Source organism: Cyprinus carpio, chromosome A7, assembly GCF_018340385.1.
Source record: "Cyprinus carpio isolate SPL01 chromosome A7, ASM1834038v1, whole genome shotgun sequence".
In the NCBI taxonomy this organism is placed as follows: domain Eukaryota; kingdom Metazoa; phylum Chordata; class Actinopteri; order Cypriniformes; family Cyprinidae; genus Cyprinus; species Cyprinus carpio.
Window position 1 is genome coordinate 22292415 of NC_056578.1, and position 144179 is coordinate 22436593.

The 144179-nt window shown below is 38.3% G+C and overlaps 6 protein-coding genes and 1 non-coding gene across 14 annotated transcripts in view; 5 read left to right on the plus strand and 2 right to left on the minus strand.

The window, feature by feature from the left end:
- Positions 1-46068: 46068 nt before the first annotated feature.
- LOC109093824 (ATP-binding cassette sub-family C member 12-like) lies at positions 46069-68374 on the minus strand. 3 transcript variants are annotated; one of them, XM_042760360.1, is made up of 32 exons: positions 68064-68374; positions 60463-60700; positions 60262-60322; positions 59967-60112; positions 59466-59612; positions 59083-59230; positions 58509-58745; positions 58151-58324; positions 57895-58042; positions 57652-57800; positions 57044-57151; positions 56495-56701; positions 56326-56397; positions 56105-56229; positions 54765-54837; positions 54417-54620; positions 53418-53552; positions 53154-53250; positions 52489-52554; positions 52300-52389; positions 52083-52186; positions 51804-51983; positions 51145-51371; positions 50862-50999; positions 49512-49701; positions 49332-49421; positions 49039-49228; positions 48591-48750; positions 47617-47695; positions 46981-47094; positions 46738-46902; positions 46069-46626 (listed from the first exon to the last, which is right to left on the minus strand). In XM_042760360.1, the coding sequence occupies exons 3-32, from the start codon at positions 60304-60306 to the stop codon at positions 46534-46536; spliced, it is 4101 nt and encodes a 1366-aa protein (XP_042616294.1). In that variant the 5' UTR covers positions 60307-60322; positions 60463-60700; positions 68064-68374; the 3' UTR covers positions 46069-46533. The 3 variants fall into 3 exon arrangements, with proteins under 3 accessions (XP_042616294.1, XP_042616292.1, XP_042616295.1); XM_042760358.1 differs by having other exon boundaries at positions 60456-60700; XM_042760361.1 differs by lacking the exon at positions 46069-46626 and having other exon boundaries at positions 46772-46911; positions 60456-60700.
- On the plus strand, positions 66894-69608 carry LOC109094249 (nuclear envelope phosphatase-regulatory subunit 1). The gene is made up of 6 exons (XM_019107940.2): positions 66894-67039; positions 68110-68181; positions 68372-68445; positions 68543-68652; positions 68776-68830; positions 68935-69608. The coding sequence occupies exons 1-6, from the start codon at positions 67015-67017 to the stop codon at positions 68974-68976; spliced, it is 378 nt and encodes a 125-aa protein (XP_018963485.1). The 5' UTR covers positions 66894-67014; the 3' UTR covers positions 68977-69608.
- A 933-nt stretch (positions 69609-70541) lies between these two features.
- LOC109094247 (G patch domain-containing protein 1-like) lies at positions 70542-77350 on the plus strand. Of its 4 annotated transcripts, none has more exons than XM_042760362.1 (19): positions 70542-70699; positions 70850-70984; positions 71072-71157; positions 71253-71416; positions 71520-71641; positions 71721-71776; positions 72168-72410; positions 72521-72671; positions 72842-72921; positions 73120-73324; positions 74036-74419; positions 74519-74697; positions 74855-74982; positions 75550-75868; positions 76023-76302; positions 76409-76543; positions 76844-76938; positions 77038-77174; positions 77301-77350. In XM_042760362.1, the coding sequence occupies exons 1-19, from the start codon at positions 70630-70632 to the stop codon at positions 77326-77328; spliced, it is 2997 nt and encodes a 998-aa protein (XP_042616296.1). In that variant the 5' UTR covers positions 70542-70629; the 3' UTR covers positions 77329-77350. The 4 variants fall into 4 exon arrangements, with proteins under 4 accessions (XP_042616296.1, XP_042616297.1, XP_042616298.1 ...); XM_042760363.1 differs by having other exon boundaries at positions 77041-77174; XM_042760364.1 differs by having other exon boundaries at positions 71520-71632.
- A 1168-nt stretch (positions 77351-78518) lies between these two features.
- On the plus strand, positions 78519-78592 carry trnat-agu. The gene has a single exon. It is a non-coding gene; the product is annotated as a tRNA-Thr (tRNA).
- A 290-nt stretch (positions 78593-78882) lies between these two features.
- On the plus strand, positions 78883-92443 carry LOC109094246 (low-density lipoprotein receptor-related protein 3-like). 2 transcript variants are annotated; one of them, XM_042760367.1, is made up of 8 exons: positions 78883-79564; positions 82058-82196; positions 85295-85500; positions 86849-87243; positions 87325-87546; positions 89039-89511; positions 90409-90541; positions 90940-92443. In XM_042760367.1, the coding sequence occupies exons 1-8, from the start codon at positions 79480-79482 to the stop codon at positions 91774-91776; spliced, it is 2490 nt and encodes an 829-aa protein (XP_042616301.1). In that variant the 5' UTR covers positions 78883-79479; the 3' UTR covers positions 91777-92443. The 2 variants fall into 2 exon arrangements, with proteins under 2 accessions (XP_042616301.1, XP_042616300.1); XM_042760366.1 differs by having other exon boundaries at positions 78885-79564; positions 90925-92443.
- Positions 92444-95550: 3107 nt separating this feature from the next.
- Positions 95551-112895, minus strand: LOC109094244 (asc-type amino acid transporter 1-like). Of its 2 annotated transcripts, none has more exons than XM_042760369.1 (12): positions 112663-112895; positions 109804-110008; positions 109424-109468; positions 107462-107568; positions 102079-102204; positions 100506-100659; positions 99223-99346; positions 99032-99135; positions 98839-98935; positions 97572-97721; positions 97293-97470; positions 95551-97199 (listed from the first exon to the last, which is right to left on the minus strand). In XM_042760369.1, the coding sequence occupies exons 1-12, from the start codon at positions 112808-112810 to the stop codon at positions 97102-97104; spliced, it is 1536 nt and encodes a 511-aa protein (XP_042616303.1). In that variant the 5' UTR covers positions 112811-112895; the 3' UTR covers positions 95551-97101. The 2 variants fall into 2 exon arrangements, with proteins under 2 accessions (XP_042616303.1, XP_042616302.1); XM_042760368.1 differs by having other exon boundaries at positions 107462-107576; positions 109432-109468; positions 112663-112892.
- A 6732-nt stretch (positions 112896-119627) lies between these two features.
- Positions 119628-144179, plus strand: part of LOC109094245 (rhophilin-2-like) — a 25965-nt gene continuing 1413 nt past the window's right edge. The window contains exons 1-15 of the mRNA XM_042760370.1: positions 119628-119930; positions 123685-123800; positions 130107-130235; positions 134771-134846; positions 135234-135311; positions 135457-135581; positions 135944-136110; positions 137083-137270; positions 137922-138078; positions 138624-138743; positions 138854-139048; positions 139692-139768; positions 141743-141889; positions 142539-142697; positions 143793-144179. The exon at positions 143793-144179 is cut by the window's right edge and continues 1413 nt beyond it. Coding sequence (XP_042616304.1) covers positions 119862-119930; positions 123685-123800; positions 130107-130235; positions 134771-134846; positions 135234-135311; positions 135457-135581; positions 135944-136110; positions 137083-137270; positions 137922-138078; positions 138624-138743; positions 138854-139048; positions 139692-139768; positions 141743-141889; positions 142539-142697; positions 143793-144041 — 2052 coding nt within the window. The 5' untranslated portion in view covers positions 119628-119861 and the 3' untranslated portion in view covers positions 144042-144179. The remainder of the gene's footprint in view (positions 119931-123684; positions 123801-130106; positions 130236-134770; positions 134847-135233; positions 135312-135456; positions 135582-135943; positions 136111-137082; positions 137271-137921; positions 138079-138623; positions 138744-138853; positions 139049-139691; positions 139769-141742; positions 141890-142538; positions 142698-143792) is intronic.

Here is a 144179-nt window from a genome sequence, read left to right on the forward strand (position 1 = left end):
CATAGTTTGTAGTAGGCTAAAAGTAAGCACTTTATCTAGATAATTGTTGTCAGCTTAATTTATATAATACTTTTGAGTAGTTGGTAGCTTAGCTTGCCTAACACTGCCAGGCAACACATAAAACCTCATTCAGTGAAAATCAATCCTTCAATGCAAATCAGACGGTTCTGTGTAATTTAGCTCAACTCAACATTTCCATTCTGCTCAACTGCACTCAGTCCAGCCCAACTGAACTGAACAGAACCATGATGAGTTTGGCTCAACTACACTGCACTCAACAAAGCTAAGATTAAGTAATGTTTATTCATCCTTGTGGACTTTTTGCATACTTTTTGAGATAGTTAGCTGTCAACCATTGAAACACATGCCATGTGCTTAAAATCACTCTATCACACCACAATGGCAGTTCCTAGAAGGGTAAATGAAAAAAGAAGTGGGTGTTTTAAGGTCAGAGTCAGCAGTCAGAAATTTATGGCTCAATATTTCTTTTTAGGGTATTTTTTTCCCTCTGAACAGTGTTGATTTCTTGAACTATGAATGAGTGCAGCTCTTAATCCCAGTAAGAAACTGCAGATGATCATGTAAAAGGGAGGCAGAGAACAAACAGGGCTGGAGCTGCACTGTTCTGATGTAGAGGAGTGGAATTCAGTGGGTTTACTCTAGGAATGTCAGCTATGCTTAGACTGTTTACTCTGTTGCTTCTCTCTCCATCTCCTGTTTTAATATACTCATTAATATCAGTCACCACATCCTCCTCCCAAAAGACCTGACATTATCTGACACTCTGGATGACACTTTTATCTTCCTGTTTACTGCTTCACAGCATTCACTCATCATTATACAACAAATTCATTAATCAGTCTCATTACCTCACACTCTTAATCGCATACCGTAGCTTAAAATTGTTTCAGTTGCATGTTACCAAACAGGAGCTTTTCGGTAGTTGAGGATGTTTAGACAAAATGTTGATTCAACCATTAATTAAAAATACAATATTGAATAAAAAATATATATATATCAATATATCAGGAGATATTGTGTTTGTTGTGTGGACTGAATTTGGATTGAACATATTTTTATTTATCTTTGTATTGAGTTATTTGAATGCATGACAAAAAAAAAAAAAAAAAATCAGCTTTAAATATTGTATGATTGTATGTTGTTTTCAAGCAAAAGTTCTTTTTTTCCTTCTTGGTTAATGTCATTGTTACTTACAAATATTTTTTGGGGGGCTCTAAGGTTTTTCTATTTATTATTTGAGCTTCAATTATAAATGCATATATAAATATTATATTAATAATCATGTATTCAATTAATTATAACAATATTATATTATATACTAATATAAATTTATATATTTATTTATTGCTAATTTGTTTTTGTATTTTATATTTTTTAAAAGCAGTAAAATCCAATTGATTTCTTCTGCTTCACCCATTTGTCAGATAACTGGAAACTGATACACAACCTTGTGTTTGTAGGATGGCTTGTTGGCTATTAATTATATGAATGCAAAAGTCAATTGGCTGGTTCAGGCTGGTCAACAAAAGGTCATTGGCTGTTGGCCCCTGTCGGATGATGTTATTGGCTATTAGCCCGCGTGGGAGAAGGTCATTGGCTGGCCATGGTGTTTTGGTTGCCAGGTGTCTCTGGCAGAATCCTCCCCTGATAAGCAAGCATATCAGATTCCTCTTCAATCTTCTGCACATCGCACAACTGCATTCAAATGCAACTTAACACTTTAAAACACCTCATCTGACTCAGGGAACCTCATTCAGCTATTCTATTCCTCAATCCTAATATTAAGACAGGGATTCCTTTGATGTGCTTGCATTGTTTGTACAAAATCACATCTTGCTTTGACAGCCATTAATGACCCCATGCATATGTCACTGTAATGGTCTGGGAATCAGTTTAAACAGTCTTTGGTATTTAGACATGAATGTAGTGGTGTAGCATTAGTAATACAAGGTATGCAGGTGCATATGGGCCCAGGAAGTTTGGGGGCCTGCCAAGCCCAGGGGAACTTTTAGTTGAAACGAGGGAATGAATAGAGCCCTGCACAAGCCCGGACCTTGTCCAGCAGCTTTTCAGAATTCTCGCCCCGAGTCCAACTGGATCCTCTGTCCCCTAGTCTCAGCCTCAGACGTCACGTCCACAGACCGTTGGCCATGGACAACGATGTATGTGGGACACAAAAGTGGAAACACTTCAGGAGTGTCGAAGTCGTTGTCGGATTGGTTGAATTCTACAGGATTTCCGCGAGACGTGTGTGTCGTGTTCTTTAACGCTCTGCCTGGAAATAAAAATTGCTGTGGTGCCAAACCCCCTCACGAAAGAAGAAAGCCGCCATGTTTACAACTGTGATGTCGAGCGCTTATCAGGATCAACTAAATGTTTTGGGTTTTCAAAAGTATGAGAAATATTGAAAGTTTCTGGCATAGAATCTTTTAAATACGTCCGAGAGTTTTACACACCGGTCTGTTATTGTGGCGACATTTCCACGTGACGATGAACGAAACGAACTGTGATTGGTTGTTTGATATGTCGGTCAAATGGCCTCATGGGCGGGCCTTGGGCAATGAAAGCTGCCATCAATTCCAGACCTTCAGTCTGAAGGTCCAGCTATGTGAGACTACCGGTCCCCTGTTTTTTTCTTTCTCTCTTTCCCATACACAGCTGCTGTTGCAGCCATTACAATATTCCAGTTTTGTTTTTTAATGGAAAAGTGGTCATATTTCTTTATTGAGTTCATTTAGAAATATGTTTGGAACATTCCATGTTTGTTAAATTCAAGTTTTTGTTTTTTAAAGGAACGAGAACAAGACTTGTGTCACGAAGTGACTTTGAGGGCGGAACCAAAAAAGTGAGAGGAGAAGTTCCGCCCGGACCGGAAATGTGTAAGCCCTTGTCACTTCCGGAAACTCCGAACGTCCCAAATCAAGTGAAATCTGCAGCAGGTGTGTCCAATGATGTGGCGATTGCAGACAGGGCAGTTCGTGAGTATAAAGAGGGCATCGAGGATACAGGAAGGTGTGTTGTTTTTGCCTCCCAAGGAATGCCACGAGTGGGACGGAGTGTTTGGGCGCTGGAGTAGGGCGAAGCAGATGAGAGCAATTGTGGAGTCGCTAAGCGAATTGGAGGATTTGAAAACGGCCACTGGAACAGGTTTGCCCAAGGGAAGTTTATGGGAAGAAGTCGTACTCACTCGTGTCTGTTGTACGAAGGTGCCGTAGGGGAATAGTGACATTGTGGAACAACGAAGACATTTCTGGGCGTCTGTACGAAGCTGGGGAGAGAAAGAGAGCGGGAGAAGATTAGTATTACGAAGACTGTGAGTACATTGGATTGCTTAGATTGTTGTTTATATCTGGATGAGAAAGAGAGCGGGAGAAGATCAGTATCATGAAGACTGTGAGTACATTGGATTGCTTACATATCATTGCTCATACTTGGATATGGATAACTAATATCTGTTGGAGTGATTAACAGCTTGTTGAGCGGCCTCATTGTTGGAGGACGAGACGAGTGGGTGAGCCGAAGTAGAGCGTGGGTGAATGGTTGTTATTTGGCTGTGGCCACACCGTAAAGTTTGGAGCACTTACCGTGACAGCGACTGCAAACTCCTCCAGGACGAAATCCGACCGGGCGTGGAGTACCGACCTTAAAAATCACTGAAGTGTGTGTAGTGCAGTGGGTGAGTCTGTCTTTGACGTGTGTACACCAAAGCTTTGCAGTGCTGTGCCGTGTCCCTGTTGTCTGTACTCGCCCTCCAGGCCGAGAAAAGTTGCTGTTGGAGAGGACGTAGGCTGCCGTGGCGGTGCCCACCTATTCCACTTACGCCCGCCTATAACTCCGTTCTCCGGACCCAGCTCGAAGGTGAAGTGTGAAAGCAAAACAAGGTATTGTGCGGATATTGTGGGGAAAGCTACTGACCTTGAATACGCTCTGTAAGCCCAGCATGAAGATACAGTCACTTGTTGAATACTTACCTGTCTGTACGAGCTAAAAGTTATTGCCCTTGAATACGCTCTGTAAGCCCAGTGTGAAGATACAGCCACTTGTTGAATACTTATCTGTCTGTACGAGCTAAAAGCTATTGCCCTTGAATACGCTCTGTAAGCCCAGCGTGAAGATACAGTCACTTGTTGAATACTTACCTGTCTGTACGAGCTAAAAGTTACAGCCCTTGAATACGCCCTGTAAAGCCCAGCGTGAAGATACAGTTACTTGTTGAATACTTACCTGTCTGTACGAGCTAAAAGCTATTGCCCTTGAATACGCCCTGTAAAGCCCAGCGTGAAGATACAGTCCCTTGTTGAATACTTACTTGTCTGTACGAGCTAAAAGCTACTGACCTTGAATACGCCCTGTAAAGCCCAGCGTGAAGATACAGCTACTTGTTGAATACTTATTCGCCTGCACGAGTTAAAAGCCATTGCTCTGGAACACACTTAGTAAGCTTAGTGTGAAGAGTCAGCCACTTTGCTCAATACCTATCTGTGTTACGAGTAAAAAGTTACTCGCTTCTGATATATCGGTGGACATCCAGGGGCATGGCCTAGTTACCCTGCTACATCCTTACCGTTGTTACTTACCTGTGCCTTCAGGGATTTGTGTGTTACCTTATATCTACCTAGGAGGTCTAGGGGAGTGGAGGAGCTGTCTAGACGCTGGTGAAGTACAACCCAAAGAGCAAAGAAGTTAGGAACAAGGCATCCTCCGTTTTATCCATTACTCATTGTGTGTTCTTGTTGCCTTCAGGAGAAGAGAAGGGCGCCACGGGAAATCAAGTCGTTAAGGAAGAACTTGGGATTAGTCAAGAGACTGGTGGACGTTCTGGGAAAGGACGGAAGAGCCCTTGCCCCCTCCCCTTGTGATTACTTACCAAAGACCTCCAGAGTTCTCAGGCCCAGTCCCCTTCTGTTAAGAGACGAAAATCAAAGTTTTAGATTCCCCTTTTTTTTCTTTCCTAGATTACCTTTTTAAATTTAAATAAAGTTGGTTTAAATTACCCTTAACTTATCTTGTGTGTCTGGTCCTTGGGGTGATCTTGGGACCTCCTCGAGGTGGAAGTCGGGAAGGGGCGTGACTCGCAACACCTGTGGTCCGCTCCGACCTGTGACACTTGCCTAAAATAAAAAATATGGATAAAAACACTTCATGCTTTTCACCATATTAATTTTAAAATGTAGCCTAGATAAATGTGCGCTATTAGGTGCATATTTGATTGTTTGTGCCGAGAGTGGAAGCTGAATCGCGCTTTGCTGGACATGGAAGTACCAGCGTGATTTTTTTTTTTTTTTTTTTTTTTTTCTTAACAGTGGTAACTTAGCTGTCATTTTTGCTTATAAAGGTAAGAGTATACATCATTCAGAACAGCAAAGGGTCTACTTTTATTTGTGTGCACACAATATATATAAAAAAAAAACTTTTGTAAAAAAACAAACAAACAGGAAACCAAACAGGATGCGCATTTTGCATCTTTGACTTGAGCAGGAGGGCTTCACAAAAATTATTTTTTTTTAAAATTACATTTTTTTTTTTATTGTTGTTTTTGTTTTTTTGGCCGTTGTGCCAAAATTGTATTTGCATTCAGTACAAATAACCTACGGCTGCATTTTAGTGCCACATTGAAAAATAACTAAGTAAGATTAACGTCATAATATTTTAGGAATATAGTAAAAATTAAGTTAATGTGAAAATTCCACCTATGCTCTGCCAAAAAATAAAAGTCTGTAGTAGCCAACCTGTCATTATTCACATTTAACATGAAAAAACAGCAATAAAACTTAGACTTATTGACGTTTTTTGAAACTCTGATTGATCGATTTCATGAGTCATTCATTCGTATTAAATTGTTCTGATTTTTTAACATGCATTCAAATATTCATGTTTATTTCTTGATGCAAATATTAAAGAGGAAAATATCATTGATTCATACAACAAACTGGCGAATTATCTCCCTACAAATTACAGAAGGTAAAAACTCTTTTATTCTGTATATTTTATAATAAAATTGAAAGTAGGCACTTTGTAGTAACAAAGCACAAAGCTGCGATTATTGGGTGGCTTGCGTGCTACAAATAATGAATGGACTTGAAAACGTTAAATATTATTTCCAAGCATTTATACTGTAAATAAAACAACTTGTGAAGCACGATACACGTAACGTTATTTACTTCAGAAAAAACAACAATAGGGCCTATAAGTTAACCGAGCCGGAATTTTTTTTTTTTTGCATATGGGCCCAGGGCTGACTTGCTACGCCACTGCATGAATGACAGTGGTTTCCGCATGCTAGTTGTAATGGAAAGAAGGCAGGACAAGAGTAGTTATGAACATAATGCATATTTTCCTTAGCAGAGCAGGATAAAATATATTTTTCCCACAAACTGCAAATATTGACATTATGTTTCAGTTTGTGTTGCACGTTTCCTAACAGATGGATGGTCAAAAGCATCCAAAACCTCCACATAAAAATGAACGATGAACCTTTTGTAAAATCACCCTCCTTTTCCTCGCTGAGCAGGCCAAGATACGTTTGTTTAAAGTAAACCTCCTCAAAGAACTTGGCGAGAAACATCCTGCAGCAGCACATCTGGAAACCATGCCCTATAGAGAGAGATTTTATTGTTTGTCTTTTAAGAACCAAAGCTCCCTAATGGTTTTCATAATTTAGCATAAAGTAAAGGATATTAGTTTCAATAATCTCTTATTCATACAGTCTCCCCATAAAACACAGAGCTGCCGAGATGTCAGCTGTGACTGAGCACCGAACATGCGCCAAGAACATTCAGCCTCATTACAACAGGTCAGATAAGGCAAAAGAGAGAGAGAGCAGGAAAAACTTTTGTGCTTTTCCACTTTTTCCGATTTTATGTCATCACATGATACAGAGTTCAGATACACCATACACCGTATTCCCACTATGCTGCTTTGTTTTCTTCCCATGGTTTTCCTAGTTTATGCGTGACTACAGAGTGACTGCTCTTCAGAAACACCGGACATTAAAAATGAAGTATAAACAGCCCTTATTTAAGAGAGGTCCTTCATAGCATGCTGCCAATATGCATAGATATACACACAGTCCCTGAGCTCATACATAATCATCTGTCAAGAAAACACTTTCTTTCTCACACATATGTGCGGACACACACATTCATTGATGTGAGGAAGAATATGCACACTAAGACACACACCATTGGGCCTCTCCTCCTACTGTTCTACTGCCAACAATGTAAAATTTCTGCAGGCACAGCAGAAAAGCTGGGGAAGGATGGATAAATCTGATGCAACTACTTTCTCTTTCCTTTGCTTTTTCTCTCAAGCTTTTCTTCCTTTGTATCTCTCTTTTTGTCCAGGTTTTGACAACACTGAAGAAAAAAGCAGACTAGTGCCAACAATGAACACATGAGAAAAGACAGAGAGAGAGTGAAAAAAACTGAAAAGGGAAATACATCTGAAATGAAAAGAAGCATGGGATCGACATTTCACATCTGCTCATCACCCCCAGGCGAGACTGGCTTTTCTCCCAAATATCGTTTGTGTGTGTGTGTGTGTGTGTGTGCGTGCGTGCGTGCGTGCGTGCGTGCGTGTGTGTGTGTGTGTGTGTGTGTGTGTGTGTGTGTGTGTGTTTGTATGTAAGGCTGCTTGCAAGTACTAGAGTCTGTGTTTGAGATCACAGACTTTTTGTCTGGTGGTTAAGGATCTGAGCTGCTAATTAAGTGAATTGAATTAAATGAAGCTATTATGAATTTAAAAGGTGGAGTAAGGAGTTCTTGATGTTACGTTATAGGATCTTGCAGTCAGGATTTTAGTTCTTGGGTGCTGTAAGAGCACAATTATATAAGTGATTTATGGTACAAAAAATTGCAGCTGTCCTTTTCAGAAATTCATCATTAAAAAATACAGTGCTATGTTTCATACATTATGGGATGACATATTAGTGCTTGTATATTTCACAACTTATAACTGTTTATTTCATTAAGTGATAATGTTAATATACCAGTCTACTTGAACTTTAAAAAGCTGCTTTTTACATTAACCTTGTAAAGCCTCTAATATAAATATATATATATATATATATATATATATATATATATATATATATATATATATATATATATATATATATATATATATATATATTATTTGATTTATATATTATGTTTTTATAATATATATATTGATATATATATATATATATATATATATATATATATATATTATATTTGATATATATATTATGGAAAAGTTTATTGAAACGTTTGAAAAAATATAAAACAAAATTCTATACAAAAAATAAAAATATAAAGGAAAAAAGTTAGTACAGCATAGTGAGAATATAGAGCTCACATATCAGTTTAATTTAGAGGACCAAACTGAGCACAAATATGCAATTTGGTGCAGATTTTATTTATATGGCCAAAAATTTTTTGATCATGTTGATCATTTAGAGGTCTTACAAATTCATGAATCAAATATGATACGGTAGGCTTTATAGGGCTAAACCTCTTACCTACTGATAACCACCATAATAATACAAGTGGCAAAACAGAAGGCAAAAATTATGATTTAGAGTTCATATAAGTGGCCTGTGCGTAAAACATGTCCAATATTTATATGGGTCACACACACAAAGAAGAAACACCATCAGGGTAACACGCATGACACTACAATAATGCAATAATAATAACAGAAAATGGAACGCTCTCACATACACTACAATAATACATATAGAATAATCTAAACTATTTATAGAAAATATATGTTATGTGTTATGCAGGGTATGACTTCTGGGAATGTCCTGGGAATGAGTAGTATGCTCCTATGGCAATATACAGTATGTTATATGGTATGTGGTATATGACCATGAATAACAGAACAATTGAGAGGAGAATGCCAGTATTTGACATGCTGAATGAAATGCTAAAATTTGGTATTTGGCCATATGTGGCAGAAATCTTACTGAAAGCACCTTTTACATATTACATAATACCTCTGTTTGTTAAGATGTATACAGTGGTCTTAGTGAGACAGATAGTGAAAGTATATTCTCTCTTCTTCATAACAATGTTAAAGGTTTCATGTGTGTGTGTCTACAGTGTTAGTATCATTTACCTTGGGGTAATGGATTTATAATCCTTAATCCCCATTTCAGGGCTCAGTCAAAGTTTTTGTTGGCTCCACTCTGTATGCACACCCCCAATGGATGCACATACATTTAAGCACACATTAGAATTGATAATCTTACCATCATGACTCCTTGTGCAGTTTTTCCAGAAAAGAACCACTCCCAGAACTGAAAAAACCCAGTGGCAGAAGACAACCAAATATCCAGCTCCACTAGTCTTACACACACACATAAGTGAACACATTAAAAATAAAATATATTCATGCTCATCTAGCTCACAGCCTCACACACAACATGCATGATGTTCTCCCACACCCTGTGGTTGTGCACATGCGAATATAATTAAAGATGTACTCTGGAGATTTGAACATTCCAGAGATAGCAAGATTTACTGTTTGAATTGTGTATGGCCAAATCGGGGCTCTTAACCCCCTTAAGAGCGAAAGAGTGAGGCTCTAGTATTGTAGGGGAAGGGGGATATCAATACTCGATGTTCTCCTCTGTTTTGTGTGTGCATGTCCGCAGGACAGGCCGATCTGGAGCCTAGCTAACCCCGGCGACCATCCAAGTGTCTGTAAGCAATCACAGCTGACTTGATTGACATGCCAGAGCAAAACAATTCATGCTGATTGTCAGAGTGAATTGCAATACGAAGTTGAGGTGGGTAGCGGAGTGAGAAGGAACATGAGAGAGGGAGAGGCATATACTCTCAGTCGGAGTTCAGCTGCTTTCTCTAATCATTAAAACACGCATGTTTTAATGATTTATATTAGCTCATAATGAGCTCTGATCTGGTGCTGTGTGTTATCTCTCAACTCTGTATGTGTACATCTCTTTCCCGTGATTTACACTGCACATATACTCTAAAACACGCATGGACACATTCACTTACACTCTGGCGCTCTTCCATTAGCCAGCTGCTGATATGGTCCTCTTCGCCTGCTTTGTGCTGAGGTTGTTTAAGGTTTTGTGCTTGCTGTGTCAGTTTAACTGTAAATAAACTTCATTCTCAGAGCTCAATGTTTAAGAGCTACACCACAGTAATACACACACTCAGTCTCAGAGAGTTTCCTTCTAAACTTTAATATGTTCTCATGTGCATCATACTGTAATTAAATTAACTTAAGCAGATTTCTTCAGGGTCAAAGGTCACACATGAAGCATTTTGATTTTTAAACCTCTGTTTCTTGATCGTATCATGTTGAAGTGATCGTATCATGTTTATCTTGTCAATTCATTTAAATTCATTCAGCCTTCTCCATGGCTTTTCTTTTTGGCATAAGCATTAGATCCCAAATTTTGATTTTGTGTTCTCCCCATATACGCTGTGTGTAAACACCACAGTTTGGTCATGCAGCCCTTTATTTATATGTATAGTGATCATTGTAGCTTAAAGAAAATTAACTTGTCTCCAGCAGAGGATATTCCCCCTGTATCCTGTAATAGGCCATTTGTGTTGAAGGCAGTTTCAGTTGTCACGGATACTGTTTATAGTTCATCCCCCTGAGTGTGATTCCACATAGAGGTGATGTGATCAGCAGCATAATGACACCCAGCTGACACACACAAACATGAACACAAGCTGCAGCTGGAAGAGATCTCACACAGCCTGTGAGGAAATAAAGGAGTGGGTTTTGCCAGACTGAACTGACCAAATGAGAGCAAGAGAAAGAGGCTGAGAATAATGTGTGACCTACTGAAATCTGTGCAGACGTGCAACCAAACATACAGTTGTAAAGAGCGAAAAATGGGAGTGAGAGGTTGAGGATTCAAGGGTCTGTAATTGATTGAGATAGCAGCTGTGAGACAAAGCAGCCATGTCTGGGAGATGGGACATTGTCTGGCTGTGCCTTTCTGACATAAAAAAGAAGTTGCTTTGATGGTTATTGAAGGAACAGTAATCTCAGTATGCTTGAAGATCATCGTTGGGTCATTGAACTGCTGGACAAACAGTTTCTTGAACTTTAAATGCAATTCTTTTTTTGAAGTTTTATTACAATATTATTTTCCAGTAAAAGAGGAATGCTTTGAAAATGAAAAACATGCCTTTATGGAAGTTGTCTTTCTTTGTTATCACACACTTTCCAGCCAGAATCCACTGAGAACAAGGCATATCAATGGGATTACGTCACTTCACATCTTGTCACAAAACAAATAATGTTATTTATATTTGAATTCCAGCAGGCCGCAATCAGCCGCCAAATGTCCAAAAAAAAAATTATCACCAAGTGACAGACCTCAGTGTGATGATTTTCTTACTGTGGTGTGTGGCGTGAAGCAGCAGCTAAGCATGTGGCCCAGAGGATCCTGCTTCTTATTTAGCCTTCCAGCATTGTTGGAAATATTATTTTAGGTTTCATGCACATAGAAAAACCAAGAAAAGTGCTGTATTTCAGTATAATTAGGTCTTGTATACAACAGAACTTTTAATCAATAGTTAAAAGCTAAAGACTTGCCCTTTGTGGTTTGCTTAAATGATAATTAATCATTTGTTTTATAGAGGTTGTGTAAAAGTAATGCAGGTGTATTCAGTTATGCTTGTTTATCCACTAGTGCCAATAAGCCCTTTTTCATGCATCTTATACCGATTATGCTTAATAACTCTATTTCATTGTGTATGTAGACCATGTATGTTTACAACTTGTCTTTTGTGTAGATTCAAAAATGTCTTGGTTTACATATTCATATCAAGACCTGAGGAAAAATACAAATTATTTAAACTTTGTTTTCTTGCATTATTTTTTTTTTCTTTTCTGACATTTTTCATCATGTTGTTTTGTTTATACATGTAAACACTCAAAAAGAGCATTTGTCAGGTTATCAATTGTGTTTATTTTTGTTTTCGCTAAATCCATACTTTGTTTCCTTTTCGAATTAATGACATGTAATAATAATAATGAATGACTGCTTACCAGATACAGTCAAAATTCAGTCTCCGCCTTATTTATTTGTTTATTCATTTATTTATGGTCATGTTTTTTCGTAATAACATGACAAACATTTTCACTTCTCTGGTTAATACATCATTTTGATCAATTAAAACACCAAGAATTTGGTATTTATATTGTTTGTATTTTAAAACCAGTATATGCATTAATAGAACCCTGGAGTAACCTAAACTGAATTCCCTTGTTCTGGCCTGTAATTCCAGTTTAGTTTCTTCTCAAACCTGAAATGTTTAATTGTAATTAACCTAAAGCCTCAGCCACTATATGCTTAAAAAAAAAAAAAAACATATTCAAGAAACAAACTATTATATGACGTTTAAATAGCCAGCCACCCCAAAAAAGTATTTATGTATATTCTCAACTCAATGTGTTATTGTTAAAGCTTACCATTCTTTTCATGAAAGAAAAGGATGGTAAGTGAAAACACACAAACATGCTTAAAACACTCAGTGTTCATCAGATGAACAGTTCTAAACTCCACCTAATCCTGGCACACAGACATACATTATGTTGAACAGAAAAGCTCTATTCAGATCTGTTGCATATCACATATCACTATTATAAACATACACTGACCTCAATGATTTTTCATTGTGTTTGGACTGAGTTAAGCAGTGAAAAAAGGAGAACTGTGTGTATTATGCATTATAATGACCTGTTCCCTTTCAGTCGGTCACTCTCGACGCCACGTCGGTGAAGTAAGTAAATTTTTTTATTGCTTTGTTAGTCCAATCTACTTCGAGTGTAAACTAAACGAGCCAATGCACATTGGCATGCAATTATTGCATCCAGCTGCCGCTGATCACAGCGTGAGTATAATAAGGCAGCAGGTGCAATGCATACCAGCTTTTCGCTTCGGAGCCGAGCGTTAGTATCGTTCTGCTCAACTGTGTCTGCTGTGAACTACGAGTTCAGCACGCTCTCGGAAGCTTCGTGTGTTGGCGAGACGGCGCTTCAGCGGTGGTCGTTCCAGTGTCGAGTGGATTGCACACTTCAGGCTGCACTACCCCCTGTCGTGTTGCAAGCGGCCAATTCCCCTGTGCGCCTCAACACTAAAAGAGCATTTCCTAAAGAGCAAATTTCTCTAAAAGAGCTTCATGGGTGCGTCTTTGTAAAGACGACGGATCGTCCTTATAAGGATGCCGTTTCACCTGTGCGTTTCTGGGTGCGGTCGTTACCTGGCAACGGGTGATGGTCACGATTGCTGCCTCACGTGTCTGGGCAAATACGCTGAGGTAGCTTTCGTGGATGAGTCATCTTCTCTCTTTGGGGTGGTTTTTATCTCGGAGCTGCGAACCAGGCTCTGCTTCCTTCAAAAAAGGGGGCGGAGTCCCGTTGCCCGCTGCCGCGATTTGGGGCTCGTTCTGGCGGCCGACAGACGAAAACCATTTCCAGCAGTAGCACAGGCGGTTTGAGGATTATAGTGGTGGCAAACCCCGCAGGGAACCAACCCTCTGGGGACCATCACTCCTCTTGCATCTCCGATCCAGAGGAGTAACCCACGGAACGCGCTGGGCCCTCTTCAAAGAGTGTACCAGTGGTATCCAGTGCATCCTCTGGGACGGTGGCGGAGCCTGAATTGGATCCGGAGATGACAGCTATGCTTTCCCGGGCCGCTGAGAGGGTAGGGCTCGAGTGAAAATCTCCACCGCGTCCCCAGCCCTTGGGGCAGGATGATTGGTTTCTCAAGGTGGCGTGCGCTGGTTTTCAGCGCCCCACCCTGGTGCCTTTCTTCCCGGAAGTGCATGACGAGCTCACCAGGTCGTGGATGGCACCTTTTACTGCCAGAAACTGGCTGGTGGGCTCCTCCTCCCTCACCACCCTCGGTGGCAGTGCAGCGAAGGGGTATTCGGTGATTCCCCCAGTGGAGCGGGCGGTAGCGATGCAAGTGTGTCCTGAGTCTGCCTCCTGCTGGCGGGGAGACCCGGTGCTTCCTTCCCGGGCCTATAGGCATTCGTCTGGTCTAACCGGCGGTGCCTATATGGCTTGCGGGGAAGCTGCTTCTGCCTTACACGCTGTGGCGTTACTGCAGGTGCACCAGGCCAAGGCACTGAAGGACCTGCACGAGGGTGGTTACGATCCAGAAGTTCTGAAAACTCAGAACCGCCACTGGCCTCGCGCTCCAAGGGTGGAAGGTGACAGTGCATTGTATGGGTTGTGCGATGTTCGCGCTTGTGGTCCAGGAGCGCCATCTCTGGCTGAGTCTGGTTGAAATGAGGGACGCCGACAAAGATCAGTTCCTTAATGCCTGTGTCCCAGACCGGCCTCTTCGGTGACGTGGTCGAGAACCTGGCCCAGCAGTTCTTGGCTGCACGGGAGCAGACTGAGACGGTCCAACCTTCTGCCCGGCGGGCAGCTGCTGCCTCCACCCATCCGCCGGTTGCAACGCCCCAGCCTGCTCGTCGCCGAGGGCGGCCCACTGCGTCCACCTGCTCCCGCGCCACATCCGCAGCAGCCTCCATCAAGTGGCGCCGTAGAGCTGGGCGTAGGCAGGCCGCCCCACCCGTCCTGGCCCCCGTTGAACCTGGCGGTGAGCGGAAGAGCAAGAGGCCCCGGGACGGGTGGCCCAGAGAGAGGTAGCCGCTTTCTGGGGGATGGTGAAAGCACCTCTCCCTGCCCTGGAGGAGGGCCAGGGGAGAATCTGGAAATCTCGACGAGAGAGCGGTTTTCTCTGTCTCTGGGTCCCAGGAGGGAACGGAGAGTTGCGGACGGCCAAACACCGGACCTCACTCATCCTCCTCCTTCGCCAGATGGCAGCAGCGGGCGGTTCGAGAGCGTCAACAAAGGCCCTACTCACGCACCCTCTGCCAACCCGTGGAACCAGGTGAGCCCTGCACCCCACACTCGCACCACACTCAGGCCTGCTCACAAGCCGCCCGAGATGGGTCCCTGTGTTCCACCTCGCTGCCCCACTGCGGGTACGGCTGTGGTTCCGCTGGTCCCGCTTGTACGGTTTCTAAGCGCCTGGTCAGCGCTACCCAGCCCGTCTCGCTGGCTCCTGCGGACCATCAGCCTCGGCTATGCGATTTCAGTTCGCCCGGCGTCCCCCCAAGTTCAGCGGTATCCGCTTCACTACAGTGAAAGCGTCCGATGCCCCTGTTCTGCGGGAAGAGATCGCAGTCTTACTGGCGAAAGACGCCATAGAGCCAGTCCCTCCAGCCGATATGAGGACGGGGTTTTACAGCCCCTACTTCATTGTACCCAAGAAAGGCGGTGGGTTACGACCAATCTTGGATCTGCGAGTTTTGAACCGGGCCCTTCATCGGCTACCGTTCAAGATGTTGACGCAGAAACGCATCTTCGGGTGCGTCAGTCCCCGAGATTGGTTTGCAGCGATCGACCTGAAGGACGCGTACTTTCATGTGTCGATCCTTCCGTGCCACAGACCTTTTCTGCGGTTTGCATTCGAAGGACGGGCATATCAGTACAAGGTCCTGCCCTTCGGGCTGTCCCTGTCTCCCCGTGTCTTCACGAAAGTCACGGAGGCGGCTCTTGTTCCCCTCAGAGAGCAGGGTGTTCGTATTCTCAACTATTTAGACGATTGGCTGATACTAGCACAATCTCGGGATCAGTTGTGCGAACACAGGGACCTGGTGCTCCGGCACCTCAGCCTGTTGGGCCTTCGGGTCAACTGGGAAAAGAGCAAACTCTTGCCAACGCAGAGGATCTCTTTTCTCGGTATGGAGTTGGATTCGGTCGAACAGACAGCACGCCTCACAGAGGAACGTGCGCGGTCGGTGCTAGTCTGCTTGAATACATTCAAGAGCAGGACAGCGGTCCCACTGAAACTCTTTCAGAGGCTCCTGGGGCATATGGCGGCCGCAGCGGCACTTACACCACTCGGCCTATTACATATGAGACCGCTCCAGCACTGGCTTTATGGCCGAGTCCTGAGGTGGGCGTGGAAGCGCGGCACTCACCGGGTCCAAGTTACACCGGCCTGTCGCCAAACCCTCACCCCGTGGTCAGATCTTGCGTTTCTCAGGGCAGGGGTGCCCCTAGAGCAGATCTCCAGGCATGCTGTGGTTTACACGGATGCCTCCACCACCGGCTGGGGGGCCACGTACAACGGGCATGCAGTCTCAGGGGTTTGGACGGGCCCGCAGCTGCAGTGGCACATCAATTGCCTAGAGTTGTTAGCAGTGCACCTTGCCTTGAACCGTCTCAAAGGTCACTTATGAGGCAAGCATGTGCTGGTCCGAACGGACAACGCAGCGACCGTTGCGTACATCAACTGACAAGGTGGTCTGCGCTCCCGTCGCATGTCACAACTCGCCCGCCACCTCCTCCTTTGGAGTCAGAGGGTTCTGAGGTCTCTTCGCGCCGTTCACATTCCAGGCCTGCTCAACTGTACAGCCGACGAGCTGTCTCGAGCAATGCTCCCAGGAGAATGGCGACTCCATCCCCTGACGGTCCAGCTGAGTTGGAGACGGTTCAGAGCCGCTCAGGTAGACCTGTTTGCTTCTCCAGAGACCGCTCACTGCCAGTTGTTCTACTCCCTGACCGAGGGAACTCTCAGGGAGTAGCAAGTATGCGTTTCCCCCAGTGAGCCTTCTTGCACAGACACTGTGCAAAGTCCGGGAGGACGAGGAGCAAGTCTTGCTAGTGGCGCCGTATTGGCCCACGCGGACCTGGTTTCCCCGAACTAGTGCTCCTCGCGACAGCCCCTCCTTGGCCGATTCCTCTGAGGAAGGATCTACTGACTCAGAGACGGGGCACCATTTGGCACCCGCGTCCAGACCTTTGGAAACTCCATGTCTGGTCCCTGGACGGGACGCGGAGGTTCTAGGTGACCTGCCCCAGGAGGTAGTGAACACCATCACTTTGGCAAGAGCACCGTCTACGAGACACGCTTACGCCTTGAAGTGGAACCTGTTTCGTCGAGTGGTGTTCTTCTCGCCGAGAAGAAGACCCCCGAAGATGCCCGATTGCGGTTGTGCTTTCCTTTCTGCAGCAACGGCTGGAGCGAAGGCTGTCTCCCTCCACCCTCAAAGTCCAGGTTGCCGCTATTGCTGCGTACCATGACCCCGTGAATGGGAAGTCTTTAGGTAAGCATGACCTCGTCATCAGGTTCCTTAGAGGGGCCAGGAGGTTAAATCCTTCCCGGCCCCCCTCCATACCCTCTTGGGACCTGACTCTGGTGCTGAAATCACTACAGCAGGGCCCATTCGAGCCTTTGCATTCAGTCGAGCCAAAGTTTCTTTCATTGAAAACTCTGCTCCTGCTTGCACTGGCCTCCATCAAGAGGGTAGGGTACCTGCATGCATTTTTGGTCGATGATTCGTGTCTAGAGTTTGGGACGGCTGACTCCCAGGTAATCCTGAGGCCCCGGCCCGGCTACGTGCCCAAGGTTCCCACTACACCCTTCAAAGACCAAGTGGTGAACCTGCAAGCGCTGCCCCTGGAGGAGGCAGACCCAGCCCTAGCTTTGCTCTGTCCCGTCCGAGCATTGAGATGCTACGTAGACCGGACACAAAGCTTCAGGACCTCAGACCAGCTCTTTGTCTGTTACGGAGGCCGGCAGAAGGGGAATGCCGTCTCTAAGCAGAGGATGGCCCACTGGATTGTGGATGCCATAGCCCTGGCCCATTCAGGTTGCGAGCTCACTCAACAAGAAGTGTTGCATCCTCCTGGGTGCCTTGCTGATAGATATTTGTAGAGCTGAAGGCTGGGCGACCCCTAACACGTTCGCTAGGTTCTATAGCCTTCGTGTAGAGCCGTTATCCTCCTGTATTCTCACCTCAAATGGGTAGTGGCACCGAGAGGCCCCAGTTAGTGTCGGCTTGCTAAAACCGCTCCAGAGTGTTCGTACTGTAGACCCTGTTGAGATCCTCCATCACCCTAGGCAGCTGGACGCGGCGGAACATCCGGCGCCAGGCCTTCATGATGAATCCGTGAGAACCATGGAAGGCTGGGTTCCATATTGAGACCTAAGCAGTACTCGTATATGTATAGTCCACGGTATAGCCTTAGAGCCCGTGTTTCCCCGGGCAGACTTCTGCCTTCCCAAGAGGGTTTTAATCACCTCAAATTTCTCCATATACACCTAAACGGATGCTATATGTGTATTTGCTCCCGAGACCTCCTTCGGGAAGGATGGGGCTTCCGCAGCGTCCCTGTTCCAAGCGAACGGGTACGTTTTCCCAGTGTTATCCAATCTCACCCAGTGAGGTAGTGCTTTGACACTGGTGAGTGGAACTACTTGTTCCGAGCCCCGGCCTACACCTAATAGGGGCGCAGGCGGCTCGCACAGGGCACTGGAAGGGGCAGCACCCATGGCGCTTTGGTAGGGATCCCATTTTCGTCGGTCACCGACGTGGCGTCGAGAGTGACCGACTGAAAGGGGACGTCTCGGTTACGTATGGTAACCCTGAAGGAGGGAACGGAGACGCCACGTCCCGTCGCCATGGTTGCTGTACCACCGCTGAGCCGCCGGGTCTCCGGCTCGGCTCCTCAGCGAAAACCTGGTATGCATTGCACCTGCTGCCTTTATTATACTCACGCTGTGATCAGCGGCAGCTGGATGCAATAATTGCATGCCAATGTGCATTGGCTCGTTTAGTTTACACTCAAAGTAGATTGGTCTATCGAAGCGATATCCCATTTTCGTCGGTCACCGAAGTGGCGTCTACGTTCCCTCCTTCAGGGAACGAGGGTTACCATAAGTAACCGAGACGTTTTCATGCCTGCCTGGAACCAACAAAATAATGACTGTCCAGATGACTAGTGTGAGATTTCAGTTGCATCATAAACTTTGTTTTCAGAAGCCAGTCAGCTGCACACCCACAACTTATTGACTTGTTCTTGATCTCAAGAGAGGTGCAGGACACTTAATTACAGAAATGGCTTCCAAAGAGCAATCTGGTGTGTTCCCTTTCAGTCAGTCACTTCAGCGTTGTGCCGAAGTCTGACACTAGGGGTTGCACTTGGGAGCCCAAAACCCCTCTGACATCATTGAGAAAAGTCCAATGACAATTGGTAAGCAAAATTTGAATAGCTGGCCATGCCCAGGATATCCGGGTATAAATAAGCCTTATAAATAGGCCTATAAATAGATCCTTCCAAGACACAGGCCATTTCTACGGTTTGCCTTCGAAGGTCAGACATATCAGTACAAGGTTCTTCCCTTCGGGCTGTCTCTGTCTCCTCGCATCTTTACGAAAGTCGCGGAGGTCGCCCTTGCTTCTCTCAGGGATATCTGTGCTCCAAATACATAATCTGTAAGGGTAGTTATCCATAATCTCGATGACTGGCTTATTCTTGCTCACTTGCAAGATTTGGTAAGCGAACACAGAGACATGGTCCTCGACCACTTAGCTCGACATGGGCTTCAGGTCAACTGGGATTGCATTGGCATATCAATTGCCTAGAGTTGTTGACAGTGCTTTTGGCATTGAGGAGGTTCCATCCTTTGATTCAGGGCAAGCACGTCTTGGTCCAGATGGACAACACAGTGATGGTGGCCTATATCAAACATCAGGGTGGTGTTCGCTTCCATTGTATGTCACAACTTTCCCACCATCTCCTATCATGGAGCCAGCAGAGACTCAAGTCCTTGTGTGCCACTCACATTCTGGGCAACCTCAGCCGTGTAGTGGACTCCCTCTCACGTCAGGTCTCGTTCCGAGGAGAGTGGAGGCTGCACCCCAAGACGGTCCAGCTAATTTGGAGTCGATTCAGTCAGGCACAAGTAGATCTGTATGCCTTACTGGAATCCACTCATTGCCTACTATGGTATTCCCTGACCGAGGGCTCTCTCGGCATGGACACACTGGCACACAGCTGGCCCAGGGGTCTACACAAGTATGCGTTTCCCCCAGTGAGCCTCATCGCACAGATTCTGTGCAAGGTCAGGGAGGACGAAGAGCAAGTCTTGATGGTGGCCCCTTTTTGGCCCAACAAGACTTGGTTCGCAGAACTGGTGCTGCTGGCATCAGCTCCTCCCTGGCAGATTCCCCTGAGGAGAGACCTTCTATCTCAGGGGAAAGGCACAATCTGGCACCCGCACCCAAATTTCTGGAACCTGCACAATTTTCCAAGAAGAGTTCAGAGGTCTCTCATCCGCAGTGGTGAATACCATCACACAAGCCAGGTCCCCCTCGACGAAGCGGCCATATGACCTGAAGTGGCACATTTTCGTAGATTGGTGTTCTTCCCAGGGGAAGTACCTTCGGAAATCGGTGCTTTCCTTCTTCCAGCAAGGCCTGGATAGGAGCCTGTCTGCTGCTATTTTTAAGGTGTATGTGGCTGCCATTGCAGCTAACCATGACACCATAAACGGCAGATCGGTAGGGAAACACGATCTGGTTATCAGATTCCTAAGAGGCACCCGGAGGTTAAATCCTCCAAGGCCACGCTTCATCCCCACTTGGGATCTATCTGTGGTCCTTCAGGCCTTACAAAGAGATCCATTTGAGCCCCTGCAGTCAATTGAGCTTGGTGCCCTCTCTATGAAGACAGCCATCCTGACTGCGCTCACGTCCATCAAGAGTGTATGGGATCTCCATGCGAATCATGCCTAGAATTCGGGCTGCCTGGATATGTGCCCAAGGTCCCCACCACTCCTTTTAGAGATCAGGTGGTGACTTTGCAAGCTAATTCCCGACAGGAGGGGGACATTGACCTGTCTCTGTTGTGCCCAGTGTGAGCCCTGCACAATATTTGGAATGCAAACAGAGTTTCAGATCATCTGAACAGCTCTTTGTCTGCTGTGGAGGTCAGTAAAAAAGTGAAAGTGACATGACATACAGCCAAGTATGGTGACCCATACTCGGAATTCGTGCTCTGCTTTTTAACCCATCCAAAGTGCACACACACAGCAGTGAACACACACGCACTGTGAACACACACCCGGAGCAGTGGGCAGCCATTTTATGCTGCGGCACCCGGGGAGTAGTTGGGGGTTCGGTGCCTTGCTCAAGGGCACCTCAGTCGTGGTACTGAAGGTGGAGAGAGCGCTGTCCCCCCACCTACAATTCCTGCCGGCCCGAGACTCGAACTCAAAACCCTTGGATTGCAAGTCCAACACTCTAACTGTTAGGCCATGACTTCCCCATCATAGAAGTGTAATGCTCTCTCCAAAGAAAGGATTTCCCACTGGAAGGCTTACCATACCTGCTGGGAGTGAGGGCTCACTCAACCAGGGGCGTCACAGCTTCTTCAGCCTTAGCGAACAGTGCCTCATTAGCATACATTTGTAAAGCTGCACGTTGGGCCACACTTAACACGTTTGCCAGATTTTATAATCTGAGAGTGGAACCAGTTTCATCTAGGGTGCTGAACACTAGTTTTTCAACTTGGATGGCTGGTATGGTGTAGAGCTTGCTTAGCACTTCCCCACTGGTGGTGAAATATTGCGCTTATTGAGCCCAGTTCAGTTTCTTCTTATGAACCCTAGACTACCCTTCCATCACTTAGCACTTTTTGTGTAGTTGAGTTTTGCGGAGGAACTTACTACTTGAATCTATTACTTGTAGGATTCCTCAAATGATCTCTTGTAATAGATTAGTGCTCCATATTTAGCGGCACCTATTGTGGCCCTTTATGTGTACTTGTGCCCTGTCCTTAACCAGGACTCAGTGATTGCATTACTCGGACAACTATCTGTCTTGTTCCTGTGCTTGGTAGTTTTCCCCTCAAATGTAGCACATCACAGAAACCTCCCCTATGTGGTACTTCCCTTCAGTGAGTCCATAGAATGTAAACACACATTACCTCCCCAGGTTGGGTAGGATGTGGTTTCATAGTGTTCTTTCTCCACTGGGAAAAGAAGGCTTCCCAACATTATCAACCAGGACTTTTTAACTTTTCATCTGAATTCTTATTTTTGAAAAGGCTCCGGCAGAGGTGACCTTTGCCTTATATGGCGGCTTTTCCAGCTGTGAGAAGTGAGGTCATAAGTCTTGGGCACTGGAAGGTTACGAGAAGGAGAGGTGCATTTGGTTGTGACACACTGGGCTTGTCAACATTTGTGCTCCCATGAACTTGTAACGCGGTTCAGTAGTTGTGGCATTTTTTATAGGGACCCCTAGTGTCAGACTTTGACACAATGTCTAAGTGACCGACTGAAAGGGAACATCTCGGTTACGTAAGGTAACCCTCATTCCCTGATGGAGGGAACAGAGACGTTGTGTCCCTCATGCCACAACTCTGAACTGCGTCTGAGTGGGTTGAGATGCTTTCGACTCCTCCGAACAAAACAAATGAGCTAATGCCATGCTGGTCTATTTTTACCCGGATATCCTGGGAGTGGCCAGCTATGCAAATTTTGCTCATTGTCATTGGCCTTTTCTCAATGATGTCAGAGGTGTCTGGGCTCCCAAGTGCGACCCCTAGTGTCAGACTTCGACACAACATCTCCATTCCCTCCATCAGGGAACGAGGGTTCCCTATAAGTAACCGAGACATTTTTATCACTGGCATAGTGAATAGTGAGCATGCAGAATTGTGATTACAGTTTCTTTTGTCACCCTAATTGGACTTGAACCTAAAACCTTGTGGTTAGCAGCGAGAAAAAACACACCTATCATTTGATTTCAAAATTAAATTCTATTTAAATCATAACACATTAATTTTCACTTTCAAATTTGATTTTAATTTAAGATCATGGTATATTTTAACATATTCCTTAACTTGGTTTTGAAAATTAAAATGATTACATTAAAAACATCCTGTATGTCACAAAAATAAATAGTATTTGCAGCAAGGACCATTTCTTTTATAAACGTGGAACTTGAGGAAATAATCAAAACTATTCAGGCCTTGATATATGCAGAGAGTAAAAAACCTAAATGAATCAGAATATTTGATTACAGGATGCTGGCTATGTTTGCTCTTTCATCACCAACAAATAACACAGTCAAACGAAGAAACAAAAACTGTTGTTCTCTTGGCTTCTACTACACCTTTAGAGTCCCTTCTGTCTTTCCACACTGATGTCACACCATCATCCTCAACTTACTTGAGGAACTCTCTAAGCCAACTGGACGACCTCATACTGCATCTCCCACCCCAATGCCCCCAACAGGCCCATTGTGAGAGCTGATTGGGTAATCAGGATTTGTGTTTCTGACAGAGTTCATACATTATCAGGATAGTCTGTGGAGGATTCGCATTATTAAATGTAATGTCATAGTTATCAAGAAAAAAAGCTGTTATAGAAATCCTGAATCAGGACTGTTAAGACATTGGTAACTGAAAAAAAAAATAAAAAATACAGACAGAGAAGGAGAGATTATCTACTTACTCTAATGTTGTTCCAAACCTGTATGACTTTCTTATGCATTTTTTTTTTTTTTTTACATTCTTTAAAAGAACTTGTTTCTTTGAAGAAAAAAAAAAGTCTGACAGGTTTGGAATGACATGAGAATGAGTAATTTTGGTGTACTATGCCATTAACCAGACAAGACTAGCATATACTAGTGCTCTCATTGATCATTGCTTGACTGAAAGAGGTCAGCTGATCAGCTGAAAGAGGTGTCTTTAAATGCATCTCAGTGCTGTGTGGTTAATCTCATTGGTTTTAGTTTAGTGGGTACATGTAGACCCACCTTTTGACAAATGGACTGCTGATTGCAGCGATCAGGAACTGGCTGGTTAGTGTCACCCCCTCCATCCCTGCTGGTAGATGCCAAAACTACACCATTATGATGACAAAAGGCCTGTTTTCCTTTGACATCTATTAAAAATAAGTGCGTATTTTTTTTTTTTTTTTTTTTTTTTACAAAAAAAAAACATGTATATTTGGCTTTATCACTTCTACTAGCCAAAACAAAAAATATCACGAATAAACCACATGATCAAAATTACAACTTAGATTTAAATATATTTATTTTCATATTGAATTATTTATAAAAGCGTGATGTCAGCCAAGTAATTGCCATGAGATGAATAAGAATGCTAACGGATAGCTTTTTTACAGGTATTATCAAACTGATGTGTCTTTGAGGCTCCAAGTGCAAAAAGAAGCTATTGAATATAATTTTCTTAACATGTTGTCCTTCACAGTTGGATCTGACTGTGTCAAACAGCAAGTGAATTAAAAGCACAAAGGTTATGTAGTGGCATAAGCTTAATAAACAACATTTTTTGCTTTTCAATTTATAAAATTAGATAAGAAAGTTAAAAATGTGCAAGACCTGACTAGACCTGACTAAAGAAAAGAAAATAAATTGAGAGAAAGAGAGACAAAAAGTCAATGACATTTAACCTAAAATGACACTTCTAAAGATGACATATTTGATTGAGAACTAGGTTACGTGAAAGGGAAGATTTTCATTTAATAACAATTTAAATGTAGTCATCATGGTTTCAAAAGACTATACTGCATGAATCATATTGATTACTTTTATGAGCGTTTTTCTTCTTCTTTAGTGCTTGACAGACATGGAATGAAGAAGTGAAGATCCTTCAAAAATTATCTTGCATTCTATAGAAAATCTATTAGTATAAAGGTTTGCAATGACATGAGGGTAAGTGATGACAGTTTTCATTTTTGGTTAAACTATCACTTTAATATATGGTAAAATGTATATGTTAGTGCAAAATGAAAGTTCATGTGTTATAAAGAGAGAGCATAAGAGAATCTGTTGGAGTACTTAAGTTCATCGATTTTACCTAGTTGGGCTAAAACTGCTGCATGGCTAGACAGTGTCTGAGACACAGACACACTCAGACATACCAGAGAAGGAAAAACAGTGTGACCTTTGACCATGGTAATGCAGATATAAGGTTAAGAAGCAATTATAACAACATCCAAACAGTGATAGACAGGAAAAAGAGAGACAGGAGAATAGAATGAGAAATGAAATGCTGTAATTAGACAGCTTGGGTTGGGTCTTGCTCTGATATGTCTGACTGTAGAGCCAGAACAATGGTCAGTTATGGAACAATGAGTGCCTTCCACAGCAAACACACCAGGGAGGGAAGAGTGGCCAACAGCTCTTTAGGGACAATATTGTCTAGGTCATAGACGTACTTAAATGGGGGAAAAGTTCAGCACCAATCCTCAGAGCACGCAGTGCAGGCACGACTCGCACACGCCTTTATTACCCAATAGAGCAAAGGAGAGGGGGACAGTGTATATGAGAGAGAAAAAGACAGACTGAGAAGGGAAAACGCTGCAATGCTGTTGTTTGACATGAAGTGAATGTTTGGTCTTTGGATTGTCAACCCAAATGCTTCAGCTGGCATGATGCATATGCATGCACACACAGCCACTAAAATGTACTTAATGGTACTGTGAGCAAAGGTTGGGCACCAGATTTCTGTTTTCTGGCATACAATTAAAAATTTTAGAATATCAGTTTCATTTTTATTTTAAGCTTATTTTCAGGCATCTTTTTCTGACATTAAATTGGAACACATAAAAAGGATAGAACATACTGTACAGTATGTAAACAGTATATTACGGTTATTACTCCTACAGTTATTATCTATCACTTTTGGTTTTTCCTTAGCTTGCTACATTATATAATTATAATTAATCATTATTATTTTTTTATTTCCTTTTGTGAAATTCAGTGAACATTTAAACATCCACCCCACACACACACACACACACATATATAATATATATTTAGTAAATAAATGTTCATGAATGCATTTCCCAAAAATCTCTACAAGTTCTTCTTCACTGTACTGGATCCTACTGCTTGAACACATATGCAGACAAAATCAAAATAGCTACAAACACAAAGTCCAGTAACCTTAAAACCAACTTTCTCATCAGTCTCTCCTTCCACTCTCACATCCTCTATTTCATCAGAGTAGAAAAGGTGTTAGATATTGCAGCATTCTTGCAATATCTTATTCTCATCTACTATAAACTTTATGATGTAGTAGAGTATGCTCCACACTCCAGTCTTTCATGTTCTTGTGAACTCTTTCTGTACTATTATTCCATGACACAGGACAGAATAAAAATGTGAGAGACAGCTGACTTCCGCACATCCCGTGAACTCTCCTCAGTGTTACATAATAAAAATATGAAACTCCACTATCAATATAGCACAGGAATTCAAAGGTGGGAAGGCAATGTAAAAATAGCAGAGGGAGATAAGAAAGAGACAAGGGAGGAAAAGTAAAGATAGGATTAAAAGTGAATGAGGAATCAAAAAATAATTGGAGAGAGGGCGGTAAAAAAAATGTTCAAAAGTGAGAATGGGATTCAACAAGAGATGAAAACATTTCAGTTCTTCTACAGGACGATAGAACAAATGTTCATGGATTTGTGCTTCGAGGAGATGACTAAATGCAGACAGTGGGATATAATCCAAACAAGCCCTTTCCCCTGCTCTGGGCCATCTCTCTGAAACAGCACACAGAACCAGAGGGTGCTGCAATGTGCCACAGATATTTCAGAAACTAAACAATCCTTGTCACTGTATGCATAACACACCATTTACACCCACAGTAAGTGCATGATATGTTGATCTTTTCCTTCAAGGCTCAAGGTCATGCTTAACCCCTTGGGTTTAGGGTTTGAGGCAGGGTTAACCCTTGCATCAGGCTTAGGGCTGGAGACAGTGGTAGGATTAAGTTTAGAGAGGAGTGTGAGGTTATGTTAGGGTTAAAGATAAACAATTAAAAAGGAGGAACTTAAAGTTACATTAGCAGCAATATGCCATGTTGCATCAGCATTAGCTTGGTTTTAAAAGTTGTGGCTGGGTTTGATAGAAAATAAAAGATAATACCATCTCTGTGCCTGTTGTTGTGATTTGTCTTAGATTTAACATTCTGTCATGATCAGTTCTTCAGCGCAGAATGGTCATAAAAAGTACACCTACACACTAAGGTCTTGCAAATATCTGTGAGGACAGTTCTTAGTCGATCTTGTTTTATTACACCAGCAGGAAAAGAATATTTCACTCGTTCTTACATTCTGAAAGGAACAGGTCATCTAAAATGATCTATCTTTCTTCTGCAGAACACAAAAGAACACGTTCAAGAACGTACCAATTGAAAAAGTTTGTGTGAGGAACAAACCAGTGTTGTTGACTAATAACATAATATATATACTGTAAAAGTTTTTTTAAAAGGTAATTTTGTTAATTGAAATTAAACTGAAATAAAATGTATATATAACATGAATTACTTAAAACTTTTTAAAGAATTTTAAATGTTGCCTTGACAAGAGTTTTTTGAAGTACTAAAATTACTAAAAATTAAACTCAATTAAAATTCAAATTAAACTGAAATAAAAAAAAAATACAAATATTTTTTAACTAATAAAAAATATGACAAAATAATAAATATAATTCTGTACAAATAAAATTCAAATAATACAAGTTGTTATTCACTTATAATCTCTCTTTACAGTGAATTTTCAGTGAATACAACTTAAATTTCTGTCATCATAAAAAGGTATTGTATGGCTTCTGAGGGCTTAAATGTATATCACAAGAGTCAAATGTAATTGTCTGAGGAAAAAAGAACAGTAAATTATTCAAATAATCTCTTCTTGCGTTCCAAGGACAAAAGAATAGACATTCTTGGAATGAATTGTGTGAGCATTGCCTAAAATTAACACTCGCCAAGCCCCAAATGCAAGTACAAGTTTGTTGTTCTAAGTATATAAAACGGTGTTACTCGCCAGTTGGCTGGTTACTTTTTTTATATATTAATTCTAACAACGCCTGAAAATGTGATATGGTTTAGTGCAATCATCAAATCAGAAAGACTCTGTTCTAAGTTCATTCTTTAAACAAAATAGCTTTTTATTTTATTTTTACAATTATTTTATTTAAATTAAATATTACAATTCAATAGTACTGTAGTGTAGTTTTCCCTCATTGATTGGTCTAATTTTTAAAAACAATAAATTAAAATATGAACAGTGATGATTAAAAAAAAAAAAGCAATTAGATGTTTCCACTAGTTGTTCTATGTTTTTAATGAAATACAGTTTCATGGCTGGTAAATGTATATATATTTATATATTTATAACTGGTAAATTTGATAAAATTTTCTCTGCCCATTGGCAGGTCTGAAAAAGAAAAAAAAAAAATTAGATTTAAGCCCTGTGTGTGTAATGACAAAATGTTATTTTTTTGGAAGAGCTAGTCCTTTAAGAACATGTTTTGAGCCCAAAACGACTGTTGTTAAAAGTTTTTGCAGTTTAGACCATTTTGTATGGATGAAATAAGGGAGTCCTGTGATCTGCACATCTCTTCCCATGGCCACTGTTACACAGTTAACTTGCACACATCTCTGAAACTGTCCTCTACCTTTATCCCCTTTGTGGGTCTATCCATAGCAACAGCCCAAGAGTGAGCAAACTTTATTCTGAATTATCTTCCACCAGAGCATCATTTAGGATAATTCAACACAGAAATCAAGGCATTGAGAATTTCCTTAGTCTGAACTCACCAACAAGCTTAGACATCTTTTTTCACTTTCACACTGAATTGCACACACAGTTGCATAAAAACAAACCACAACCATCTTGTTAAGATGATTTAGAAATATATTTAGTGCCTAACTGGAAGGCGTTTAAATATGAGATATTATAATATTGTGAAACTCTGAGGACAGAACAGCATTCCCAAACTACCAAACATCCCATAATTTAAGAGGCTAATTACTTCAGGGTAAATCATTCACACAGTGGAATATGTCCTAAAACACACTTGAACAGTAAATTCTTAACACAGTTTATTAAAGAAAACAACATACCATAAGCCAACTGCAAAATAGTGTGGATAGCACAAACAATACTGGACAACTGAGAAGTGAACACAGAGGAACTAAAATACACAGTAATAATGACCTAAAGGGTGAACAGGTGTGCTGATTAATGAATGTCCACGCTGACTGATGAGTGATGGGAAACTAGAACAAAGGAAGCAGGAAGGTGATGTGAAACAAACTAAAATTCCATGACAATCAAATCAAAAGAACCTAATGAAGACATCACTACTACTATAGGTACTATAAGATTTTTTCTTGTTTTTGATAGTCATTGCATTTATTTATATTTTTTCTCATTTGATTTGACACATTTCTCCAAAATCAGGTTGCTATTCTCATAAAACTTATAACATTGATTTGAACACTTTGTAATTGTCCTAAACAGATTTTTATTTTAGTTAATAAGAAGTTATTTAGTTAATACAAATAACAAACCATGTAAATAATTTTCTCAAAACACTGTGCACAGAATTCTCATAAGGTTTCATAATAGTTTATACTGCCAGCCATAACTTTAATATATTTAACATTAAAAATGAAAAAAAGAATGAAAAAAGAAAGATTTCTTTCTAAAGCAACTTTTTGTCATTTCTATTTCGTGCTTTTCCCATGTAACACAATAATGGCTTTAAATTATATTTTGTGGGTATTTTCTCAGCCAAATCTGATGTGCAATTAATATGTGATTAATTTTCCACATTATGTAATTAATTAGATTAGAAAAATATTAACAGCCCTATATACATACAGAGCTGGGTAGGATCCGATTACATGTAATCTGGATTACATAATCTGATTCCAAAAATTAAGTACTTGTAATTAGATTAAATTACATTTTAAAATACTCATACTCAGACTACAGTTAGTTTTTTTTATTGATTACATTATTATATATTATTCACGCATTAAATAATTCATTAATTATTGATTCTCCCTAATTCCTCTTTTTCATCTTTTAAGTGCTTATATACACTCAGAAAGTCTTCCAGTTTTGTGGATATTCACTCAGATCAGTCATTTGTGCACCATTGGATTTCCAAAATTTCATATTTTTAAAATTTCACTGGATTTTTATTTTAGGTTTAAGAAGTGTTTCAACACTGCATCAACTACTGATGGGCATTCATTTTTATTTGAATTATCACTTATGTCTTTGGAAGGCTTTTGTCTTTCAAACACATTCAAATGCACAAATTCACATTAATTCTTATTTACATGTAATGCAGGAATTCCCAAACTTTTGTTATCTGAACCTCTTTCATCTAATATATTTACCTGAAGTACCTTGAGATTTTAAAATAAATATTTGAATTATTTATTATCACATCTGCGTGTTCATAGTTCTCTGATTTTGGTTAATGGTCACATGACATGAAGGTAAGCAAATAAAATATTTTTTAAAAAAATGTTTTATTTTAATTTTTAATTTGTAGAATTTAAATAATTATTAGCGTTTCATGAACTCATGAATGTAATTTGGAATCAGTAACAGACTACAATTTGTACGTAATCTGACCAGCTATATATATATATATATATTTGTGCTGTCAGTCGATTAAAAAAAAAAAGACTAATCACACATTTTACTGAAATTAGTCATGATTATTACCAACCTAACATTAAGTTTTTAAATATACTTTTATACTGCAATAATTTCACATTCAGTCTTCAAAATAATGTAGAAACAACATAAAGACAGTATATTTCTAATATTTGTTTAATGGCATCTTTTTTATGATTAAAGGGGAGTATCACTGATACCGTACAGTATCAACAGTACAGTATAATTAAGAGCTATCATTTTTAACATTTACTTTAAAAATAACAACTAATTTAAGTGAACTTAAAACAATCTTTACATAAACCGATTATAAATGTCATATTTAGCTACCTGTGCCCTTCAGCAACAATATACAGAAATTCTAAATTAAATATAGAGGAATCCTTAAAGCTACAAAAGTTATTGATTTCCTTTTTTTTCTTTTGTTCTTTTATTAACAGACATCACAGCAGCTGGTTATTAGGTTATTTTTGGCTGCGTTAAGAGCTGCCGCTGCTGAACATGACACAGATCTGACAGACATCGCATTTTCTCACATTTTCTCGTATTTTTCTCACATGCCCTCTTTACATTTTCAGGCATGCTTCAGGTCTTGAAGTCTCTACTAATGACGATGAATTGAATCGGGTGTGTTAGATGAGGGAGACAGTGCTGGGCTGCTCCAGGACAGTTTTTAAAACCACTGCATTTCAGAGACATGTTCTTAGATACGACTCATATATAACAAATATTTAGGCTATATTCATACACAGTTTTAAAGCAGCTTTTTTGGTAACTTCATGAATTAACTGACAAAATAACTACGACGTTGCATGCATGCAGTTGAAGAGCACATGCAATGAGAAAATGGCATTTATTTAAAAATATACAGTCTTTACTGTCACTTTTGATGCATTTAATGCATCCTTTCTGAATAAAATTATTAATTACTTTAAAAAAAATTCTTACACCTTTAAACTTTTGAACTGTATTATTAAATATATGTTCTAGAGGGCAGTGACTATAGCATGGAACAGGCATGAGATAGATGCAGCATGGATCCCTGAGGGAGGTTTGCAAAGCAGTGCACAGTAGAGAGTGAGTGCACCCTGGATTTACAGCATCTGGCACTCAATCTGTGGCCTTCACAGCTGCCTTATCTGTTTCCAGCACTGAGAGACTGCTGGGGTTAGTTCAGGACAGACACAACAAGCACTCGTGCAAGCATATGAAAGAGCACACTTTCATGTACGGACATACACACATTCTATTATCACGTGCTCTTACACATACAAAAGTCCAAAAGTCTGGAAATGCCAGTAACAATGCTTCTTTTTTTTCTTATTGAATAGATTCGTTTTTTTTTTTTTTTTTTTTTTTTTTTATCAAATTCTGAATTTCATGTAATTTTTAAAGACTTTTTCTATCTCTATGCTTAGAAAGCAATAATAACCACTGACAACTTATTAAAAAAAACAAAAGTACTGTTTTACTGAAGTTGTGCAATGTTATGAGGGAGGCAATCACTTTTTCCCCACACACACATATTGAATAGTCATTTTTCTGACGGACCAAGGTGCAAGACATTAACAAAACAAGTATATACATGTGTTCATGACAACAGGAATTTAACAAAAGAGTACATTAAACCTTACAAGTGCAATAAACATGAGGTAGAAATGTAAAATTGTAGTGATGTTAGAAATGTGAAAAGTGTAAGAATAAAGTGCTAGTGCACAATTGAAGTAGCTCAGATCACACTAAATAATGTTAAATAATGTGCATTTGCACAGAGTGTCCTAGCATTAGTTCTCTTTTTTCTAGTGTGCAGTTCTGCAAAGCACTGTAGGCAATATTCTTAAAGTTGAACAGCACAATAAATGACTATATAAACTTTCTGTTGTCATTATTGAAAACAATGAATTAAACATTATATTAAACATTTTCACTCTTACTACTTTAATTTAATTCACAACATCCTCCCTCCCTTGACCAACTGTTCAGCAACTTAAATCTCTTGGATATGTGAACAGCGCAGGATCTAACTTTGCCATCTCGGCCTGGAAACAACTGTTGACTTTTTCCTAATTTCCAGGTTGTCCTGGCATGTTGGCATCTCTGATAAGAACAATGTCACCCGTTTTCAACTTAGTAGGTTTCTGTGTGCAACAGGATTGTGCAAATTTCAGATCTAGCAGATAGTCCTTTCTCTAGCGATTCCACAGGTTGGTCATGAGTCAGTTCCTTTATCTCCACCTCCTTGTCATCTCCTCCTTACTCAAAGTGTTATGATCATAGTCTTCTGGGAATGGTTTTGGAGGCAGTGAAGTTAGTCGTTCACCAACCAGGAAGTGTGCAGGCATCAGAGGCTGGGGCTCGTCAACCTCATTGTCGATAAAAGTAAGGGGTCTGGAATTCAGTACGGCTTCTACTTCTGTAAGGAGTGTAGACATTTCTTCAAAACTGAGCGACACTCTTCCTAAGAAAAATCCAGTGACTACTTCTGATTTGTACAAGAGTGTCTCACAGACCAGAATGCATAGTAAATTCATGGTTGTAATGAACCAGCAGCTCACAATATCTGCCTTTGCTAGTAGAATCCATGGATGTTTTTCTCTGTAACTAAAGTCCGACTGTTGCAGTCTGTCTCCAACACAGAGCAATTCATCAGCAACAAGGAAAGCTTTCAAATCTCTGATTTTTGAATCTGAGTTCAGGGTTTTACTTCAAGTTCAAACTTGTCACTTTTGTCCAGTACTTCTCAGCCTCAAACATTATTTTCAGCAGTCAACTCACCTCTTTTCTTGGAGCTTAAACTTACATTGCAGTGACCCGCAATACTGTCTTTGTTTACTTACTTTAGTAAATCTAGCACAGGTTATATTCAGCACAGTGATCTGCTGAACTTGTTTCAGCTTATTACTCACATCTTTGTCCTTTTGATCTTCATCACTCTTCTCAGACAGATTTGGTGTGGTCTGAAATGGAGTTCCTTTCCACCACAGTTCACTTTCCTTTAGATTCGCTACATTCTGACCTCTGTTGGGGAGATCTGCTGGATTGGCCTTTTACAGTGGGACCAATTGCAGGGTTGGTTAAGGACTGTATTTCAGCCGCTCTGTTTGATACAAACTGTCTCCATTTGTGAGCTGGACTGCAAATCCACTGTAGCACGATCATCAAATTTGTCCACATGTGAACTTGTTGGAGCTCCATATTCAGAGGCTTTAGCAAGTTGTGTCCTAGTCTCACTCCAATCACTGCTCCCAGTGACATCATCTTCAGAGGGGCTACCCTGGTCTTTGAAGCAATGAGGCATGTAGTCTTTCTTCCATCATCCGCTCTCGCAGCAGGTATGGTGGATGCAGTTCTCGCAACTGTACAAGCAGCTTCTCACCTGTGTCTTCATGGGGCGGTGCAGTGAGCCAGAGGAATCGTGCCTCATCTCTGTCCTTCTCAGCAAGAGAAATCTGCAAGAAAGCCTTTTTGACATCTGCTGTAAATGCAATCACATACAGTCTAAATTGTATTAATATCCTGAGCAGATCTGGATTCAGATTAGGACCAGTAAGTAAACAGTCATGTGATGAGGCATCAAACACTACTCTGAGTTTTGTTGTTACCTTGTCTTCAAGGAGAACAGCATGATGAGGCATGTAGTATTTCACAGTGTTTGGAGATGACTCAACCTTTACCATGTCTTTGACGATGCCCTGCTCAAGGGAATCATTCACAACTTCATTATATTGGTGACTGCAACCTTCTCTTAAAGCCCTCCAATCTTTTCTTTGCAATTCCGTAGTTATCTGGGAGTTATAGCTTGTCATGTCACCACAGCAGCACAACTTGATATCGTCTGTCTTTGTATTGAGTTGTCATTTCAGACTTGTGAAGAGCCTCCTCTTCCTCTGGATTGTCTGTCTGCTTCATGGCGATTCCAAGAGACTATTTCCTAGAAGGCTTTCAGACGATCTGAAACCATTGTGTCTTCAGTATCTTGTACTTGCATGCAGGCTGCATCAGCAACACTGGACATTTTGACTGGGCCATGCACTGACCATCCAAGATGCTCTCAATGGCTACAAGTTTGTCTGTTGTTCTTTCTACCTGGCCTGACACTATATGGCAGTAGAAGTTTGCACCAGTCAGAATCGACAACTCTGTATCATAAGTGCTGTCGTCTGTGTAATCTGCTAACTACACGCCTTTTTGTTTCAACTCTGCTTGGATGTGCTCACCTGGAATCTTCATCACGGCCGTGCACACTTGGGGTGTCTCGAGTGCTTATACTGTATTTGTATTTTCTGCCCCTTCTTCCAGAAGTTCTGCAGAGTCACTTTCACTGTATTGTGCTCCGCTGTTACTGGTGCTGCAGAGTCAGCTTCCACATACATTACAGAATCTTGTGATATGCTTTGCTCCAAGGCACACAAGCATCATCCCATCTTCTTCACTTTGTCTTTTTATGGAGCAGTATCAGTTTCTGGGCACAGTTCTGTTTTGTTCGCTGCACTGTCACAGAAAAGGCAGTTCTGCTTTCTTTGACTGGTGGTTTGCAGTACTCCAGCTGATGGCAAGGTGTGCTTTCTGTGCTTCATTTCAAATGATGTGTCTTGACTCCGAACTTGTTTCTGGTAGCTTTGGTTGTTTTTACAATTACCTGGTTTAATCAGGTCTATGGTCCTTTCTCAGAATCTCTTTCTCCAGGAATTCCATAACTTCCATTCATCACTGGTTCCTCTCAGTCGACTGTACTGGAGAGTACAGTCCAGATGTTATCTGGAATCATCTGTAGCAGAAAAGGGCACAACAAGCTGCCATATGCCTCTGATATGACACCAAGCAATATATGCACTTCACATTCATCATGAAGTTATCTCAGAGCAGCGGCGTCATTAGGTTTCTTCACTGGGCAGAGATTCAGCAACTTGGTTAAATGCACGTTAATAAGCAGGTATTTTCTTCCAACCTGATTCTGCAGCATCGTAATTACTGTCTGTTAACATCAATCCCGCTATTGCCTTTGAAGTCGCACCAGTTAAATATTCTTTAAGTAATTAAACTTCTGTTTTATTCAGGGCATTATTTTTGTGAATAGCGGTTTCAAATGCCCCTTTTTTACACTGCAAGTTGGTCCCGGAAAATTGCCGGAGTGCCTACTGTGTGAACGCAAACACATTCTGGGATTGATTCTGGGATCGATCCCGTGTTGGGGACCAAGTAACCTTGCCGGGTTCAGTCCCGGAATGAGCTCTGTGTGAATGAAAGCCAGAAGCAATGCCGTAAAGGTTGTGTCGTAGTGATGACGCATGTTATCATGCGACTCTTTTACTGGGTGTTTTGAAGGCAGATTAACATTTGCGACAAAAAAAATATGTGCAAACTGTAATGAAGCAGAAATCAGTTAGTTCCTCACTATCCGCACTGAAGTTGTGATTGTTCGCCAGCTTAAGTGAAACAGAACATGTCACATTACACATCACATCGTAATGTCACTTGTCTTTACTGGATGTATGTGAATGCACACACAGATTCCAGAAAATAACTGGCAGTGTGAATGAACCACAATCAAATGATCCCTGGACAAATCCTTACGACCTCGCCAGATTATTACTCCCCTGGTAAATTTAGGAGTAGGTGTGGGGAAAGGGTTAGGATTAGGGGTGGGGTTAGGACTAGGCAATCAGGTAATGTTAGTGACTTCAACGAGGGGGTAATATTTTGGCAGGGGTTTGAAATTAGGCACAACACCGGCTTCACTGTATCACTCACTTTATACTCCTCAACATCAATGTTTTCATTCTCCAAATCATAGGTGTTCGCCCCTTCTTCTAGTCTGATATCTAACTTCATCACCGTGAGGGAGGCAATCACTTTTTCAGTGCACAAACAAACTGAATCGTTCACTTAGTTTTTTAAAGTTGAACAGCACAATAAATGACTGTAGAAACTTTTTGTTGTCATTATTCAAAACAGTAAATTAAGCATTATATTAAACATTCTTACTATTACTACTTTAATTCACAACAGTGTTTGGTATTTCTCTTGAATGACAGCTACAAGCTGCATAAACTTCACAATTTTGTGTCAGACCTAATAATCTTGTGATCCAGCATTATTTTTAGATCATCCAAAGAGCTTTTTGTCCTTCAGTGAATGCAGCTGACTGTTTGAACAAACAGTTAAAAGGGTCAGTGACACAAATTTGCTTATTTGATGTGTTCTAAAAAATAGTATGTTTTATGTCATAATTACTGTATAATTGTAATCCTGTTTTAACAATGTCAAATCCAGAAGTTCTCTATATATACTGAAAAAAAAAAAAAAAAAAAAAAAAAAAGATGCGTTGCCGGCCAAAAATTTGGAATCAAGGTTTAATTTTATGTTGCTTTAAGGAGTCTATGCTTAACAATGCTCCAATCATTTGTTCAAAAATGCAGTAAAATCCATAATATTCTGAAATATTATTAAAATTTCTAATGTCATTTATTCCTGTTATGGCAAAGTTTCATCCTCATGCTGTCCTGTTACCACGCCCCGCACACCCACCGTCTTCTGACAGCTCATTCATCAGTTTTGAAACTTCTTTGGGAATTTGGGACACAATCTTAAGGGAAAATTAATGCCAGACATCAATAACTTCCAGTGTGTTTGCTGAAAGAGCACATACAAGAAAAATAAACCATTTACATGTTCTGATTAATCCACTGAAGAGATGGGGGTCTTCGGTGAAACTTGTTGCAACAGTAAAAAGGCTATCAACTCTGATCTACTTTGGTGTCAGTTTGTGAGTTTTTGCATGTACGTACACCATTGCCTTATTAAAAAGGGTGAATTTGTTAAATGTTTGTGTTTATTTGAAACTGGAGAGTTCCTTGTGATTCTTTATTAATAAACAACATTATAGATAGAAGCATCAGTTGAGACTGTAAAATGATCCAATTTCAGTCCTGATCCAAATTTTTGAATCTTTATATGGAAAAGGCAAACCTGACACTGATCACAATGAGACCAACAGCACTGAGCTGTTAGTTCTCTGCACTACATTCCATTTTAAAGAAGAACGGTTACACATTTACACATTTATAGAGATTTGATGGAAGTGTTCCTGTGGCTCAGTGGTAGAGCATTGTGTTAGCAGTGTAAAAAAGGTTGTGGGTTCAATTCCCAGGGAACACACATAGTGATTACAAAAAAATGTATAGCCTGAATGCACTGTAAGTTGCTTTGGATAAAAGTGTCTGCCAAATGCATAAATGTAAATGGAAGGGATTGAGTCTGACCGTTCTGTTTGACCTCTTGTTAACTTGAAAAATGGCATAAACCTTAAAGCAAACAGTCAAAGATCAGACAGGGAGGACCTGTGTTTGATATAACCAGACAGCCTACCTTCAGCCTTATGTGTGACGTTACCATGAACACTCCTCAGAAGTTTTCCATTGGTTTGTGAAAATGTGTGTCATCTGGGTTGTCTGATTCTGAGTAAAGTCTGTATGCTGTCAGGAGGAGATCAACTCTAATGACCGCTTATTAAAGTAATTTGATAAGTTAAGAGGCTCAGTTCCATTCACACTTTATTTGTATTGCATTATCTACATCATGTTGATTGAGGACTTTATATGAGTCTTAATGGTTAATCTGCCATCTGATGTCACTGTTTCACATTATATTCCTTTAAGGGCCACATCACAAGGTTTCTGAGTGTCATTTCAGCTGGTCTGGAGAGCTTAGTGACTTTAACAGAATATTTGAAACAACAAATAAAAAATGAGTAGAGAAGCAGCAAATGGCAGGTCCTGGCTATGAAGTTGGGAGAATTGTATATTCCATTTGAAATGGAATGCATTTATCTGGAGTATTTTATTTATAATATATTAAGTTTTTCATCTGTGTTAAAAACATATATATTCATTCTTATTTTCTATTATTCTTGCCCATCAAGGACACAGTAAAATACAGTAAAATAGTACTATTGTGAAATTTTATTGGATTAATATGACTGTTTTCTATTTTAATCTTTTTTATATATATTTTACTTATTTCTGTGATGACAAAGCTTAATTTTCAGGAGGCATTACTTTAGTCCTGTACTGTATGTACTGTATAAATAAATTTAAAAAATTGACTAAAAAGGACAATTTAAATATGCAATAATAAATCTTTAAACTGTTTTTTAATATTCCATCTTTATTGCAATAATAATATGGCTCATTGATACAGATGTCTAATGGCCTGCCTGAACCGAATACTTGTGAAAAGCTTCACCAGAAGGTGCCCACACTGTACTTTCACATGATAAAAAGTACTATAAACTATAATGACATGGTTTTTTTTTTTTTTTTTTTTTTTTTTTTTTTTTTTTTTTGTGGTAATGGTAATCTTTTACATATTTGATTTATAATTTCCTTGCGCACTCCCACACCTGTATGAATGAGGTTATTAAAACGTCTGCCAGAATGATCTCTGAGTAGTGTTGAGCATTTCAAGTTTCATGTGGCAGTTTTATGGTGATTCAAACACACATGCACACACTCATACACTCATGGCTCCTTAATTTCTCTGCACATCACATTTATGTTCCTCAAAGGATAAAAGAAGCAGAGTGCTAATGTATTCTGTGAAGTGCTCACTAGGTTTAAGAACTTATCTTTGAATAATCCAAATTCAACATTAAGTATATTTCTTGTTATCCCAGTAGGTATAATTTTCTATTTTAAAGCTAGTTCTACTGATAGACCTGTGAACACACTGAATAACATCAACTCTTGCCCTACATAACTGTTAACCATGTGTGATAGTCATTTCTTACACTGTTACAGAATTGACTATTACTCATCAGACCTTCATCTCTAATGGGATTCAGTTTGGCCGTCATGCCAGCATTTCTTAGAAGCTTGTGCCACAATACCACCCCCTGGCCTATCTTGCCAAGCCCCACCCTCGTCCCTCAGAGGCTTTTAGGGACAGACCTTAAGGTCTTACGTGCTCTGAACCACCATGCAAAAAAACTTTTATACAGTATTCGTGTTTGTGTGCCCATTTTTTATGTGCTCCTATAACGCAATAGAACTGATGTTGCATAACATGCAAATAAGACCCTTGACAGTGATTATTCTAGACCAAACTCTCCTGATATGACAGTATTTTAATACAATTTTTCGTTTGGTAGTTTTTTGTGGCTTGGTGCTGTTATTGTGCAATGGCCCAGTCCCTTGATAGTGCTGATAGTGGGCTCAGGATACTGATATTGTGAGGCAGAGAGACAGAGGTGGGATCCAAAAACGAGGAATAAATTGCATATTGTGTCCAGGTGGAGCTCATACAGTTGTCAGGATTTTGAACTTGATCAAACAATGTGAATGAAGACCTAGGTCCACACCCATGGCTTCTCTCAGCACTGATTTGCTTCCAATTTTGGGCTTTTGTTGACAATCTGCATTAACTGTTGGTGAAAGAAAATCAGGGCTAGTGTGTGGGTGGAATTAAGAACTTTTATGTAAATTATATGAATCTTGGTGGTAGACGTATCAGGCATTCTATATACAGTAAATAGAAAAATTATAAAAATGTCTAATTACATTATATATTATACTACTATATTACACCTTATAACCCTTGCTTAAAAATGTCCACACAGGAAAGGTACTGGTTCCTTAAGTTTCTACATCAAAATCTACAATGCCACCATGAGGCAAATATTAATGTCTCAAAATTTACACACAGTTTGAGAGAATACAGTGAGATAATGAGATGATGCTGTTTTGTTGTCTGTAATATTTGGGTTAAGTTTACTATTTGGGATAGATGTAAATTTATTATAATTGCTACTCAAAACTTTCTGAAAACAAGGGTGGGCTGTGCACCCCAAAAAAATACAATACAATTTTTTTTTTTTTTTTTTTTTTTGTTATAGGAATATATTCAGACACTTATTTCAGGTTCAGTGACATTTGCCAACACCATATGCAGTGGCACATCATATGGTTTGTACACCACACTTTTTCACAATTTTTCATTTATTTGGTTTATTAATCTGTCAAACAATTAAATCATTTGGCTTTTGCTTAATAAAATGCAGGTATAGTTCCACAGTAGGCTCTTCACCTAACAGATGAGCATACATCTGCATTCACTCAGAGGTGATTTACACAGCTTATCTGGTCATATGAAGGGTTTCAGTAGGGAAAAGGTTATTGCATTGTAGTCAGTCACTTCACACTGTTAATGGGGCCAACATGTCATCAAATGTTGCAATGTAAAAGGCTGGGGTAGGTGAAAGGGTCTCATCAGACCCTGTGATTACAAATGCTGTCCTTGCTGTCCTTGGTTTGCTGCATTTACAAGTTTTTTTTTGTTTTTTGTTTTTTGAGAAAGGCAACTTGTAAGGACACAGGCTTTTTTAGACAGGCTTCCAGAGCACCATATCTTCATGTCTAATGACCTAAAACAACTTTGAGTAACCGTTAGACCAAATATACTTTAATATAAGTAATTATCTCGGTTGAGTCAAAGTTGAGAAAAATTTGGTTGAGAAAAATTATCATTATATAATAAATAGAAGTAAATAAAATTACTAATTTCATTAAGTCAAGGTACGATTTGGATGTGCCTTGATGTGCCTTATCTCAGTATGCCATTGATCACCTTAAAGTATCATAAAGACTTCATTATACTTTTATGGTGTATTGCATCCTCTTTGGAGCTAGAAAGCTTCAGTCCCTGATTGTATTTATGAAAAACAGTGACCAGTATGATCTTCAGAATTTCTCCTTTGTGTTCTGGCATGTGATGGGTTTGGATGATGTTTAAATAATCACAGGTTTTTCTCTTTTTTGTGGTGAGCTAATCCATTAAGGAAACCTGGGACACATCTTGCGTACACAGGGGAAGAGTGGCCTCATAGAAGGCGAGATGCTGTGCTGGATTTATGGCAACAGTGACGCCATTAACTTCAGGTGCTCGTCCTTCGCTTGCTGCCAGCAGACTTGTGCTTTCAAATGGCATTGGTGCAAAAACATGCTGATGTTTTTGTACCTTTGGCATTTAAATACTAAAGATCCAGTTAAATCCCGGAAGGCCAGTCTGTTCGAGTGCAGAAGAGTATCAGTGGATTAGCTTTATCAGACACATACTGGTGATATATTATCACCATCAAACTTTGAGTTTGAGATTCAGGAACAAACTGCAGGGGAAAAGAGAGATAAAGACGAGGGTAAAAGAATGTTCTTTGTGTATAAAGTCCACAGAACAATCTCAGTCCCAGTTAGGTTCAATGGTCTAGTTTTACAGCTCACTGACTTCCATATCTTATCCAGAGAGAGCAAAAACGAGACAGCGTGTTTTTAGGTGTTCATGGAAACATTCCTGAGGATTAACAGGTGTCGTCCATGCAAAGCTGAATGTGGTGGCATGACCTCTTAATATGATTTCATTTGATCACGGTCATGAAACCTGTCAAACAAATTTGTCAAAAAATAGTGCATTTAAATCTGATATCTGGTGTGAGATTTATTTATAAGAAATCTTCCTGTTGTAGTAGATAAACAACCTGGTTCCAGACATACCTAAATTAGCTGACTCAGATTGGGAATTCTTTTCTTGTAAAAGGGTGAGACAGGAAATGCTGTGTTACCGCAAGTAGATTCTGCTGCTGCAGAGTCATGACACTGGATTTGATTTCACACTTTGAATCCACCTTAATATAGCCCACACATACCACACCCAGTATAGCTCTGTGCATGTTCAAGTGGCTGAAAGGTAATGTAAACTAGGACTTCTTCTGTAGATCAGTGTGGGACTTTTTTCCTGTGAAACCATGTGTCATTATTACCACCACAACTAGTTGACAGAGATGTGATGGGCCTTTTAGAGACTGTTGTTGTCTGCATGTTAATGTGCGTGTGTGTGTGTGTGTGTGTGTGTGTGTGTGTGTGAGAGAGAGAGAGAGAGAGAGAAGGAGGTAGAGTTAGAGCGACAGGGCTAATTATGAGAGGAGACAGTCTGAGGGTGTTTGTGTGCAGAGAAGGAAAAACATGTAGGACAAAAAAAATAGAAAGCACAAACATACATACTGGCAAAATACAAGAACAAAGAAATGCTAAACAAAAGCTAAACAAAATGTCTTCTCCCATTTAAACAGTTTTTAAATGTTTGAAAATGATTCAAGAGTGCTATTTGTCAGTATTATCCTATTCTTTTGAAGAGTCTTGAACAAATAATCCTGGAATATGGATGTCTGTGTCTGTGTTTATGTGCATATGCTTATGCATGTCTACGATGGTAACATCTAACTTTAAAATTTTATTCTTGGTTGTTAGAATCAGTGTAAAAACAGAAACACTGATTATCAGCTAGTATCAAGATGCATAACATTCTTTGTAAATGTGAGTTTTTTTTTAGCCACCTTAGGTGTTAGTACATTCAAGGTTAGGTTTATCATTGCAATTGTTTTAACATTTTATTATTGTTGTTAGAAAAAAATTCTAGAAACAGAACACAGGTATGTTTGAAGTACTGGGATTAATTGCATGTCTTGTTTTCATTAGGAAATATTTTCCAGAGGTTTCTCTTATCATTGGGGTTTAGTGCCAGTGGTGGGGAGTGAAGACATGGTGGGCTTAGAAACTAATCATTTTCATTCTCAGATCCCAGTCAAGGCTGCCACTCTTCCCGGGAGGATAGTCATGTTGTTTTTACTTTGCAAACAAAAAACAGCGTAAATACGTAACTTGTATGTGGTGGATCGTGATCTGGATCATGATTAATGGACAAACTTGGTTTGGTTTGGTTTGGTTTGGTTTGATTACCGTTTCTGTGAAATGGTAACTCTACTCTAAAACAAGCACTTTTTTCTCTTAAAGAGCTCAGACAAATATTCTGAAAGTTTTGTTCTCTCTGCGCATTCGTCACTAATCACGCAACGCCGACATGCTGCATCATCCGCTGGAACAGCTTTCACGTACAACAGATATACCAGAAGTGAGAGAAAAGTGTTTATTACATTTGAAATATGGATATTTTTCTTAGAAAAAGATATGGATTCGCTACAGGAGGCCTCTATTCACCCCCCGGATCTGTGTGAAGCACGTTTTATTATGGATGCGTGCACTTTATTTGACGACTTGTGGACTGTTCAACTGCAACACCCACTGACTGCAATGTCAGTAATATAATTGTATCATTTTTAATACAACTAATCATTTTTAATACAACTACGAATGCCTCAAGTGTGAGTAAAACACAAGCTAATTTTCATTTTTGGGTGAACTAACCCTTTAAGATTCTTGATTAGGGCAAGAATTAAGCCATAACTATACATTTTCCTTCCTATTATACGGCTATACTCACTCACAAAATAAAATTAATATTTGGACAGGAAATTATGATTTCAGTTGAAACTATTTTATAAGTTTACCTTTATATTTTCTTAAAACTTCCACTAAGAAAATAAAAAAAACATGGTCCATTGCAATGTGCAAAACAACATCAATACGAACACTGCAGCAATATTACAGTATAGAACAAATGTTGTGCAACAGTCGGCTAACTAAATTAATCAGCTGTTCAACGGATATAAGTGCTTGCCTGAAATGACTGTCCTTTACAATCATCACTCTATATTCTCTGGTTTAAAATACACTTGATGCCAGAGCTCAGTAGAGCCCAAAACGTTCCATTGCATTTCGAACAAATGACTATGATTATGATAATGATGATGATTATTACTATTTTTGGCTAATATTATTTTATAAGCAGAAAAAAATATTTAAAGTTCCATCATGCCAAAGCTGACAGATCACAGCAGGACTTCATAAACAGACTGAGAGGTGTAGTGATTCTTCTTTTTTCTTGTATTGAGGAACAGTTTCACTGCTGAGTGATTGAAGACTTCCTCTGCTAACATCGCTTGGCCAAATTCTCCAAAAGGGAAAACAGGATTATATATTAAAAGCTTTGGGGACTATTGTAGGCACATCTGGCCTCACTGAGCATGTCTGCGTACTGTCTTTATCATCTTCAATTAAGCCTTGGCCTGATCAAAGATCCCTTTCACTGATCAGAAACAATGCATTCAGCTTTGTCCAACACTGTTAGGAAAGAACTAGTTAGGGCCAACTGTAATACAAGGCTAAGAATAGAGTTCACATTTGTCAATGATTTATTGTTCTTGCAAACTACCAACCAGATAGGAGCGAGAGAGAGAGAGAGAGAGAGAGAGAGGGGGAGGGCCTTGATAAAACTAAATTAATTTTTAGTTCATCGAAGGTTTGTAAAACAACTGCAGACCTTTACATCATTTGTTACTCTTGCCATTCAGGCTGGTGATCATATTTCCACTATACTGGAATCTTAACACCAAATATCCACTTCTCTGATGCAGATTAAGGTTTACTTTTATGAATCTCCCAGCATGTTTGTACGTACAGCATGTACAATGTACCTAAAAATTGCTGGGACATCGAGTCACAGCATCTGCAAAATATTAACTATGGACGTGTTGCACTAAGTTTGTAAACAAGGTGTCCAAATGCATTTTTTTAAACAGTATAGCAATTATTGTATCATAAGAAATGTTAACAAACTTGGTTTAATGAAATGATTTGCCTGAAAAGTATGATATATTTAAAAGAAATGCCACTTTGTTTGATACCTTAGCACTTTATCAATACAACTGGTACATTTTTAAATGTGACTTAAGTGTCCAAATACTTTCTGGGGCCACTGTGTGTGTTTCTATGCCAAGATAATTGTGCTTTCGAGTTATGCTCTGAAGTTTTCCACTTGCTCAGACAACACTGCACCCTAGTGGTTGCAAGACAACTGAAGAAGAAGTTCTGTGCACCATTATACATTACCTTGAATTTTTATTCCATGAAGTAGTAATCAAACACTAAAGCCTTAATTGAATGTTTAAATGTTGAAGATTCAATATGTGGTTGGATTCTAGCTTAAAGGGAAGTGAGACTTTGGCTTCACGCCAAGGAATATTTGATTAGATGACTCATAGTATACCGGCAGCCAATGACACTTTGTGTTGGTGTGCATGTTCCCATGTTCTTAGAGTACAATTTGTACACCGGTGAGTAAATCTGTGGCTAAAGTGTAAATCATGACTAATGCTGTAGTTAAACACAGTCTGCAAATGATGGGAAATGGCTTTGACAGGAAGTCAAGGGGATTGGTTCATCATCTCACCTGATGACAGACTGACAGAACAGGACGGCATTACAATCAAAAACAATAAGTGCCAATGGTAACTTGGTGTACTCAAACAAGACTTTGTGTGTGTGTTAAAGGTATTGACCTAAATAAGTGTTGATGGTGCACAGCTCAAAATTGCTCAAGATACCAAAAAGATATGACTTAAAATACAAAAATGTCTCTAAAAGAAAGTGTTTTAAATGATGCGTCATATGGGCGCATGAGCGTCACTGCAGAAGTTGTGCTGAAGAATATTGGACACAAGCAATAAAAAGTCACTGATATTTGATTAATGTCTTTTCACGCTGTCTCTTCACTGAGTTAAAATAATTCCCTCAATCCCTCATCAGTCTGAGATGCACGCTGATGCTGAAATTTCAACACATTTCATCAGTTAGTGTCTCCAATGATGCAACCATGGCCCAATAAGCTCTGGTACTGGAGGAAGAGAGAGACACCCAGTGTCCAAGCTGAGAAAACACAAACTGACTCAACTAGAACATTATGCAAGCATCATTTAAATGTACATTCTTGTGGTGAAATAAAATAAAAGCTTACAAGAGAGAAATAAGGCTTTATTTGTGCATGTGTTGTCCTTTGATATAATATGTTTCATACATATAAAAATGATAAATACTATATATACATTTGATGAACCTATGAAAAATGAGTGAACATTTTAAGCATATTCTGTAAGTATTGTGGCTACAAGTAAAGAGCTTTGTAAATCCAGTCTCATCTATGGTATGATACAAAATATAAAGAACACAGTAGACATATAAAGCACATGAACAAAAATGTGCAGAACTCTCTGAAGTTCTACAAGGAAAATTACACTAAAAATGTGTATTTACTTACAAATGTTTAAAATTGTTCTGTGCCCAGTGCCCCAAACCCCTATTTTGGTCCCCTTTAGAAAATCAAATGCCCCCCATTTTGTATGCTCTGGCGCAGACTCTGCTGTTTAATTTTGCAACAGTGTGCAGGTCTACATGAGTATGTAAATGTTTTTGAGTGCATCATGAGTTCACTTGATTAGCTGCTGCTAGAAGTGATGCAAATAAAGAGTTTGGCCTCTGTACCAGGTCCTGTGGAGGATCAAACTCAACCACCTGGAAGAAAACATAAAAGTAGGCTGATACTGAGTACTTCAATGATGCTATTTATTTATATTATATGTGTTGGTTGCAATGTCAATTTTTATATATGAAGCAGTGGATTACTTTGCCCTGGTCCATGACGAGTATGCGGTCACTCTCCAAAACCGTGTTGATTCTGTGGGCAATTGTGAGCATAGTGCAGTGCTGGAAACCATCTCTGATGGTGTGCTGGATCATGCTGTCAGTCTCCGAGTCTATAGACGCTGTCGCCTCATCCAACAGAATGATCTATGAACACTATTTAATCAGATACTTTAAGAGCAAGGAATATTTTCGAGGGGATTCTGGGTGTGTTTGTGTTCTTACTCTTGAATTGCGAAGCAGCGCTCTGGCCATACACATGAGCTGCCGCTCTCCGACAGAGAAATTCTCTCCATTCTCCACTACTGGAGAGTGCAACTTCTCTGGCAGCTTAGCGATCTGCAAGAAAGAGAAAGAGGGGTGTGGATGATTTAACATCTGAACGCCTGAGTGTTTCTTTTATATTCTATGACTATTATATTCTGTTGCTGTTCCTCTATTCTTTTTTATGTTACCACGTCCCAAAGTGTAAAAGGCACTGAGAGGAATTTAAGCAGATGTTACGTCTATGTTTCATCACTATAGTGCCGCTCATAGTAAAATGCCCACTCTTATATTGTGATTTTTCTTTGCTCTCTCAATAAATTATATCCTTACATAAAAAGCTAGATTAACTTGATGATGTTTGAGCTGCTCCTAGTAGAAACTGCGACTGTTGAAATCACAATGAAATCATGACTTTATCATTATTAGTGAGTGGAGTAGAAGTGCCAATTGATCAAATGCTGACTACTTATACAAAAAGGTACTGTTCATCAAGTTTGAAACTTCTGAAGCCTATAGCTGAAAAGGTGTTAGCATCCACGTTGTTTTCTACTGTGTAAAACATGTATTGCTTGTACGCCTCACGTAAGTCTTTACCGTGTCCTTCATGTAGGTCTTTTCTAAAGCCAGCCAGAGCTCCTCATCTTTGTAGTTGTTAAAGGGGTCCAGGTTATATCTGTATAAAGTAATCACACAGACAAACACATAAGTCACCATGAAATTTAAATCAACATTTCGTCTTTTTTATGGAATGTTGCAGTGTTTATTAAAAATGCTTTATCTGTGCAAATCATTATTTTTTTAAAACCATTAAAATAAAATTTGAAGCTTGAAATAAAATATAAAAAACATATTTTAATTCAGCTAGTCGCCCAGGCTACATTTCCCATTTTCCTTAATATAACTACAATTAAACTGAAGTAAAAAATTATATAGACATATTTTAAAAAACCTAAACATTTAAATGGAAAAAATATCTTAAACTAAAAACTATTTCAACTTTTTAATAAAAACAGTAGTACACTTAAAAGGTTAAAAAGCTGTCACTGGGGTGGTACCCTTCCATATGGTACACCTTTGTACCATATTTACCCCAAAAGGGTGCATATCAGTACATATTTGTAACTGAAGTGCACATATTTGTATATATTAAAAGGGTACTGACCCATTGACAAGTTTTGTACCTTTTTTTCTGATAGGATACCATATCAATGATGCTAAAGTAACACTGCTAAACACACTAAAGTAACATTTTACTTGGATATACATCAGTCACAGTTTCTGGTTTATGCCAACTATAGTGACTACAAAATATACAAGATTACAATATACAAAAATTGTAGAACAATTTAGATTAAGGTTGTAAGTATAAAGATAAATGCCAATTTATTTTTCATAATTGCAACTTTTTGTAATTGCAAAATAATAATCTCACGATGGAGGTTGCCCATTTCAGTTTCAAGGAATTTTCGGACAAAAACATAATTCAGTGAGGTGATGCACTAGTGGAATAAGTGCCTATTTTGACTAAAATAGGAGAAGAGTGGAAAAGTTGAAAGGTGAGAGGTCACCTGACAGTGCCGATGAAGAGTACAGGATCCTGTGGTATGACAGAGAGTTGGCTGCGAAGATCTCTCAACCCCAGCTTGCAGATGTCCACATCATCTATAAATATAGTGCCCTCGGCCGGCTCTGCCAAACGGAACAATGCCACACCCAGAGAGGACTTCCCTGAATCAGAAAGAGTTGGTCAACGAATGAAACCAAGAGAAATAGATCTGACACAACATCCTCGTTCTTAGTACAGATGCCTTTACTGATATACACAAACTGCTTATTGCATTTTGTGAAGTTAACAACATGTACATATTTTAGTACATATCATGACTTTACATTTATGAATTTAATTCAGTATACACTATGTCAGTATTAATTTATGACAATAAGAAAATTTATCTTAAAATTAAAAAATTAAACATAAATGAAGCTTTGAATAAAACATAATATGCTCTCTCTTACCAGAGCCAGTGCGTCCCACAATGCCGACTTTTTCCCCTGGCTTAATATTTATGTGGAGATTACTGAGGACTACGGGGGTGTTGTCCCTGTATCTCATACTGTAGTTTTTAAAGGTAATGGCGCCCTCCTGTGGCCAGCCGGTGGTAATATGCGTGCCCTTGACACTTCGTGGACCCTCTGATACACAACTCTACAGCACAGAATCAAGCAATGGTAACAAATCAAAACTATATTCTAAACTAAATATAAACTCATGATATACTGAGGTAAATGCTAATGTTTCTATCTCTTACCGTAATATACTCAAGCAGTCTCTCAACACTGGTAAACTTTGCCTCCACCTCGGTAGACAGTCTCACCACAAACTGAAGCATCCCAGTCAACCAGTGACAGAAATGCAAAATATGTTCAATTTGACATAATAAAGACTTTAATTTGTAAAACTACTGTTTTAGTCTAGCTGTGAGAGTTACCTGTATTGTGTAAGATAAGGCCAGGCCCTTCAGAGAAGCGTTTATGGCCTCATTGGAGCTTAGCACCACAAAAAGTGCCACTATTAGAGTAACAGTAGCTGCCAGGAAGTCTAACCAAAATGACAGCCAGCGAGTCCCACAATTAAACAGCATGAAGTGGTTTGAGTTGGTGTCACTCAGTATTTTAAACCTGTCATTGGAAACACACAAACAATACATGACTTTCAATTAATTGGTTTGCTTTTTACATTCTTTTAATACGAAGTCAACATACAGTCAGCTAGACCGACAGCTTCTATGTGAAGAACAAAACTATTAGTTTTTAACTATTACTACTGAGTTCTCTTTAAAAGCAACAGTCCTTATGGCCTAAAATGTATTTCATATTATACAACAGTTAGTTCTGGTCCTTGAATCTGTTTGGCCTTCTATGGTCCAGCAGCACTGGGTCTTATTAGTGTCTCTCTCTGCAGGTTACATCATTACACCAGTAGGTGGCAACAAACAGCTGTCTTTGAGTCATTGACTCAACTGGGGGGGGGGGGGGGGGGGGGGGGGGGGGGGGGGGGGGGGGGGGGGGGGGGGGGGGGATCACTAAATCTGTTTTGGCTTCATTGGGGAGCAGAAACAGACAGAGTAACTGGCAATATTGTGTCTAAAATGTAAGTAACAATTCAATTTCAGTTTCAATATTAACTTCTTGTTTATTGGACTGTTGCATAAAAGCGATATCACACTCATAATCATGTTGTTGGTCTAAATATTAACACTCATGCTTGCCTGCTATTGCTTAGGTATGCTGAATAATTACTGAGTCATTCTGGGATATGATTCATGAGGGTTATAATGATGTTTCATATTCATTTTGGCAAGTACCACAACATGTTTCCCAGCGCTGTATGTCTTTCTAAAATATTTTCTAATATAAATTAATATCTATAAGGAATAGTTCACCCTCTACTCTGTCGTTAATTAATTACTGTCATTCCAAACCCATAAGACCTTTATTCTTATAAAGTTATTTTTGTTTTCTTTGTGCAAAATAAGTATACTCGTACCTTCACAACATTACAGTTGAACCAGTGTCACATGGGCTATTTTAACAATGTCCTTACTACCTTTCTGGGCCTTGAACGTGTCAGTTGTGTTGCTGTTTATGCAGGCTCAGAAAGCTCTTGGATTTTATCATAAATTTCTTTATTCGAGTTCTGAAGATGAACGAAGGTCTTATGGTTTTGGAATGACATGAGTGGACATGACATGACTCAATGACATGAGTAATAATTAATGATAGAACTATCCCTTTAATATATTTTCATAGATCCAAATCTATTGATTGTATTATCTTACTGTTCAATGTACTGCTTTCTTTTGTCATAGGCATGGATGGTGCTGAGTCCCTGTATGGTAGAGGTGGTGAGAGAGATCCAGGGAGAACGACTCACGTTCTCCATCCTCTTCATCTGACGAATGCTCCTTTGGAAAACACTAGGTCAAAGAGAAAACACAGATGGTTTGTACATTCCATGGCATTAAAGTCTGTTTAGTGCATCTGTGATTGTAATGTTTGTATTCTACTTCTGGATTTTAAAAACACATCTTATGATGTTAAGATGCAATGTTTATGTCTTACTATAGGATGGTGGCAAAGATGAGTGTAAGAACTGCCACGGCAATCAGGAGGTACGGGAACACTATGCAGATGGTGAGAATGGTGAAAGTGACGATCAGACAGAACTGCAAAAAGTTCTCCATGTTGAACGGCAAAACTGCATCAACCTCATCTTGGTCTTTACTGAAGCGGTTCACCAAGCGGCCAGTTGGAGTTGTGTCAAAAAAACTCATTGGGCTGCCAAGGATCTGATGAAAAGTACAGTCAAATGGTATCAAAATGCTGCGGTTCTCATTTTACTGAACAAATAGTATCATAATGCTTGCATTCAATTACTAAACCTTTTCATATTATACTTGATAACTCACATTATAAAAATGAGTTCATTTCCCATGAGGATGGGTTAGATCAACCAACAATAATATATTATTAATATATTAAAATAATAAGTCTAATCAAAATTAAAATTCAAAAAAAAAAAAAAAAAAAAACTTCTGGAATCATAAACTGAATCACGGTTAATTAACCTACTATATCACTGTAAATCTACTATAATATATCATCTGAAAAAAAAATCGAAAACAAGCAGCTTTGTCATAATTACAGCAGAAATAGTGGAAATATCTCATAGCTTATATTGGGGCGGGGGAGGTGGTTAATCTGCAAATAATATGTCTTACCCGTTTGAACATGGTATCATGCAGTTTGGAAGAAGCACGCAATGTGACTTTAGTGAAGGTGTAGCCCTTGGCAATACTCAGCAATACCATAGCAACAATAATAATGCCATAAATCATTTGGTAGAATGGCAGGTCTGGATTCTCTGAGATATTACCGCTGCTTGATGAATTAGTATAGTTCTACAAGAACAGAGAGAGTAAACAGTATGATTTGATATTAAGATGGTAAGGTCGTGCTGAGTCACATGAATGTGTGTGTCTGTGTTTGTACGGATTTACCCCTGATCCCTGCTCTAACCAGTAACTCAGCCACCAACTGCTGAAAGCAGTCGATCCCACAAGAAGAGTGAAGAGAAGAATAACAAATAACAGCAGTATATACCCTACAGAGATACACAGACAGAGAGAAAGGCATAATTGAGAAACAGTGTTACAGCACTGATAATGTAATGTACAAAGAGACAGAGGTGGAGAAAGAAGAAAAAACAACAAAAACCTCCGGCAGCTTTGCAGTATTGGTGGTAAGTCCTCCACGTAACTGAACCTTCAAGTGACACTTCCTGTGTTACTAATTGATCCTTTTTCCCTGTAACACACATACACACCACTGTGAGAGTCAGATTTAATCAGTATGAATATAATGGATATTTTCATGATTATATTGTGAATATGTTCAAATATCTACCTTTTGTTTCTGTGGAGTCTTTGGGTAATTCATTTGTTACATGTTTCTCATCAGACAAATCAAAAGCTAGAAAGAGAAAAAAATAAAGATGTTTTTAGCAGTTTGTCTGTTTTACCAAAAGAAATAAGGCGATGAATTGCTTATTAATGCATGGTGGTTACATTTAATGATATTTAGCAGGCGTAGGAAATGGATATTTAAACTGTAACGTCACGTGAAAACAAATTTGGCACAATCCTCCAGCCTTAACACAATGCTGAACTTAAATGTTCATGCTAAATTATGAATTTATATGGAAGCCATCATACTTTTAGACAATCTTTTCTCATTTCATTTTGAATCATGTTATCATGTTTAGTCATGTTTTACTCAAATTACTCAAATACTCATTTTAATCAGCTATTATTTAGTTATATAAATTTATAAATCCTTAGATATATCTATAAATAGATTTCATTTATACATTTCTCTTTATTTATTACAAAATAAAATAATGTCAGGAAAATATAATAGGGTTTACTTATGAAAATAATAATTTATTAATAGACAGCTATTAATTTTTAAACTTGGTCAATCTGATATGTTGTTGCTCTCCTAAAGGGATCCCAAAATGAAAGAAAAGTAGATTATTTTAACTCTTATTAATCATGCATTTAACCACTAACCTGGGTTTTCAATTCCGTTGACATTTGGCTTATCTGGACTGCTCTGTTTAGAGTCATTGTGTTCAGTATGTGTTTTGGAATCAGACTCGGCATTTTCCTATATGATCCAAAAATGAAAATTTAGTGACAAATGATTCTGTTCTCTGAATTTGTTTTTGCTTAGTACTGGAAACTGGTACGTCAACCAGAGTACAATAAGTTGTATTATTTTAATATCCTATTTCATTTATAAAGCAATTAAGAGAAGTAAGTGAGGGTGGTTACATTGCTCTGTTCCAGCTGGAAGTTGTTAATGAGGTGAGCGTAGCGGCCTTTAGCTTTCATCAAATCACAGTGAGTCCCTGCCTCCTTTATCTCCCCATTATCCAACAACACCACCTCATCACAAAACTCCAAATACTGCAAACACAACAGAGAGGAGCAGCTGAGAACATCGGTTGAGAAAAGAGCATGATAAATGTGGGAATAACTGGTTTAAAGTTATGATTTCAGGATCACTGTGTAGAGTTACCCATTGAAAGGCAGCTGTGCTGAGTCACACTGACTTACACAGTTACTAAGACTTGCTGTTTGACATCAGTCTAAAAAAGGTTGGAGCTTTCGCTAATGGTGAATTTTGTGAATGCGTGAGAAAGGAAATTTGTTACTGCTGTTACATAATCGGTGAGGCAGAATAAGATGACCCTTTTCCTAACCTGAGGAGGTTACACATTAAATGTGTTACGACAACACAAATGAATCATTACTGTTTACTTCATGAAACTGCCAACGTGAGGTTTATGTGCATTTCCATGCATGTTTTATATTGTGTCTTCCTCCGGTTATATATTAACCTCATGTACATTCAACTATAGCCCCTTAATCTTAGAAACATCTGTTGACAAAAAGCAACTTATAACTCAGAAATCCTTCTAGAGTTTATTTATCGTATAGTTCATTTTTGGAGCAGGTTTCTGTGTACACAAGAGCTAGAACTGGTCAATTAAATATTTTAGATCAAAACTAGAATAATCTACATTATCTTTTCTTTTTTATTAAATAATATAATGGCTTTTAAGATTTTATTGACGTCCATGACTTTTCCACAAACATCGTTTAAAACTCCCTGATATTTTCAGGTTTTCAGAAGCTATTGGGGATCACATATCTATATGCTCTCTGGTAAGAGCGAATATTTACTCCACTAACAGCTCAAATCTTCAAACAGAAAAGAGGCCTTCAAAGCCAATAAACAGGACATGGAATCATGTTAGAGTCAATTACCTGCAGCTGATGAGTGACCAGAATGACTGATTTGCCCTTCAGCTTTTTCTTGATGCATTCTTCAAATATGTGCTTCCCAACATGTGCATCAACAGCAGACAGAGGATCATCCAAAAGGAAGATGTCTCTGTTAGAATACACTGCCCTGGCCAAACTGACCCTCTGCTTCTGACCACCTGAAAGATTAATACCTCGCTCTCCAATTTGACACACAAACATAAGTAATATTATCATCCTCATATGCTATCTAACTGAACTCCTTAGTATTATAAACATTTAATAGCTCAATGAAAAATTGCATTAGTATCTAATCAGAGTACTGTATGTTGGTAAAATGTGGGAACAGACCTCTGTCTGGTCTCCATATGGAAGTACTGCCAGATCAGGTTTCAGAGAGCAGGCATGAATAACACTGGTATATCTATAACACAGCAAGCATGTACCACATTTCTTAGGATGCAGTGATTCATATCAGTACAAAGGATCAATAATCATGAACAATTTTACATTGATTATGAAGCAGCTGAGACTTGTGACCAGAGTCAGAAGTATACCCCATCCAATAAAAGTCATTACAAGCAATAAAAAAACACCATAAAGCAGTTCACCATCTTCTAGGCACTAAAAGAGGATCTGGTAAATACATGTGTTAGAAAGGTGAGGGGCAGCTTCCTAGAATGATAGGACTGACACTGGGGTAAATTAATACTTGCTACATTTGTTATTTCAAGATGAATGGGCTAGTGGTGTCTAAACTGTCTATGTCGGAGACCTGCTCAGTAAATTTAGCTGTTCAGGCTTACCATAGTGAAATAATGTAGAGTTTCCTACTAAACTGCTCTTTTACACTCCAATTGCGATGGTCTGTCTGTCTTGCAATTCCACCTCTTAATATTTTGATCTATCAGAGAGACTAAAGATACGGTCACATTTATTATTGTTTAGCAATTTTTTGCAGGCTGGAATGCAGTCATTTCAACAGTCCAGTCATTTCAAGGGTCCACAGAATCTGGAACTTTGTGTGAGGACAAAAGACTTTCCCCACACAGATTTTGCAACGGGATCAGGTTGGTCATTCGGATTCGCCTTGTTAACCAAGAGAAAGCTGCTTGGTTTACAAGTGACCACAAAACCAGTCTTGAGTCGCTGGGGTATATTTGTAGCAATAGCCAAAAATACAAGATATTTTTAAAATTTCCTACTGTAAATACATTACAACTTATTTTTTAAATAAGTAATATGCAATGCTAAGAACTTCATTTGTATATATTTGTATACATTTGTCAATATTTCGATTTTTTTTTGCACCGCCAGATTCTATATTTTCAAATAGTTGTATCTCAGCCAAATATTGTCATATCCTAACAAACTATACATCAATGGAATTCTTATTTATTCAGCTTTCAGTTGATATATAAATTGCAATTTCGAAAAATAGACCCTTATGACTGGTTTTGTGGTCCAGTGTAACATATGTTGATCATATGATATTTGACTTTCCCACTTTCATTTTTCCCTTTCATGTAGGTCAGGTTGTAGAAGCTTTATCCAGATTTATTGTAGCTGAAAACCCATGTGGTCATGAGTAATTTCATGAACTCTACTGACACTTTTCTTAAAAAACAAATACGTAACTGTTTTCTAAAGTCTTGGGCCTGTTTAGTCTTTGCTGTTCTCTATAATTTCACCTGGTTTGGTCAAATGGTTCTCCCATGAGGATATTGTCCCTTACAGTCCCGTGGAATATCCAGGCTTGCTGGGACACATATGCTAATGTTCCATTAGCTGACACAGACCCACTCAGAAGATGCATCTGAGGGAATAAATGATCACACTGTCAGTCACACCACGTCATCACATCATATGTGAAACTGTTCGTTAGGATGCAGAAATCACAGAGGCAACACACCTGCTCAAGTATACTTGAAATCAGAGATGTTTTTCCACTTCCAACATTGCCACACACCCCAAGCAGACTTCCCTATTAATGAAAAGAGAGATTCAGTAGTCTCTGCTGTAGTGCTAGAACACATCCTGAGTGTTATATCATCCCATGTTATAATATAGTCATATCACACCTTTGAAAGTGTGAAGCTGATATTTCTGAGAGAAGGTTTGAGGTCTGATTGGTGTGTGACACTTTCAGAGGGATCCTGAGGCTTCTCAGTGGCGTTCATGGCATCTGGCAGGCTCCAGGAGAAGGTGGCCTTTTCCATAGCCAGCGCCAAGTCCATATTCTTATCCTGCGTGAGATAACCTTTGGGGTTCTGTACCAACATAAGCTTCTGTAGAAATACAAGCATTAAATGTTTTGTTATTAGCACTGTACTGCTAAGTTAAATCAGGTTCATTCGTAAAAGACATGATTAACACGTGTCAGAGCATCAACCTACAGTACAGCACATGTAAAATACTCTGAGAATACTTTTCCTACACACATATCATTATGAGTAAACTAATACCAATCAATATGTCCTAAACTAATACCAGCTTAGAGCAGATAATGGGGCCAAAGGTACAAAATCATTGGATAAAGAAGGATACTTTTTCAACAATGCTTTAGGTATAATTGAGAGAAAATGATGTTAGGTTTTGAATAAACCAAGAGAAATGTGAAAGAGTCCAACCTTGAGTCTAGTGAGAGCCACTTTACCCTCAGCCACTGATTTAACAGAGAATGGCAACAAGCCCATAGACATCCTCATGCAGTTAAAAACAGCAATGATAGTGTAGGCCTGTGGAGAAGCAATAAGATGGTTAGAGTAAATACAACAGTATAAAAGTAATGAAGTTCAAATATTCACATTTATATTTACAGTACAAAAAGTCCACTGTCTTTGAAGTCAGCATTTATTTGATCAAAATACAGTAAAACAAATATACTGTACAAATATAACAGTAAAACTTTTTTATTAACTATTGAAATATATTTTAAAATGTAATTTATTCCTATCAGCGTCACATGATCCTTCAGAAATCATTCTAATATGTTGATTTGGTGCTCAAGTAACATGTTGAATAACAGCTGGACTGCTTAATATTTTTGTTAAAACTGTGCTACACATTTCTCAGAATTATTTGTTGAATATAAAGTTCAAAAGAATTTATTTCTTTAAAACAGAATAAAAAACTATTCAAAGTATTTCTTTTTTTCTGACGCTCCGACCCCAAACGTTTTAACTGATAGTGCACATTTATTCATTTAGCAGAATATAAGCATATTTTTTGCACTCACAGAAGAAGGTTGAAGAGGCCATTTCAATGCAGTGTGGACAATGAAGGTGAGGATGGTCGCTAGTGTGGGAACTATCGTTGTAAAAGAAGTGTTTAAACTCTGAACATAACCAGCCTTTTGTAAGAGCAACTCCTCACTTTTCCTGATATCTAGGTTTGAAAAAACAAGGTAAGAACGGATGAGAGAAAAATCTTCATTTCAACGAGTCATGAGTAAATAAAATAAAATGGATGGATGGACAACCTGTGACTGTTTTCTCAAAAGACTCCTCCCATGCATACATCTTAATGAGTTTGATGCAGGTCAGGACCTCATTCATAGTGCGAACACGTCTGTCTGTCACAGATACAGCCCGTCTTCTAAACACACCAATCAGTCTGGCAATTGAGATCTACAGTGCACAAATACAGACACACAGGGAAAAATCAACAAAACATTACTGAGATGAGTAAATATCAAATGCAGATCTCAAAACACAGTACAGAAGAGACCAGCACACCTGTATTGGTAGGAAGATCAAGTAGACCAGGATTCCTATAAGCGCTGTGTATCCCAGAGTGATGCAGGCATATATAATACATATGATCAGCAGGAATGGAACACACAGCAGAAACGTTCCAAACGTGATTGCTTCAAACATCCGATAGCCATCACTCGTCAACACATTTATCGTCTACACCATAGAGAAACAAACATGAACACAACAAGCTCTATTTGTATTGTATTATAATTAATTGAAAAGTGATTGGTAAAAGAGGGTAAATAAACACAAATAAATTCAATATCAAATAACCAATAAATAGATTCTACAAATGATAAAAGGGCAATATTTACTGAATCAACGATCAAAAGCTTACCTCTCCTATACTAATGCTGGTTAGACTCCTGAGAGAGATGATTTTCTTGAAAGCGAGCATTGAGAAAGCTCCCTTCATTCTCACAGCGGTGCGCAAATTGACAGCCCACAGGAGCGATGCAAAAAATGCCTTGCTAAATTCACTCAAGAACAGGGCCACACACAAACCGATGCCATGCAACAGTGTAGATGACTCAGGCTGCTCAATGTAGCTCAGGATTTCATGCACTAAAATAGACTAAAAAAAACATAGTTTATAAGAAATCAAAATTGAGTTAGAACTACTTCATTCTACTTCATAGATAATTTGGTTTTAGTACAGTGACTATATAATATGAATTATTTAATTTATGAAAACTTTACAATAGCATGCTTCATTTTTTTCTCACAAAAAAGTATAAATGGGTACTTATACATAAAAATATACAGTTGCTACCACATTTTTGCAAGTGGGACCCTCAAAAGGGTATCATCTTCAATAGAAAATATAGAGCACTATAAGGAATATGAAAGTAATATGTTTTATTCATTTTTCAACAGAATTATGCTGTGTACTGCTAATCCATTTTACATACCGGACCAACAAATGCTGCGAAAGCAAACAGGACAGAGACAAAGAATGACACTATAAATCTTGTCTTCTGGAAACGCATGACCACTGCAGGAAGAGATGCCTTCTCTAGACCCACATGGGCGACTTCCTCGTCCCAAAGTCTTTGGAACCTGAACACAACAGAAATCACACTATTTTTTTTTTTTTTTACGTAATCCATTTGCCCGCAAATACAATTTTCCAGACTCAACCTGGATATATGAAAAACATCAGACAATGACTTATGGTTTCATATTCGCCAAGTGCTACACTGGAGCTATATTCATTCTGCTGAGACTTCCTAAACTAAGTTAAGATTTAAATGGAAAGCTTATGAAGAATTTCCATAATTGTTGGCATTTGTACCTTTCTCCATTAATGTGGGCTCCATCATGAGGTGAGAGATAAAGTGAGTCCTCATCTAACCGTTTCCTAAAGAGCTTCCACATCATGGGTGACATCCATGCAAATGAGGTGAAGGAGAAGAAACCAGCATCATCGACTGGGTGTGAGCTGTAAAAAGTTGGAAAACGTACATTTAAGATTACGTTATGAATTTACCACATATTTGAAGATTCAGAAATGATATATGAATGGCAGACTTGTTGATAAAAAAAAAAACTGGGGCATTTCATTCATTTGCAATGATGAAAACTTGTTTTTTTTTCTTTCTTTTTTTTTTCTCTGATCTCTTGATGATATTTAGAAGGAGTTACACCGCACTCACGATCACCAAGGATTCAAGTGTGCAGACAGTTTATTTTTTGAGATTCTCTGATCTCTTGATGAAATGGACAGTCATTTTCATTATTGATATAAAAATGCAATATGCTTAGAATATGTTGAGAAAGCTGGCGAATGTCTTACTGTGAGCCAAACCGGAATGGGATGAGCGTTTTCAAGCTTTGCTGGTACTTGTGTTTCTTAGGAAGAGGTTCTGGTTCCCTGTAATCTAGAACCGGAGGACCTTCAGGAAACGCACTCATGACTGAATAGCTATCTCTTCTCTGTTTCTGCAGAATAAGAGAGAAAAACAGATACTGATATCATAAAATAAAAGGAACTGTAGGTCAGCAGAAAAAATGAGAGTCAAAAATATCTCATAAGAGGAGAAATGTTTTGTCAGAAGAAAAGTAAAATATACAGTCAGCATCTCACTTACAAAATAAACTCCTTCCACATTCTGTTTCTCTGTTAAGTTCCTCATTTTTTCTCAGCAGTTCCTGTAGGTTATTAATCAAGAACTTTACATGAAAATGAGGAAACGTCAAACGTAATGTTTCAAATGAAGGAAGGAATAAAGAAATTGCATCAAAGAGTAATAGTGTTATATTAATAGTAGTAAAAGTTACATACCCTTTACCTGCGGTCTTTGACTGTGTACTGGTCAGTGTATTTGTCAGGCTAATCACGAATGCCATAGTACTCTAGCAGCAACATGCTTTAAAGTCTTTGACACAGCGTTACATCACTATTTTACCAGGCTCAAAGGTTAACAAGAGCAGAGGTCTTCACACTCCTCCTCTGTCTCTCTCACTTTCACCGGCTGTCGGATGCTGCAAATCCAAAGTCATTTGATAACAGCCCTGAGGAAACTGACTCTGGGTGAGAGAGCAAAGAAACAAGTAGGTTCTTACACCTCTGACAGTACTTTTCCTGTGTCACTGTTGATGAGTGTCAGTCAACACAATTAAGGTCGAAATTAGTTACAGTTTCTACAAATGCAAATTTTAACATCGAATTGGCAGACTTTACAGCTTTTATTTCTCTCAGCAACAGAAAGGGTACAAGGGCAAATAACTTTTCAGGACATTCTTTAATAAAAGAAACACTGGTCATTATTTGCAGTACAACACATTTCTTCAGCCATCTTGACAACTTATTAAACCCTAAAGCTTTATATCAATCAAAAAGGTCTGTCTTGTTTGTTTATATATTAACCATCATAACTTCTTAGTAGGTGATGGTGCACCTGACCTCAGTACAGGTCAATGCTGCTTTAAAAAAGCCTTCTGAACCATGAACACTTATTTCTGATGAGTCAGTTTTGTTTGCATGACAGTTAACCTGCCCATGCCCTGCGTCAAGTTACATTTCTGATTAACACGGTGTAAATAACATAATATTTTCACTTTATAATTTCTTATTATCTTATCATTGGCTTATTCACACGTTCATAAATTCTGGATTATTTTGCGTAGCTCAACACATCAAAGCACAAAAAGGAGCAGATGTCCAATAGTAGCTACAACATCTTGTGAACTGTGTAGCAGAAGGAAAATATAGCCATATAACCAAACTCAGCGCAAGTTTTTAGACCATCAAGAGATAGCAGTGGTATAGTACACCTCTTGGTACAGGCCTACCAAAAATCGCCAAGATTCACTTGCGTAGATGAGTAACACAGTTAGCTAATACAAAATAGTTTTAGTGTATATATTTTATAGCATACCAATGCTTTAATCGTTTAAATTATAAATGATTTATTATGTTTTAATTAAACTAATGTTTTTTTTTTAATGACATTACAAAAATAAGTTCTGATTTCGCATTACTGTTATCATAGCTTTTTTCTTAGGGTTCGCTCGTAACCACTGCTGCGCATGCGTTCTCGACATCAAGTCATTCGTGCAGCAGTTCATTCGATTAAAAGCGTTCAGAGAGCTCTTACGTATTTAATTCAGTCGTAATTCCCCATCCATCCACCAGGAAAATCAAATGTTTGGTTCAGCTCCTTTTGCGAACAAGTTCAAAAAGATTCACGGAAAAGGACCGATTCAAAATAACAATTCAACCACGTTTTTTATATCTAACATTGTCTAAGAACTATGGACTAAAGGAAAAAGATAACAGAACAAGTAAAAATTGGGTTGAATCTGTCTCAAAATGGAGAACAGCTATAACTTGGCAGTAGGCCTACATAAATGAAAAGTAAAAGACTCAGCATAGGCTGTGGCTGCAGACGTCAAAGTATGTACATCCTGTCTCTGGCATTTTGTCTAAAATGTCTTTATGTGATATTTTTGTAAAGAAGCATAGATGCTCCCTTCACTCCATCTATGAAACAATTTCATAAATGTTACAGGAAATAAATATGGTAGCCAATAAATATTTCCTTAGTTATGACCAAAACTCACAAGAATTTGTTCTAAATCATTAGTGTTTTTGTAGTGCCTGTCAAAACCAGTTTCCTTTGGAAATACCTTCATACAAAAAAATGCTGTCTGACTGACTTGGCAGTCCATAGCCTGTGTTTGTAAATACATATTATGTATGGACATTTGTGTTATTAACTGGATGTTTTATATAAGGTGAAATAACATTCTCATGTAAATGTAAATATTAGTTAATATATAGCCATATATTCGGAAATTCTCAAAATCATCATATAGATATAGTGTGTGTGTGTGTGTGTGTGTGTGTATGTGTGTGTGTGTGTGTGTGTGTGTGTGTGTGTGTATATATATATATATATATATATATCTTATTTTTGTTTTACTTATCATTGCATATAAGCCAGGAGCAGATCCTATATCAAAGAGAGAAAATTCAACAGAAAATAGAAAATACCTTGCTTGACTTAAAACTTCTCATTTTTCTGTGCACAGAACACAGGAAAAAGGAAATTCCTCCTTTCTTTTTGTGGCTAACTCGTGATACAGCATGTTTGTCTCCTAATTTAAGCATCAAGTGTTTCAGATCCACAAGCCTTGGAATCTGCTCAGTGATGCATGTTTTTCCACAACATCAGCTCTGTGTCTGTCTGACCAAACCATGTGAAACTCTCGTTCGCTCTCTCTGCTTTTCTTCAGTACAAGTAGCCTAACTATAAAAGAACATGAATGATAAAGACGGTCTCCAGATAAAAACGGTCCTATGAGTTCTTTTCACTCCATATACTTTGATTAGTGCTTGTATGTGTTTCGAACAGCCACTATAAATACAAAGAAAACAAAACTGCTGAAAGCAAAATGAGTTGATTAATTAGGAGGATGATACTGCTAGCAATTAATAATTAAAACTGCTGGATATGGTGTGTAACCATATATTAATATGCTGTGTGTGTGTGTGTGTGTGTGTGTGTGTGTGTGTGTGTGTGTGTGTGTGTGTGTGTGTGTGTGTGTGTGTGTGTGTGTGTGTGTGTGTAATAATTGCACTGTTGCCACTGAAACAATTTCAATCTGATGCATATTATGTTGCACAACCATCACAGTCTGCATATGAATCAGTTGCAGTGTCCCACACAGTTGGAAACGGGTCATGTCAAGTACAGCTCTTTTTCTTGTTCATTTTATGGAGGCTTACACATATATCATGCTTTTCTTTGCACAGTAAGGACAGTAGGACAGAGCAGGTTGAAATGCAATTGGAATAATGGTTGGAGATTGTAAGATGTCTTATTTGTCATAGAATTGTATTTTATATTGAATCATAATTTGGCAATTGCACTGTATATATTATAAAACAGCTATTTAGGAAATGTGACAGTTTAAATAGACTGATGCTTGAGAACATCAGTATTAATATTTATTAATTGCTTCATATAGTACACTAATGGTATTATTATTTAGCAATTAAACAGACCTCTTATAAGCTGTTATCTGATGCATGACACTGATGCATGCTGAGACCATTTTTTATACAACCAATAAAAATTATTCTGAATCTTAAACATTAGCTTAATTTGACCACTTGAGGACGCTGTAAAACAATAAAAAGGCTCATGATTTTAGCCCTATTATTGTACTTCTACCCAAGATGCAGCCAGGTGTCCATAAGTGTCTTAATATGAATTTAGATATCATGGATTTGCATGATATTATGTTTCACAGTAATATAAAAAGATTTGAAGTAAACATAAATTGTTTATATATTGTGATGAATTTAACATTGGAACATTATGCAAAGTAGTGGCCTTGAGAGAGAGCAGGGCTAGAAATCAAAGAAACACTATACATTCTTAGTCAGATCTAGTGGAGACATTACACAAAAGATAAGGAGTAATTTTTTAGCAACAGTCACAAGACGAGAATCATGTTGTGTAATGGTGTGCAAATGAAACAAACAGATAAGCATTGGTTTCAGTATCCATGACCAGTAGGGCTATGCTGTGAAACAGTAATTTGATGAGCAATAGTAATGAATGCTGTGCATGTGTTGAGTGGTACAGAAATGTTCAGCTTTGTGGAGTTTGCCCTGTGTGTTTATCATTCATAGTTTTTTTTTTTTATTATTTGTGGTTCAAGGGTGTGTTATTCAATCCCCCACTTTTGCAGACATTTTTTTCTGAGTATTGCTCTTCCTTAAGCTCTCACTGGATTCATCTTAACGGTCTGATTTTTTTACATTTTAAAAAATAATTTTCTTTATTGATTGTTGTACATTTGGGACAGTTTTTGCCATTAAGATGACTGGGAAAAATGTCCCTAATAAGTTGAATTCACCCTGTTATGTCTCAAAACAGAACTTGAAATTAAATTACCTGTGTGGCAAAAATACATATAATATATTGATTTTTAATATATTCAAAGCATTTTCAGTAAATTTTAGTTACCTAAAATATGTAGATTTCCATGTTTATTTTTATGTAGTTTAAGAATTAAGAATTTCATTAATATGAAAAGTATTTTAAGATTTGAAAACATTTTCTTGCTCCATGAAATATATTATGGCATTTGAAAGATTACATGTAATAATAATAAAAATAATAAAATGTATTTCCTTGAGCCACACTATTTAATAATTTTTTATGGGTATCTTCATTTGTTTCATCTGCTCCCACATTCTTTGATTTTTCTAAATCTTTATTTCTTGTTCTCCTTGGCTGCAGTTTTTGCTGTTGTTGTAATAATAATGTAACAATAATTACAAATAACTTACATGCTATATTAAATTCTAAGTCCAGAAAGTATATTTTTCATATTGATTATAATGATGTAAAATTACTACACAATTTTTGTTAAAACTTTGTACATTATTGCTTGTAGAGATATATTGGACCTAAAAGAGTACTTGAACAGGATTGGGTTTACTGGCCAATATGACAAAGCTGACCTGGACAATTTCTTCACCATCCACAAGATGCATGTTATGAATATTCCATTTGAGAACCTCAGCATCCATACTGGCTAAGAACACTATGGACCTGAACATCATCTATGATAAAATAGTCAAGAGCAATCAGGGAGGCTGGTGTTGTGAAAACAACCTCTTGTTTTAATGGGTCCTGAAGGAGATGGGATGGGAAACAAGTTCACCATGCTAGGCTCCAAAGTTTTCAGTTCACTGGACCAGGAGTTTCTCCCCATGGATTCTCATTTTACTAATCTTGTGGAGATTGATGGGAAGCGGTACATTTCAGATGTGAGCTTTGGAGTGTCACACCAAATCTGGCATCCCTTAGAGGTGAACTTTTACTGAAGGAAAAGTTTAACCTGGTGTTAGTTAATAATAAATTCACACCGAAAAATAACAAAGCTGATTATTGCATCTAGTACTCTACTCATCTAATACTTTTAGTGATCAGTGTATTTTGTTTTATTATTAAGATAAAAATTGTACTATCTGAAGGCTCTCAGTCATTTATGCTGTTTCTTTCTCTCTTGTATTACTTTGTTATCTCTCTATATATTTAATCATTTTTAAATATTTATAGGCTGTGAAACTGATGTCTCCATTTTAAGGTTACCAATGTCACAGGATGCTGTGGAGCAATCATTTTCTGCATTTTCTTGAAACAACAATACTTGCTGGATTTATATTTGTCAGATGAAGTCAAACTACACTGAGAAGGATGCAACTAACATTATTCAGTCAAGTGTGCTCATTATTACCTTTTCCTGCTTATTGCTCTTTCCTTGTATTCTTCTGCTTCACTCTTGGGCTGGTAATACATGATAAAAAGGTAACTGCTTGAATATCAGACCAAATCTGATATTCAGTGAAGTAGAGAGGGAAAAAAACAGAGATATAAAAAATGGAATCTAACATACATGATAAATATAGTAATCAATTTTACCTGTATGTATTGAATAATGGCCTAATTTGTTTACAGTATTCAGGGATGAAAAATGAAGAATAAAAACTAGAACAACAACAATCTACAAACAAATAAAAAATATGATGTCAGATCCATTTCTCAGCTGATCTCACAAAGCACATGAATATATAAAAGAGAAAGATGGTGAAACAAAAACTTGTAGCAGAGAGGTGGAAAAAAGCTTTCTCACAAGGTTGTTTTGTGTTTGTGTGTGTGTGTGTGTGTGTGTGTGTGTGTGTGTGTGTGTGTGTGTGTGTGTGTGTGTGTGTGTGTGTGTGTGTGTGTGTGTGTGTGGTTGTTTTACCAAGAATATTAAGCATAAAATACAGTCAGATAAATGTAAATTAAATAATTAATGTTTAAGGGGAAAACCCCATCAACCACTTATCTATAATAGAGAAGTGTTGATTAATTTAGAGCGGTTTATCTATTTTAAAAGCCTTAAACACTGTAAAAATAAAAATTCTACCTACTTCAGCTTGAACATGTAAGTTCAGCTGCATTACATTTTTAAGCACAATCAAATCTGTCATTTCAATTCCTTTCTTGTTCAGAACATGAAATGTAAATGTAACAATTGTAACAAGAAATTTAATTAATGCTTTGGAATTTGTTTCAACATATAAAGGCATCTGATTACTGAATATACTTAGCTGAGAGAATAGTAAACAACAAAATAGCATAGCATCCATACATAAGCATCTAAATTCTAAACAAACAAACAAGCAACTAAATGAATGAATTTCTTTAAGATGACGCGCTCCTCTCTAGGAGCCAATGAGAAGAGCGCTTCCTCGATTGGCTGGTGCACGCTGACGGCAGCTGCGTGTGTTTGCAGGCCTGAGCTGAGCGACTACAGCACTTGGGGGAAGAGCAATGAATTCATTAGAACAAGCCGAAGGTATTTTCTCAATAGATCGATTATCACTTTAGTGTACTCATAAACAAATGTCATATTCAAATATTAGCGGAGCGTCCATGTGTTTGTTATAGCAAGTTAGATATATATCTTAAAGTGTTGACACTGGGCTGCTAGCATCTAAGCTAAGATCCTGAGACCCTTCAGCTGTTAAAAGCGGTGTTTATTTTTCTGACATGCACTGCAGCAACATAAGTAACGTACTGTGAGTATGTGAAACGAAATCTCGAAAGACTGATGCCTCAACAAGGAGTGTATCTCTTCTGTCTTGGCTCTTAAACATCGTGCTGGCCAATCATATGACTGACATATAATAAGTTACATGCAAAATAGTGTACATTTTCCATAAAATGCAAAAGCTATAAAGCTGCCTGCCTTGATATGCCTTGTACAGCTGATATTTCTCACCTTATGAGCTCAGTAAGTGTAACAAAGTCTAAAATCAGTGTATTTATCTCATTTCTGTTTTTAGCTTTTCTCCATTATGCATTTTGCACTACGAATTAGGCATCAGTGATGTGCAGCATAGCAATCAAAGTGTCTTAAAAGGATAATTCACCACTGGCAATATTGTCTTTTAATAAAACTTGGCTGTCTATACAGGAGAAGGGAGAAATGTTTTTTGAAAGAGGTGTTACATGACTAAAGAAAACTGAGAAAAGGGGTTGTGGCGTTCTCTTTTGTTAGAAAGGTAGGAAAACTGCACTCTTAATGCTCTGGGTTTGATCCGACTGTCCATGGTCAGGAATACAAAAATGCAGAAGTACGATCTGTAGTCTTAATAAAAGCTCTGCAGCTGTCAGAAAATCACTTTAGCTGCTAAATAAATTGGGAGATCTGGGTACAGGTCAAATGGAAAAATAAATAGACATTGTTCATTTATATGTACTACCAACATTGTAATGATACAAATCTGTCTTTTAGCATGTCCTTTAAGTGGTGGCTGATTTCTTTGTAAATTAAAGCTGTAAAAACATGTTCAAATTAGAAAATAGATGTTGCTTACCTCACTGTCAGTCCTGTGCTGATATAGTTGTGTTGTTCCTCCACAGACCTGAAGGCTTTTGAGAGGAGGCTGACGGAGTATGTGTCTTGTTTGCAGCCGGCTACAGGTCGTTGGCGCAGTAAGTCAGTCCAGCTGGTCTGGTCTACACTTTATTGAATCTGTTTCAAGCAGTTTAAACCTGGACTATGTGTCTGGTCTGAGCTATGATTTCCAAGTGTCCATAACATCAATCAACAAGGACTGAAATTAAGTATATTGTGCCTTACATTGCCTCATTTTAATTCATGACTTCTGTCGTGTTTTTGCAGTGATTCTGATCGTGGTGTCTGTGTGCACGGCCACAGGAGCTTGGAACTGGCTGATAGATCCAGACACTCAGAAAGTATGTCAAATGAAGAGGTGTCAGATTAGCGTCAAATGCCGCATTCTGCTTATTTGCCCTTACAGTTGTCTGTCTGTCATGTCGTCTCTTTCCACAGGTTTCTTTCTTCTCGTCTTTATGGAATCATCCATTTTTCACCATCAGCTGTGTGACTCTGATTGGCCTTTTCTTTGCTGGAATACACAAACGAGTTGTCGCACCATCTATGTATCCTTCATAATACAGGAACTTTGTACTGTCTTCGTTGTATTCAGCTAATCTGTTGACTATTAACAATTACAAAACTGCAGATGATCGGTGACTCCCAGATCTGTCCTTAACCACTTGCAGTATTGCAGCACGCTGCCGGACAGTACTAGCAGAATATAACATGTCCTGTGATGATGTGAGTACTTGTGTCCTTTGAGTTGCTTATCAGTTTCACTGCTTTAAGAATCCAGAATCACTTTTCTTGTGCAAACATTTGTATTTTTTCCTCTCACATACTAGACGGGGAAACTTATCCTGAAACCACGGCCTCATATCCAATAGCACTTTGAAGAGACAGAAGTGGAGTGTATTTCATATCAACATATTAATCATCAAGATTGCACATAGGCCTCGATGCCAGGAGTTTATCCAAAGTGTGTGAGGGGTGACCTCCCAAACAGGACTCTAACTTCCCTCTGCAATTCATGATGAAGCAATGAAAGCTCAAAAGGAAATGTCCATTTTGAAGAAAAACATTGTTCCTGCTATTTTTAGATAACATCGTTATATTTCTGTTGGAAATTTTGAGTTTTATTGATTGTGGATTTTGATATCCTCGTTTGTAAAGCTGTTTTCCTATTTTAGATGCATACGGTGTATGTATTTTTAAGTAAATTGCTGAACACATAATAAATATGAAAGTGTAGATATTTGTTCACCTTAAGCTGATTTCTACACATGCAGGCAACATTTGTGGAATGTTTATGCCTATGACATGATGCGCTGCTTTTTGTTGTTTTTAAAAGTACTTTTATGCGACCAAAGGCTGCATTAGTTGTTTAACATAAAAGGGAAACAGGCAAATGCATCTTAAATGAGTGTCACGGTTGGCTGAGATTTTATTCACTCCAGAGTCAAAGTCTACAAGAAAATCTTTAAATGAGCTGTGTTGCAATAATAAAAGTTGTTTGTTATATGCTGTTTGTTGCTATTTATTATCATTAACCTGAAAACCAGTTAACTTGCCAAACAAATCCCTATAGCCCAAACAGTACAGCATGGTGCTAGCAATGCAAAGGTCAAGGGTTCTTTTTCCAGAGAATGCATGTAACGGTGAATGCGTAAATGTGAATGTATTGTGCCAAAGTTACACTGCAAATGTGCCACAGAAGAGCTTCTCAAGTGGCATTTAGCCGTCTTTACACAGACTGTTTAATGCTGCTCAGAGGTGGTATAATGCATTTACACAAATTACAGTTGTATACTTTGGTATTGGGGGGTTAAGGTGGGTCTGAGCAGGCATAACTTTGTCTGGCTTTTATGCAGCATTTGAGCAGGCATCTTGCGGTGATTCGAAGTCTGAGCCATTTTAGCGAATCGGTACTTACGAACGTCGTCACGTCTTATTAGAGGTATATTACATATTTTAAAACGTTCTGAAAAATCAACATTTAATGCACATATTGCTGTTACTATAATAAGTTATTCAAAAATAAGTTTTACCGCAATTAAAAAAAAATTCCAGGCAGGAGTCAAACATCTTTTTTTTATTTACAATATCAGTCAAACTATCACTCCAAATGCTCTTGCTATCGGGTTCGTGTCAGTGATTTGAACAGAGATCGGATCGATTCGGATTGACTCCTGAAACAGTCGTTCAAACCGGTGAACCGGTTCCTCGCAGGCAGGGTTGCCAAGTCTGCGGTTTTCCCGCGGAATTAGGCTACTTTAACACTGTTGTTGAGGGATGTTTTTCATGTCCGCGGGTTGAAGCGACTCCAATAATGAGATATTTAATCCCCGGAATGCGACTTTTACCAGGGGAACCCCACCAAAGATGTGTATTTTACCCCTCGAAACGTGTTTTTTTACCGGGGGATCGCCCCTGAAAAGCGAGTGGAATGTGCGACCTGGCAACCTTGCTCGCAGGAGGAGCTCACGCACGGATGAGGACTCCTCTCTTGCACGCACGCGGCCACCGTACTTGTTGTAAACATGGCGTCCGACGAAGAAAGCGATGAGGATTTCGTGAGTTATGGAACTCCTTTAGAGCCTCTGGAAGAAGGTACGATATATGTGAACTGAAGCTCTCATTTCCGTGAATCTGCAGATTTTGTTGATGCATTGGAGCTGTGAATGTTTTAATGAAAACTTCTGGCGTAGAAAGCACACGTTACTCTACTCAGCTCCCCGGTGTTCTTATGTGTGTATTTAGATGAACCCATCAGAAAGCCTGTTCCTGTGCACGAGCAGACGGTTAAAGATGAGAAGGGTCGTTACAAGAGATTTCACGGTGCTTTCACTGGCGGCTTCTCCGCTGGTTACTTCAACACAGTCGGCTCTCAAGAAGGTCAGTGACAGCCCTGCTCAGTGCACCGATGCTTTTAATTCCGTTAACCGGGTCTTGTCGCAGTTTAACTCATCTACTGTGTTCTTGGCTGGACTCCATCGACGTTTGTATCATCTCGACAGCAAAAGGCAGACAGACAGAATGCTAGACCAGAGGACTTTATGGATGAGGAGGTTTGTGTTCTCCGCCTCAGTAATACTGTGTCTTGATAGCTGTAGAGTTCTTGTCATCTAAGTTTTTGTCTAATAAAGAATATGTTTACTTAAAGGATTTCAGTGAGCATGGTATTGCCCCGCGAGAGATTGTCACCACTGAGGATTTTGCATCTGAGAGGAAAGATCAGTTAAAGGACAAGGCACGAGCGGTCAGCTCTCTGGCTGCTCTGATACCTGGAGACACTGGACTGCTGGAGGAGCTTATTGCCCCTGCGAGGTACTCCTCACTCTCTAACTAATATGATCCAACTAAAGAGTAGTTGTAACTTGTAAACTAAAGTTTTTTTTTTTTTTTACACTACATTGCATTGTGATGCCAGGTCATCCATTGGTGTGGAGCTGCTGAGAAAAATGGGCTGGAAGGATGGCCAGGGAGTCGGACCAAGACTGAAGAGAAAGCAGCGCAAGCAAAACGATGGTTATGAGAGAAGATGTAACAAATGTGCTGTTTTTATGTTTTAGGTCTGAAAAGCTTTGAAAATGTTAACATTTCAAAAAGCTTAGCTTTTCTCATCTTTCAGATGCGGTTCAAGTTTATGGCTGTGCGTTCCCTCCCAATGCATCAGAGGAGTCAGAGGTGGGTATTGTTTAGTTTGTGGGATTTTCAGCAGATTCATTTGAAGTTTATTATGGCTGTGTCCAAAATCGTAGACTTTCATGACTACATGAAATTTGCCATGTTGTCGTCATTGTCATGTGACTTACCAGGGTCAGCTGGCATAGTAAAGTGTCCATTGGATGCGCAGTTCAGAAAGTAGTAGATCATCTGGGTACTTTTCATCTACGGTGTTATGAATACACTACTCTTTTCACATACTGTTTTTTCACCTACTGTATATTAGGGAAGTATAGATATTCGGATATAGCCTCTTGTGATTACTATGTGAAGAATGAACTTATTTACTGATGAACTCAATATAGTCAGACTGAAAAAATTATATACCTGATATTTTTTATTTTTTTTTGAGGATGATGATGAATTCGCTCCAGAGAATGTGACCTTTGCCCCCAAAGATGTGGTCCCAGTGGACTTCACCCCTAAAGTCGACTCCCATGGTCTGGGTTACCGAGGGCTGAATCCTCTTCAGGCCTTGGGTGGCGGATCAGAATCAGGACACATAAACCTCTTCACACTTCAATCTGACAGAACAACCAGCTTATTTGGAGACAGAAATTCAAGACGGCAACGCAGGGGTGGGATTGGAGGACAGGTAAGGCCAAAGTGCCATACAAAGTACAATCAGTAATGGCCTAAAAAAATTAAATTTGAACACTTCTATTAGAAGATACATGCTGACACAGTCTATACATGTGTGTGTAGGCTTTTGGTGTTGGTGCAATGGAGGAGGAAGATACTGATATTTATCATAAAGACTCCATGTCCAACTATGATACTGTTCTGGGAGGAGAAGAACCAGGGGATGGACTCTACGGGTGGACCGCTCCCCAGCAGTACACCAGGAAGAAGAATGGTTGGTGACAGGAAGAACTTTGCCGTGTTCTCATAAACTCATGATACTCCCCATCATTTAGGTTGAGTCAGGACATCAGAACTGGATGCTATTTGAGTGTCTTTTGTAATGTGAGCCTTGCCAGGAAAAATGGTTTCTCTATGACAAATCTTTTTGTATTTTTTATCCAGACTCAAAAAGAGATGTGACATATTTGGGCAGGATTCTGGATGGATTTACATTGGCCTCCGAAGTCACAGAGATTAAAACGGTAATATACTAATATAACCGCCCCACAGCCCGATTGTTACACTCGGTCTCGAGCCTCTCCAACCAAATCTCAGGCTTCCTCTGAGACACTGATGACTTTGAAAGCTTGGTCCGGTCCCACTGCAGATCCACTTCCTTCATTTCCTTTATGAACTCTTTTGCTGTGATTAAAAGTAGGCTCATTGGCTTTGTTTTCTAGGTCTATCCTCCCCCTGATTTGCCCCGTGATTATCGGCCTGTACATTACTTCCGTCCTGTGGTTGATTCATCCACTGTCAGCCCCATCGTTGCCCAGGCACTGCTGACTTCACGCGGACACCTATCACAAGAAGCACCACAGCAGGGCCGTCACAGCTTAGGCTCTTCTCAGAGACGTGACATGCTGGGAGAAACGCCTCTACAGGGTAATCATATCCCTTTGGAAGTGCTGAGGTTGTTTAAGAGTGATTTGAATGATAGATATGTGATTGTAGTTGAATTCAGATTAAGGCTGTGATGAGTCATTACACGATTATCGAGAGTGAAAGAGTTCATGATAATGCTATTATTGTGATATTTATAGAAATTACGTTATCAGTCATATTGATATTTTTCTGTGTTTTCTCTTTTTTTGGCTAATGTATCACTCAGAAAGAGAGTAGGGAGGCAGAGAGATTGTTTTTACAGAATCCAAAAAGCTCCCTGACTGACAAGATCACTTTTTGAATGTGAGTGGAGTGTCTCGCTTTTGTCTGTTATCTCCTCCATCACATTTTGTGCAGCAGTAGTAGTTAAACACTGTGTCATCGTCTTTTTTTCTGTTTTATGACTGGTAGAAACCAGCGTTAAGGTGCAATAACTCCACCTGTTGTGTTGAAGTGTCAACCAGATAGTTACTGGCTTTGGATTAATTATGATATTATTCTTAAGTTTAGTATTAGCATGCTATCAAGATTTCATTTTTCAAATATTAAGATTATTGTCAATACTGGTGCATTGCAACAGAGCCACACAACCCCTTCTGTAACCTAAAATATGTGGTACATAGGCTTACCATTTGTTTTGAATGGGAGTGAATATGTATGAATACATTTTCTAACCCAAACTTCATTTTAAAATGTGTTTATGTTTTGTAGGCCCAAGCTCTGTGTTTGAGCTGCTTGACAATAAGGACAGAGAGCGGCTGAATGAGATCCGCAGAGCAGCCGAGGAGCAGAATAAGTCAGTGGAAAACCTTTCCTCAGCTGTAGATCGAGCTGCTGTGGTGGCTTCGGCTAAAGCTGCCGCTCTGCGGGCCCTGTCCAGCCGTTTCCAGTCAGTCGCCCCACAACCTGATTCCCACACTCAGTCTCGAACCTCTCCAACCAGAACTCAGGCTTCCTCTGAGACCCAGATGGCTTTGAAAGCTTGGTCCGGTCCCACTGCAGATGCAAGCAAAACCTTTAAACCTTTTGCAAAAAATTCTCAGAAGCAGGCTCGCTATGATCTGTACATCAACAAACTCAAACAGGGCGATAAAGGTGAATTGGATCAGTTATGTTTGGTGCGATTTATCCTAGACTTTTCTCATTTATGCTTAGCTAAATACCTGATTTCCACTCTGTGATGGTTCTTTGTAGATGCCCTGGAGTCGAGTCTGGATTCTTCCATGACGGAGTGGGAGAGAGGAAGAGAAAGGGATGAATTTGTGCGTGCTGCAGTACTCTATAAGCCCAGCAACTCTTCTCTCTCCTCACGTTTCACACGCAGCAAACATGAGGATGATACAGACAGTGTAGAGGTCACACGGGATCAAGAGGTAAGGAGTTACCTTCAGTTCAAGCAGTTAACGTTTCACATTTATATTTAATAACAAGTTCAAAAAAATTTTTGGTTAAAATGTTACTATAAAGGTGCTTATGGTTAAGGTCCACTGTTTGTTATAATTGTACTTTAATATTCACTCTCTTTTTTAGAATGATGTGGATGACAAGCAGGCTGCAGTGAAGATGAAGATGTTTGGAAAGCTGACCAGAGAAAGATTCGAGTGGCACCCTGATAAACTTTTGTGTAAAAGGTTCAATGTTCCAGACCCTTATCCGGGGTAAGACACAGACTTTCAGTTTTGGTGGATCAAATCATATGCTGTATCTGAAGATATTCCTGTACTGTTGGAGTATATTAAAGACAAAAGGTCTTCAATACAAAACAACATGGGTGAATTGCACTAATTGAAAGAAATATACAAATACAGTTATGATGATTTGCAGCCTGAAAGAAAATGCAAATACTGTTAATGCAAGGTGTGTGGTTTTAAGTGTCTTTTTTTGTACTTTCCACCATCTTTAAATTAAAAATGTGATTAAAATGATTACATTACATTAAATCTTTTTCATTTTTCTTTTCATTCTTATATTGGCCTCATGATTGTAGTAAAAATAAAATAAAAATAGAATTATCATTTGTATTGTTTTTTTGACATGGGTGATGCAGTCACTAAAGATTAAAATAAAATGGAATTTTTATTTTTTTTTGCTCATGTTTTGTGGACACTTGTCAATTTAAAAAGTGTAATTGGATTTTAAATTTTTATAATTTGAATAATTAATTTAAAACTGGCAGAAAATGTTTTTTCTTCACTTGTTCCATTTATCTTGTCTGGCTTTTGCAGGTCCAGTACTGTGGGAATGCCTAAAGTAAAGAGAGATAAGTACTCAGTCTTTAACTTCCTGTCGATAACGGATAGCAGCCAGGTCAGCAGGGAGGCCCCGAGTGCTCCCAAACCTCCCGGTTCCAGCTCAACCCTTCCCCAGACTCCAGAAGTCTCCAATAAGAAATCCAGGTGGGACATACCAGGGCAGGTATCTGAACCTAAAGACCCACTCAGTGCATTCCTCAGCGAGACTCGCAGTGAGCTTTTAGTGGCCAAGCAAATCGAAGCTGGAGCCAAGAACCAGACCGACTCTTCACATGCTACTGCCACTCCAGAGGTACCAGTGGATACTTGACTATATTTATTAACTCCTAATTATTAAAAAGCCTCCCTAAAGAATACAATTAGAATGTTTCTCCTTTATGGAAATTAATTTAAAGCTAAAGTATTTTACAGCTAAACTTCAATGTAACAATCGTGCTTTTATGCAGGTAAATGTGGCACAGTCTGATGGCAAGCAGACTGAGCAAAAAACTGAAGAGGAGGAGAAGGAAGAGGATGAAGAAGAGGTGAGGCCTCCTATGGATCTCTTTAAAGCAATCTTTGCCAGCTCTTCAGATGAGAAGAGCTCATCTTCATCTGAAGAGGATAGCGAAGAAGAGGAAGAGGTGGCCCCTCCAACATCTGAACCAATCCAGAGCAGTGCAGAGACACTGAACCCCCCCGTCTCAGCTCAGATCACTCCTGCTCCTGACATCAGCAGATTGACAGGTATAATCTAAAGATGAGCGGTTCCACAAAAGTTCCTCTTTCATTGATTCAGATGTCAGTGTCGAATTGTCATAATCATTTATTGACTCTTTTCTCTTCCCCTCAGATTTAAAGCATCTTACGGTCCAGAGCAAGCCATCTGCTGAAACTACAGCATTAAATACTCAGACCTCCCAGAGTGCTCCTGATAAATCACAAGGCCTGGATGAAGAGGAGTTTGGCCCCAGACTGCCACCTCCTGGTCAGTCACTGTAACCACCGCAGTCACCATCCTGCTCAGTGTATCACGTGAACAACTATTTAAGTAATAATAGTACCTTGCACTGGAGTAAATAAATGTCTAAAGCATGAATGTCACTAGTGATCCTAAAATGATGGAATTGATTTCAGCTAAATCACAGAAGACATTGTTTCTTTACTATCTGATAGTTTTGAATATACAGGCGCAATAATATTAGAATTATTTTTTTTCATCCGGGACTTTTCACCAGCCTGTCTTTTATATTAAAATGAAGTTTTACATTGTGTGTCTCTTCATCAGGCTTTATCCCATCTGCATGCTCACCGCAGCTGAAGAAACAAAAGAAGAAAGAGAAAGAGAAACACAAAGCCAAGAAACACAAAAAAGAGAAAAAGGTGGGGTTTCTTTTGGAGTAGATTAACCCAGTCTGAACACCAGACGTCTTTGCAAAACTAGAAATTACGATTCAATTAACTTTTCTCTTTTTTTTTCAGAAGAAAAAGAACAAAAAACATAAGCATAAAGGGAAACAGAAGAAGAGAGTTGAGGAGTCTAATAGCAGCTCAGACGACGCTGACTCCAACAGTGAAGATGAAAATAGAGTTGTGTCTACTAGTGAACTGCTCCAGAGGTCAGAGCTCATATTTTAATCATATAGCATTTTAAAATGCATCTTGTAAATGGAAAGGTTCTCTTGGTATACATATTTGTAATTTAAAATCTTGAAAAGATGATTATTTCTCTTTCTCTGGCTTAGGTTAAAAAACATCAGGAGCAAGAGATAGAACATATCCGAAGAAATAAGAGTGATTTTGTCTTACAGAAACTTCAAGATGAATACTAAGTGTGTGTGTGTGTGTGTGTGTGTGTGTGTGTGTGTGTGTGTGTGTGTGTGTGTGTGTGTGTGTGTGTGTGTGTGAGCATGCACGTGTGTTGGTGCATTTATTTTGGTGCACCTAATGACAAATGTGTTATGAATGTAGATATTTTTTTTTTATAATAAATTAATAAAAACAAAAAGATTAGTGATTATTATAATAAAATGGGAAGCAGCTACATTAACTTTAATATAATACAACAATCTGACAAGGTTCTGTAGGTATACATGTTACTATAAAAACATGAAAGCAATTATGCCACAACGAACAAAATGTGAAATAATTGTGTACTCCGCTTCATTAATTGAAAAGTTGCTGACAGTTTCCATAAGTGGAGCAGATAAAATATTTTAGATACTTTGACTGATCTAGGAGGAAGGCTCTGAATACCCACATGAATTTTAAAACCCTGTGGACCTGAACTGTAGTTAGTCTGAGTATTGTTTAACTAACAAGGTGTTTATTTATAAGTTTATAGCGCCCCACCCGACCTGCCCTCCATTTCTTTTTAAAATTGTCCATTAACATCTGCTATAAACCTTATTAACACCATCTGTTAGCTACTGTTAGCTCAGTACAAAATGAAAAGAAACATATTTGTACTTTGGACTTTTCTTGGGTTTTCTTCTTCGGGATTATAAATTCACATGATGAGATATATAAAATAATTTGAAGATCTGTTCATTTTTCAAGATCTGGTCATGATCTGCTTTGTATATGTTCTGTCAGGACGAATACTGTGAAAGTGACAAGGATAGGTCAGACACAGACAGGTCAGATCTTGTGTCTTATAGCTGACAAAAAAAAATTCTATTGTCAATTAATCACCATCATATTTGTACAGTGTTCTCTCTGAGCAACCATCTGCACCAAATCGTAGCGCTCGTTTTGATGTTCAAAATGTGGAATAAAAAAAGCCAAACCCTATACAACCTAAACAAATGACTAAAATGGTGTCAAGGCTACGTTGTTTCATCGCGTTGTTCAATCCAATAACAGATTCTCGTACTTTCTGTTCTTTTCATACTTCATAAGTGTACTGTACCTTGTATCTAGTGAAGTGTATATATACGTAGACTAATGACCAATCACACGGCGGCGCCGTGGCTTAGTTGGTTAAAGCGCCTGTCTAGTAAACAGGAGATCCTGGGTTCGAATCCCAGCGGTGCCTTTTGCACCATGCAGGCGCTATCATACTTTTAGGTACATAAAACTAAACGAAATAACGATATATGCGTTAAAACATTGGATTTAAAATGGACTAATACGACTGGAAATGCACCGCAAAGAAAGAACAGTCGAATGTACGCAGTAGAATCTGACCAAAAACTTTCTGAGTTCTGAAAACAGTCTGTGCAGAAATATTTCAAATGACTCTAATTGTATTGCTAAGCATGTAAATTATAAAATGGTTCACACACGCCATGATTTCCAGCGATGCATCCCTCCGTCCACAAGAGTGCAGGCTTTCACTGCAACAGTCCCCCAAACCATGAAAACAAAAATTGTCTGTTTACATGATTACATCAAAACATCGTACACGAGTGCACCCAGTCTTTTGTGTTAAGATGTTACATTTAAGTTAAACATTTTGGCGTTTACATCAGCATCATGTTGTCTTTGTGGTTTGAATAATGACCTCAGCGTTATTTTGCATGAGATGCGCTCCAGTAGTCTTCGATGGACAGAAGTCCACTGAGCTGCATTGTCGCTGTTACTTCACCATACCTCGGAGATCATCACATAACTGGCACACCGTGGAACTATGTGGACGATATTACTGCTCAAGTGATAAATGTGTAATAAAGTCACAGGTTTAGTGCTCGCCCCAAGAGCAGCCATTCATTCACTGACGAAGAATCAGTGTGTGTCCTGTGTTGTTCGCACTGAACCTCCTCTGAAGGTCTCTCAGTCTTTCCCTCCAGACAGCGCACCGAGCCTCTCGGAAAGAGAGAGACGTCGCTTAGATGCTCGTGCAAGACGTTAAATCGACACGAGTTGCGTTGCAAAATCGGTCAGAATTCTGAGGAAATGACCTGAGCTGTGAACAACCAGAAGATGATGGTGATGATGGAGAATATCGGTGCGATTCGGCTGTACCTCATGAAATGCATTTGTCTACGCTGGGCTTGGGTTTGTGTGGGTAAGTAGACTTCTAGGATTGTGATATTATCACATATATAATTTTCATATATTTTAAAGAATATATATATGTATAGGGGGTTGCGGCGATTTCTACCGAGGGGTACCCCCTTGCCCCCTGCCCCTCCTGAGGTCTGTGCACGTCACCGGTGAGGTGCACGGCTAATAAAGCAGAAGTCAAGCTCTCACTTTTTATTGCATTGTACATTCTTTTTTCAGCCGACATGTCGGAATAATATTAAATATTGTTTCATTCAGACCTTAGGCAGGTGATTGTAGGCTGAAGTATGCGAACGGCAGCGATGACAAAGAAAGGTTACGCGGCGCGCGCAGGTTTTGCAGCATTCATACAGTGAGGGAGAGTCGAGGACCGATCCGCGTTCGGCTTGTGACCACGACAGTTATAAACACGGAGGTATCAGTCTGATCTCCTCCAAGACCGACTGACTTTGTCATTTCTTTCTTCTACGGACAAATGTGTATTGTTGCGCAGCAAATGAAGCTGTTCACGTGCATTTCTACACACCTTGTCGTAATTAAAATGTAAACATTACGTATACCACTCACCAACTAAGCTAAAAAGGTTCGCTGCATGGTTTCCCAGGCTGGTCTATTAGTTGGTTTTAGAAGGGTTTGGGACACTTTTCAGTAGGTCAGAATGGTATCGCACCTAAACCTACTGAGCACCAGCATCTTCCAGGCTTGGAGACCAGCTTAAACCAGTCCAGCAAAACACAACTGGCACTATATTATGATCTGATAATCTGTTATATCAATCCTCGTGCACAGTGACTTTTTCGAGCTCCTCAACATCCCATGCATCCGTTTTAGCATACAATCTATGTTCATAACTAGACAGCATCGAAACTACAACTAAAGCAATGCTTTCACAGTCTGCCAAGCATTGGGCATCTTATCTCACCCATAATTCTTGCATAGCACTAGGCTGTTTGAGTAACACATGATCTGTTGAGGTCAGCTTAAACACTCAACAAACAACCACAGAAAGAACAGAGTTAGACAGAGACGCCTGCTTTTACTCAAGCAGATGCTCTCAAATCAGAGACAGAAGCATAGAAAGAGAACCGATGGCTGTGTTATTCTGGAGATGGTATCCAGTGAAGGGATGGGGGCATGTTGATAGTACCAGTGACACCTAGAGCTCTTCATCTCTCACTCAAAGACGATGGGAACTTCTTCTGTCTTTCTTTATCACTCTCTCACACGCATAGCCTTTCTCTAGAACTAAACTCCCCACTAAATGTGAGTGTGTAACTAATATTGACACAGCGTTTCCCTTTAGAGGTGGTTCCATCGGGTAAATGAAGACCATGAGGGTGTAAACTTCAATATGTTGTCTACCCTGATTCAGATTATAATGTGTGCTGTATGTATCTAGGAAAGTCAGTGGAGGTGATGATGGCCTTGATCATAAAATGATCTGTGTTCATATGCTGGGATTCCCCTGATCTCTGTCCTGTTCCCTCACACAGAGAACAGGGTATCATTAGCTCCTATAGCATCATATTTTATGTCGAGTCAAAGCAGCCGCTGGGCGTGTGAGAGTCGTGTGTTTGTCCTGAAGGGTAATAATTGTGTTGGGGATGGAGCTGAGGAGAGAGATGTGCTGCCGTCTATATTCAGGGATCTCGCGTCATGCAAAACATAGAAGTATCAGGGAAAATTGTGATTTCTCGTTCTGAAAAAGTCATGGAAATATTAAAGAGAATATTTTTGTTGTTGTTTAGCTCTGAATATATATATATATATATATATATATATATATATATATATATATATATATATATATATTTGATATATATATTTGATATTATTATATAAAACCTTGTAATCACTAATTATTCGAAAGTCAGGGAGTATTATTATCAATAATTATACATTATGTTTTGATATTAATGTATATTATATAAAATAAAAATAAATAAAAAAAACACACAAATGACTGGAAAAGTCATATATTATTGTTATTATTATTATTATTATTTAAAAATCCAGAAGTAACAAAATGCATGTCTAGGAAATGCATGTCTAATGGACAGTTCTTTACTGTCCTTGTTTCTCTTTCAAGAGACTTTAGCATAGATGAAAGGGAAAAAATGATGAAACAGTGAATAGTGTATACACTCACTTGGACTTTCTCTTTCTTCCTGGACTATTTCTGTTGCTTCCCAGGCTATTTCTTCCTTGTCTTATTGTATTTCTGCTGAAATTCATAACCATTAGCACACACTCTCACACACCTCCCACTAAATTGAGTATTATGTGTCAGTGCAATTCCACAGGCTCTCTCTGATCCCTCTCCAGTGAGTGGATCAAATTCTTGCCATCATATATACCTGGCCTGCACTCAGGAATCCATGAAGCCTGGAGTAATGTGTTGATGTCATCTCAATCACAGAGTGACAGCTGTGGTCACTCGTGAGTCACTCTGCCACACACAAACAATGCACATGTCTTCTGTGTGTGTCCTCAGCTGCCTGTGGTGGTAAAGTGGAGTTACACACCGAGAGGAGAGGAGTGATCTACAGCCCGTCATGGCCCCTCAACTATCCGCCCGGAGTGAACTGCAGCTGGAATATACAGGGAAGCCGCGGAGATGTGATCACAATCAGGTAGATACACACAAGCGGTCTTGGTATTTGTATTTCTCCTCTGTGCATGTGCAAAATGCTGCTTTTCATAAACAACAATTAGTCACAGCAACCTTCACACTGTTAGAGACCCCAGCAGCTTTTACAAGTGAATTGTGTGAATTTATGGTATTTCCAAATTCAAAACCAATGTAAGGGTTTTTCCAAACTATTTAATTTTTTTTTTCTTTTTTCATTTCAGTGTTTATGAGCCTGTCTGCGCAGTCTTCCATATGAAAGCACTTAGACTGCTGTATGACTAGAGCTGACTGCAGGGATTTTATAATGTGCTATTTCTTGCTTCTTCTCCTGCTACTGTTTTGTGTGTGTGTGTGTGTGTGTGTTTGTGAGCTTCGTCACCGCTTTAATGATATTATCTAAAAGCATGACATCATCTCCTCAGAGATTTGTTCTTTACAGAAGAAACCTTAAAGTGGAAAAGGATAATAGTTCTGATAAAGAGAATTTTAATTTCTTTTAATCCATGCTGGCTAATTACTCACTGTCTGAAAGCTGGAGTAGAAACTTTATGCAACACTTGATCAATCACATTTTCTCAAATTGCTTACTAATGGTTTTTGATGTTTTTAAAGTAACATTAATACATCTATAATAATTTATTAGGATTTCAATTTCAAATAATAGCTGATTTTTAATTTACAATTATGGAAACTATTAGTTATTATTGTTAAACAGTGCATAAAAACCCTTGTGTATGATCACTGAATATAAGACAGCACTGGCCTGATAGCTGAGGTGACAGTTCTGCCAACTGGCCCAAAACTTTCTGGCCCTGGCCTCAGGCCATCAGATCATCCTTACTGTTGTGACCTGTCTAAAATATTCAGAAGCTTTGCATAATGTGTATGTGCATGTCCATTTGATTGACAGCAAAAGGAGATTTAAATGTCTGTATTTTAATGACTATCTATACTGTGATTTACTCATGCATTTTAATAATTTAATAATGAAGTAAAAAATAATTTTACCATATAAATTCAAATAGATTCTGCAGTGACTGGGTCACACAGTATTGATGGGTGAAAGTCATATCTCTGCATTCGATGAATGAACTCTCACCATCTATTTTTATAAAGTGATTATTCTTGCTTAATGGGTGAAATATCTGTGATATCATATTTCAGCTCACAAACATAAAATTAATAGGTGAAATCTCAGGAGCCCCTGAGCACTCAAATGGTCATGACACATCTCATTACTAAATAATTGCAAAACAAACTCTGTTTAGACTCTGTTTAAGCAGCGATATTTGGGAAGTATATAGGAAAAAGAGAGATAAAAAACAGAGAAATAGATGTGTAATACTGTCAAGTTATTGGCTGCAAATATCCCATTCTTCTGTAATGGGACTGGATGCTGATTTTATCTCTCACTCTCGATTGTGTGTGTGTGTGTGTGTGTGTGTGTGTGTGTGTGTGTGTGTGTGTGTGTGTGTGTGTGTGTGTGTGTGTGTGTGTGTGTGTGTGTGTGAGAGCCTGTACTCTGATAGCAATCTGTAATATGTGTAATGTGATAACAGTTCCACTGCAAATATTCTCTCTCTGTAGCTTATGGTCTCCCACTCCTTTTATATCACTAGAATGTTGTTATAGGGTCATTCCTATTATATAGAAAAATGAATATGATTATGTAATTTAAGGAGGTATCACAAAAGCAACTACAATGGGTATCACAGGAAATGCTATGATATCGATTAAAACTATTTCCAAAGGAAAACGATTAAGAAGCACCTGTAATATTTCTTAACACACTGATATTTTTATTTTCGTGACATGGCAAAAATGGCTCAAATCCTCCATTTAACCAAAGCAAAACCAAAGCGAAAAATTCGCTGCTTTGTTGTGATAATATAAAACTGCTAATTTTTAAATATAATATAAATACAAATCATATGAAAATTTATATAAAAATTTGATCTTTAAAATGGTTTAATTTCTTATAATAAAACACTTATGATGGAGAGATGAAACTGTGCTGCAAAGAAAAAAAATAGAAAAATAATTTTCACTCTCTTCTTTTGTTAAATTCTTTTAATAATTTCCAATTTATTGCTTACCTTTTACATAAACAGAGCTGCATATTGTCACAGCAGAAGGGCTTGGCATGGTTGCAAATGTAACCTTGAAAAGAAAATGAAAAAGACACATAAAAGGGTCACACAAGGAGAAGAGAAGAAAGCAGAGCTCTGCTATATTTGGATAAAAGTTGTGTTGTATTTTTTAGAATGTTAATTTGACATTTTGTTTTATGGATGTAACGATTCACTGTGAGCCAGTGAATACATCACGATACATTTGGGGTGGGAGTTTATATGAACTGACTGTCTTTAGAAAAGTTTAGATGATATTTTCTTTTCATCTCGTCTCTGTATAATTCATGTTAAAGCATTGTTCATAAGCGCTGCGCTGCTTTGTTTACAGCGGTAACCAAGGAAACGCTGTATCGCTGATGTTCCATAAGCGCCACCTGCTTCGTGCAGATGTTTTCTGAAGTATAGTTTCACAAAACTAAAGTCAAAGCATTCTGTTTTTGTTTTAAAATGTAAAATTATGCAATCTAATTTAGATTGTATTCAGCATCTTTGTTTAGATTGTGATTCAAATGCAGTGGTGGCCTCTAATTTTGAATGTAAAGAGCACAGGCAAAGCCTTTGTTTATTTGAAGAGTTTTTTTTTTTTTTTTTGTCTTATTTATTTGATTAGATTTGGGGTTTGTTTTAACATTTCAGTTTAGTTTTGTTATTTGACATATTTCTGTTTCACAAAGAAATGTGCAGTATTTTGTCCAAGCAATAATAAAAGGATACCTTTTCATTTATAATTTGTCTTAAATCTAATTTTCTTTTAAAAGAATTGTGAGAAAATAGAATCATGAAATCAGTGTCGTGAATCAAATCAAATCTATTTTCTTTTAATATCAATCTTTTTATCAATTTATTGTGCTTTTGAGATTTCGTTTGATGATATTGTTCTTGAATTTTTTTGTAGTATACACTATTATAGAGTGGAAGTGCTGAGATTCCAGCGCATGCATTAAGCACCATGTGTCGCTGTGTCCAGTTTTCACAGCTTTGATGTGGAGGACACGGGGGACTGCAGGGGCGACTGGCTGCTGCTCGGCCCCACATGGACAGCTGAGGATCGGTTCTGTGGATCTGTTCTTCCTCCTCCCTTCATCTCCTCCAGAGGACAGGTCTGGGTCTACTTCCACTCTCAGGCTAACAGCTCTGGACAGGCACAAGGCTTCAGACTATCTTACATACGAGGTGAGTGAACTTACAGTGTGCGTTTGTTCCATTAGAGCCCATTCTGCTCTGTTGTGTTTTACAGTAAAAGTGGATAATACTTGTGCTCTATATTCCAAATCTTCTAATATGGTAACTGTGTGACATTTCCTATCATTTTCCCTACTGCCAATACAAATTTAATTTATGTTTGTAAGCGTTCAAACCTGGTGCCTCACAATGTGTCAGATGTCATTGGTTATTGTGACTCGTTAAGTAATTGTCATGCAACAAGTTTTAAATGCAGACTACGTTCAGTAGTTTGGGGTCACTAAGATTTTGAAAATGTTTTTAAAAGTGCTTACAAAGGTTGCAATTATTTGATCAAAAAACAGTAAAAACTGTAATATTGTGAAATATCATTAAATATTACACGGGAATATCACTATGTGACGGCAAAGCTGAATTTTCAGCAGTCATTACTCCAGTCTTCAGTGTCACATGATCCTTCGGAAATCATTCTATTATACTGATTTATCTGCTCAAGAAACATTTATATTCAGTGCTGAAAACAGTTGTGCTTCTTAATACTTTTATTTTCTTTACTATTTTAATATATCCTTGCCGAATAAATTTTTTTATTTTTTTTCCTACTCCTACTTAGCCCACTTTTGAACAGTATTGTACAATCTTTCATTCCAGTGAGTCAGTTAATTTTTGGGTGAACAAGACTCCAAACAAGCTTAAATATTATGCTTTTGTGTTCTAGGGTTTAATATCCATTGATTGGGTATATTTTTTTTAACATACTTTATGGATTTCCTTTTGAGTTGCAGTGTTTCATCAGATTTAGTTGTGTTCCTACATTAGAGAGCCGCTAAATTACAAAGACTGTTGTCGTGGCATATAGATTTACTGTAAGCACAGATTGACCAGGCAATTGCAGGCTTAACAGATCAATAGTGTATGGCCATAGAGCCGTGATGAAATGCTAATGTTTTGCAGCACTTGTTACATAATGTGCATATTTGGATTGCACTAGTGTTGGTGTGTATTAGACAGATCTCCACTGATGAGTATTTAGTTAGATCTAACATATAGCTAATGAAGATGAAGGAGATAATTGGCTGTCATTACTTAACTCCATGGGGGTATGTGTAAATGTCACTGAGTGTGTGTGTGTGCGTGAGGAGGAGTGAAATGCTGTGTTTGTGCGATTTCCTCAGAGGTGCAGTTCAATCAATAATACTGGACGGCTGTGTTTGTTAAGCTGTCACCAGGCAAACACAATCTGCAGAGTGGGTAGATTTGATTGGCTTATTTCAGCAAACTGTCAGTGTTTACGTGTGCAAAAGACTATCTTTGTCTCTGTCTGTTTTTTACTCATTAGGTCGACTGGGTCAGAGTAGTTGTGAGAACGATGAATATTTGTGTGGAAATGGTAAGTGCGTTCCACGTTCCTGGCGCTGTAACGGATTGGACGAGTGTGGAGACAGTACAGATGAAAGGAGCTGTGCTGCCCAACCAACACCCGGCCGGGTCAGTCTGTGTCCGCCTGGTACCTTGCAGTGCTCTGATATCCAGTCTACCCGCTGTCTGCCGGTGTCTCTGCGCTGTAATGGAGCCCGGGACTGTCCTGACGGATCCGACGAGGCCCACTGTCCCGACACATCTTGTGGAAAACACTTAGTCAACTTCTACGGGACGTTTGCCTCACCTGATTTTTTCCGTCCAAACAGGAGCGCTGGGACAGATCTTCACTGCACATGGTTCCTAGACACACAAGTATGATAAGAACCTCATTTATTCTCACTTTAGGTTGCATTAAGTCACCTACAGCGTTCTGCTTGACTGTTCTTGCTTCAGGACCCAAAGCCACTGGTGCTGCAGGTGGACCTACAGCTGGGTGTGGGAGACTCTGTCCGTGTTTACGATGGATTGGGAGAGCGTGCGGAACATCTTCTGCAGAGTCTCTCTCACCATAATAACCATAGACGAGCCCTGCTGGAGTCGTCCCAGGGACAGATGAGCATCTTCTACCACGCCAAACCACACAGCCCTGGACACGGATTCAACGCCACCTACCAGGTCTCACATTCTTGGTGATGCTAATGAGAGTTTGTACATTTCCCGGTGATAAATTATGCTCTCCTTTTTGCATTGGCATTGTGTGTTTTGGCTGAATACTTTGCATCAGTACAGTGTAAAACTGTCTTTTAGCATATTGTTAAAAGCTTTTTTTTTTTTTTTCATAGTGTGTCTTTATGTCTTAAGTTTGGTTTAAAAAACTGTGACAGTAGAGAAAGTTATGTAAAAAAAAATATTTCAAATAAATTCTGTTCTTGTGAACTTTATGTAAATTAAAGAATTCTGTAAAAAAAAATCACGATTTCCACAAAAAACATTATGCAGGATGGCGGTTTTTAAATTCAGAAATTCAGCTTTTCCATCACAGGAATAAATTTAATATATATATATATATATATATATATATATATATATATATATATATATATATATATATATATATATATATATATATATATATATAATAGGGGAGAGGGGGTTAGGGTATAGAATAATCACTTTGGATCTAAAATAAACTGCTTTCAAAATATGGCTTTCCAAAAAAAAAAAACGCTGGGTTAGGCTTCAGCTCCCCGCAACCCTAATAAGGACAAAGGTTTGGATAATAGAATGGATAGAAGGATGACTTTTTAAGTTATTTCAAAATTGCAAACCAAAGCAACCCAAAAAATTAAAATAAATAAATAAAAACTGACTGCACTTGACCTTAAAGAACTGGGCTAATAGTACTCAACATCACACTTATAAATGTTGCAGGGAATTACAATATCATAAAACTTCAATGGCCAATTTAACATTTTCAGAAAATCAAAAATGTTTAGTCTAAAATTAATGAAATATAATGTAGAATTACAGTACAATTATACTTTAGGGTGTGAAGAAGGGGTGAGCCACTGGTCCTACTTACCCCAGGAGTTTTAACTTAAATTAAATTTCTATCATCCAGCATCATGCTAACATCATGCTAACGTTAAAGCCTCATATTATAACTTTCTAAACCACAAACACGTGTGATATGTTTAATTTTTTTAATATAATTTTTTTATATATAAATGTTCTTACCAATTATTCCATCCAGTAAAATTACTAACTCTTTTTATATTTGTGGTCACATTGTAACAGTTGTCACATTTTGATAAAATAAATGCATCCCTGTGTAAGAGACTTCTTTCAAAAACATTACCCTGAACTTTCCAACAGTAGTGTGTATTAAAAATCAGTTCAAATAGTGAATAATGTTCTTGACTTGTTGATTCACTGTGGAATGAATCAACAAAACAAGAAGACAACAAGTCAAGGTATTTTAGGAGGTTTACATCATTCATTCTTGCAGAGCTGAAGCATAACTGACAAAAACTACTCTGCAAGTAACCTGCAGTTTTCTTTTTCAAACATAAATGGTGATAGAGTGATCAAAGTAGGATTAGAGTGATCAATAAGATGAATACACTGTGATGCTAATAATGTTTAACCTCCGTCCATCTCTCTGCAGGTTAAGGGGTACTGCTTTCCAGGTGAGCATCCGTGTGGCACAGACGAGGGCTGTTACTCGGAGCTGCAGCGCTGTGATGGCTACTGGCACTGCCCCGGGGGGCGAGATGAGGAGGACTGCCCGCTGTGTCAGCCGGGAGAGTATCCCTGCGAGGGTGGCAGCGGAGCGTGTTACTCATCTTCTGAGAGGTGTAACAACCAGAAGAAGTGCCCCGATGGCTCAGATGAGAAAAACTGCTTTGACTGCCAGCCTGGAAACTTCCACTGTGGAACCAACCTGTGCATCTTTGAGACGTGGCGCTGCGATGGGCAGGAGGACTGTCTCGACGGCAGTGATGAAAGAGACTGTCTTGCATCCGTGCCCAGGAAGGTGATCACAGCGGCTCTGATTGGCAGCTTGGTCTGTGGGTTGCTGCTGGTCATTGCACTGGGTTGTGCCTTTAAACTCTACTCGCTCAGGACAAGAGAGTACAGGTGATGTCACTTCCATCTTCCTCCAGTTTGCATTTAAACTCAAAGCAAAGTGATTTAGGAAATATATAGTGATTCTCGAATTTTTCCTGATTTTTTTAGTATATACAGAAGTATATAGTTTTTCATTATTTAAGATGTCTTAATCATTATTACTTTAGTTTTATTTTAATCAAACAAGAAAGATATATTCATTTGAAAATCAAAATTGTCTTAACCCATTGGCAAAAAAAAAAATCCTCACTAGGTTTTGTTGTTTTTGCTTAAAACAAGTAAAAAATTTGTTTAAATATTTTTAATGATTGTGAAAGAAGTATCTTATGCTTACATTATATGAATTTTTTTAGTATAAATAAAAGTTTGAAAATAAATAATAGTATTGTTAAATATTATTACAATTTAACATAACTGCTTTCTTTTTTGATGTATTTTTTTTATTATTATTTCAAAAGAGATTTTAATATATCTTTTATCTTGTTTAGACAAAACAAATAAATAAAAAAATGTTAAGAAATTGAAAGATGCTATTTATTTATTTTTATTTTTATTTTTTTTGTATCGTGTCAGTCTTTATCTTTTCTTTTTTTTTTATTTGTAACTTTCCTTATTTTCTGCTAAATGGATTTTATCCCAATGAGATACAGAAAGAAAACATGAGAATGTGGATGCATTCCATTTAGCCTTGTAAAGACAAAGCAGCACCCAAAATACCCTTGATTCATCAAATTCAAAGTACTGCTGGTTAAGTAACAGCTCTTGGAGATTCTCAAGAGATGTCCTGCCTGAATGTGTTCAGCAGCTTCCCTTTTTAGAAAGCCATTGTTGTTTCTTACATTTTTAACCGGCGTCAGTCAGCATCTTTATAAAACAGCGTTTTTTTATGTTCCCCTTTCTTACTAGAGCTTTTGAAACCCAGATGACCCGACTAGAGGCGGAGTTTGTTCAGAGGGAGGCTCCACCCTCCTATGGTCAGCTGATAGCTCAAGGTCTCATTCCTCCAGTGGATGACTTCCCAGTGTACAACCCAACACAGGTATGTGAATATGACATTGAATTTGAACTGAGGTAGCAAATAGGATTGCGATTCAAATGTGAAATTAAGGAAGTACGAATAAAATGGAAACATTAGCGAAAATTTAGCTAAATTTTGTGGCCAAAAACAGGTGTGTTTTCCATAGTCAATAGTGTAGCAATGCACAGAGCACTTCTCACACAGAAGTCACTTTAAAACCAGTCACCTATCTACTGACTAATGCAGTGAATTTACGTGAACAGCTTGAACACAAGCAAAATCTGTGTGGGGAACTTTTTCACATTCATGAGAAAATTTCCAATTCCTCTTAACATGGCAGGATTTTGTTTGTGAAATTATGTAGGCAATGTGACTGGACCTGCTTTTTTCTGTGACTCTCTCAGGCTTCTGTTCTGCAGAATCTCCGTTCAGCTATGCGGAGGCAGATTCGTCGTCACTCTTCTCGTCGTTCCTCGTCACGGCGGCGCCTTGGTCGTCTGTGGAATCGCCTGTTCCATCTTGGCTCTCGGTTCCGGGGTCAGATACCTCTCCTCACGCCTCCAGGCCACACGCACACAAACACACACCCCGATCTGAGCCTCCACAGCTACAACACAACGGATGATGGCACTGAGGTGTCACGTGAGAGTGCGGGACAGACTCCGCCATCCTGTTCGACAGTGGCGCTGGGACTGGCTCTGCAGGCTCACACTGAGGCCCTCTGCCTTCCTGACAGACAGTCTCTGTCCTCTCCGCTCTCTCTGCCCTCCCCTACCTCACCCCGCTCCACCTCTGACACTCTGGAAGACGAAGATGATGAAGATGACAGAGGTTCAGAGTGGATGAGAATGAAATCCAAACAGGGCATTTCCCCGAAACATAAAGATGATGACAGTCCTCCTGGACCCCCTGATAGCCCCAAACGCAGCACAAGCCGGTCGAGATCCTCCAGACGGCTGGTGCAGGAGCTGGCTGCAGAGCTCAGAGGAGTCTCTCTCCTGCGCTACACCTCTGTGGCCATCTCACCGCTTTCCTCCCCCGAGTCACCGTCGTCCTCCAGCGGTCGGTCTGAGGAACAGAGAAGCTTTCCTACATTCAGAAAACCACATAAGGAGGCACACACAAACTCGCTCCCAGATGCTCACGGACACGGCAGGAAATCTTCAGAAACAGAAGAGGTTCCTGGTGACTGTGTCAGGCTTTGCAGACTCACAACTAGCGAGGAAGAGGATGATGAGATTCTGTTAGTGCACTGAGAAGCCTTTATCACCCTCCCTGTTCTGATTTTGTGCCAACACAGTGAGCCTTACGAGGTTCAACCTACGGCCTTCCATCCAGAGTCATGAAGTACAGTATGTTTACATGTGCAGTTATGATTGAGTTTTTTGCATTGCCAAGCTACAGTCTTTATACATGACACAGTGAAATATTTGAAGGATTAAATACATGTTGAGGAACACCTCTGTAACAACGGCAGGGACAGTCGTAGTCTGATTAACATGTATACATGCTAGATGAAATCAAGCTCCGTATGAGTCTGTCAGTGTGACTTTGCAAGAACGAGACTGGAACTATTTCCGTCAGACAAAAGGGTTTACATGACATTTTAAAGAGAAAAAATATTGCTTTAGACTGAAATTGATCTTTTAAAGTGTACGTAAATATACATTACCGTTCAAAAGTTTGGGTTTAAAAATAGTTTTTTTTCTTCTTTTCCAATTTTTTTTTTTTTTTTCAGCAACGATGCATTACATTGATGAAAACTGACAGCAATGAATTCTATATTGTAACAAAACTGTCTATTTCAAATAAATACTTTTTCTGAACTTTATTTTTATCAAATAATCAAATGGGGGGAAAAATGACATTTTCCATAAAAATATTAATCAGAACAACTGTTTTCAACCTTGATAATAATAAGAAATGTTTCTTGAGCACCAAATCAGTATATTAGTTTGATTTCTGAAGCATCATGTGACTCTGAAGACTGGAGTAATGACTGCTAAAAGTTCAGCCTTGCATCAGGGAATAAATTACATTGTAAAGTAATATATGAAATATGAAATAGGCAGCACTGGTGAGCCTAAGAGGCTTCTTTCAGAAATGTTTAAAAATCTTACTAACCCCCAAACCTTTGAACGGTAGTGTACTTACAAAGTTTTGAGCCTTGTAGTTGCAGAATGTTTGGCTTTTATACCCTGTCATAGTAGAACATAGAGGATTCAACCTCAGCTCAGACACTGCAGTGTGTGTGTGTGTGTGTGTGTGTGTGTGTGTGTGTGTTTTTGTGACATATCAGGACACAACTTTGTATAATGACATGGGTATGACACAGGTATTACAAGGAGAGGGTGACTTATGAGGACATAACCCATGTCCCCATTTTTCAAAACGCTTATAAACCTATGGAATATCCCCACAATTCACAAAAACAAAAGTGTGTGTGTGTGTGTGTGTGTGTGTGTGTGTGTGTGTGTGTGTGTGTGTGTGTGTGTGTGTGTGTGTGTGTGTTTGGTTGTCATGCTTGATTAGATAATCTCACAGTTCAGCTCCTGCATTCAATATGATTGTTCACTTGCTAGAAATCACCTAAAACCTCATGAATGTGGCTATAACACTACAACAATATTTGATTATCAAGGACTGCGCATTAATACTTTCCCACATGGAATATGATTATTACACAGAACTTAATTAGCCTGAATGTCTGCTTTTTATCAGTAACAGTCATGACCTTCAGAAGCTCTGAAAAGACCTCAGAGATCTCCTCTCACCTCCCCAACGCCTTATAAGAGATTCACTGTGTCGCCTGCTGAGGGAAATATTCCTGCACTCATTTCATTTTTATCAGAACCAGCCAGAATGTTTGAATGTTGGCTGTGTTCTACATTAACGGATTTTAACCTCTTATATTGTACATACACTACCGTTCAAAAGGTTGAGGTTGGTTGAAGTTTTTGAAAGAAATCTTTTATGCTCACCAAGGCTGAATTTATTTTATTCAAAAGTACAGTAAAACAGTAATATTGTGAAATATTATTACAATTTAAAATAACTGTTTTCTATTTTACTAAATTTTCAAATGTAATTTATTTCTGTGATGTCAAAGCTGATTTTTCAGCAGCCGTTACTCCAGTCTTCAGTGTCACATGATCTTTCAGAAATCATTCAATTTCCTGCTCAAGAATAATTTCTTTTTGTCAGTTGTGCTGCTTGATATTTTGTGGAAACCGTGAGTTAATGCATTCTTGCTAAATAAAATAATTGATTTCTTTAAAACATGTGCTGACCCCAAACCTTTGAACAGTGGTGTACAATTTTATACCCCTGGACTACTGGAGCTGTTTGCTGATTTAATGATGATCTGTAGCAGCTTTTTTGTATTTAAGGTTTGTTTTGTTAGTCTGGTTACCAGACTGTAATATCATGGCAGGTCCACCATTGAACTGAATTAATGTCTTTTTCCCCATGTAAAAGACTGAGTCTTTCTTGAAGGGAAGCAGAACTCAGGGATTGTATAATGTTTGATGAGAGAGAAGCGGTAACCTGGATGTCCTTGTTAACAGTTGTAATTTATAGATGTACTGAGAAGTACTGCTGCCTCAGCTGAGTTCTGAAGCCATCAGGACATCACAGAGTCGTGGGAAAATGACTCAATAATCACATTTGTGTTTGAGCCCACACATGTTCATGTCTTTGTTTTTCATATCAGCCAGTTTTATCAGCATTTATGCCTTTGGTACTTGAGAGACATGTTTGCCAGTAAAATTATGTTGCTCCCATATCCGTGAATGTATGTATGTTCTGTTATTAAATGTAGTGCCACATACTCGGTGCAAGTCATACTTGCTGCTTTAGCACACTTGGTCCTGGTCCAAGCTTAGAAATAAGAACTAATCAAACTAAAAAGCTGTTCCCATCTCTGAAGGGCCGGTCTGTTCCTTCATCACATTCTGTCTGCTGCTGTTATTTCACATATCTCACATTCGTCATGCTCAGACTGCAGGATCTCTTGTCTGATCTCATAGGTTCCATTTCAGAGATGGAAAGATTTAATAGAATTGCGGATGTTTTAATACAGTGTGAAGCCTTTAGATTCAGTTGCGTTAGAGAGGTCATGCACTTTGTCTTGTCATTTGTTGGGCTCAGTTGAAATGACTGAAGATTAAGCACTGCCAAATGACTTTACTTGCTGCATACATGACTACTTGTTTGAGATTTTTTAATAGTGTCCTTTATGTTCTGTGGAATTCAAGTAAAATCCAATAGAAGACAAAAGATAACAATCAATGAAGTCTTTTAGGGTTATTCGTCCAGCAGCTTGAAACCCTAGACCAGTGGTTCTTAACCTTTTTGACTCAAAGGCCACCCGTTGTCCAACACAATATTGGACCACAATTAATTTTGTATTTCTAGAAGTTTCACGAACTGTATGTTCTTGAATAAAAACAATAGTTATTGAGGGAGGAAAATAAATATTATTTGGAATTTTGTTTTTTAGCATTTTAATTAAGTTACTTTTATATAATTAAGTTAAATAATTGTAAGTCATCCCATGCCCTCCCCAACCTGGTTGTGTAAGGTCTGTTATGATCAAGGTTGTTACATGTTTGAAAAAAAAAAGATTTTGATGTATTTCATTTTCTGAAAGGATGAAAAATACTGTTTACTTTTAGCATTAAACACACATTTCTTCACTAGATATTCAGACGAAGTGTAGTCACTGATAAACCTAATCTTCCCTGAAGAACGCAATTAGCTCTGTAGCATAATAGACCAGTGGCCATATAACAGAAACTTCCTGCTAAAAGATCCTAACCCTCACCATAATTCCTAAACGGATAGGATTCTAGAGTTAATATATTTCTGTAACATAAGCTCTGTCTCATTTCGAAGTCCGTGTGCTCTGATGGTCATGTTGTCAGAAAAGCATTTCTTGTGTGGTATAAATTATTGAATTGTCTTTTTTACTTTGCAATATGATGGTTACTTTTCTGAAATGAGTGACTCAATGACATGTGGCCAGCAAATGCAACTATGAAGGGTGCAGCCTTTGCAATGAGACCACATTAGCCTCATGTCTTTAATTAAAACACACATGTAGTAAAACACAATTGCTTGCAGCCTTTTCCAGAATTAAATTTAATGTGCTAATATTGTTATTGATAAACACCTTTTAACATTTTTTTTTTTTACAAAACAAATGTATATCAGCATATAGTGCATATAATATTGGAACATATGTATTTTTAATACATACACCTCACACTTCACTAATGTCAGGAATGCGATCTCACAATGAATCCCTGATGTTTTTTTAAACTTTAAGCAATATTTACATTAAGATTTTACTGCACTGTGCTTTTCAGCATGCCTTGCCGCTGTGGGCAGTGAGAACATGACCACTGCTAGTCTGAGAGACACTGAGCTGGACCCCCGGAAAGAGACGAGGACTGGGGTGTTTATGAAGGATCGGGTGTCTAGAAAGATCTAACCAGAAGAGGGAGCTCAGGTGACATTTAAAGTGAAAAAAGCTGCTAATCACAACCCCTTCAGATCCAAACTCTCAAAATCTGTTTGACGGACTTTGGTGGTTTGGTGGTCAGTTTAAAACGAAGAGATGGATATCATAGCTGTTGCATAGCTCAGTGAAAAGTCCATGATCAGTGCTCAAAACAAATGCAACAAATGTCTTGGTTATCTAAAGGCATTAATCTCCTTTTGGACAACAGTTAAAAGTGTCTGCCTATAAGAGGATTTTTTTTCTTTGAATGTAAAGCACCTTTTATGTAAATAACATTATCCAAAAAGAAAGGACTTGGAACATCCCATGGTTCCTATCATTAGCATAAGGCTAAGAGGCTGGCAGTGCTAAAAAGTGCTGGGGCAGAGCCTCTGTTAAACAGTGGCAGCAGATTGTTGCTTATTCAGGAAGCATAGCAAGAAGTTTATCGTGCAATATGAGCTAAAAATATGCAACTACATTAAAGTGCCTACACTACTCTTGCATAGACATTTTGAGCATAGCTAGACGTTATTAAGTTTTTGCCTGAAGGAGTAAGTAAGTATTAGGAGGACTAGAGGACCAGAAAGTTCAGACTCACAGATGGAGTTTAGACTGGGTTAAGAGGTAAACAGGCTTCAACAATTCCCCTTTTGCTCACTTATAGGGGATTACTAATAAAATCTACTTAAAGTAAAGATAAAAACCTCAAAAACAGAGTGAGATCCTGTAAGGCACATGAAAATACACCAACAATTTTCAAAAAACAAATAACCCCCATGGAAAACTTGAAGAGGACATGGAAATTCACCTCCGACAGGACAGAAAGAGGGTGCATTCAATTACAAGGTGAGGTCCGGACAAATGTATGTGAGGGGAGAACAGTTACAACTGAGAAATGTGATGTCTAAACAAAAAACCATAAAACTGTTTCTTCTGCTGTGATGGCTGAGTCTCAGAGGAGCTTCTGGGAAGCATCTCCTCACGTACAGCGTCAGACAAAGAAAACACTCAAGAACGAATGGAAAACAGGTCTTTGCTATTCCAAAAAGCAGTGTGAGGAGTCCTCTGCTGACGCTCACAGCTCTGATTTCTCTGTAAGAGGCTGTATTTCAGAAGGATCATCCTGAGGGAAGACCACATAACACAACCTCTGCCCCAGATAGGTGGCTCTCTCTGAAACACATGTACATTAACAGATGTCAGATGGCTTTTCATTGCAGAGTGCTAACAAAACGATGCAAAGCCGTTTTGGCTGGTCTTGCTCACCCACAGCACTGGAAATCCAGTGTGGTTTGTTCTTCCACTGCACACCAATGAAGTAGATGGGAACACCAGTGAGCATGATCACCAGCCCCATACCACACACCACTGGCTCCGAGTACAGACTGAAGCCAAGTAACACTGCCCAGAACACTAGATAACTGCAAGGGACCAACAAGTTTACCTGCGCAAAGTGAGAGAAGAGAGAGAGAGGTGAATACCACCTAAACACTGACCAGTCAATCTAAATCAATTTTCCTGGTCTGTAGGTGGCGACTCAAGTACCTTGATGGGTCTGACCAGTTTGGGTTTCTTCCATCTGTAGTACAGCAGCCCAGCTATAGTGACTCCATATGAGAGGTAGTTTATAAAAGACACATAGTTTATCAGGTTATGCGTGTCCCCGATACACAGGATCACTATGGTCGCCGTACACTATGGAGAACAAGAGAGAAAGATACTTAGACCGTGTTTATACTTAGTAAAAGAATCATGCTGCAGTTCTCAGCCTTTTTGACTCAAAGGCCCCATTTTCCAAAACAATATTCAAAGATCCCAGATTAGACAGAGATATTTTCTCCATTTTCAAACCTTTTTAATGAACAAAAACTGCGAATAGCTATGTATCCATCCAGGTATTTTTACACAAATTTCGGGATAAGGAATGGAAACAACTGGATGTGAATAAAACTGAGAATGTGCATTATAATGTTACATGCATATTTATTTTGTAGGAAAAGGCAGCCATAGGTTTCCCTGGTTGCAGTAACTTTAATTTTTTAGTACTGATACTTTGTGCCAGTTTCCCAGAAAGTGAAATATTTGTTCTTTTGAACAAATGGGATGGAAATAGTGCTTTATTCGCAAATGTTTTATGCAATATTCTAGTTTTCCTGCACAAGTTAAATAGATGGAAAGCTAATGATGATTTATTTAATTAACCATGATTAATTCTGTCATTCCAAAATATTCAAGATTCTAATTCTGTTTTTTGATAAAAAACATTAATTATACTGAGGGGAAAAATATAAAATCTCAGTTTAAATCTTGATAAGTTAGATATAATGTGAATCAAAAAGTAAAAAAACTTTAAAAAGTACTTTTAAATCATACTCTCACCATAAACAAGATGTTTTGTGACATGTTTTGCTATTTTAACTGAACTTTAAATGTGCTTTATCTGTGTCATTGAATGTTGATGTCAAGCAAATCTCTGAAGTACAAACAGGCTTTTCCAAACATTTCAGTTGAACAGTTATTTTCTTGTAAAAGGGGCACATAACCAGCAATTTTTATACCCTGTTTTAGTGCTGTGGTTGATTGACAGGTGAGTAGGCGGACCTTTACACAACAGGACAGATTAGCTAGTGTTTATACAATAAATTCAACACAGTCACATGAGTTTCCATTACCTCTGAATGTGGTTTGAGGGATCTGTTCACAAAACATTCTGGACCCCATTTAGACCTGAATCAGATCAACCAAATCATGCAGACTGAAAGCAGTATTGTGTTGCATGTTCTGTGTGTGCAAATAGCTCTTTCTCTCTCACACAAACGAGTAGGGCAGGAATTGGTGTGCAGCTCTTAAGGTGGATCATGGCTAGCAGGTAGGGCAGGTGACCCTCTCTGGCACCTGAGAAACACAACCTGTGGAGGGTGGACAATGAAGCAACTTTTAGTTTGAAGCAAGTTTTGAGGGTTGCTGTATTAGGCCATTTTAATAGTACTCAAATGTTTCTTTACCTAGAAGATGTAAACAAGTATCCGTTGATCCCCCCAAAGGTGGAAAGAGCCACAGAGATGGGCATCACCCAGGAGAACACCCCTAGCAGCTTCTCTCCAAATGTCTGCAACACAACACACAAAAACAGATGCTGAAAGCACTTAATAGATTGTTTAAGCAGAATAAGCCAGAAGAGGTCAGAGAAACTCACCACAGCGACAGCGTTCGAATCCAGCAGCTCTTGAGGGGACATGGAGGAGAAGTACGCAATGTTGGTGAGAGTATAGACGAGCGTCACCAGGGGGATGGAGATGTAGATTGCACGTGGAAGGTTCCTAGATCACAAACCAAAACACACCAGAATAAACCATATGCTGTATAAGTTATTTTAAGTAAACTTTTTTTTTTTTTTTTTTCAATTTTTGTTCAACTTATTTCAGTTAGTTTCTAAGGCAACATTTCTCATTTTTGTTCAAGGTTTTGAAGGTTTTATTTTACCAGAAACAATTTTAATAGTTTTAGTTACCAATAACAACAGTGTATAGTAGATGTATAATAATAGATGTTGGTTTCTTTTAAGTACATTCCTGTAGCAGAATAAACACATAAAACCTGCAGACAAAAAGTGGTGCAAAGCTGAATTTAAGTTAAAAATCAGTGAAAATCAAGTACGAAAAGAAAAAAAGAATTAATTTACATATGCCCTATATATATATATATATATATATATATATATATATATATATATATATATATATATATATATATATATATATATACACACACACACACTAATAACTAATAAAATATGAAATATAAATAATGATTATGAGAGCTTAGAGAGCAGGCTGGTTAATGTCCAGATGGATTACTCACATTTTCGCTCAGAGTTTTTGCATCTTTTTGTTGACAGTCTTTTAATTCGTTGCCCAGATTGTTCTTGAGAAAACGTGACTAGTCTTTGGCAACAGAAGTGCTGTTTCTGCCATTCAAACGTGCTTGAAACACAGCAAGCATCTCAAATAGCCACAAAGTAATCCTTTCTGAAACCTATTTTGTGCATTTCGACAACTTGAGCACTTTTAAGGATGGTTTGGAATCTGTTGATAATACGGTACTTGATGCTACGCGACATGAATATATTATGCAGATTACAACGCTTTTTTGTTTCACTGGTGGATGCTTTTATTTATACTGTTGCTGTATTTATTGTCACTTGGTGATGAAAGAAGGTATCTGTCAGCTATTTGTCATTTGGAGCTTCTTTTACACAGGGTTATTTAGGCTTATAAGGTCTATGCATGTGTTCATGTTTGTGCACTATGCTGTGGGGTTGTTTGATTGCAATTTGTTAATGGAGAACAACAAATATTTCCTCTGCAGTAACTGTTCTAAAACACGTACATCTCCTCACGAGGCCCCCCAGGCGACCACCTCTATTGCCTGTTAGATGGGCCGGCCATGATTGTGACATAGATTATAATAGAGACTCACTTGCGAGGCTCAACCACCTCTTCAGTGACGTAGTTCAGGAAGTTCCATCCACTGTAGGCAAATGAGGCCTGCAGGAAGGCAAGAGCAATCTGCCCCACTGAAGGATCCTTTATGAACTCAAACGCTGTCTGGGGCTCCAATGCATCATAGTGTCCTAGAGAGAGGACACAGAAAATATGTTTATGACCTCAGGGTTGTACCTGTAGGATAAAACGCTGTATATTTCAGGGAACAATCTATCATATTCATCTTGACACTCTAGCCTCATCAATTTGATTTCATTATTCCACTAGATAGCAAAAGCCTTTCTCTGTCCTGTCACTCAAGTGTGAAACTGCACTGCTTAGCGCTCTCGTTTACTCATTTCTTTCTCTTGTCAGTTCAGGGAATGCCTCCAGACAAGCTCGCTAAATAAAAATAAAGTCTTCCCATAGTAGGTCATAGCCATTACCTGCATCTAAAGGCCGGAATACACTTTTGATGTGTTCAGAATGACTTGAAAGTCTGGTAGTGTGTCATTCTCAGTCGTTTAGTGTAAGGTGTCCAGTTCTTCTCTGTAGCCACTTACAAAGTCAGCAGTTGTATGATGTCTGATATCGGCAAGTGATATCGGTAAAGGTTATTGGTTCAAGTTTTAGAAGGGGTGATTTATGAAACTACCCACCATTGTGCCCTTGATTAAAGCACTTCACTGTAAATCACTTTGAACAAGTATCTGCTTAGCAACTCATAATAATAGCATTCAATCTACCACTAGATGTCACTATTGAAAAAAAATGGGAGTTCAAGGAATGGTTTCTCCCAGAATCCACAGAAGAAAAAACAACTTGAGGGTGAGTAAATAATGACAGAATTTTTATTTTGGGGAGAATTATTCATGAAATGTTAGCACATTCCAAAAGGGTCCAAGCTTTAGAAGCGATGGGTTTAGATCAGTTCCTCTCTTTTTTACAAAATAGCCTATTATTTGTTTGTGTTTACTGGATTATTTCAGTAGTCTGTGCCCACTCAAAGTGAATCTTTTGCTTTTTATTCTTTAGATAATAGGCAACTGGTCTGTTTAGGCTGGCAACAGCTGGCTTTATTGTGCTGGGAGTGTCTGATGATTAATGGCATTAAACTGGGAGAATTATTCACAGATGTGAGTTTATCACACTCTTACTTATTTCTCTCTTTTATCTTTCAACTTCACTGTCTGCTTCTGTAGTTTACATACATAAATCATTGGGAATATATATTTTTTTATGTATATAATGTTTTGGACTGAATGCATATACAGATAGGCACTGTTTGTTCAGGAACATGTGTTACATTGCTTATCTGTGCTACAGTTTGGCCTTTCAAATGAAAGTGAGGGTAAAAAATCAATACAGTATAAAACTGTGATACCCTTAATGTTTAATAATTAATGTCACTGCACATTTCTAGAATTTAAGATGCTTTTGTACTTCATACTGCATTGGTTTTAATGTAGACAGCACAAATAACTCTGTTTTCGAGATACAGTAACATGTTTCATTTAAGACAACGGTTGGCAAGAACGTAAGTGTAAAGTGTACTTGAGTTGACATACCGTTGGCAATCTGGACCATTCCCACTACAATGATGAGGACAAGGGCCAGCAGTTTCCCCACAGTGAAAATATCCTGGATCCGTGTCCCCCAGCGCACACTGGAGCAGTTCACCCAAGTCAGGAACACTGTAAACACAGGCAGTGAACACACAGTTATTCATTCACACAGTCCAAACTCACAGTTTTAATCATCATTTCCCTTAAATATTATGAAAACAATCCCCAAAAAATGAACATTAAAAATGTAAATCTAACTTATTAATAATCACATATTAAGAACTACTGTCTCTCCCTTCAGATGTTTTAACAAAGAGCTTGCTCACAAAAAAATAATAATAAATAATTAAATAAATAATAAAAACTCTAAGTGTCATGGGAACAAATCAGGTTGTGACAGTAATGGAAGCAGTGTGATTATGTTGGCAGAGCAGCACTAATTGGTCACATGGTCCATTTTTATTAGTTTAAAGAGGGGAAATAAAGATTTTACTGCTGCAGGCAAAACACTGACCCATTCATGGCTAAGTGGTTATCACTCAGCAAACTTTCAATAAAGCCTCAAGATCAAAATCTTAAAACTCCATGGGCACTTTTTATAATCAATATAAACACAGCAAAAAAAAAAAGATATGTACCTATCTACCACTGAATCTGAAAAAAAAAAGTGGTGGCTGAGTAGGGCAACATCTCACAACAAGAACTTGCAAATCTGGTGAGAATTAAAGCAGCTGGTGGCCACACCAGATTCTCACTGCGACTTGTGACTCATTATTCCATTTCTGTTCATCAAATGCCTGCAAATCTTTAGTTCAGTTTATGTCTCAGTGATCTTTTTATGTTAATACTATTTTTTTTACATTTGCTGGAAATAAAAACGTGGAATTTGGGGCGGGATGGGGGGGTATTCTTGTTATGGTTGTCAAGCTAGGTAGAAATTGTAAATCACAAATTACTGAAAAAAATAATGCAAATTCATTGGTTAAAAAGAGTGGGAGCCTTGAAAAACATGCAGCTCTTAAAACATATGGAATCGTGAAATGTAATTTACAGACACTATGAGTGTCAGGTCTTCAAATATTTATACATTACAACTGGGACTTATTTTATCAACTATACATTCTCGAGCGGAAGTACAGGCATTAGAGGCCATCGCTTGTCTTTACATCTGTGATTGAGGTTAGTGGCTTCTGTGTTCAGCCGTATTGTGTAACAGCTCCGGTAGATCCGGAACACAGAGGTCCGTCTCCAGGGCTTGATGGCACAGTATACCCAGGCATGTCGAGGGAGACACTGGGCAAAGGGGAGACGGGTTACCCCCCACTCATCCATCAATGGCCGGAATTACCCTCCCACACACGCAAACACATGCGGGGCATCTCTCAGACCCCCCTAGACAAACAGCTTCCGATGCCCCACAACAAAAATGGTCCAGACGCCAGCTGAATTTTTGGCGAGAGTAAGCAGTCGAGAAGAGTGGCTCACAGACTGCAAACTAACAGCTAACCTGCTCAACTTCATCCGCTCGTGTGATGCTGAGCTCAATACACAACACCTGTCCACCTTCATGGTCAGACAGCATTCAGTGAATCAAAATACTACAGCAGTCTTTAAAATAAAAGTACAACTCAGGTAAAAGCAAACAATTAAAACCTAAACCTGCATCCAAATGTAGTTTTTATATTTTATTCAGAAAAATTATAAATATGTTGATTGTATAAGAATGGCTCGCTCTTGGTTCCATGTGATTAAAACAATATGCCTCAAGAGTCACTGTGATTTTTTACCTTAGGGACCTTAAAATTACAGCAATAGCAAGATGATCAAAGACACAATGTTCAAATCATAGTAACATTTATTAGTAATAATAACCTGAATTGAAAAAAAATATTTGCCAGTTTACGGTAACATATTACCTTCTATTCACTCAAAAATATGTTGTTCTAAACTTGTATGACTTTTTGTACGACCCTTTAACATAAATGATTAAAAATAACTCATATTAATATAAAATGTGCGGTGACAGGTGTTTACACAAAATTTTATACAATATGTTTCAGAGCACTACAGTGTTTGCCATGCGTATTGTTTTCTCTTGTTTGGCTTTAGCGGATCTGACTCCAGCTCCTTCTGTTTTGTATCACAGTGCAAAGTGACTAAGGGTGGCCAAATGAAGTTAAATGAACACAAAGCTAATGAGAGGAGAATTCTAATGAAGTGCAGTAACAGCCTTTAAATCTGCCAAAACACAACTACTCACTTCAAACCCCCGAGAGGGGCATCCCTCTGCAGCTAATTGACCGATAAAGCCAACAAAAGATGCACTAAACACACAAAAATGTGCTAAACACTACAACTCTCTGTGGCCAAAGCCTGAAATAAGTATGTTTTTCATGTTTACTCAGTGTTGAAAATGGCAAGCTTTTTAAACAGTTTTATATATTAAAAAATACATTAATAAAATAATGAAGTGACCAGCATATGTGGAAACTTCTTTAAGACTGCTTGAAAAAGCATTGATTTATTTAATCTTTTTGATGATATTTTGTTTCTTTACTTCTTTGGCAGGATTTAAGTATTTATCTTTTTGAAATAATGTTGCAAACAAGAGCAACAAGACAAGAGTCACATGAACAGATCTCTTTTCAGTATCTGGAGTGTGTGGCCTTTATATTTACACAAGAGAGGAGAAGCTTTCCACACACTCATAAACCAATAAAAAAATGTACAGAGCATTAGAACAGTAAACGACCTGCCATTAAAGATACAGTTGTAAAAAAGTAATGTGGCACACATCTTTTTTCCAAGTCAAATGAGAGATTGAGTTAAATTGTATTAAGCAGGTTAATAAGACGCTTCACAAAGGTCTGTGTGTTTGTGTATCCAGACCAGCGGGAGCTGGGTGTGTGTGGGTATCTCTCTGTGTGTAATCTGACTGCAGTAGACAGAGCTTGTGACATTCATTCAGAACATTCAGAAGGGGAGGGCAAATGTAACACATGGTGCAATACAGACAATTTCTCACACAGTGCAACTAAGAACACTCACTCACTCACTCACTCATAACCAGGGGTTCATGCAAAGGTTTCCAGATGCATCAGTTTACCATTAACCACTGCTGCATCAACACAGACAATTTGAAAAAACCTGTACCTCCACTTCAAGCTAGGTTTGTGTATTTACAGAGCATGTTCCTGAATTTAAATAATCAGTTGTTGTATTTGCTATTGTATTTGATATACAGTATTTTTTTTAACAGAATGTCATTCATTTTATGAATGCTGAAAGAACACTTAATTTCCCACCAATTCACAAATAATATTTGAGATTTTAGTTTGATTTTTAAGCGATCTTATTAAAGATGGAAGAACATTTTGTGGTGCAGTCTATCCAAATTAAAATCTGTTTTGACCATGCTAGCTTAATTACATATTTCTCTCTATCTAATCTGTTAAAAAAAAATTTTTTTTAAATTAATGTAGTTATTGTTTTGTCACATAACTTTTGTGTTACTGCTGTTTTTTTTTTGTTTGTTTGTTTGTTTGTTTTTTAGAGTTGCAATCCAGTAATTTTTTCATCCACTCATTTTACATCAAACTAATTTCTTGTGGACATGCCAATTTCAACTCAAATACCAACTATAAACTGAAAGGGAGACAGTTTTTCAATTCTGAATTTCGTCCAACCCTGCTTCAGTCGTCACCACTGACTGACCCAGCAGAAGTTTGTGAACACACAACAAGCAGATAAAACTTGTAAATCCAATGCAAGGGACTTTTTTGTGGCCATTTGTGTGGGAACTGTATGTGGAAAAATGGTACTAGGTGTATGAAGACCACGGCTGTTTTCCTGAGGTCTTTGAATGTCTCATCTTATTACATGGTATTTGCTTGGTCGAAAGGTTAATGACAGACTGTGGGAGGGTGTGTGTTAGAACTGTTCCCTTCCTAAGCATGACTCACACACTCCAAAAGATCATAATTCACTCCTCATTTGTCAGGTTTAACGGTATTTTAGCGCCATTCACAAAGTCCCGCCTCTATGCTCTTTACATCAGAGAGCATTGGGGTAACTAGGGCAACCGCAAGGTCCCCAAACAATACACAATACAGAGGACACGCCCACATGTTCCGCCGGCTCAAAGCCTGGCACCATTATGGAGTCTGATGCCACACAGCCTGAGGGTCAGGTGCTCTAATACCATGAAATAGATACCAACCCCACCCTGCTATCCAGACCCAAACAAATATGTTCCCGAATATCTGGCTAATCGGAAGAGAGTGCAGAGATTTGGGATGCAGATCCAGCATCCTTTGATAAGGCAAATACATGAGGTGTCTTCTATAAATAGAGCCACTGCCCCTGCTCTTTGGAGTTCGTCTGACTCAAAGATTTAGTTGGCTGTTCTTCAGGACAGATTCTGCTGCCAAAAATAGGGATGGATGGCTCAGCTCAGCCAGCACTGTCATTAGGACCACTGCCCTCACACTGACACACCCCCAGTACTCCTTCCTGGGAGACCATGTCCAGATCTGACAGGTCCAAACCAGCTGAGTCACGGGGCTCTTCTGAAACAAACACACACGCATAGACATACATTTGACTGGTTTATCTCCACCAGCTCCAAAAATATCCTGCCATGCGCCCACCACGGTTAAGTACTCAGATCAAGATTGAACCACAGTAAAGGGGTACATACACACAGGAGTGATTAAGAAAAAGGGAAAGTCAGAACTAAGGACAAAGTAGACTCATCATGACTATTTCTAATAGTCAGAATGAAACTCTGTATGCACTGGGGATGCACTATATGCCAGCACCACATTAGAGTTTTTTTTTTAACTTAACGCCATTGATGGTAATTTGGATATATAATTGATAATGCTCATTTCCTCTAGAGGAAATTACCTTTGCTTCCATCAAATGCTCACGAATTGAAATAATCTTGAAATAAGCTCATGCTAAGTATTTAATAACACTATTACATGCAATCCACACAACCCTACAGAGTATAAGTGGTTTGGAGAATGGATGGATGGAGTACAGCAAATCTTTAAATATAAATTTTTCATTTAAAACCACTAATTTTATTTAATTTTTATGATTTTATTTTTAATTTTAAACAAAATAGTTAAAAATTTTAATAGATAACATTTATTGCTTATCAGTCATATATAATCATTGGCTTCACTATCAGTATCAGTATCGGACACAGTTTTAATATTGGTGCATCCTAAGTATGCGCTACAGTATATATTTCTATTAAGTGATTTGCTATATCTAGGAAATTATATAATTAAGCGACCACAAGACGGCTGTACTAAATCAGAGCTGACCTGCTAAAGTAGAGGATTGCCTTATTACTAATGGTGTGTGCTTTACTCACTGACGCAGGTGGTTGAGAGGAGCCGGGTGGCGATGTATGGGGGCAGGCAGTTAGGGAAGGCAGGCTGCAGCACATAGTTGGAGAAGGTGAGCGCAATCACAGCCAGAGTCGTTGGCAATGTTCCCTCTAAACTGCGCGCGCGCGCGGCCGCGCACTTCTTCCACCGCAGCCGCGCAGAAGAAATAATGTGCCGCGCACACGCATAAGTGAGTTGGGAAAGCCATTTGCGAAAGCGAATGAATTGCAATGCTCGGATAAACCGCTACAGAGTTGATATCACGATACAGTTAGAACCGGTGAATGCGGTTAGTTTCATAGAAAAGGAATGTGCGGCAAATGAGTCGCTGTAGAAACCGAATATTTTAATGGTTGCGTACGAAATAGCTCAAATCGTGCGCCGACGCAAACGCAATGACGTGAAATAAAACGTCATCATGTATTAAAGAAGAGCGGCTTGATTAAGTGCTGGAAATAGCGGATGATGGGCACAGAACGGTAACAAAACTCAGAGACATTTACAGTCACACACAGGTGTAGAAGAATTGACGTTCACGTTTTTTTTTTTAAATATTTAACTTACAGATCTCAGTTTAAATGCTTCAGTTTCTATTCTATTCTATCAGTTTAAATGCTTCAGTTTCTATTCTATTGTATTCTATTCTATCAGTTTAAATGCTTCAGTTTCTATTCTATTCTATCAGTTTAAATGCTTCAGTTTCTATTCAATTCTATCAGTTTAAATGCTTCAGTTTCTATTCTATTCTATTCTATCAGTTTAAATGCTTCAGTTTCTATTCTATTCTATTCTATTCTATTCTATCAGTTTAAATGCTTCAGTTTCTATTCTATTCTGTTCTATTCTATTCTATCAGTTTAAATGCTTCAGTTTGTTTTGATATTATATTATGTTAGGCCTATATTATAAACCTAATAAATAATTGACCTTGTTTTTTAATGGAGTCTCTGCTCATCAAGGATGTATTTATTTTATCTAAAATACAGATTTATTTGATAAGTTATATTTTTTTATTTTATTGCAATTTCTAATATTGGTTTCCTGTTTTAATATACTTTAAATTATAATTTATTCCCGAGGAGCAAAGCTGAATTTTCAGCATCATTACTCCAGTCTTCAGTGTCATATTATCCTTCAGAAATCATTCTTATATGCTGATTTACTATCAGTGTTGAATCTGTTGTAATGCTTAATATTTTTAATTATTTTTTATTTTTATTTTTATTTTTGGAACCTGTGATACTTTTTTTTCTTTGAATCTTAAAAAGAACAGCATTTATTCAAAATAGAAATCTTTTCTAAAAATATGTCTTTATTATCACTTTTTATCCATTTAACACATTCTTGTTGAATAAAAGTATTAATTTCTTTAAAAAAAGAAAAAAAATTACTGACCACAAACTTTTTAGTAGTGTAGATTGTAACACAAAATTTCTATTTTGAATAAAAACTGTGTTTTTTAACTTTTTATTTATCAAAGAATCCCCAAAAAAATCACAAGTCCCCAAAAAATATTAAGCAGCACAACAGTTTCCAGCACTGATAATAAATCAGCATATTAGAATGATTTCTGAAGGATTATGTGACACTGAAGACTGGAGTAATGATGCTGAAAATTGCTTTGCTTCATAGGAATAAATTATATTTTAAAGTATATTAAGATAGAAAACTTTTATTTTAAATTGCAATAATATTTCACAGTATTATTTTGTGAAATAATATTCAGTAAGTTTTATCAGGTAATCTAAAATGTACATCATTTAGTCACGGGTCAAATCAAATACAAATAGCACATTAAAGTTAAAAGTTTTTTTTAAAAAGCACACTTTTTTTGTGTGCGCGCTGTACAGGTCTGGTATAAACAATGTTTTTGCACAGGTGGCCGAAATGTCCGCCCAATAGAGAAAAGTTTTGCTCAGCAAGAAAAAAAATTAGAGGGAACATTGGTCGTTGGGTACATGATCAACACAGCACTCCACAGCAACAAGAACCTGTGAAAACACATAAACAAATAGCCATCTTTATCATCAGCAATACAAAACAAACACAGAATACTGAGTAGTGTTAGTGTTGCATCTGAGCGAGCAAGAAAACACATGTGAATCTCCCTGAGGAGAAGTTCCCTTGTGTGCTTCACATGCAAACTGAACCACCACAGTGACATTTAGGCATTTGCCAAACTTTCATCCAGAACAGTTCATACTGCATCTGTTCATGCATTTCCTGGGAATCAAACCAATGACCTTGGCATCATTAGTGCCATGCTCTGCTGTTTGAGCTACATGAAGACTGAGTGTACCACTCTGGAGGGCAACAATAAACCTACCCCACCAGTCCCCCGAAGATCTCAGTTACGTATGAGTAGTCTCCACCTGATTTGGGGATGGTGACGCCCAACTCGGCATAGCAAAGAGATCCCAAGGCACAGATCCCTCCTCCTAGAACCCACACGATGAGTGAGAACCCCACACTGCCTGCATGATCTAGAACCCCCTTTGGAGAGATGAAGATCCCTGAGCCAATGATGTTGCCTGAGAAAACAAGAGAAACAGCAATGGGTTGTTTAGTGTATATTGTTCACATAATCAAAAATAAATTACATTACTGGACTGAATTATGAAGCCTTCACCTCAGGACATGATTGGTTTTATGTATCAGAAATTGATAGACATAAAAAATCTTATTGCCATTTGCCAATTGTACTAAGTGCATGGGAATATTTAATTGAGATTTTAGATTATGCTGTCTATCTTATGCTTTTATATCAGTTTCTTAACTGAAATATCTTTTTTAAAAATATTTGTAAAAATCTGCAATCATGTGGGTTTTTTTGAGTGCAAGACAGTGTATCCTAAAAGAACTCTCCTTGCAGCTGTCAAAATGCTGCTGTACATTCCAGGCAAAAGAACACAATAAATAAGATCAGCAATGTTAGAGTCATCATCAGTTGCGAAATCGAGATGAGAGTCCAGTATCCAGTAAAAGGTAAATGATCTGCTTCGTGGCATATACATCTTAGACAAACCACCCTGAGCATGTGTAGTGCCTGAATGATTATGCCTCAGGAAACTTAAACAAAAGAGTTTCAATTATATGAGGCTCAGCCATGGTTATGGGCTGAAGCATTATGTAATCCCTTTGAGTTCTCTCTTTGTCTGCGGGTGATCGCATGAATTTGGTAGTATTGTGAATGAATGAGACAGAGCCCAGCGCATCTCAAAAAATTCAGTGAAATGAGGCTCAAAGTTCCTGAATGAAGTTCATGGGGTCACACTACACCACACTTGACAACATAACAAAACAATGTCCACTTGGCTGATTAACAGAAGTATTAACTCCCCTTTGTTCCAGTTCCAAAATTTACCAACAGCGTTGTCACTGGTATTTTAAAACTTTGTCAACTTTAAGTACATACTGTCTAAATAAAAAGTGTTCCATTCGTGTTATTTGCTGTAATTAAATTGCAGTGTATATCATCATGATTTCGGGCCATTGGTTACCCTGCTCTCTAGATATGGGTATTGGCATCAGCTATTGACAAACTTATTTTAGTCTACCACTAGTCCACTAGTTTAATTAATTAAAGATGTGATGGGGTAAATGTGGTTTCATTGTGTCCACATTACTTAAAGAAATATTAAAAAGAAGAAAATAAACTACATTGGCAAAGAATTGTGTGAAGTAACTGATAAAAACTGTCATTGAGCTTGAGTAATATCAGGAGGACATTCTAGAACAGAGAAATGTTCCCATGCTCAAGAGGAAAATAAGACACCAGCTGAATTTCAGCAGTTATTTTGCCTCTAGGAAATCCTTCACAAGGATGAATCTGCAATTCTATACCCTAAAGGTTCTTATCAGATTAATGTTAAACATTTAAAGTGGTGAAGCGCTACCCATAAAGCCACTAAACCATAAACATACAGTAACTGAAATCTACAGATGCACCTGTATGTTAATGTTCCACAGGAAAATCAAGCTCAAAACAACGAACCACTTTCACCTGATCGTACTACAGTCAAGTCAAGGTCATATCAAACAGTTAACATTAGTTATATCTTAATCTTAATCCCCTTTAATCTTTCTTATATATCTCTATAAAAACCTCAAAGAGACAGACTAGTCATATGTCACATTAAAAATAAAGACATTTTTTAATATGATCCACATATATAGCTAAGAAATAAAGATTTGTATCCTAATAGGATATCAACATGTATCAACATGTGTGAACTGTAGCTACCTTTTTTCCCGGACAATAATGTTGGAAACGTACAGTAGCTTTTTTTGTAGCCATTTCTTTAAAGTTTGTGTCTGTATTGAAACTGAAACCCAGCACACTAATGACAAAAAGGTGGTTTAACTTATGTTTAATTTTGACGATGCTGTACAGTACATAAGAAAATATGAATTTGAATTTGTGTTGTACCTTCCTGTCCAAAACTTATTTAATCTTATACCATGATTTTCTGACTACAATGAACACTTTCATCTTTCAGTGTAGATAATCCTACACATACATGACATACATAACACGAGACATCTGTGTTTGCATCTAAGGCAGCAATACGATCTTAAATACTCATAAGAAAGTCTACACTTCCGCCTACTTTAATTCTATATTTTTTGACTGCAGAGTACATAGCAGTGGAGTCTCGTATGGTGGGTTTGTTCGGTGCACGTGAAGGACACAGTGTAGTGGGTTGCAGCCACGTAAGCGCGGAGTTGAGTTTCAGCCCGACTCTCTTCCTCAAAATGATGCAATCCGCGCTCTGATGAACAGAGTCTGATGGAGAACTGTAATAGCGGCATGGCACGAGACGCTCTTCTCTGCGGAAACCAAGCAATGCTGTTTTGTCTTCACTTGGACTATTGTCCTAGCGAAGTTAGACAGTCGTACAGCGTGACGATATAAGTTTGGACATGAGTTTTGAAGACCTAGCTTTTTAATACTTTGTTTTTCACCACAAACACTCGACATTTAGAGCGAAGCGCATTTCAGAGAGCAGATGTGGACGGATATCATTAAAGATAAGGAATATGAAAGAGTTAGGGCAGACGACTGAGATAAATAGCTGAAAGAGAAGCAAACGGAGAGAAAATGACAGACAAAGAACATGCGGAGAGAGAAAGTTGAAGCTGGTTAGAGCGCACGCGTTTTACTGAATATAAGGAAACATCTCACCTATAATTATGGCGCACGCGCTCAAGAGACCAATTTCTTTTTTAAGAGTTACTCTGTCCTTAGATCCATTTTGGTTTCCTCCGGAATCCAACATCTTCTGTTGCTCCGTACTCGCGCAGTTCCTCCGGTTCGTTTCGGTTCCATCCATTCGTGCGGCTGTTCAAGAAAACTGCATCTGTATCTGCGCCCGGTCTCATATAGCGAGGTGATGATGCAGGGCTCCAGGCGCTCACGCATGCGCAGAACTCCTGCTGCGTGCCTCCATAGAGAGCAACAGGTTGTGCTGTGCGCTGGCACGCGCTTACCTGCACCAGGCGAGAGAGAGATGCGCGGGACGCCTGTGGCATTGCAGCACCTCAATATCACAGCATTCATTGTTCATTTTGCCACTGACAGACAAGTTGTGTTGGAGCTGAGTGTGAGTTATCAGGAGCGGTATTGTAGGTTTAGAAGTTCTTAGAGCTTAATTGTATGAATCCTTTTGTGTGACTACCTGTATGTGGGTCTGTGACTGAGTGTAAATGGTTAGTTCACATTTTTAATTACCATTTCAATACCATTTTGATATCACTAGTTCAACATGATCCTGCGGTGTAACAAATAAAATGTTATATTCCATTTATTCTCAGTATTAAGAATTAGCTACATCTACAATAGAAATTAGATTAGAAATGAGTAGAAATAGTATAAAACCAAAAATTATATTTTACATTAATAAGCCTATAGCACATCAAATCACAACCCACTGCTAAAACTACTTGAAATTTCATGTCATTTCATATCATTGTGTTAATGTAGTTTACTAACTTGTGTAATGCTTTCACACAAACACACACACACAAACACACCACACACACACACACACACTGTTCTTTCATTACATCCTATAACTGGAATGACTCAAGTAGTATTACACGTTGTGTTAAACCTTTAGTTGACAGTGCCACCCACTGTTTCCGCTCTGTGAGGTTTTGATGTGGATTTATAGGTGTTAAGAGTGATTTAAAATTTACATTGTTTCGATATGTATCCGTGTGTTTGTGTTCATGTTTTTACTGAAGTGGTGTGATATGACAATATGAACTTTCAGTCTGGCTCTGTTTTCCATCGCTGTTTAAATAAAATAAAATTTTGCATAAACATCATTGTCTTTAGACAGTTGAGAGCATGAGATCAAAGTGCTCAAAAAGATCAAGCACTGGTTTCACTGGTTTGGATTAAGACAAGACTTGAAAATGGTGCAGGAATAAAAAAAAAAATGCATTCTAGTTAAATTGGGTTAACATAGGAAAGCCTGGTTACCTTTAATTACATTTAGAGATGTGGACACACTAACCTGAATGTAGCTTTATCTGAATATATTTGTCACTACATACATACATATTTTGCTTTCTAAAATAATAATAATAATATTAATAAACATTGGTAGTGTATATTCATCATATTTTTGCTCAGGGATTGATTTTAATGACTAGGCCCATACATACAAATTTTCCCCACAAACAGTGCAAAAAAACTATATATATATATATATATATATATATATATATAGTTTTTTTGCACTGTTTGTGGGGAAAATTTGTGCAAAATATTTCAGTATGAAGAAATGATTAAACAGATAAAACCCATTCATTCACATTTATTATGTGAAAACACAATGTGTCGGGTTTGTAAACAGTGCATGTGAAATTCTGTAAAAATTCAATGTAGAAGAAGAAGAAATATTTATCATCAAACTCTCTTCACTTCTCTAGACCTGATTTGATACAATCATGCCTTTTCTTTGTGAGTGAGTGGAAAACAAAAGAAATCCCAGAAGGTCCTGTTCATTGTGGATGTGGCCCTCTTGTGACTGAGTGTGTAAAGTGATACTGACTGTTATAGGGTACAATGACACCTGAACAACCAATTATTCTCTTTAGATGGAGCTTGTAACTGATCTGCTTGTACATGTTAAGATCTTTTGTAAAATGAATCTTCTGATGATATCTTAATAATTACTCTTGTGGTAAGCAAATATTGTCAAAAGTAAATTATTTAATCCCTCTAACTAAATAAGAGAAATAGGACACTCTGTGTGTGTGTGTGTGTGTGTGTGTGTGTGTGTGTGTGTGTGTGTGTGTGTGTGTGTGTGTGTGTGTGTGTGTGTGTGTGTGTGTGTGTGTGTGTGTGTGTGATGGAGAGGAGAAGTCAACCTGTAAACAAACATATGTGAGTCAATTGATGGAGAGAGAAAAAAACAATGCATTTTTCCCTCTTGACTTTTCCATCCTCTTAGCAGTTTTAAGTGAATATACAGGGGCTGTTTAACGGTTGAGACACTTCCTGAACTCTAGTCAAGATTGGCAGTACAGAATGCATCTGTGTTTGGGAGACTGGTGGACCCAACGATTCTGTCATCAATCACTTTGTCTAATGTTCAATGTAGCTGGTGTGGTCTTTCACACACAGACAGTCTCTCCCATACATGCTCACTTCCATACACATGGACACACATGCGTGCGCACACACAATTTTTTTTTTTCTGAACAGACCACATAGGAATCCTTGCAATTTTACTCAGATCATTTCACTGCCTCGAATGGTCTGCCGTTATGGATCACAAAAAAATAATTTGTCCAGTGAGCAGCTAAAGTTCTTGGGGTGAGGTCTATGGCTGCATAGCAACTAAACTCTGCACCAGCCATGAGCGCTTCTCTGTTTCCACTGATCTGAGGTCAGTTTAACATGACATTTCTCTAGTGATGGGAAGTTCGGCTCTTTTCAGAGAGCCGGCTCTTTTGGCTCAGCTCCCAAAGAAGAGCCGGCTCTTTTGACTCCTGAACGGCTCTTAATTTAGGATTTTTTGTAGGCCTTTATTTTACCATAACTTTGCAAAAATTAATGGTTTGTGTGTTGAAAACCCTTTCATGTGCAGTGTTTTTATGAGAATCCTTATATTTGCCTAATTTTGTGCATTTATTTTGTTACAAAACCATTCTTTTGTTTGTTTTTTTTAATATTTTAATCAAACATTTTATTGCACAAATTAACAACAAAACAGCAAATAAATCCACAGAACAGAACTAGAACCAAACTCAAGCAAACAGTATTAATGTCCTCAGTGAAGATTGGCATTCAAAAACATCAGATGCCTCAGCTTTCTTCTTTCTGTAATTATCTCATAGACTGTATAAAAATATGGACGTAGTGTCTGTGACGTCACCCATAGACCAAAATCATTTTTTGAACCAGGCTGTAAACGTTTTTTTCTGCTGTAAAGTTGGGCATTTTAACATGGAGTGTCTATGGGATTGACTCCCTTTTGCAGCCAGCCTCAAGCGGCCAGTCGATGAATTGCAGTTTTAGTCACTTCCTTATTGGCTTCACGAGAGAGAGCGGGAGGTTGCCGCTCGGATTATCTGCCCTGTTTCACCCCCCTCTCTGTTTTTACATAATGGTATGATCCCATATCCTCACATCTGATTGGCCGCGATGCGATTGCTGACCAATCAAAACAAAGTTCTGCCTTGAGGTAAGCAGCGAAAGGAAAAAAAACTGGGAGCCGGCTCTCACTCGATGCGAGCCGGCTCTTCTGATTCACTACAAAGCATCGGCTCTCAGAGCCGCATCTTTTGCGCATGACACATCACTAGATTTATAACTGTGAGCCGGTTCTGAGTAGGTGAGGCACTGCCTCACACTCAGCTTTGTGCCTAGCCAAATAGAGGAGAGAAATGAGCGGAAACCTGTTGTTGTAAAAGTCATTCAGGCTCAGAGGAGGAACTCCTCTCTCTAAAAGTAGTCCGGCCTCCTTTACAATAAGTTGACAGATCGTCACTCTCACTCACAAACACTATTTGACTGATTATTTATGGGTAAAAATGGTCATATTTGCTTATGCTTCGTACATACATTTTACTGTACGTTAACATTTTAGTATTTATTATTATTATTATTTACTTGGGAGACATGCCTGATTAATGTTATTTTAATGGGAAATGTTCAGTTGAATTCTTGAGTGGGCGATTCCTGTGATTCTTGAGTCTTTTGGACACTTTTTGCTCCATCTAGTGGTGTACTTTATTAGTATGGAAAGAACCGCACATCTGACTCTCAGCAGGCCTGGAGCTAGACTTGGTGGAATGTTCCACATTACACACACACACACACACAGAGAGAGAGAGAGAGAGAGAGAGAGAGAGAGAGAGTCTAAGTAACAAAAAAAAACATCTGCCAGGCTCACACTATCAGCAGCGTTAAACAAAGATGCTCAACATATTCGGCCATGCAATAGATCTCAGAGTGGAGAATGCAGGCCTCTGAAGATCATAGTGAAGGTCTGTGGTGTGTTGAGGCCATTTTCAGTCATTAACCAGTCATGGCTCTCCCATTAATCACAATTTTGATTACCCAGAGTGGATTAATGTAAGAAAAAAATATGAACCTCATTGCAAAATAGAGTTTTCTACATTCTTTTATTCATTTTATTTTTTATGGTTACAGTTTTTCTTGCACTAAACTGTGTTGGTGGGAAGCATATTATATTGATGTGGTTACCTGAGCAGCAGAGTGCTCTGTAAAGGAAACCTGATATCTGTGATGAAATAGCTTTTTTAAATGAGGGCATACTGACCAAAATGGCCAAAACATCAATGTTACATTTAATCAATGCTTTTCATTAAGGATCTCTGAAAATCATGTCACAGTGAAAAGCAATGATGTCATTCCTTATCTGTCTATATATGTATATATTATTTATGTAAGTGATCTTATCTTGTATCTACACTTTGACATGTAATCTGCTAGAGTACATTGGAATTCAGTCTTCAATGCAATGCTGCACATTGTCAACTTTAAGTATGAGACATTAACAAAGCCCAATAATTTTTAGTGCATAGAAATGCACATACAAATAGGTCATGTTTTTCTTATACTATCTTATTCAAAGATGCTGTAACAGAAGAAGAAGAAAACCTTTTCTCTCGATCAAACAGTAATACTTTTGCAAGCATTCAAGAGGAACTGTTTAAATTATTTTATTTAGTGCATTTTTGTAGAAACTTTCATTCTTTTGTAGAATCCCTGTCTAAATCATTTAATTTAGTTAGTACAAAACAAAGTTTTATGTAGAAGCCCTGTGGAGTTGTGGCAGATTTAACAGATCTGTTAAGGAGCATCTTTTATCTCTTTCAGAGACTTTCTAAAACAGTTAAATCCAATTACGCATTCTCCTAGTTTGGAGGAGGTCTTGAAATGCTAGAGTACATTGGAATTCAGTCTTCAATGCAATGCTGCACAAAAAAACAGGTCAAATATGCAAATCAAACTGACGTCAAAAACTTGACATGACATTTATTTGATGTAAATTAAACCTATATATACTGTACATTAAACCAATTTCAGTGTGGGATTAACTTCCTACATTCACCCAGTTATCACTGGAATAAATTGTCATCCAAGCAGAATTTAAAATGATTATGCTAATATATGTAAAAAATAATGGTAATATACTTCATAGATATTTTATTCAAATTTCTGGGGGTGCTAATAATTGTGGCTAACATATTGGAGAAAAACATTTACTTCATAATGTGATTTTACACCCATTTTTAATTGTTATACTGCAATGATTTTTTTGAATGAAAGATTAAAAGGATAAACAATTTTCAAAAAGTTAAACTCAAGAACGTTCAATAATGTGCTTAACTTCTGAGGTGTAAAGCGTCAAACTGTGGAATGCCATGTATTTGCGCTGACTTCATTTTGGCATGAATTATGCAAATCATTTCTAAAAGCAAATAAAATAAAGAATTATACACAGCTATATTATTTGGAAGCAATATTCATAATGAATTTCACTCAAATATCTGAAAGAGTGTCCCCTTGGTTTAAATGGGTGTGGTGCCTCTGGAGAGGTTTTCTGAACTTTTGGGGACAGCCTTCAGTATGAGATAACCTGTCTGTCAGGGCTCAGTAAATATGAGTAATTAAGATTCATATGTGTGCTGCAGTGTTGTGTGAGAGACCAGTTACAGCAGCTTTGGCCTTGAATCCCTGGCCCCAGTGTTAATACGCTGTCTGACAGCATTGATCCAGTTGGCAAAGAGGGCAACATGGCTAACATGCACTCTGAGTGAGTTTGCTTGTGTGTCAGTATGTTATGAGGAATTTCACTTCTCTAAGCTGAAAGCAGAAGAACAAAAATAACCCCCCAGACATTATTAGTGGCTGGGTTATCAGAGAGAAAATCACACATGGATTTCTAACAGCTGAACACAGCCCATGAACAAGTAATTATCCCAGGCTGAAGAAAAGCTAAATGACTTCAGACCTTATTTCCTCAAAGCTCTAGTATGTACAAGGTATGTACAAAGATGTCCCCAAAACATACTGTGTTCGTTTGTGTTAGTAGAGTGTCTAGCACACAGGTATGATTCAGGGCAGTCGAGACCAACACGTTTCAGTGAATTCAACATCTACAATTTAAACATTAGAGGGCGCTTTTACACTGTATTATTGTCACTTGCAGCGTTGCCTAAATACAAAATCAGAAAGGCATATAAAAACAAGACACAGATTAAAATAAAATAAAATTATAATATAGGCTAAAATTAATTAATAAAATTAGTTATAATTAATTTTGTGTGCGTGTGTAATACAGCTATACAAATAACGTATGTTCAAAACCGACAAAACAGAATATTTATATATATAAAAAAAATCTATATACAGAAAGCGTACATATATTCAATATATTTACATAATGTCTCCTAATTTATTCTTTCCATGTCTTTTTTTTTTGCTACAGGCATATTTGTTAAATCAGAAATTAGAAGTTTTTTTTTCAAGAAGGCATGTGTGGGTTTTTAATTTGAAAACTGTCCGTCTTGTTAAACAGTTACCAATGTCTGAGCTAAAAATAACGTTAAAGTTGAGCCTATATAAGCCGGTCGAATCGGGGGCGTGGCCATTGCGCAGGTAAGACCAGACAGACCCCGCCCACTGGGGGCAGCTCCGCCCCGTGACGCATCCGGAGCGGGGCGGGCGGTGAAGTGTAGCAAATAGCGAATGCTGAAAGTGATTAGGAGAGTTTGCACAACGGTAAACCAACTGCAGACATCTGAGACTTGAGTTCCGTGGAGACACACACCTGTTGAGCTGCAGGAACGACTTCGGCTTTCTGAATTTCATCGAGGCAATCGGTTGAGAGTTCAGAAATGACGGACACTCTTATTCCCAATGAGTGCAAGACCAGCGACCCGGTGGAGAATGGCTACTTTAAAAAGGTAAGAGTGACTCGGAATTTCATTTCTGTGTTTCTCGATGGTTCCGGAGCTGACGATAAATGTATCAGGACTTTTTATTAGTCACGGTTTAGATGGTTTTGCTAGTGCTGTTTTGAAAAGATACGTGACTTATTTTTCTGTTCTTTCGCGACTCACGGGCTGTGAGAAGTGTTGACATCAAGTGAAGGACGAGGCATTCATTCAGCCTCCCTTCTTCTTCATCAGGTGTTTGTAACAGGATCTTTTGGAGATGAGCACACATCTGCGGGGCATGTGGACGCTGGCGAGCTCTGATGTCCACAAACAATGCCAAGCGAAAGAGTTTAGACTCAGTGCAAATCTTCTTCTATACCTTCTCATCTGAAGTTTCCTGCTGCTTTATGTATTTATGTATTAATTCGCCCTATTAAACCATCTTCGTTTGGCTGCTTAATATTTTTTATATCAACGTCCTTTATAAAAATATCATGGTAACCCTAGTTTCCGACAAAAATGACTCCATGTAGCCTATTGTTAATACAATCACAACTTTAACAGCTTGTGATTAAAAGTAAAGGTGCAACTAACTGTAATTTTAATAACGGATTAATCTGTCGATCATTTCTTTGATTGATTGGACGAGGAATCGAACAATTATTCATTATTAAAAAAAATAATTTCAAATTAAAATATAAATAATTGTAAACAATTATTTACAGATTTGTTATTCTACACCCTGCCCAGTTCAGTGTTGTATTTGAAATAATGCAGTGCCATTTGAAGGCAATGTCAGTAAAGGTAGTGAATGTGTCTACTGTATGTAGAATATGTGCTTTAAAACATTATGTGCTAAAAGGGTTTAAACTTCAAAACCGATTGCTTACTGTTTGAAAGTAGTTAAAATAAAGTTAAAATTAAAATCATTAAAATAAAAAAATAAAATAAAAGCGCAGACAAAATGTAAAATGGAATAGAGTAGGAGGACACATTATACATTTAGAAAAATTGGTATGTTTGCCAGAATTATTGCATTGCTATCTTTTGCTGAGCAATCATTGTGTTTTGGTGAAAACTGTGGTTACTATGATGAATTATTAGTAAGGAATTGTGTACCTTACTCAGTTGTTTCTGGCATTTTATTTTGATTGATTTCTTTATATTGAGATTCTGCAGCGGTCATGGTGAAATTGGCTCAGTGTGTTTGTAAATGTTTTTTTTTCTTTTTTCAGTACAGTCCACTCTGAAGTGTGTGCACTATTGGGCTTTGTTGTTCAGGGCTTCTTATGTTTGATATCAAACTGGACCAGCACAGTGATCAGTTCCTACAGTTTCTCTTGAAACGTTTTTCTGAAAGCCCCTTGTATGCGAAACATAGAGCGAAACAGAAAAATGAACCACTGACTGGGTTTTCTGAGTTATGTGGGCAAAAATGGTTGTGTTACAGCATGGATGGTCGGATTTTAGAAGAAAGGCATTTTGTTTAGTCTGCTGCTGGAAGTGGTTTTGTTTGTTTAGTACATTTCCTGTGTCTCCGTTTCATTTGTTACATTAATTCTTTGAAAATGAGCGCGGTCGCCGTTTGCAGCGAGAAGGTTTCAGGCCCGTTACCAGGTGGGGGGCTGGTTCAGAGTGGGGATGTGGTTTTGGTACAGTTCTGCCTGAGCTGATCCTGCTTGGGCTACGGGGCTTGGAGAAACTGAATCGCAGATTCAGCATGTTTTTCCAGTTTTCTTCCTAGTAACGTTGCATCTGCCCAGTGAAAGTGCATAGCCAAACCACAAACATTAATGAAACACAGATGCTCCAATTTCTTGTCCCGGCACAGGCAGGAGAAGCTGTTCCGAGCTTTACGATTAGTATAACACGGCTTCTGAACATCTCACAGCATTACGCAGATTGAGTAAAGTGATTAAATAGCAATCAACAAGATAGAAAAACCAAGAAACAGTGTGTCTTAACAAAAAAGAATCATTCATCAGAATGAAATACGCGTTCTGATGCATAACTCGTTAATGGGTGTTTACTGAAGCCTAACTTCATTACCCCAATGCAGAGACAGAGCAGTTAGTCACATTTAGAGGCACATTTAGATGTCCTATAGCTGAAAATAGAAATAAACATTTGTTACTGTAGTCTCATATTTGTGCATATATAACAGTTGCATAATGTCAAACACTTACACAACTTAGTTGATGCCTGGTTTTCTGTCTCATTTGTGCCCTGGTTTGATTAGGATCTTGTTTCTGCTCTGTCTGCATTGTTATTCAGGGGTAATTGTATGATTGTGACTGTGGAACGCAGTTGTGCTGGCAGCTCTTTGGTTCTGCTCGGCTAAACATCGGCCTGGTCAGTCTTCTAGAATGTGCAGAGGTCATGTTGGTCCTTTTGATCACCACTATTGCATGTATTGAGACAGCCTATGTTTTCCCTCAGCAGGCTATGGTTTTAATCTGGTTTCAGATTGCTACTTTCACACTCAGTCCAGTTGTTAACCAATTGACTACAAAATTATATAATTGGGGTGACTTGCTCTAGGCATTTTCATTCAAGCTGTATTGTGTGAACAAAACCGCACTGGGCAGCTTGTTGTCTGTCATCATGTCATTCAATACGAGAGGAACTGTGCACTGCACATGTTCGTGTCTCAAGTGTGTTGGGTATTTTTTTCTTGGTTCTTGGTAACTCATAGAGATGGAGATATGAGCTGTGTGTCATCTGAAACATTTAGATAGATAGTTCCTGCCTGAGATGTTCTCACCTGCACCTACAAATGAAGTATTTCAACGCCACAGTCCAGTAATTAAGATTTGATAGATAAACATTGATTGTAGTTGTTAATAAATAATGTTTAGCCAAATAAGACTTTTGCTTCAGTCATTGTCACTGGACTTAGATGTTAACAGCTGTCTCACGATTACAAAATGGGATTGAGAGTTGAGAGTGTATTCGAACTGTTACTGTAAGCTCCTGAATGAACATCACACAATTTGGGCTAATGTCCATGATCAAAAAAGGTCCATTGCCCATTCTTAACAGTATAGCAATGCATGAAGTACATTTACACAGAGGTCACTTTCAAACCAAGTAGCTTTTGTTGGCCAACATGGGAAAATGTTTCAATTTCACTTAAAATTCCTGATCGCACAGATTCCTGTTGAAATGACTGGATTTTAAACTTGCAATTTGTGAAAAATGTGACCGCACATTTAGTACACTTGTCAATCCTAAACATTAACTCAGTAGCTTTACAATAAGCAGCAAGTTACAGTTAAATTGACTTTTGCTGTTCACACAAGGAACAAACAGTATCTATAAGAATCAACCAATCAGTTGTTGAAAACTTGAGTTATTAGGATTGAATTATTATGAAATAGCCATTTAGACCCTTCAAAGCTGCTGCTCTTTGCTCGGTGCTCAGTCATAACAGTATGTTTTCACTGTAGAATCTTATGGAATGTTTGTCAAGATAAGAGCAGTAAGAGGTTTGCTATTTTAACCATTCTGGATTGATACCAGCATCCTATAAATCAGACCTCCTCCCTCAGCTATTAAATTTATGACAGATACTCACTCTATAGGTGTGTCTGGGTGAGAATTGATCTCGTTACGTCATGTACTGGGTACGTCACACCTTAAAAACATAACAAGTTGTAAGTGTTGCCTGGCATGTGTTTATCATTAATAGGCATAATGTAATGCAGTTGTGCTTTATAAGCATTTATAAAACAGGCAAAATTGTTGATTTCTTTCTTTCTTTCTTCTCTTTCTCTGACAGGGATGTAATCCATTTGCTCAGACAGGCCGCAGTAAGCTGCAGAATAAAAGAGCACATATCAACCAGCAAATCATCAAGCAGATGAGGATGAGAGCTGGAGCAGAGAACCTTCTCAAGTAAGCCAAGCACTTTTTTGTGTGGACACAAACACAAGAGTAAATGCTCATCCATCACCCTTACCTCGCATGTTAGCTTACAGGCACATGTGTGGATATGCACACAAATGCAGGAAACAAAGTTTTTTTTTAAAGAAGGTTCCATATTCTTACATTGATAGTTTATCTTTGGTTACATAATAGCATCTGTCTAGAAGTATCTGGCTCTGGACCGCAGAGCACTGACTCTGTCGGGTGAATCACTGCCCTGTTTTTGTGCAGTGAGGTTTCAGTCAGATGTCTTGCTTCCAACTTGTCATCAAAGTATTTCTCTTTTCGTGTGTATGAGTGTGTGCAGAAGCAAATGTTTGGAACAGAGACATGTTTGCACTCTGATCTGGCAGTCAGAGCATTTTTACCTTTAGATTTTGAGTTGATGATAGACACAGTAACACTGTGACTTTGTTGAAGCTGGTGACTAAAGAGACTGGGAATTGCTATATGTGAGATTTTCATTTTTCAGACCTTATACCTGTGAAGCCCATAGAGTCCTTGCTAGGACATTGAAACCTGAAACCATAATATCTTAAATTCAGATATAAACGTTTTGCTTAGAAACTTTTAACATGCAAGTCATTTTCAAACATTTTAGCAGCCAGCTGTCAACTTTGAAATGCTGGCACCGATTTGAATGGTAACCACTGGTCAGTCATGCATGCTACTATAGCTGATCCAGACGAGAGAGGACAACTGTGTCTGACTAAAACACATGCAAAGTATAATGCAAATATTTTTAGTGTCACCTTTCTGGTGTCCTGTAGCACATCAAGGGGAAAAAAGTTTTTCGTACAAATTAGACATCACAGGTGATAAATTATATTCACATAATGTTAAATGTGTTTTTAAAATATATAATTTCGAATTTGAAATGTGAATCATTGTTAATAATGATATATCGTCCATAAACAGGCTGCATGTTTTCTGTTGTATCAGTTTGTAACTAGCAATGTGTTTTGAGTAGTGATTCAAATCCATGGCCAAAACTCAAAACCAAAACCAAAAATAGTAGCCTTTTTTAAAATGAATAATACAATATATATTTTTCTAAGTACACTCACTTCCTTCAATTGGCATTCAATTGACTTAATGATAAAATAGACAAATTATAACCCAACAGTATAATTGTGCATGTATCAGTGTTGACTTTAACGATAAAGGCACAGAGAAACGATATTGTTGGAATAACTTTCAGAACGATTTTTTTTTTTCAGCTGATGAATGATAAAAACACTGACAGCCAATCAGAATCAATCCTGCTGTGACAAACTCGAGAGTTTAAAGCGGCAGATGCGCGTGTGCTTAGAATAAACAGACGATATCATCCGCTGGTGTGGAAGCTAATATCGTTATCTTTATAGTTATCATTCTTGGTGTGAACGGGTCTTTATGCTCACTAATACTGCATTTGTTTGATCAAAAATGTAATAAAACCTTAAATATTTTGAAATACTGTTACAATTTAAAATAAGTGTTTTCTATTTTGATGTAATTTATGTGATGGCAAAGCTGAATTTTCAGCAGCCATTTCTCCAGTTTTCAGTTTCACATTAATGTTTAGAAAACAGTTAGGCGCTTATGGAACAGCGGGGAGACAGCGTTTCCTTGGTTACCACTGTTAACAGCAGCGCTGCACTTCCAAATACAAATGGAGGCAAAATGAAAAGAAAATACCACCTAACTTTTCTGACGATAGTCAGTTCCCCTCAGACAGAGATACATATAACCCCCACTCTCAATTCTATCTTGATTCATTTATAGGAGTAGTTCACTTCCAGAGTTAAAATTCTGTCATCATTTACTCACTCTCCACTTTTTCCAAACCTGTATGAGTTTCTTTCTTCTTTTGAACAAAAAAGACGATATTTTGAAAAATGTTAGTATCCGAATAGTTGATGGGCACCATTGACTTGCGTAGTATTTTTTTTCCTACTATGGAAGTCAATGGTTCCCATCAACTTCTTTTGTTGAAAGAAACTCAGAAAGTGAACTACTCCTTTAACATCTCAGTTGACTTGAGTTGTCTTATATTTTTATCGATTTTCAACTGGCTTGGTGTGCATCATTATATCCCTACTGTAAATGTTGATGCAAATTGTGTCAAGAAAATGTAATGTTCTGTTTTAAAGGACAAGGAAGCTCTGATTGTACTTTTTGTTTTGTACTTTGTAGGACATAATTTGCCTGATTTGTAACTGGCCTGTGCTACCAGACTGTCTGACGGATTTTTATCATTTCTGTTCAAGGAAGCATTTATGTAAATGAAACATAAGCCGACACGAAACATTGACATCTTATCAGCAAACACCCACATTCATACCTGTGCAGGCATTCAGAATGGAATGCATCTTGTATCTTGTTGTGTAAATCCCTGCTTATACATTACCTCTCTCAAAAGCTGCCAATGTTTTCCCTTTACAATGAGCACACACTGTAACATTGGACAAACCAGTCTCCATGGGGATGTTGAGTGTGTCTGTTGTCTCCATGGTTTTGAAGAACACACCTGCTGGGTTGGTCCTTGGAGTGAAGCATTTGATTGGCATTGACGTCAAAGTGGCTTTAAATCTTATTAGAACAATAATGTTTGGACAGGCTCTTTTCAATAAGAAACTATAAGTGAGTCTCCTTTCTTTTCCTCTCTGTGGGTTAATGACTGAAACCTGGAGGAAAACAAGGCTGGATCCAAGCAGATACAAGGGTTTGGTGATTTCACTTACAAAGGAATGTTTCTATAGGTAATGATATTCCTACTAGTCAGCAGGTGATGTTTGTGACCGGTACACCAGTGAGGTCATTGCAGTGCTGTCATGTGTTTGCGAATGGCCCTGAGGTCTTCTGTCATCCTGTTTAACACGTCCACGCAGACTCATAAAAACATGTCAGCAGAAGCAGTTCAAATTAAAGAGGTCATATGATGTTGTTAAAAAGAACATTATTTTGTGTATTTGGTGTAATGAAATGTATTTATGCGGTTTAAGGTTCAAAAAACACATTATTTTCCACATACTGTACATTATTGTTTCTCCTCTATGCCACGCCTTTCTGAAACGCATCATTTTTTTACTCAAGCTTTTACTTAAGCTCATCGGTCTGAAAAGCGAGGTGTGCTCTGATTGGCCGGCTATCCAGTGCGTTGTGATTGGATGAACAGCCTCAAGCATGTGACGGAAATGTTACACCCCTTACCATACTGTGATGTGTGTCCCAGTCAGAACGCCGGCGCCACAAGACAAAAACAATGAAACCAATTACAAAAGAGGCATTTGTTGCATCCAGTGGGGACATAATTACTGATTATAATGACTTATACTGTGTTTTTACGCGTTGCGTTGCATTGCGCCGCGCTGCGTAAACAAAACCATGTCTGCGTTTGTGATCGGAGAAACGACAAACAACAAGCTCTACTCTACACCAGCGGTTCTCAGTTCCAGTCCTCATGCCCCCCATCTCTGCATATTTTGCACGTCTCTCTTTGTTAACACATCTAATTCAGATAATCAGCTCGTTAGAAGTGAGCTCCGTGCATGAACTGTGTTCCCATTGACATGGTCCCTACATAGTGTTCATTGCTCCCTGCTCCCTGAACAGGGAAATCTGTTGAAGTTTAACTCACTTCGGAACATTAATTCATGGATTTGCGCTGCGCAACGTCTTTACACACTGACAAGTGTGACATCATATACCTCTGTAAATAAATACAATTTAAATTTACGTCTCTCACACTTCAATGCACTTTGAATGGGTGTTATTCGTTTGATTGAAAATATAATTGTTGGTAAATATCCTGTGATGTCCACTTCGCAGGGCACTTACGTTCCAATAGAACAAACTTCTGAAGCCATAAGAGAAACATACAAAATGTGCAGAGCAGGGGGGTGCGAGGACTGGGATTGAGAACCATTGCTTTACATTGCTTAAAACTCACGTTTGAAACATCAGTGGCAAATCTTTTAAATATGTAAACGTACTTACAGACTGTGAGTCAGAATAGTCTGCATTGTAGTCTTCTCTCCCAGGATCAGGAAACAGTCCTCCATAAAATGTGATGCACAAATCTGAATATTTGGGTTGGACTGTTCTAGATCAGTGTTGTAAATACAACGTAACCACTGATTTCTAGTTGTGTCCTCTTTTGGAAGACCAAACAAAGTATTTTCGCTTTCACATTGAAACAGTGTCTCCACAACATGGCACCGGCGGCAACAGCGAGTATCAAAGTTACACCTTTTTTCTTTGCGTGAACATTTGGGTGGTGTTATGCAAATCTTCCCACATCGTGATGTAGACATGTGGGGGTGTGTTTAAACGAGGCGTTTCAGGGGGGCGTGGACGAGTCTTAACTTTTATCAAGAATATCTCTTTGGGTTTGAGACTTCAGTCTTTGCAACTTCACAGATCTTCTTTATGCACCAAGAGCTTGTAACACTCCAAAGAGAACGGAAAACATGAAATCGCATCATATGACCCCTTTAAGCTTTTTGAGAGGGGATAGCAGTGCGTCTCTCACACGTACTTGCAAACACTGCCTGAGGATCTCTCTGTCGATAGTTCAGTGAAACATTCTAATTGCCTCTGTCTTTAATGTGTGATTCAGATCTAAAGAAGGCTTGGTATGTTTGTAATGATATACAATAGTTGGGTTCATAGCCCTTCTGTAGAGCAGGATGTCTGAGTGTTTTTGGTTACCTGAGCTCATTAATATTGGGATGGGGTAGGGGTGGATGCTTCCTCAATCTCTTTACCTTCCATTCATAGCTGTTCTATCTTCAGAGCTGATCTGGAATGTTCCTTCATTCATGGGTCTCAGAGGTTTGTGGTTCATGGAAGAAAGTATAGCCACATAATAGATTAATTGTTAGGTAGTCGTCTGCTTTTATTAACCCCCCCACCATGTTTACCATAATTTTCCTCTCTTTCTCTCTGTCTGTCCTTCTCTCAGATCTAAGTGGCTGTAGTCCACATTCTTGTGTGTGTGTGTGTGTGTGTTTGTTTGAGTGAGCTCACAGGCCCGACCGGTTTCACAGAGTGCTGATTTTGTGGGATCCCGCCCTGCCAACGTGACTCTGAGTTAGTGTACAGAATAATACTTTATACACCTCATGAGGTCTTTAAAAAAATTCTGACCCCTTCTGCTGTTGAGACCACACCACTCTATTACAATAGAACATGTGCAAATCAGAGAGAGGTGCAAGTAATCTTCCACTCTCAGTTGACATTTCCATGTGCTTCCATCAGTGAGAGATGTGTTAGGTATTCAACCAAGGACAAACATGACTCATTAAAGTAATATTTACTTTAAAATGAAAGAACATCCTGATCTGCACTATGTCATGGGCCTCGAGACTCACTAAAATAAATGATGTAATTACATGTAACAGATGGAATCAGAAATATTCCTCTGTATCTTTACATGATCTTACTATTTATTTTTTTAGTTTTGTTTCTAGTTTTGCTATGTTTTTCATGATCAATAACAATATTGTTTACAATATTAACAATATAATAATAAGGTTCTTTATTACTAAATTACTCAATTTAAACTTTTTGTTTGCTCTCCATCAATTCTGTCTTTTATTATTATTACTATTACGAAGTAGGTGATACTCAAGCTTGTTACATTTAGTTCTGATATTTTATCTGGTTTGATGTAAAGTACTTTTTGTAATGCTTTTTCATTGTAAAGCACCTTGAGCTCAATTTTTGTTTAAGGCTACTACAGCGCTATACAAATAAAATTGTTAAAAATAATAATTAAGTAATAAATAAATAGTAATAAATACATCTAGGATTAGTCTAGAATTACATATGTTATTATATAATAAAGGATTCTTTAGGATTCTCTTTTTTTCCCCTCAGGTGAGTATGTTTGAGAACGACTAGGTACAGTATGTGATTAAAGTAGTAGACAGTGATTAACAGTTTGGCACAAGTGTGACATAAAACAGGGTCGTTATCTATAAGGTTTTGTGTTTTACTGACTGTAGTTAGGCAGATTTCTCCTTTATATTTAGTGTGTGCTGTATCAGGATTGTGGAGTTGAATTCTAAAGTCTTTTCTTCAACAAACATGGCTGTACTGCCCACTCACCCCTTATATCATGTGCTTGGGAGCACACAAAATAACAAAGACTCCCGTCTTATCAGCCTCTTCCTTCTGTACTGTAGATTTTGAACTAGCAGGACATTTCAAACTGTTCAAAATTATGTCCTGTGTTGTGAACTGAGTTGCATATGACCTTCACTTATCCTCTCTCTTTCTCTCTTTCAAGGCGACGTCCAATAATAAGGTTCGGGAGCAGGTGGTGCTGGAGTTGAGTTATGTCAACTCTGATCTGCAGCTTCTTATGGAGCAGCTGGAAGGACTCAACAGCTCTGTGGACGTTTATCAGAACGTACAGTAAGTACATGCAGCACTGATTAGGATGAAGAAAGTTACAGTTAGAACATGATGGATTAAGATCCATTCTAGAGACAGAATGCACAGTTACTGCTCTTAATCGTAATCTTAATCACACATGTCCAGTTCCTCTGGACACATGGATCCTCCCTGAGGTATTACAGTAATGTAAGAGGAGTGTACAGAATGACACAAGAGTAGACTCCCTGCTGAACTCTGCTCACTGCCCTGCACTGCACTGTACTGACCTCTGGATATTTAAATATGGTTAATGAGTGTTAAACAGAACAGAGAGGACCACATGGTTATTAGTAGTTAGAAGTATTCTCAAACTGGCCGAGATATTTCATTGAAAATGAGGCCATGGGTTGTGTAATATTTTGTGAATGATAGGTGTTTGAGTTTTGTGGAAATCAGCAAAGCTTTTTTGACATTTGTGGCTACATTCCACGTAGGCTGACACATAAATTTCCTGTGATAGGATACATACCTCAGACAGATTTAGTCATGAGACATTCCAGTTTGAGAAAAGAAATCCCTCCCTTTTTGGAGACTTTGAGTGAACTGAAGGACAACAATGGAAATGTTAGGAGATTAGAAGCTGCACAATTATTTAACTAATGACATCCACAGTTTTTACACTGAAGGTGAAATGAATACTTTTTAGTGATTAATATCTTTTTAGTGTTCATTTCATTGTATTTTTGTATGAGTCACAATGAAATCAAAATTCTTATTTTTTATGGAATATTGCAGTGCTTATTATAAATGATTTACAGCTGTGTACCATGAACAGCTGAGTCTTGCTGGAAGTTCCTTGGCTTAAGTCAGCTTGATGGCTCTATATTGAAAATATCTCACTCAGCACAGACTGCTGATTTCTATAGGATGGTCTCCTCTACTCTTGTTACCCATGCTTTCCTTTATTAAACACTGAACAGCCCACCCCTTATACTTCTCCTGTGAACTTGGCTCAAGTTTAAAGAGAAGACAAGAAATGGGCTCATTGGTCAGTCAGTTTCTTTCTACATTAATTCCCAATAGAACGAGACTCTGTTCCACATAACTGGTCAAATGGGTTTATGAAGAGGTGGTTTGACAGGTTGATAATTCTGGTGAATCCTCAAGCTCATTCTTCTTTCATACACATCCCCCTCACATGTCAGAAGAGGATGCAAGAGTGTTTTCCTTTACATCTGAATTCTGTTTCTGTTGCCAATTAAAGCATGTGTTACAAATTCTCTTACTGCCATCAAATTATCTTCTGTCAATTACATGTTAACAATGTCTTGGCTAAAAATGGTCATACTTTAAAACAGATAGCAACAGAGAGAAGTGCACGTCGTCTATATTCAAGGATGTTCAAGCACGTTCAAACCCTACAGCCATAATGAAAGGATTCACTAATGGTGCTGCAGTCATGCTTTTGTGACTGTCATGCTGTCTGTATGTTGTGTTCAGATTGTAGACCTTGAGTGTTTCCTTGGTTACGGTTGGATTCTTGTCCTTTTTAAATCCTCTCTAAGCCCTCTTTTGCCTCTCAGACCACAGTGAGTGAGAGTGTGTATGCATGTATGCACCTTTGAGTGTCTTTGGCATGCTTCACTGTCTGCACGAGAACAGGCGTTTTTCTCCGTTCTAAGAAAGCTCAGCCATGTTTTCAGCTCAAACCCTGCATAACTAAGCTGTGCTGGCCTAGTTTTTCATCAGAATTAGCTTCATAACATGTTTGTTCCTCTGAGCCAAGCACTAATGAAAGAGTGTTTATCCTCTGTGCCTGGAGGGTTCATAGTAAACCAGAAAAACCTCCTGCAGACATTTGCACCTGATTCTGAACCCCTGACCTACATCCGTAATTACAACTCACCGTAAAGCTGTAAACATGAGACAATCACTCTATACACTCTAAAAAAAGATTTACTCTTTCAAATCAAAGCTAAATAAAAATAAAAGATTATTGGAGTATGTTTTACAAGAAAATACTATTTCAGTGTTTCTACTTCAAAATCTCACATTCAATGTGTTATTCGCCCTTTCTTTTAAACAATTTTAACTTACAAAATTGCAAAGTTACAAAGTAAATCAATGTGTAATGAAAGTCAGTGGGGTTCAAAACAATACTACACCCCCTTGCATGGACAAAAACACAAAATATGATATTGGAAAAACATCTCGTTTTCATTTTTGGGTGAACTGTACCATTTGGCAGAACCATAGTTTGTTTATTTATATTTCTTATAGAAGAATTTAGTTCTCTTAGTCTATATGATGTTCTGTAATATATGGGTTTGGCTTGACTCTGCTGGAATTATGCTCAAATAAATCAAAATATATTTATTCCCTCAGTTTCAGAAAGCCAATGAGTGGTTAGAGGAGTAGTTTTGATTATTTGAGTTGGGTCCCTTTATGATCCCAATACTTCCATTTGTTTTTGTACTTTTTGGCTGTTATTATTATGAGTTTGTACAACCCTGCTTTAGTTCTCCTGTTAAAAAAAACAAAGCCTATCACCTCCTCTGTATGACTGAGTGTGAGAAAAGGAATATTCCCACTGGTGATGTGTTATCATCACCTGTGTTTCCTGAACAGAAATCCAAACAGAACAAGGTCTTCCTAGCTGCGCACAATGTGGCATTCTCCATCGCACCTGGCTGCCAGCTTACTGTGTGTGGGTGTGTATCAGTAAAAGGACAGAACTGCATTCTTTCATTTCTTTCAAGCCCCTGCACCCGCTCTGTCCCTCTCTGTCTGTTTTTGAAACACACAGACGTTTTTCTCATGGCCTGAAGAGTGCACAGGAATGAAGTCTTCCTGTTCTCTGTGTGTCTCATTGCAGGGCATGTTCTCTGCAACATGATTGGTTTGCATTCTTGAAGTTCACATTGCATACAGCAGTGCAGAACGTGTCGGCTGTCAGCATGATGTGATGAGTGATTCAGTACTACACTGAGCCAGAACTTGGACATGTTATTGTTGCTCCTAGAGAATGAGATCTTTTATGTAGACCTGCAAGTAATCTGTCACAGAATTTGAACGCTCGACATTCACATACCTTTTCCTTTGTGTTTGTTAATTACTTAGTTACACTTTACAACGAGGTTAAATTTGTTAACATCAATTTGCTGTTATTTAGAATGAACAATACTTATACAGCATTTATTAATCTAGATTATTTGGAAATCTTACTGTTCATTAATAAATGTTTTTACATAATGCATTAGTAAATGTCAATTTATACAACACACAATGTTAAAAAAAAGGTTATACACTACTGTTCAAAAGTTGTGAGATTTGATTTTTTTTTTTAAAGAAGGCTCATGATCACAAAGGCTGCATTATTATAAATACAGTAAAATAAGATATACAGTTAAAATAGTTATGTTGCAAAACATTATTATAATTTAAAATAACTGTTTTCTATTTTAATATGTAATTTATGAACAAATTTTTAGCGGCAATTACTTCAGTCTTCAGTGTCACATTATCTTTCAGAAATCATTTTCAACTTTTGTCATTGTTGAAAATGGTTGTGCTGTTTAATATTTTTATGGATAACACAATACATTGTTTTTTTTTTTGTGTGTGTGTTTTATGCTTCTTTGATGAATAGGCATTTAAGCATTTATTTGAAATATAAATATTTTGTAACATTATAAATGACTTTACTGTCACTTTTAAATAATGAATGGTAGTGTATATAGGAATTAAGTTTAACCCAGATTAATAAATGATGTGAAATTATTGATCATAGTTCATTATTCCAAATTCATTAACCAGTGTTAAGTAATTGAACCTACATATCCTTTCTGCTTTTTTTTTTTAGTTCATACAGTATTTTGTTTATTTCAGGATCTCCTTGAAGCATTAGTGATAATTTCTCTGTCACTTCCTCTGATCCAGTAATAAATATTCCCCTAAACCACACTGGGGCTGGACTGTTACCTGTCATCTAGACTCAGTCAGGACAGACCAGGACTGTCTCTCATCAGCTCACACTTGACTGCTCTGAGCTAATGCCCCACCAGTGCAAGCAATGTAGTTAATGCAGTGACAACACAAACATAAATATAATACGTATGCTGTATAATCACATACATGAAAGTGTGATCAGGACAAAATACCCACTCTTACGCTTACACACACACACACACACACACACACACACACACACACACACACACACACACACACACACACACACACACACACACCTCTTTCTTAAAATTACACACACACACACCTCTTTCTTGGTTCAAAGTTTTTTAATAGGCAATATTTTTTTTATAACGCAAGTAGGTCAATTGGCTTGTGATGGGAAACCATCTTCTACTCTGGTATCAGCTGAGTCAGTCTTAGAGATGATTGAAACTGGCATAGAATTGTCTCAGTTCTGAGTCACACAGAGAGTAGGAGGTCTGGCATCGCTGAATCACTGGCCAAAGAATGATCTGGCCTTTTTCAAGTCTTATTCTTTCCTACTGAATATGTTCTCATCTTGGTTTAATTTCGAATCTGTCTTTTTATTCATTTCACAGAGAGATGTCCAGCATTCCACTCATCCCTCTGGGACTGAAGGAGACAAAGGATGTGGATTTCTCAGTTGCTCTCAAGGTCAGTTTCAGTTATCAGGCCTTCAGTCAGGTGGCTTGCGTAGGGATCAAGCTTTTTGAAGTGAAAATGGGAAGTAGGTCACAGCAAAATAAACAATGAATGAATCAATTCAATAAAACTTTAATTGTGGTTTTGAAAGTCTACAGTGATATTTGATGCATGTCCCTTATTATCTTATAAATAAGTGGGTGCTAAGATGTTTGCTGAGAGACGAGGGTGTCTGTTTTGGTATGCTTCCGCTGTAATGACACAGCCATGTTGAATCTATGATACTGTTATTGTTTTCTCACTATAGACAAGTTTAGCAAGGAGAACAGGCCTGTGAATATGTGACTGTGTGATGTCTTACACAGAGAGTAAATGGATGTGAATTTTTTTTTTCAACAGGACTTGATCCTGGAACACTACAGTGAAGACGGCTCAAACTTTCAGGCTGAGATCGATGACCTGATGGACCTGAGACAGGTATGATGTGACATCTGTAAAAGTGTTCGGTTCGATTCTCTGTTTAAGTTCATAAAATTGCATCTGACCTTAAAAAAGGCTCAGAAACACTGAGGCTGAACAACGAGACCGGTCTGATTGAAGTGAATGGGAATGTGTATTTCAGGCCTGTCGGACCCCGAGTCGTAATCCTTCTGGAGTTGATTTGCTTGCCAGCTACTTCAGTCAGCTTTCCTTCTTAGAACCTCGATTCTTCTCCCCTACACGCCAGATTGCCATTTTCTTCACTTGGTACGTTGCATCTCACCCACACCAGCAGTGATATGCTTGTAATGACATTATACATTACTATATGCTGTAAACATCACAACTCATTCAGAGGAAACACACAACTGGTCTGACTGGGCTGTCAGGCTGCCATTGTTGTTTCTATGTTTATACATCTTCTTTTTCATTCATTTATACCCTAGAGACAAAAGTAGATAACAGGATAAATAAAGAACAAGTCATCATTAAAAAAAGAGAAATAGCTGAATTACTAATAATAATGCTACAGGATGCATTTCAGCATTGCATATTTAACCAAACTAAAAATGAGCCTCATCAATGCTTTTGTCAACATGAGTTTTAACACATTTTTTGTGCCTACGCAGGTATGACTCTTTTACCGGTGTGCCTGTGTGCCAGCAGAACATCTCTCTGGAGAAAGCCAGCATGCTCTTCAACATGGCAGCTCTATACTCCCAGATTGGAACCCGTGCCGATAGACAGACACAAGCTGGACTCGAGGACGCCATTGCTGCCTTCCAGAAATCCGCAGGTGAGAGGTTTTAAGTAGATGCACTTGAGCAGTAAAGGTGCACATAACCAGCTTGGAACATCCGTAATGTGGTACAGATCCAGATTAGTTTGCAAGAAGGCAAGGAAAGTACGATGAACTGTGGATGAACTCCGGCCTCATGAGAGCAGACCATATATTCGGGTTCTGGTTGTGTTTCAAGGTGGAGAGAACATGATGTAATTCTTCCCCCTCATCAGCAGATCTGTCAAAGGCTCATGGGAACTCAGTGGCTTGTGTCAGTTTTTAACCTCCTTAAAATAACAGCAGCATAAAGAGAGATTTGGCTGGCTTTCTTAAGCTATCAAAGCCGCCAACCCTGCTGTCTTTCATCACATAGAATGTTTTGTATTTCTCCACCGGAAAGAAGGGCCAAATATGATCTCTCTCCCCTTTTGTTGTTGTGATTATAACAAAGATAGATTGACACATTGTCCTTCAGGGCTTTTTTTGATCTCTAAGATGTGTTTACTTTGCAAAAGCATTAAAAGGAGGAAATGACAGTGCTTTTTACACAAGCCAATTAATGTTGGGAAGTTTAAGAAATTATCTAGAATTTTGGTAACACTTTATTTTAAGGACCAATTCTCACTATTAACTAGCTGCTTATTAGCATGCATATTAATAGCACAGTGGCTGTTTATTAGTACTTATAAAGCAAATATTAATGCCTTATTATATATGGCCATAATTTAGATTCCTTAATCCACCCTGTACCTAAACTTAACAACTAACTTACTAATTATTAAAATAGGAGTTTATTGAGGGAAAATTCTCATATTAATAGTGAATGTGTTCCCTATTCTAAAGTGTTACTAGAATTTTCTGTTTAATTTACACACTGCTGCATTTGAATGCAAATATAAAGGGACTGATTTGTATAGATGCACACTCTAATATTAAATTCTGCTTAATTCTGTCTGTTTGATTTTGTTTGTGTATGTTCTGCTGCAGGTGTGCTGCACTACCTGAAGGAGACATTTACACACACTCCCAGTTATGATATGAGCCCTGCTATGCTGAGCATGTTGATCCGGCTGATGCTAGCACAGGCGCAGGAGTGTATGTTTGAGCAAATTACTCTTCCAGGAATCCGAAATGAGTTCTTCAGCCTGCTCAAAATAGCACAAGAGGCTGCCAAGGTACTAAAACAATCTGTGATCTTACAGTTATTAGTTCATCAAGGATGTATTAAAGTGATCAAAAGGGGCTTTAAAGACTATTTCAAATAAATAATTTTGTTTTAAACTTTTAAAATCTATCAATCAAAGAATCAGTTTGCATGATGAAAATATTAAGCAGCACAACTGTTTTCAACACTGATAAAAATAAATGTTTCTAGAGCAGAAAATCAGCATATTAGAATGATTTCTGAAGGATCATGTGACTCTGAAGACTGGAGTATTGATGCTGAAAATTCAGCTTTGCTATCACATAATTTACATTTTAAAATATAGTCAAATACAGAACGGCTATTTTAAATTGTTATAATATTTCACATGGTGAGCGTAAGAGACTTCTTTCAAAAACATAATCTTACTGACCCTAAACTTTTGAACGGTAGCGCATGTACATGTTAAAAAAATAAATAAATCAAAGAATATGCTATGATGTATTTTTCGTATGTTCTTTCTGTTGTAATTCAACCTGGGATGTTTATATAAGGGGACATTTTTACATAAAAATACATGACCTATTGATCCTATCAGTATGTGGGTCAGTTTCAAAGCCTAAGGTTGCGCCTCTGTCTAGACTGTTTGTGACATTTACCCCTCTCTCCTTTCTGTTCTCAGGTGGGGGAGACCTACAGTGAAGTTCACCAGTCCATGATCCAGACCCCCATTAAGAACAATGTGCCCTTTTTCTGGACCACCATATCTGAGCTGAAGACCAATCACTACAACTCTCTTGCCCATTACTTTGTCTCCACCGCTCTGCTGGACCACCAGTGTAAGTCAAGCACTCAATCACAGCTCTCAGCCATCTCCCATTGGCTAACAGCCCACTGGAACTTTAAAAGGTTACCTTTGTGTCTCATTCATAGAAAATGTTTCCTTTTCCTTGGGAGAGTAAAGGATTCAGGTATCAGTGCTGTAATGGGCTTTTATTCTGAGGTGTTTTTTAAGGACATAAAGAGGGAGGTAGAAGAAAGGCAGAGACAGTTTAGTATCTCGGGCTGCGTTTGACACTGTTCTGATAGACTGTGCCAGAACAAATGGGATTATGTAACATTCTTGTCGTTATTCAAGCAGTCACTCCCCCATCCCCTCTTTCTCTCTTCTGTTTTTATGTCTCCACAACAGACATTTTTAACTATTAAGGAGTTCATTTGGACTCAACAGACCAAGTAAATACACAATGGGTTGTGTAAATGCCATAACATTTAACATGGCCTCCGTGGAATGAGATGAAATTTACAGGAATGTACTTGTTTCCTGTTTTATTGAACAAAACGATGCAGTGTTTAAATATTGATGATTTATGTGTCTGTGTAGTGGCGCCCAGTGATGACGAGGACAAGCAAGAGAAGGCTCTGTCACAACTATATGATACTATGCCAGAGGGACGTTCTCCTCTTGACATCCTGAAGGATAAGGAGGAGAGACGGCGGATAGGTGAGAGGCTCCTACATACAGATCTGTCTGGCTATGGCTACAGAGAGTGTAAATGATTGGGATATTCCAATTAAACACACTAAACTAACATTTTCTGTCTGTTTGCTCAGGTAAAGCTCATCTGCAGCGCTCCATCATGGGACACGAAGAGGCCATCCGCATACATTCTCGCTGTCGTCACCTGCAAAAACTGGACATCCTGAGTGAGATCCTACAAGCTGGCCTCAAGCGCTCTCTTACCAAGTTTGAACAAAACGACAAGGAAGATGAGTTCACAGACTACATGCTTGCGCCAGATATCATCTGTAAGTCAGAAACAGACAACTGATATGAATGATCCCACTAGACTTTCTACTTACTAAAAATTTTACAGTCACTGCAACAGTTGTAATATGACGTCACACTCTAAAAATATGCAGTCTACTCCACTTCACTGCAACACTGCAGATTTAAAATTTGTGTTCTTTTAATTCAGCTAAGAGTCATGCCTTCATGGTTCATTAAACTTGAACATTGGAACACTGCATTTCCTGTCTCTCACATTTGCATGAGTATTATTGAAATCAGTGGAGCGAAAAATGTAGTGTGTCAGAAACGCATTTAAGCATGACACATTTGTATCATAAACACTAATGCATCCGGATATGTCCTGGCACATTTAAGATGCATTACTGGTAAAAACAAATGTTCTGTCTCGCCTGATCATGTGATTGGATTATTGTAGATTTATGTTATTGGCTTATTATGTAGAAAGTTGTTATAGTTTGTTTGTTTAAATCAAAAAAGTATCCTATATGCAACGGTGAGTTTTTGGCTGAATCATCGCAGTTTAAATTGCGATTTGGTCTGAATAGAAGCTGCATCTTACCGTAGAGAAGCACAGTGGTTATGTAAGTTCAGTTGACAGTGTAAACATGCTGTAACCCTGTTTTCCTCCTCCTCTGTTAGCTAAAACAGAAAAGAAAGCTGAGATGGAGATTCCAGCTGCCACCAAGGTGAAAGTCAAAGACCTATTCCAGCAGCTGGTATGTGGGCTACTAATTTTACTCAAAGACATTTCGAGCTCTTTTCACAGCACAGGAATGCTCTTGCAAATTAGCAGTTTTTTAGTACACAGAATAGTTTTACATAACATCTAAGTATCCTGTGAGCATGTGTGCTGTTGAACAGACCCATGTTGATTGATCTGTACACACTGGCCAAACAGACCACAAGCCCAACAATCCAAGGTTTTAGTTTCATTAGTAAAACTTAAAATACTGCAACCAGTTGGGAATGGCACCAAGTTGAAATTTTGCATTTTTGGGGAATCTGTTTGGTCAGTCTGTAGAGTATTACACTCCTTTTACAATACTAATATGAATAGCCTTGGTTTGAAAATTAATTTCAAAGTATGACATCCTGTTACTATGACTTTATGAAACTCAAATCCACTTTGTCATCACTATTATCTAACTCATACTTTGAATAAACTCCTAACCTAAGTATTTAATGTTGGCACAAAACTCACCCTTCACTATTTGTCCACAGACAAATACTTATTGAACAGTTTGTTGAGGAGAGATGTGCTCTTTTATTTTTAAGTGTTTTTTTTTTTTAACTTGATTCCTCCAAAAACATTAGTTTTTAGGAGAAATTAAGTGTTTAGGATTGTCACGTCACAGTGTAAAGAGTGTAACATTATTTTGGATTATTGCAAAAAAAGCTCTGTGACCACCATCAGATGTTTAGAATTTGTATATGTTTTGTTCTTCAAGATAATCTTCACAAATTAACATAACTTTATGAATTTTGAAGCCTAAATAGAGTTGGCAAAAGTAAAAAGCTAAAAGAACTTTACCACGGTCTCATGACTTCAACGCCATCATCACTAAGCTTCTAAAAATGTTAATTTTTTTTTTCAAATCTACAAGTTGGAAAGTTTGATTTAGAATAGTTTTCCAGGCTGTAAAAGTGAACTAGTGAGTAGATGACTTCTCCTGTTCAGCGTGATGACGTTTAATGTACCAACATCCTCTAGACACTTGTTATCAACCACATTTTTCAACAAATTTAATTATTTTAAATATTACTGATGTATTTTGTCATAGAGCAAAATGTGAAAATTTGTTTAGATTAACCACAGAGGTTATTTCAGATTTTACCCAAGATTTATTACAAAATGACAAATATTATGCAGATTATACAATGGAAACGGAAGTGCAAAAATGCAATTGGATTTTTTTAATTGTTTTTTTTTTTTATATATATATATATATATATATATATTTTTTGATTATGATATATCAGGACAGACGTACCACCCTGAATTTTTTTTATGCCCACTCAATATAAAGGTGATTTTTAATTTAAGAATGAAAAACATGTTCATCATAGAAAAGGTTAAGTCATAATATGTTTTAACTGCATTTGTAATGTATTAAATTGAATAGATGAGACGATAAAAATATCATGTGATGGAATTTGTCTTTATTTTGGGTTTGATTTCTGTAATATGAGTCTGCAGAAATTCTGTAAAATAAAAAACAAGAATTATTTCGACTGTGCTAGAGTCTTTCGTGAACCACATTGACGTATTCTGTTCCCTCCGGCCGTGGGGAGCAGGGTCATTCAGGTGAAGGAAGCAGAGTTTATGATGTGGTTAGTTTTATGGAAGCGTATGTTTAAGTTTTGCCGCCTTCAGATGTCTGAGTGACTTTCAGAGAGTTTAAAGAACCACTGCTGTGATCCTGTAGCAGTTGCCATGGGCACTTTAAATGACCCCCTCACTTGAATTACATTTCCGTAATACACAGGGAGTTCAGTTTTACATATAAGCTTTGAAGGTCCTTGATGTTGAGTGGCCTTTCTGAGGCAGAGGTCAACCATATGCAGCATATGCCTTAAACCAGTGGTTCTGAACATTGTTGACTTTAACGAACCCCCCATACCCCCCCCCCCCCCACACACACACACAACCCCCCCATTTGGTGATTTGGTGTTGTATTTGTGTTGCGTAGGGCCCTTTGTCAGTGTTCTCAGCAAAGCAGAGATGGTCAGCTCCGCGAACCATCAGGCTGAGACTACAGGACAGAGACCTCGGATTCACTCTGAAGGGAGATGCACCCGTTCAGATACAGTCACTGGATCCCCTGTGTCCCGCAGCGGTGAGTGTTTATGCATAGACACATACATAATAATGTTAGTTCACCCAAAGATACAATTTTTTTCATCATTCATTTACTCATACTCATGTTGTGCAAAACCTGTATCATGTTGTTTTCTTGGTGGAGCACAAGATATTTTGAAGTGTTTTTGTCCTTGTGTAAAGATCTCTCTCCCCCTCAGTTTTATTGCAAATAAATATTTAATGCTGTGTCACCTTAATGAGAAGAACAAACAGAAACCGATAACTGTCATGACATTTATCCAAAGCGATAACTTCTTCCTGTTGCAATGAATCTTCTTTGCATACGTGTAAATGTCCCTGAAGCTGAGGACAGATTTCATCTTTGACCACAGCAATTGAATGAAAACAAAACACACATTTATCCACGCCCACTGCACCTGTTTTTGACCATGCGAGTCTCAAGCAGCTGTGTGTCTCCCACAAATAACTCCCCTCATTTTTGTTGGAGCACACGAGCGAGTCCTCTCAGAGCTGATCTCTGTGGTAACGGCAGTGTGGTCGCGCCGATAAACATAGCATAAATAAAAGTGGAAAAGCGCCACTCTTGCAGGATGTGATTTACTTCTCTGACCTTTTTCTGTCTTTCCTTTGTTTTCTTTTTCTTTCCACTATCTCTTTATCACTAGGCTGAGGGGCTGAAAGAAGGAGATTACCTTGTTGCTGTGGGCGACACAGAGTGTAAATGGCTGGGAGTGAGTGATGTTATGAAGCTTTTAAAGGGTGCGGATGAGGAGGGCGTCAACATCAGAGTGGTCAGCATGTTGGATAGCAGCAGCCAACCAATGGTAACTCCATTTGTCTCAAGGTTTATTTACCTGCCATTCTCTGATTGGATGAGGAATTATTTTTAATATGCTGTAATTAGGTTCATTTAGATAAACTTAAATTAACAAAATAGTTACGAATAGACACTACTGTAAGATTTTTTTGTTTGTTAAAAGAAATCGATACTTTAATTCAGGAAGGATGCATTAAATTGATAAATGCTGTTCTTTTGAACTTTGTATTCATCAAAGAAGCCTAAAAAAAGCAGCACAACTGTTTTAACATGGATTATATATATTTTTTTCTAAATCGGCATATTAGAATGATCTCGGAAGGATCAGATTTGCATTACAGAAATAAATTACATTGCAAAATAAATGTTACTGTATTTTTCATCAAATAAATGCATAATAGACTGCTTTCAAAGATATTAAATTCTCACCAAGAATTAGCTCACAGTCTTTGTTCACAAAATAAAAAGCACATTAATATCACCCCAATATTCACAATGTGTGGCCGTGTGAAATTCATTTTTATATATATATATATATATTTATATATATATATATATATATATATATATATATATATATATATATATATATATATATATATATATATATATATATATATATATATATATATATATATATATATATATGATTATATCCTCTAGCCTTACCAATAACTGAACTCCTTTTCACCAGTGAACATTAATCCATGTAAGATCCATGTCTGCTGTGTGAAATGTAATTTTCACATTTAAACAGTCTTGCTGTTGGTTTTTGTGAATATTTGTTGGTGTTGATAGACTGTGTAAATAAAACATCAGCAGAACCAAAAGCGTAATACACTGATTACTGACTCATAATAGAATTACATTCTCATTAAATCAACAAAAAAAGCTCACCTAATGTAGCAAGGCTTGTGTCATACTGTAACAGAAACCCATACAAGTGCATGTAATTTTAGCCTTAGTGATCTTTAGTTTGCTGTAGATAGAGTGTGGAAATATCAAAGCTTAGTGAGTATTTAATTTGAGTATTCATAGTTTGTAAGTCAGATCAAGTATTGCTAAGAGTTTAATCACCTCTCCTCTCTGTCTATTTCTGCAGCCCACCAAGAGTGCTACATACGGCGGTCTGCCGAAGACCTACTCTATGATCTGCCTGGCACATGATGAGGATGATAAGAACCCCAAGTCTCGCAAGGTAGCAAAAAAACCATCATTCCTCAGCTGGGGTCTCAAGAACAAGCAGAAGAGCGGAAGTACACTGAGTCTCCCCAATGCAGATTACAATGGACCCTGGAACAGACCCTGCCCTACCTATCCTAGCTCCTGCAACGAAAGTGCCCTCTACTAAACACACAAAACTGGATTTATACGACATAACAACACTATATTACAAGAAACGAGAGAGGGATTTATAGAAAGATTGAAATTACAGATGAAAATGTACATTTTGCACAGATCTACAGTATAAACACAGGTGTAAACTGTA

Bases quoted from the DNA above. Each gene is read 5' to 3' on its own strand.
- LOC109094244 (XM_042760369.1), bottom strand. From the start codon at position 112,810: ATGGATGGAACCGAAACGAACCGGAGGAACTGCGCGAGTACGGAGCAA. The intron at 99,347-100,505 runs GTGAGTCTCTAT...TTTGTGATCTAG, and splicing joins GAGGTGGTTGAGCCTCGCAA to GAACCTTCCACGTGCAATCT. The intron at 98,936-99,031 runs GTAAAGAAACAT...CACCCTCCACAG, and splicing joins TACTTGTTTACATCTTCTAG to GTTGTGTTTCTCAGGTGCCA.
- LOC109094249 (XM_019107940.2), top strand. From the start codon at position 67,015: ATGAATTCATTAGAACAAGCCGAAG. The intron at 68,182-68,371 runs GTAAGTCAGTCC...GTGTTTTTGCAG, and splicing joins GGCTACAGGTCGTTGGCGCA to TGATTCTGATCGTGGTGTCT. The intron at 68,831-68,934 runs GTGAGTACTTGT...CTCACATACTAG, and splicing joins ATAACATGTCCTGTGATGAT to ACGGGGAAACTTATCCTGAA.
- LOC109094246 (XM_042760366.1), top strand. From the start codon at position 79,480: ATGATGGTGATGATGGAGAATATCGGTGCGATTCGGCTGTACCTCATG. The intron at 79,565-82,057 runs GTAAGTAGACTT...GTGTGTCCTCAG, and splicing joins CTGGGCTTGGGTTTGTGTGG to CTGCCTGTGGTGGTAAAGTG. The intron at 87,547-89,038 runs GTCTCACATTCT...ATCTCTCTGCAG, and splicing joins GATTCAACGCCACCTACCAG to GTTAAGGGGTACTGCTTTCC.
- LOC109093824 (XM_042760360.1), bottom strand. From the start codon at position 60,306: ATGAGGAACTTAACAGAGAAACAGAATGTGGAAGGAGTTTATTTT. The intron at 59,613-59,966 runs GTAAGACATTCG...AACTTTTTACAG, and splicing joins CCATTCCGGTTTGGCTCACA to CTCACACCCAGTCGATGATG. The intron at 58,043-58,150 runs GTGTGCTGGTCT...TGTGCACTGTAG, and splicing joins TGATCTTCCTACCAATACAG to ATCTCAATTGCCAGACTGAT.
- LOC109094247 (XM_042760362.1), top strand. From the start codon at position 70,630: ATGGCGTCCGACGAAGAAAGCGATGAGGATTTCGTGAGTTATGGAACT. The intron at 70,985-71,071 runs GTCAGTGACAGC...ACTGTGTTCTTG, and splicing joins CACAGTCGGCTCTCAAGAAG to GCTGGACTCCATCGACGTTT. The intron at 73,325-74,035 runs GTAATCATATCC...TATGTTTTGTAG, and splicing joins GGGAGAAACGCCTCTACAGG to GCCCAAGCTCTGTGTTTGAG.